Here is a 144,179-nt window from a genome sequence, read left to right as displayed (position 1 = left end):
TATGTACGTTACCCAATAGAGAACCGTTTTTATACAGTGTTTCTAAATGTGCCCAGGGCATTGTAGAGCAACCTTGCAAACGGATACAAGCCCAGCTGTTCAGTAGAGCTTTCTAGATAGAGAAAACTACTCGTTTCCTTAGTTCCTTCCATGTGGATGCTGAGGACGGTACCCTTGACAGCTTTCCTCACCTGCACTGTGACTGGGGAGAAGGCCTCCCGCTTGCAGCTCCCAGAGGAAATTCTGGAGTTCTCTCTGGAGAAAGAGGAACTTCTACGCTTGATCACAAAGTCTGGTACCTGAGAGTCTCCACCTCATTATTACAACTTTGTGCTTGTCTCTATTGTAGAATTTGGGCTAAACAGTGACACTATGATTCGTGGCTCTGTCTCCCCACTAGCCTATGAGCAAATTAGGACACAGAACGCTTATTTTTCAGTACGCACCTGGTGCACCGCTCGTGCCCAGTACCCTGTAACTGAAGCCAGGAAGTTCTGTCCCGTTCATTTGTCTTTTTCCCCTTTGTCATACAGTTTCATCAAGACCCAGGTCCACACTGATGCTTCCACACTGAATTTTCTTCATTCAACAAACGTCCAATGAGTGCAGACGCTTTGCTGGGGGAATGTGGTTGAAAAACAATAGGCTCCTGAAGTTGAACGATACAGGAGAAAACATGGAAAAAACAAGCACAAAGGGTATTGAGGTTTTGAAATACCCTCCAGTGACTTTTGTTCCCAGCCGTCTGCTTTGTTTTGTTTCTTTGTTTTCCTCCCCTGCAGACCTTTCCACCATTCAGCCTTGAGTCTCGGAGCCTCAGAAAGGAGATCCAGGCACTGTCTGCAACAGACAAATCAAAGGGGAGGGAAAGAATGAAAACAGAAGCTCTCTTGGTGGGGTCAGTGTTGAGGGAACGCAGGGCTGAGAGAGAGGACGATGAGGGAAAAGAGGGAGAGAGGGAGAAAGGGAGAAAGGGGAGGAGGGCAGAGAGAGACACAGAGAGACAGAGAGAAGCTCTTGCTCCTTGTCTGTCACAAGCTGCTATCAGCCCTTGTCTGTGCTAATTGGAAGGAAACTCTGAGTTTCAGAATTTAAACTGGACTGGGCCAAGTCTTAAAATATAAATGACTAAACAGTGACTAGATACCTCGGCTATCTCTCTTCCTGGCTGGCCTACAGATGGTGGCTCGACAAAGAAGAGTGAATAGCAGTAACTAGAAACATTGAAACTGACTTGTATTTGTACAGCCCTCAGTTGGGCCTCCCAGTCCAGACTGTGATGGCAAGGAACAAAATTCCCAGCCAAGTACTTCTCCTGTGGCTACATGCTTTTAAAGCTATACACCTTCCAGAAACGACTAGCTCTCTGTTTCAAATACTTGCTTGGAGGTTCATCTCAGAGGATTTCAGATGCAAGACACTAATCAATTATTATGAGAGTATGTGTCCGGTAAATATTTGTTTAGTGGGTGAATTTATAAGTGGCCCATAAAAGAAGAGAAAATATCTACTTTTTAAGGGTCCATTGTCACAGTAAGTCCTCAATAACTATTGCAATTCATTATCCAGAAGTTCCAGGGCAGGAATGCTACTAATTTGTGTTTTCATAGTCCGTCATTAAAGAATTTCTCCGACTTTCTATTTTAGAAAAGTCTGTGCTTAGATGGCCATCTTCTTAAAAGCATTTTCCAGACATACATACATACTACATATATATATATATATATATATATATATATATATATATATTAAAAGCTACAAAGTTTTATATCTTCCAAGGAATACAAGAGCATATGGGTTTTGGAATCAGACAAATCTGGGCTCAAATCGCAGTTTTGTTATACTGTAGCTGTGACCTTGATCAAATAACCTAACTTCTTGGCATCTTGGTAATTTCAGCTGTGAAAAGAGAAAGACGGAAAGAAAGGAAGAAAGAAAGAAAGAAAGATAGGAAGAAAGAAAGAAAGAAAGACAGACAAAGTTGAGGGAAGAGACAGGGAGAGGGAGAGAGGAGGAGAAAGAAAGAAAAAGAGAAGGGGGAGGGCGACAGAAGAGGGGAAGGAAAAGGAAGGAAATACAGAAGGAGGAGGAGGAGGGGGAAGGGAAGAGGAATAAGGAGGAGGAAAAGGGAAGGAAGGAAGGAGAGAAAGTGAGAGAAGGGAAGGATGGAGGGAGGAAATATTTTTCTTTCAGGGTTGGTGTTGGGAAGAGACATGGGTTAGAGACAACCTAAGAAAATATCTAGTATAGTTCCCAGCACAAAGTGGCTATTCAAAAAATGGTAATTATTATTATCAGCAGCGACTGCTGATTAATTTGCTATCCTTGAAATAACCACATGTTTTCTGAAAAGATGCATTTGCATTTTGTCTCTGGTCAATGCCCCTTACCTTCTCTGTAGCACTTATTGCCAGGATGGCTTAATGACATCGGTGATTCGGAAATTAGTCTCTGCCTCTAAGGGATGGGTTTTCTCCTGGTTCCTTAATCGCGTCACTCTCTTGGTTTTGAACAATGCTTCAATGACTCTTCAATGTCCTCAGCAAGAACCTCACCTTCCCAGAGATGACTTTGGGAGGGGAGAGGAGTGGGTGAGCACGCAAGTCATAACCTCCCAGGGTACTGGGAGGATTAAAAATAACTCTTGAAAAACATGGCACAAGGTATTTGTAAATAGCATCAAAGAATAATATTAAATGCATGAGTCAATATATTGCCCGTCAAGTGGGCTTGGTGTTCCCGCAGCTGGTAACACCAACAGCTGCCACCGGGGGTGATGAGGGTTGTTGCAGATCCCGAAACAAGGAATGGGAACCCCCAGAGCAGGGCAGGAACATGGGAGATACTCTGAAGAGGAGAGGTGAACAGCATAAAACAAGAGGAACAATAATCCACCTGCCGAAGCAGGTGCAGACGCGGCTCACTTAGCTTCGTGTTTCTTCTCGCCAATTCCTTAATGAGAAGAAACTCTCATTTCGACCTCCCTGTATCACAGAATTGTTTTCTTGTTTCTGCTCAAGTTAAATTCTAGTAAAATGCTAAAGTTCTTGTTACAAAATCTCGATCAGCTTGTGCTCAGCAAAGCCATGCAATTCAGGTAATTTGTGAAGACAATGCATCAGGTGTTGTCAGGTGAGAGAACCCGGCTGCATGGCCATTACCTGATGGTTCATGCCAACATTTCAGTACCCAGAATACATGGCTTTTACTCTAGGTCCCTCCAGCAGGGAGGATAAAGGGGGATATCCCTGGTGCAGGGATAAAGGTTCAAGTGCAAGCAGTTAATTTAGGAGGGAGAGCAGACTACACTGGAAGGGGAGAGGGGAATTAACACAGGAAGGGGTGTTATTAAATCATCTTCCAATGAAGAAACTCTGGGAACCAGTGCAGAAGCTCCATCTGAGGGACAGGGGAGCTGGGGTATTTATACACCAACTCCGGGTAGTCATCAGTTGAAGGCTATTCCCGGGACCGTTAGTTTCTTACCATTGCTGATGTAAAGGTGACCATATTGCCAATTTTTACTTTATTTTATTTTATTTTATTTTATTTTTTTATATTAAATGTTTATTTATTTTAGAGAGAGAGAGGGAGAGAGAGAGAGAACCAGCAGGGGAAGGGTAGAGAGAGAAGGAGACCCAGAATTCAAAGTAGTCTCTGTGCTCTGAGCTGTCAGCAAGAGCCCATTGTGGGGCTTGAACTCACGAACCGTGAGATCGTGACATGACCTGAGCTGACGTGAGGTGCTTAACCGACTGAGCCACCCAGGCGCCCCTTGCCAATTTTCATTTTAAATAAAATGAAAATTGGGTACAAGTACAGGTAAAGAAAAAGGAAGGGGGTGACAGACAGTGATTGAAACAGAGGTGCCACCACCCCCCAAAGCCATTGCTTGCTCCGGCAAAAGCACTCCACACGTTCTGTGTCAGGCTCCACTCTGCATTTTCAGACCTGGTGCGCACACTGCAAAAGTTCCCAGAGCTCCTCAGAGACGACATTTTCTTTCATCACAAGAAATCAGTGTCCGTAATGGAAGAAATCTGAAAAATGTTGGCGGGGCACTGTCAGTTCCTTTTAATTTTCTGAACTGAAATCTAAATTATAGTGCCCAGGGAAAGTAGAGCACACATATGCCAACGAAGAGTATAAGCGAGGGCGCGCTCTTAGAAACACCCAGCTCCTTTCTTGTTACGTGAGAGCAGGCGCAGATCTCGCCCGTGGAAGTCGAGCTCCTGAATTCACACTCTGTCCCAGAAAGGCATTCTGTCCCTCCCTCACGTGCTCTGACCCCCACATGACTGAGTCTCCTCAGATGCACAGTAATCCAGTTCTCTCAGTTTGCCCTCTCCCCAACTTCCACCCTAGGGAGCTGTTGGACACTCGGAAGCCGTGCCTTTGGCTACTGTCCAGGGAACAATCATTTCCTGAAGAGCGACTTGTGGCCCCAGAGAGTTCATGGGAGCCTCCCAAAATATGTTCCTTTCTTTCCAGGTCCAGCTTTTGTCTGGGGGACCTGAAACACATGCAAATTTAAATGAGTTTCCCCTCTAAGAAGGGCAAATGAATGGTTTATTGAAACTTGCTGCCTGCAGGAGCAAGATAAAACCTCTCTCGAGCTGTGGCCTGGGACTTTGGCTTCCCATCGAGTTTGAAATAAGGAAAAACTCCCAGCTCACATAAGGGATTCTTTCTTCTCTCCGTTGCACTACCTGTCTCTTGTGTGGAGAAATTCAATACGACCATGAAGAAGCAAGGACTTAAGCAGACCATTGTCACTGATGGGGAATTTGGACTGAGCCCAAGGCAGGTGGATCATCTTTGTTGAGGTGACATTCTGAGCCCGGGTACAGGTCTTACTAAAAATGACAAGATTGCTCCCCAAAATAATGTCACTTAGTCTTGAGGGGAGTACCACTGACTTGTCTTTGATGGCAGAATTCTTGAACCCTCTCAAGTAAACACACACACACACATACACATGCACACACATACACACAAGGAGAGAGAGAGAGAGAAAAGGGAGACAGTGATCTCCTTTAAGCCTGGAATTCTTTGGGTATGGTTTCAAGCTAGAAGAAAAATCTTTGTTAGGGAGAAAGCTTGCAGATAAATCATCAAACTGTTTGGAAATTTCAGCACTTTGAAAAATGAGACTGTGTGGAGGAATTTTTTTTCTTTACTGTGTTTCAGGGTTTTTTTTTTTTCTTAATTCTTTTTCCTCATCCATAACTCAAAAGAGATTGCCCTTTACAAGGTCAAACTTTTTATGCATTTAGTTTTCATGTGTTAAGGAGAAATATAAAATTCTGGCTTTGGTGTATGTCCCATATTTTAAAGAAACACAGATTGAATCCCATATGCTTTTGAAACTGACCTTGCTTAAAAAAAAAATGAGTTATCATGACCTGGGGTTATAAAGACTCAGGTTGGGAAAAAAGATTTCCCTTGTGAACATGAAGTTCATTACTGACCAAAGACTGCCACATAAGTGGTTTAAAACTTTCCCACTGTGGCTGAAATAGCAAGTCGTGCAAAGATGAACAGAAGACTGGATATTTGTTTTTATCCTAAAATATGTTCTCTTTGCCCTTTTTGACCTTAAATGGAGTTTCTGCCCTCTCTGATTCTCTGTTTCTCTTGTGTTCATTGCGGCAATGTTCTGGGTGGCTCAGATGTGACTGTCACGCTCTTTTAAACATCTGTGCGCTTGAATGGTTATTACATTGAGCATTCACACACGCCATACCCTTTCTCCCAGTACCCCGGTGTCTTAAATATACATTTCTTAAAATACGTTTTTTATCCAAAGACCTAGGAAATGATGAGAAATGCATGGAGAGAGGTAATCACTTACTTAATAGGTCATTTTGGTTATTCCATTGCAAGACTATGTGGAAAATCTTTTACTTACTGCTCAAGTCTCTCACACCATGGAGTCAACTCTTAATGATTCTAGAGAGTTCTATGAAGAAAGGGGATATTGCAAAAGGGGAGGCAGAAAACAACACATGATTGGGTTTTAAGGTTGGAGTGTTGACACAATCTGCTACCTCAATCCCTGCGTCCAAAGCTTGTATTTGTCTATAACGTTCTTAGTTTTGCCTAGATGCTGACATTTTGTTTAGTTATTTAAATTCAAGTTAGTTAACATATAGTGTAGTCTTGGTTTAAGGACTAGGACCCAGTGACTCATCTCTTACATAGGACACCCAGCGCTCATCCCGAAAAGTGCCTTCCTTAATGCCCAACATCCATTTAACCCATCTCCCCCAGCCCAGCAACCCTCAATTTCTTCTCTGTATTCAAGATTCCCTTATAGTTTGCCTCCCTCTCTATTTTTGTCTTCTATTTCTTTCCCTTCCCCTATGTTCATCTGTTGTTTCTGAAATTCCATATACGAGTGAAATCATGATATTTGTCTTTCTCTAATGGACTTGTTTCTCTTAGCATAATTCCCGCTAGTTCTATCCACATTGTTACAAATGGTAAGATTTCATTCTTTGTCATTGCTGAGTAGTATTCCATTGTATATATATACCACATTTTCTTTATCCGTTCATCCGTTGGTGGACATTTGGGCTCTTTCTACAACGTGGCTATTGTTGGTAGCACTGCTCTAAACATTGGGGTGCGTGTGTCCCTTTCGAATCAGCATTTTTGTATCCTTTGGATAAATACCTAGTAGTGCAATTACTGGGTCTTAGGGTAGTTCTATTTTTAATTCTTTTTAAAAATGTTTAATTAATTTTCTTTATTGTTGAGAGGCAGAGAGAGACAGAACGCGAGTGGGGGAGGGGCAGAGAGAGGGAGACACAGAATCCGAAGCAGGCTCCAGGCTCTGAGCTGTCAGCCCAGAACCCAACTCCGGACTCGAACTCACAAACCGCGAGATCATGACCTGAGCCGAAGTCAGATGCTAACCGACTGAGCCACCAGGTGCCCCTATTTTTAACTTTTTGAGGAACCTCCATACTGTTTTCCAGAGTGGCTGCACCAGTTTTCATTCCCACCAACAGTGCAAAACGTTTCCTCCTTCTCCACATCCTTGCCAACATCTGTTGTTGCCTGTGTTGTTAACTTTAGCCATTCTGACAGGTGTGAGGTGGTATCTCATTGTGGTTTTGATTTGTGTTTCCCTGATTATGAGTGATGTTGAGCATCTTTTCATGTGTCTGTTAGCCATCTGAATGTATTCTTTAGAAAAGTGTCTATTCATGTCTTCTGCTCGTTTCTTCACTGAATTATTTGTCTTTTGGGTATTGAGTTTGGTAACTTCTTTATAGATTTTTGATACTAACCCTGAGATACGTCTTTTGCAAATATCTTCTCCCATTCCACCGATTGCCTTTCAGTTTCATTGATTGTTTCCTTCACTGTGCAGAAGCTTTTTATGTCAATGAGGTCCCAATGGTTCATTTTTGCTTTTCTTTCTTTTATTTCCCTTGGCTCTAGAGACATGCCAAGTAAGTAGTTGCTGTGGCCAAGGTCAAAGAGGCTGCTGCCTGTTTTCTCCTCTAGGATTTTAATGGTTTCCTGTCTCACATTTAGGTCTTTCATCCATTTTGAATTTACTTTTGTGTATGGTATAAGGAAGTGGTCCAGTAGATGCTGACATTTAAGTGCAAAGGACTCTGCCCTTACACTGCATTGCCAGATGGTTCAGACTGCAACAAACTGGAGGGATCATTTTTCTTACATTCTGCTTAGTTAATATTGATATGACATCAGATTCACAGAGAATAGGTTTAACCCCATCAGACATCACAAGTGTATCTGCTGGTGAGATTATTGTCAGTTCTGTCCCAGGGGACTTAAGTGAGACATGGCCAGAGTGGCTCATATTTGTTCCCTGATCTATCTCGTCACCTGGGTAAGTGTTTGACACATATTCAATAAACACCTGTGGAAAGAGTCCCTGGAGGTGCCGCTGCTCACTTCAGAGGGATACAGCTGTTTGGGGATGGCCATTTGTGTTCTGTGTGTTTTTCCTTCCTCTTGGCCTAACCATCAAAGGAGCCTCTGTGACCTGGCTTAGGGTCTCCTCTCCACCTGGTTGGTTACTTCCTGGTGATTGCTTCCTCTCTTCCTTCTTTCTTCTTCTATTTTTTACCTTCCCCTCCTCTTTCCCTTCCTATTCCACTTCCTTCTGTCCTCTTTATTCTATAAAAAAGAAGTCAATAGGTAGATGACAGATAGATGGATAGATCATTATTCACGACAAGCTTTGCACTAACCTAGCCAATATGAGCTCTAGAAGCAATGTGATTTATCAAATATAATGCTGGCCTTTCATCTGCATAACGGAAGGATTGCCCGCTGCCAGACTTCATGTAGGCTCTGTTCATGCAAAGTAAAGGTACCTACTGATACAGGGTGCCTTTGACGAGAGCAGATTAAAGGCTCTGAAAAAGTACTGCTAAAAGTGTAGATTGAAACGACATTAGCTCAGATCTGGGGTGACACACTTAATCGCCTGAAGGGGCTGAGTAGCTCCTATAAACAAGAGGAGCCATGCGAGTGGAGGTACCGTAGGTGTGGAGACCCCTGGCCCCACAGCAAGGGGGCAGCCACCATTCATCAGCTGATGCCAGGCGGGAGTGTGGGCGCTGTTGCTAAACCTTCCTGATTTTAAAGGAGAAAAAAATCCCAGTGTTTGTATGAAATTACCCCAGCTTTCTGATGTTGGCAGTTAATGCACTTAAAAAAAAACAAACCTGACTTGTCTTTGGATTCAGCCTGCAGCCTGATGATTTGCTACCTTTGGCTTAGGTTGCCTGTACTAAGTTGTTCTGGACATTATACTTCTTTTCTTTACTTTAATTGTAAACATAAATCAAGCATTATATCAGTTAGGATGAAGTTCAGCTACTAGTAATAGAAACCTAAATGACAGTGGTTTAAAATGATAAAGGCTTAAAAATGATAAAGGTGTGTTTGTCTCTCACATTAAAAAAGTCTAAGGGTATGGGGTACCTGGCTGGGTCAGTCAGTAGAACATGGGACTTTTGATCTTGGGGTTGTGAGTTCAAGCCCCATGTTGGGTGTGGAGAGCACTTAAAAGTAAAATTTCAAAAAAAAAAAAAAAAAAGAAGTACAAGGGTAGCTAACCTAGAAATACTATGGGGTCCACATGCCTGTCCTATCTTTCTGCTCTTTTCCTCTGTTTCTTCCCATTACCCTCAGCACACACCTTGTATCTTCAAGGCTGACTCATACTCACAAGTTGGCTGCTGGAGCTTCAACTGTCACATCAAATTCTGACCAGGACAAAGAAAGGAAGAGGGGGAAAAGGGCTGCTTGCCTCCCAGTTGAGTAAACCTCTTTAAAGAAGAATTTTCCTAGATGTCCATCCAAAAATATCCACTTGCACATTGACCACTTTTATGTGGAAGGGAGGAAGGGAAACAGTTTGTTCACTAAACACGATGACATTCCCATCATGACTCTGTTGTTGAGGAAGGAGAAATTAGATGGGCAATCAGCATCCTCTCCCACAAGTCTCTATTACGATCCAGAAGACTGACACTCAAAGCCAAATAATCGAAAGTCCTATCCTCAAGGAACAGGGCCCGTGAGAGGCGCCTGGGTGGCTCAGTCAGTTTAGCACCTGACTCTTGATTTCAGCTCAGGTCATGATCTCACGGTTGTGAGATTGTGCCCCATGATGGGCTCTCCACTGACAACCAGAGCCTGCTTGGGATTCTCTCTCTCTGTCTGTCTCTGTCTCTGTCTCTCTCTCTCTCGCTCTTTCTCAAAGTAAAGAAATAAACATTAAGAAAAGCAGTGGGTTCAGTGTAAGAGAAATCCTGCCATATTATAGTTGTGTATATACATCCAAGTATTATACTGATAGTATAAACAGAGTTCTATAGGAACACAAAGGAGGGAACAATGAACTTGCTTGGATGTGACATCCAGCAAGGCTAACTCTTAAGCAATGACATCATAGCTAGGGAAAAATCGTCCCAGTCACTAACTTAACCATGAGCCTCATTCCTTGATACTCCTCAGAAAGATGTCCTGAGGGGTTTACGAAGCAATATTAAAACTTCTCCTAGGGAAAAGGAAATGAAAGGGTTTTGCGGCAGAAACAATGAGTAAAGCGTGAATCACTGTTTTTGCTCTGTTGGTATCTGTGTTATAGATCCAGGTGGTCTGATATTGGGTGTATAAATATTTGTGGTAACCAGAAGCAACAGGTAGTTTGGGGAAAGATGTAGGAAGGTGGTCAAAAGGTACAAACCTCCAGTTATAAGACAAATAAATAGTGGGGATGTAATTCACAATATGGTGACCATGGCTAACACGCTGTATGGCATATTGGAAAGTTACTAAGAAAGTAAATCCTAAGAGTTCACATCACAAGGAAAACAAAATTTTTTCGTAGCTATATGAGGTGATGGTTGGTAACTAAACTGACTGTGGTATTCATTTTGCAATATATATAAGTCATCATGCCATACACCTGTAAACTTATACAGTGCCACAGGTCAACTACGTCTCAATAAAACTGGAAAAAAAGATGTGAACATCTCATGTTCGTGGACAAGGAACCTACGTAAGGAAGAATGGGTGCCAGGTCGACACACATCATGATTTGTAGACGATGAGAATTTTTAAAAACAATCTTGAATCAGAGAGAAAAACAAATATTTGTGAATATCTAGGATGACTGAGCTTTTCCGTAGAAGGACTCATGTCTAAGTCATTTCTGTGTCCTGAATACTTGGAAAAGACTAAAAGCTTATTCAATGTTTGATGAAGCAATGTTTTCCCTACTTGGGGGCAAAGATGGTCTTCTCTGTTTGTAATGAAGGAGGCTGCATGAATTCCAGAAGATGCTAATAGCTCTCTTGAGATCAAGAAGGGCATTTTAAGGAGAAGCCAACATCCAGAGAAAGGTGGAACAAAGTTAACGATGAAACAATTCTTGGCCACCTTATTGGGTGGCAGAATTGAGATTATCCTAAAGTCAGAATGTATCTGTAGCCAGTGAATTCCCTTTATCATTTTTTTTTTTTGGTCTTTCACTCTTATTTCATATCTTAAACCTGCAGAAAAGAATAGAAAATTATATAACAAGCATCAGTATATTTACAACCCAGCACTTTAAAACTGACATATTTCCTTCCACATATTTTTCAGAAACCCAATGTTAAAGATGCTGTGGAAGCTCTTTTGCAGCACCATGGGGTCCAATGTCCCCATGGCCACGCAGATAGTTATTTGTTATTTCCATGTTGTAGGGATGGCAAGGCCAAGCTGCTGTAACAAAGAGACACAAAGCTTCAGTGTCTCAAGAATACACAGTTTCATTTCTTTGTCACTCCATCACTCACTCCAATAGGAGCAGCCCAGGCGGGAGGGACAGCTCTGTTCTGCAAGGTCCTTCTGGGAAACTGCTTTCCTCCTTCCTGTAACTCTTTCATCCCCAGCACTGTCACCACCTGCACACTTGAAGCTACATCACTGCCACTTCCAAATGCCAGCTAGAGGGGAGACAAAGCAAGCTCGGAAGGGATACGCTTTTCAGTGGGGACCCCTATGTAGTACACATCCCTTCTTCTTACATTCTACTGGAGAGAACTTAGTCACATGGCCACAGAGCATGACACAGGAAGTGAGGGGCTACTGGCTGGCCAGATGGGCACATGCCTACCTGAGACTCGCCAACAATGGAGGAAGAGGAGAGTGGATTTTGTAGCAAACGAGTAGCCTACTACAGGCCATGCTACCATACCAGTACCAAACATGTATGCTTACCTAAGAGTGTGAAGAAAACCAAACACGCATAGGCCACCCAAACCCAAACATGCTAAACAAGATAACAGTGAATTGCAGGCAAAGTTTCTCTTCCATCTAACAGGTAAACTTCTAAACTCTCCTTAGTAAATATGATGCTGACTTTCAGTGATCGATGGATACTATTTATCAGCTTACGGAGGCTTCTTTCCAGTTGTCCTGTGCTGTTTTTAGTTCTTAGTTACGAATGTGGGAGGACTTCTATCTTATGCTCTTGGGACATCTATTGAGAGGATCATATGGTTTTTCTCCTTTAAAATTATTTTTTAATGTTTATTTATTTTTGAGAGAGAGAGAGAGAGACAGCATGAGCCGGTGAGGGCAGAGAGAGACAAGAGACACAGAATGTGAAGCAGGTTCCAGGTTCTGAGCTGTCAGCACAGAGCCTGATGTAAGGTCAAACTCACAAACCGCGAGATCATGACCAGGGCCGAAGTCGGACGCTTAACTGACTGAGCCACCCAGGCACCCCTGATTTTTCTCCTTTAATCTGTTAATGAGATGTATTGCATTGAGGAATTTTCTAGTACTGAGCCAACCCTGTAATTAGTGAGACAAAACTTACTTTGTCATTGTATGTTTTTTAATCACTACTGAATTCAATTTGCCATATTGTTAGGATTTTTGCATTCATGATGATAAATGAGATTGGTTTATACTTGCCTTGTACTGTTTTGTCCAGTTTCCATATCAAAGTTCTATTAGCTTGATAAAATTATGTGGGTAGCTGACCCTTTTAGAGCTAGACTCAGAAGCGATTTGTATAACATGGGGAATATTTGTTACTCAAAGTTTCCAAAAACTCACCAATAATACTGTGTGCATCTGTTGCTTTGGGAGGGTACTATTGCGATTCCTGATTCAACTTCTTGAGTTCAGTCAAGTAGTTTATTTTAAATGTTTTTTTTTCTTTAAAAAATGTTTCTGTATTTTAGGCTACAAATTTTCCTCTAGGTATGATTTTTGCTGCATCCTACAAGGCTTTATATATGACTTGTATTGTCATTCACAGTTGTCACTGTGATTTTTCTCTTTCACTCGTATGGTAGGCTGAGTAATACTCACCTCCCTTTGGAATATACCCATGTCCTAATCCCTGAAACCTGGGAATATTACTTTATTGGGTGAGGGGAGAAGACTTTGCAGGTATGACTGGCTCAAGCATCTTAATATGGAGAGATTATCCTGGATATCTGATTAAATATAATCACATATATCCTTATAGGATAGGGGCAGAGAGAGATTTCATCCTGACCCAGGAGGAGGAGACATATGATCATAGAGGCTGAGTTGGAGTGATATAGCCACAAGCCTTAGAACTTCTGGGGCCCCCCAAGAAACTAGAAGATGCAAGGAACAAATTCTCCCGTAGCACTCTCAAAAGGAGTGTGGCCCTGGAAACACTTTGGCTTCAGTCTGGTGATACTGATTTTAGACTTCTGGTCTAAAGAAGTGAGAAAATATATTTCTTTTAGTGTTAAGCCACCAACTTTGTGATAATCTATTATAGCAGCCATAGAAAACTCTTTTACCATGAATTATTTGGAAGTACCTAAGTTTCCCTATTTGTGTTTGTCCACTTTTATTCTTTTCTGTTGATTTCTACTTTAATCACTTTTAACTGGAAAACCATTATGATATGATACTAGTTATTTGAAATTTGTAGATAATACGTTTGTGACATATATATAATAAATTTTTATAAATACCCTATATGTACTTGGAAATAACATATATTCTGCATTTGGAAGTTGTAGGATTGTCTTTATATCTATTAGAACAAAGTTTTATTTTCTCTTCCTATTTTCTTTACTCTTAACAACCAGGGGTCAGTTCAACCAATCATTTCTGATATATTAAAATATCTCAGGTTTCTTTTTAATTAATCAACGTTTCCTTCTAATTGCATCCGTTTTTGCTTTTTGTAGTTTGAGGCTACCTTGTTAGCTGCATACCATTTCACAAATTCTGTATGTCCTCTCCCTAGACCCTTAGGCCCCAGTTCCACACTGTCTCATATCATGGATTTAATCACCAAGTAAGAAGAAATTGATGGAGACCCTGGTTAAGAAGCTGCACTTTGAACCTTTCTCCTCTGTCTTATACATTTGTGGCCTCAACTCCCACCCAGGCCCAAGCGTTAGGCAGTGAACTGATCTTCAGCTCTTTCTTTTTCTTTTCCTTCTTTTCCTTTCCCTTCCCCTTTCCCTTTTTCTTTCTTTCTTTTTTTTTTCCCCCATTTACTAATGCTTCCCTTGCTTTCCTCAGCACCTGGGACACTTTTATTATTTTTCCACTGAGGTCCTTAGATATATTTATATGCGTTTTGAGCCCCAACTATGCCTTCTTATCTACTATTGGGCTATGTAGTTGGGAGTGCCAGGAGCCATCTTGCCTGGAAATACTCCAGTATTGTTAAAAGTAAGTTGAGTAGAGTGTTCTGTTTTTTGCTACTAAGTGATATAATATAATTCTCTCCATTTTACAGACTAGAAAACTGGGGCAGAGGAGCTAAATGACTATCCCAAAGACCCCCCTTAGCTCACAAGCCAAGGATCCAGAAATTCAGTTTAACTCTGCTGGCTGCAAAGCCTGGGGTATTTTTCTTTTACTATGTTGCTCCCAAAAGAACATTTCTAAACTCTTGAAAAGAATAGCCTTTGTCCTACCCTCCGCCAGCCGCTCTGCTTTCTCCACTCTCTACGCCCACGCTTCTAACTTATCTCACTGATGGCGATACCAGAGCCAGATTGAATTGAAGTTGCCAGGCCTGGGTTTCCTCATAATTCTTTCTTTTCTGGCTTTGTTTGGAACATATGCTCCCCGTGTGCCTGCCATAGAGAAGACGTGGGCTCACTGTGATTCATGGTTCCTCCATGCCAACCAACCTTCCATAAAGCAGACTCCACACAGAGAAGATCTCTTGAAAACCAACTCCTCTGCAATGTCTGAACCTCTTCTTGCAAATGTGACCATATAGCCTTCGTCACCAGAGACAATTAAGACTCTCTCCTGCCTTATTCTCCATCACTACTGTTCTCTCAGCCTCAACATACACCAATTAGAGTCGTAGCAAAGGAATTTGTTTTCCTTTACTGATTCTTTTGTTTAATGTAACCATCCCAAACTTTGGAACAAACAGTGCTCTTTCCTTTCCTCTTTCTTTTCTTTTTTTTTTCTCCCATTGAGTAGATAAGAAACTGCTGTGTATTGTATTTCCCCTTCTCTGTTGGTAAGATTGTATTTACCACATCATCCTCATGAGCAGGACTGGAGATATCCCACGCCCTAAGAAACTTTCCCATTTTCATAGCACGCAGTCTGAAGATATGAACACAAGTCAAATGAAAATTAAATCAGCTCCAGGAATGTTATGTCCAGTGTGCACAAATAGCTCTTTTAAGAATGAACTCTCTCCTGAGTTAAAATTTTAAGAGGCATGGCAATATAAGTCAATTAGACTATTAACAGTGGCTCCAAAGTATAGAATTAAGGGAGTGTGTGGTGACACCAGAATGCATAAATAGGGTTAGTGCAAGTTTGTTAAAGAAATGACGTATCGCGGGGTGCCTGGGTGGCAGTGTCAGTTAAGCATCGGACTCTTGGTTTCAGCTCAGGTCATGGTTTCACTGTTTTGTGGGTTCGAGCCCCACATCGGGCTCTGCACTGGCAGCCCAGAGCCTGCTTGGGATTCTCTCTCTCCCTCTCTCTCTCTGCTCCTCCCCCACTCAAGCTGTCTCTGGCTCTCTCAAAATAAATACACTTTAAACAAGAAATGACTTCACAGTGAAGTTGGTTTTTCAAAGAGCCTTTCATGGAGCACTTGTTACTTGTTTCCTGAGCTGTTCTCCGAACTAATGGGCACACGAGCACATCAGATGCTCCCTGAGCGCAGTTGCAGATTCCCTGGGCCTCAGGTGTCTCCTAATCCGATGACTGTGGTGCGACCACTTCTGCATGGGCTCTGACTTGCTTCCTGCAGGTGCGGGTGCTGTGCTTACATAAAGGCAGGTGAGGACCTGCTGGAAGCTTAGACACGCAGAGCCTGCGTGGGTGGGGAAAGTGAACTAATTATGGAGAGGCATAACAACTGATAACTGCTGATAACTGCTGCCTCCTTCCCTCCCCGAGTAGAGAGCACCCAGAAACATTTCATCCGGTTCTTTGAGCTGCTCCAGGGGATCAGGCTGCCAACAGCCCCGGAAGCAAACAGATACAGGATACACTCGGCCCTGGCCCTCCTTTGGTCCGTGATGGGCTCTTGCCCTTCCCTCTGGCTCCCTGGATAATAGTCCCCAGTGGAAAGCTTGGGCTTAAACCTTGTCTTAAGTCCTGCTTTCTGGAAAACCCAAACACAACATAAACGCTCAAAAACACACTCCCCTGGGAAATGCCATGCTCTGTGTCCCATTTATGAAAAGCCGTGATGCCCATCAACTTCTTAAAAGTTCTGAGGAGTCCTCTACCAAAACAGAGAAAACAAAATTTAAAAAACCTGCGTAACTGCTTAACTTTGTTACATAAAATTACCAAATTGCCGACATCATTCCACCATGAGACTCATTTGGAAAATGGCTCCTAAAACTTGGTACAAGACACACACCCTGGGAAATGCAAATATTGAAGTTATCATACCTTATACTGAAGATTGGGGGTGTTTCTGAGAGTTTATTCACATGAGAGCTGTAGTGTGTTGAATGGTGGCCCCCAATAAGATATTTCCAAGTCCTAACCCCTAGAACCTGGGAATGTGACCTAATTTGGAAAAGATATAATTACATTAAGGATCTTGAGATGAGAAAATCATCTTGCATTAGCTGGGTTGGCCCAAATCTAATGACAAGTGTTCTTGTAAGACAAAGAAGAGAAGCCACAGGCACAGAGGAGAAGACCAGGTGACCACAGAGGCAGAGATTAGACGTATGCAGCCACAAGCCAAGGGAGAGCTGAGCCACCAAAAGCTGGAAGGGGTAAGGAAGGCTCCCCTTCCAGAGTCTCTGGAGGGAGTGTGACCCTTCCAAGACCTTCATTTTGGACCTCTGACCTTTTAAACAATAAGAAAATAAATGTCTATTATTTCAAGCCACCCAGTTTGTGGTAATTTGTTATGATGGCCACAGGAAAGTCATACAGGCGTGTCATGCCTGATGGAAAAGACACATGGAAGGGAACTTCCTCATCAGGTGGACCTCTACATTAGGGGTTGGCAAAGTGCCAGGCTGCTCTCCCTGGGGACTGACTCCTATATACAGGGATTTCTGAAGACCATGTTCTGCCTGAGAGCAGAGCAGAAGACAGGAGAAGGCATGGCTCTGAGGGCCTCGGCACTGGTGGACTTGGCCTTGACAGCCCTCAAGCATTGCACGCATGCAATGGGCCCAACGTCCTGGCTCTGGGTTTTTCCTCATTTGCAAAAGGTATTGAATGGTTGTTGGTTCCTTTCCAGTTTCAAAGTTCTGGGATCGCCCACAGGGGTCCTTAAACAACAGACTTCCCCAATGCCTTTTCAGTGGTTGTTAACAGAGGGAACAAAGGGAAAAAGGGAAGAGGTGAAGAGGAAGAGAGGGAACAAGAGTCTGCTCAAATGATCAGGAACACGCTTAATACCCAAAAATGGATTCACACTTGGCTCATCCAAGTATGAATGTCTAGGCAAGGCCATCTTGTTTTCTTTTCCACCTTGATTGATCTGAACTTGGGCAAGGAAGACTGCAAGCACTTTTCAAAATTTGGGTAACAGTGGTTGAGTAGTCCTCAGTGTGTAGTATTTAGATCTTGCCCATCAATTGCCTTCCAAAGTTTCACTTTCTTTATGTGTTTTTTTTTTAATGTTTATTTACTTTTGAGAGAGAGCAGGGGAGGGGCGGGGGGGGGGGTTGGACAGAAGAGCTGAAGTGGGCTCTGTGCTGACAGCAGCAGAGCCCCAGGAGGGATTCGAACTCACGAACCGCGAGATCACAACCTGAGCCAAAGTCTGACTCTTAAGGGACTGAGCCACCCAGGTGTTCCAATGGCTTTGTAAGTACTGAATTACCGAAGCTTCGGCAAAGCTGTGACTTCAGTTATCTCACTGGTCTTCTGCAGCTGGGCCTCAGGGCAGTGAGACAGCTCAGACTCTGCAATGCAGGGGCTCATGCCCCATCGATCATCTTTTGGAAGTTCTAGAGTTTCTTTTCTGTATTGCCTTTCAAACCTGTGACCTGTGACTGCCGCGGGAAAGTCAAGTTGAGCTTTTTTTCAAAAACTGAATTATACTTTAAGAAGGCACTCAGGTACTTCGCTATTTAAATGCTCCATAACAAACGAACAGGTAGTGGTCTGCTTTTGAAAAGCAGCCTCTCTGGGGGTCCCTGGTGTCTTAGAGTGAGCTTATACATAGCGGGGTGCGCCTGCACATTCCACAAACCTTTTCTGTCTCCTTGGAGGCTCCCTGTTGCCTGTGTTCCTGCCTCGGCCAACCTGCTAGGAGTGAATTTACAGAGCTCTGCAGGACGGCCTCCAGGCTATAGGAAGCAGCAAAGAGATTCTTGAAAAAGTGCCAGATGGAAAACACATGACAGCTTTGGAGTCCTTCCAGAGCCCAGACAAAAAGCACTGCAGATACAGTCATTTCTTCACAGGGACTTGAGAAAAGAAAGAGAGGGAAAAAAAAGGAGTTACTAATGTCTCTTAAATTTTTCCACAGAGTCAGAAGTAAACAGACTTAGAAAAGACTGTATATTTCATACAGAGGTTCTCACAGGATATCTGTAAGATGTTAGGACCGTAGTCTTGGTGGATGGAAGAAAGCCCTGGACAAAAAACCAAAAAAAAACAAAAAAAACCCCCAAAAACAGGGGTCCAAATTGTAGTCCTGACGCAGCCACAAGGCAAGTGAGACCCGGAAACTTCAACTTTTCCTCTATAGGTGGGAGGGGAGTGCCTACTTCTCCTGGTTCCTGTGATGGCAGGACGAGATTGACAGAAATGAATATGGTTTGTAAAGATGGCGTCTTTTGGACGTATGTCAAGTATCATCAGGAAGGTCCCATTTTCCTGAAAGGCATATCCAACCATCCTTGGATGGTTACCATAATTCTCTATGAAGCAGGAAGCAGTTGGGCATCCTAAACTGCCCAAATTCCTTTTTCCTCTTTTTTGAAAAAACAAGTTAATTCTGAGATTCCTCATCTCATGAGACAGCCAAAGATGTATGTGGACCGTGGCCCCACCTGAGTATGTAGTGACTACAGATTGACATCAGTGTAATTTGCAATTAAGGGGTCTGTGGTAATCTCCTGGGGCTATATCCAAAGATCAGGGCACTCAGCTTGGGTGACAGATCGAAAAAAGGCATAACTCCAGAATACTCCCAGTCACTGGAATGTTATGAGCCTACAAACACCATCATATCCCCCCTCACCCATTATGTTCTTGAAAAAAATATGTCCTCGAGTGGAGCAAGGACAGTTTTTCCCATAGAAATTATGCCTAATTATGGGTCTCTGTTACTGTTCAAGAGCTTGGCATTCAATGAGCCATTGATATGCTGCAGGAATAAAGATACCACAACTCCAAATCACTGTGCTTATTCGAACGAGGAACATTATGTTCCATGTGATGGGACTGTTACAAATAGAAGGAATTTTCTTTTGGGGATAAAAACCAAACAAAAAAAAAATTATTTATAAATGGTATTATTGTCTACCTAGAAAACCCAGAAGTCTCTATATCTTAATTAGTACACTTGATGAGTACATACAGCAAGGTTAGTGGCTGATAAGTCAATGCATTTTTAAATTTTAAAACTGGCCACTAATTTAGGAATACATTGGTTAGCTGGTTAGCTCGGGAGATCAACCTTTCCCGTATCTGAATAAATTTGGTGTTCGTAGCCAGAGCTTCAGAATAAATTTGGTGATCATGACCAGAGCTTCAGGTTTGAGGAAGCAGAGAAACTATGAAGGAGGTGGTGTTGGATGCAATCAGACTCCATTTACATCCTGGCTTCTCCATTCATCACTCACGTGAATCTTGGTTTTTCTCACCCGTATGATGAATCTTGGTTTTCTCACCTGTACGATGGAGGCAATGATCACATTCAGGAGAACAGACACTCCTTACAGTTAACTGAGTCAGTGAGCGCACAGACTGAAGCCATGTGATGTGGGGCTTGGCTTTTCCACTTACACCTACATGACCTTGAACCTCTCCGTGCCTCAGCTTCCTTGTCTGGCAAGTGGGGACAGCAGTGTCTGCCTTATTGGGTTGTAGTAAATATGCAACGAGTTGCTATGGGGAAAGCTCTTAGAACAGTGGCTGGCACAGGGCAAGTATCAGCTCTTAATTGTATTTTCATGTTTGTCCAGAAGGCAGCTGTATAAAAAACTGCCTATCCTAAATAATAAACTCGGTTTCACCTTTTTTAAAAAATAGGATCTTAAACCTTAAAGGTGACTCAGGCCAACCTCTTCTTTCAGGGAAAGAAGCTGAGGACTGAGTGTTTCCTCTGGTCACATAGCTGGGTCACCCGGGAGCTCTCAGCTCCCAACTCAAAATGTTTTCCTTATACTGCTCCCTTTGTAAATAAGTCTATATGAAGCCTATGCTATCCGCACTGGCTGGCCAATGGGGCCACAAATCCCATAAACTAGACTTTTTATCGATAAAGAAACAGTAACTCAGCATTTCAGAAACTTGCCTCAAGTTACACAGCTCTAAGTCACCAGAAATTAGTCGATAATGATTACAGTCCCTGAAGGAGCCACTAACTAGTTGTATAACCCGAGGCTAACCACTCGATCTCCTCCTTGATACTCAAGAGAGTGGTCTGTGGGGTAGCATCACCCTAGAGCTTGATAGCAAGGGGCAGACTCTCAGGCCCCACCCCAGACCTCACTGACTCAGAATCTGCATTTAAAAGTTCCTTCTAGGGGTGCTGGATGGCTCCGTCGGTTGAGTGTCTGACTTTGCCTCAGATCATGATCTCGAGGTCTGTGGGTTCGAACCCCGCGTTGAGCTCTGTGCTGACAGCTCAGAGCCTGAAGCCTTTGGATTCTGTGTCTCCCTCGCTCTCTGCCCTCCCCTGCTCATGCTCTATCTCTCTAAAAAAAAAATTCTCTGCATTTATGCCCATTTCTCTGAGGCTCCCGCTGAAGTTCATGGCTACAGAACATAAAACCCCTCTTCTCAGTCCTTAGGCTTCACCTTCGCACACAGAGCCACTTGGAGTGCTTCTTATGCCTCAGGCTAAATAATAGTTTTCTGTTCTCATAAACATGGAAGTTTTAGAAGTCAAAGTTGACTTTGAAAGTGACACAGAGCTACACAGAGGTTTTGTTTGCCAAACACTTGCAAATCATTTTCCGTCCACAAAAGCTTTTAAAATGTCAGCAGCCTGCACATCTCTGCCTACAGGGCTGTTCCCAACACAGGACCAGGGCAGTAATTTACTGCCTAGGACCTACCAGCCCCTGGACCCCAGGAAGGTTGTGAATATTTATGGCCCCTCAAGCAAAAGTCTTCCGGAACTATCCAGGAGCAGCGCAGTCCCTTTCACTCTCTATGGCACGGAAATATTTTTTGTGAAGGTATTTTTATTTTAAATAAGTGAGCTCAACAAATAAATACTGAGCAAGGATTAGTAAAGTACCTTGAAATGAAGCAGAGGTTAATGAAGACACCAAAAGATTGATACAAAAGATTCTGGTTTTTCTTTTATCCCTTCTCTTTTCTTTCTCTGAGGAGCGAGTACATGGAAAACAGCATTCAGCCTCCCTGGGAATGAGTGTGTAAATCGTAGATCATTTTATGGGCTAAAAACAAATCTGTGCACGTGGGTGATGGTGTGGACTTCATTTCCCTGTGAAGTTACCCCGTGAAGGAAAGAGTTAGTCATCGCCCTGCTCCCTCTGTAAGCGAGAAGATGGGAAGGCTATCATGAATTATCAAGAGAGAAATAGAACTTTCTATTTTTCATAAATGGGCCAAAGAGGCATCTGGTCAAATTCAGAGGAAGTTAAGACAGAGCCACGGGCAAAAGACACATCCAAGTCTCCCCAAACATACCACTGTCTAGTTGACCAACACAATATTCTCAAAAATAGATGAAGAAAACAGCACGTTATTTTTCCTCCAGAAAGGGAAATGTAACCCATATCTGAAATGCATTATTGTAACGTTTTAATTAAAACATACTTCAAACATATATTCAGCTGAGTAATTCATTCCCTCCCCCATTAACCACATTCTTCAAGAACTGAACAGGATGTAAGAAGAATCGCCAAGTCACTACTGGATCATTTCTCGCTCTAAAGTTGCTTTCCCGGCACTGACTGCATCTGATTCTACAAATGAGAAAACATAAAATGATCTTCAAGAATGAAAAGCTTGTATGGAGTTTTGTGCAATAGTGTTGAACAACTGAATGAATACTGTGGCCATAACTAGGTTTTATTTTGCTTTTATATTAAAGGAGTTGAAAGAAAATAGAAAAAGCCAAGTCTTTTTAAGAATCCAGAAAATTTTGCAGATACGGCTGATGGAAATGTTAAAGGACTTCCGGAAAAAGATGGACATTCGTTTAAAATCTAGCTTTTAGCTGCATTTCATTCTTCAAGTCAATGTCTGCCTCTCCTGTTCCCTGCTGTTTTCACATACAGGGAAAAGGTTTTTGAAAAACTCAAGTCCCAAAAGACCCCAAACAGCTATGTGATGTCAAGTAGGCAGTTTCATTTCTAGAAATCTAGATAAACTCATTTATTTTAAAGCCATGGAAATAACCATAACATAAAATAACGGGCTCGCTCTTCATAATAAACGAACAAGCGTAGATGCTCTTGTACACACACACATACACACACAGACGGTACACGTCTTGTTTGGCCAAACAAAACTTAAGGGCTTATTCAGTGACTTGAAAGATCATTAGTTTTATCTGGAAATGGGAGAAAAAGAAAAAACATACAACCAGGACTTAAATGCTGAGGCCAGGAAAAAGAAGAAAGCCGTAGTCGAGTATTTTTATCTTCTTCTGTGCATGAGTTCAGCAGGTCACCCATGTCTGTCTCCCACAGTATGACAAAATGAGTGTCTTCCCTGCTCCTTGCTGCCTCCTCTGGACCGTCCACCCTCCTCCCACCCCACCCCTCATCTCAGCTCCTCTGAAGTCCATGCAATAAATCTATGCCACATGCCAGTCCTCTTAGGGGCAGTCATCTTCAGACCCCCAATCACTCATCTTCATTCCTTGTGGAGTTTAGTTTTTCTCTTATCTTACTGTCATTCTCTCCACTGCTACTTGTATTATTTCAATGTCTGCATAGAGAATTCTTCCAATAATCTAGTTTCTTAATTCTCCCTCCCCCTCCTTCCTTTTATGAGCTTGCGCTCTACCTCATTTCAAATGATCCCACTCCAGACTTTATCATTAGTAGTGTGTGCCCCTCCACAATCTTAATTTTAAATATCCCCCGTGATGATCACTACCTCCCATTTTTTCAAATCATTACCTGTGTTCAAACTCCATTAACCAGTTGGCCTTCTGTGACTTCTAAGCGCCTCTCTCCTATTTTTTCAGACCTGACCCTGATGCCTTGCTCTAGAACTATCATCAGTCCCTTGCACTGTCTTCAACTCCCTTTCTCACCCCCTCCATTAGCCACAACCTAACTAAATCCAGCTATTTTTTGTCTACTGTCTCTTCTTGATCTAAATTCTTAACCAAACCTCATTGAGCCCAGAATGCTGGCCAGAAACTCTACACATTTCCCTGGTCAACTCACACTATCAATCTTTGACTCTCTACTATTTCATAATTCCTTTTCTATCCCTAAGCCACTAAAATTTAGCCCCCATTCCTTTCTCTCAAGTAAAGACCTTCTTGCTTCAGGAAAAAGAGAGTCAGTAATAAGAGAAATTCTGAAAGTTCCCACCTCCAAATATGCTAATCTACCTGCATCTGAGCCTGCGTACCACACCTTCGTCCTGTTCCTTTGTCCCTAAGGCCACTCTTCCTTCAGATACTGAATTCTATCCCATCCAGAGTTGTCAAGGGCTCCCCTTCTGTAGTTGTGTCCTCCTTTCACAAAATTGTCTGTTCTTCTATCAATTTGGTTATTGCAGTGAGCGCCCAACCACGTTGTAATTGCTCCCTTGACAGCCCTTCCCCCTTCCACTACTTGCCATATTTCTCCACTCTTCCACAGCATAAATTCTCCAAAGACTTATCTACATCTACAGTTCCCCGGGGCACCTGCGTGGCTCCGTCGGTTGAGCGTCCAACTTCAGCTTGGGTCATGATCTCGCGGTTTGTGAGCATCAGGCTCTGTGCTGACAGCTCAGAGCCTGGAGCCTGCTTTGGATTCTGTGTCTCCCCGTCTCTCAGCCCCTCCCCTGCTCATGCTCTGTCTCTCAATAATAAACAAATGTTAAAAAAAAAATTAAATCTACAGTTCCCCTAGTATCTCTTTTAATCCTCTCTTGACCACTTTGCAGTCAGGTTTTGCCACTAAAACTCCTGTCAATCCAATCTAGTATTCATTTCTTGGTCTTCTTTCTTGATCTGCCTGCAGAATTTCTGTCAGTTGCCCTTTCTCTTCTCCTTAAGGCAATTTTTCTCACTTGGTTTCCAGAGCCCCATTTGCTTCTAGTTTTCTTTTTATGTCACTGTCTCCTTTCTTACATCCCTTATTGGATTCTTCTCATTCCCCCAACCTTCATATGTTAGTGTGTTCCCGAGTTCAGTCTTCAAATCACCCCTCTTCTCTACTGATAAATACCCCCCATTTAGTCTCGTCTGGAAAATACCATTTACACACTATTACTCCCAAATGTCTGCCTGCCGCTTAGGTCATTCTCCTGAACTCCAGACATTTATCTTCCTGCCTTCTTGAATATCAATCTCACTCTTGATTACCCACCCAAACTCACTTTTTCTCCCACCTTCCTCATCTGGGTAAATGACAAATCCATCTTTCCAGTTGTTGAAGCCAAAATCCTTGAGGTGCTCATTCCTTGACTCCTTTCTCTCAGATCCTTCTTCCAATGTATTATCAAATACTTACAGCTCTATCTTTGGAATGAATCCAGAATCTGGTCACCCCTCAAATCCTTTGTTCTGCTTCTGTTCTGCCATCGTTTCTTGCCCAAACTATTGCAAAACCTTCTTATGTTCTTCCTGATTCCATCTTTTTTGGCTTCCATTTCAGTGTGTGTACATTTGTCTTGTTTTAATTCAACAAACAGAGTGCTTTTAAGATCTAAGTTGGACCTATTGTTCCTCTCCCCAAAATCTACCAAGAGCTTCTATCTCTCTCAGAATAAAGTCCAAAGTTTTCACCATAGCTTATACAACTCTGCCTGATCTGCCCCCCTGCTACTTCTCTATCTCATCTCCTGTGGCTGCCTGTCCCCCATCCACTCACCTCTAGCTACTTGGGTTCTCATCAGAGGTCATTTGCACTTGCTTCTCTCAGATGTCTGTCCATCTCATTTCATTCAGAGCTTTTCTCCAATGTCAAATTACCCAAGAACTTTCATCTCTATTCTACTGAAAGTATCCCACGCCATTCATTCTTTTTTGGTCTACTTACCCTGCTTTATTTTCCCTTTGCACTCACCACCACCTAACATAATATATTTATTTGTTTATTATATTACCTCTACTAGAAAACAAGCTCCATAATAACACTGGTTTTTCTCATTTCATTGCTGTATCCAAAGGTCTCTGAGATATAGTAGATGACCAGTAAACACATATGGAATGAATAAATTAATTTTTAATAAGAACATTTAATAATAATATAAGCCCTGAATCAGATTCAAGTATTGATTTAGTCATTAAGCACTTTTTGATCATCTTTTTTGGGCCAGCAAAACCAGCTACAAAACAAAACAATAACAACAACAACAACAAAAAAAGCCCAGAAACATTAGAATAGGAAGAGAAATTTGCTCATGAAAGACAACACTAGTAATTATTTTAAAATATCTCTGCATATACACTAAGATACCCATATCCCAGAACCATATCGTAGTCGAAAGGAGAACCCTGAGTGTGACACATAACTGTCAGTTAAACAAAGATACAAATGTCAAGGAAAGTAAATGCTTAACACATACATGTTGACTAAATGAATTAAGAGGAGATATAGAAATTTTTCAAGAAAATTCACATTTGACATTTTGATTGTCCATAGAAGACCCGGAACCATTGTAAATCTGTTATTTTTTTGCTGATAATAATCTGTCTCCTTGGATCTCAAAGGAAAGAAAGCAACTCTACACACACACAAAAATACATAAATTTTATTTGCAAACTAATATCTTTGGCCAGTTTTCTGACACTGTCTTGAAAATGTTTTAGATGTGGAAGGAGTTGTTTTGAAACGATGAATTTATTTACTTTGATTAGATCACAAGAGGGACAATGCAGTGACATTGAGATTGGAGAAAGGCTGGCTGTGTTTTGTTTGTGCTGCACTTAATCTGTGTCTTACTCATGTAAGTGTGGCTGGTATGAGGAACAGGAGACCCTGAACTGAGATACAAACTTGTAACCTTGGACATTAGGACATCCAGTGCCTCCCCAGAGAAGAAAATCCATGGTCCCCACTTACCTTTCTGACCTCACATCCTACTCTCTGCCCTTTGGTCACTATGATCCAACTACACTACCTCTCCAATGGTTATTAGTTAGTTACCAATTAGCAATTATTTCTCTAATCACCAAGCATGTTAAACTTCTTTTCATACCTCTTATGTTTCCTTATTTCTAACTTGTGTCAAGCTTTGAACTTTCTCTCTCTTCTGCTTAGAACTCAGTCCCCCAGCTTTTCCTTCTCATTCTTCCAACTGAAGTGTCACCTCCTCAAAGAGGCTTTAGCTGACCATCCGCTTTAATAATGCACCTGTCCTTCTCAACTCTGTCTTTGATATGACCTTATTTTGTTTTCCTCTTAGAACTTACCGCTGTCTGGAATTATCTTGTTTGTTTACTTTTTGATCATACCCTCCTCTCTTTCCCCCAAATGAGCAAAATCGGCAGGAGAACAGAAACTGTATATTTTGCTAAGATCTCTGTCACCAGCACTGAAGCCATGCCTGGCACATAGCAAGCACATTTTGGTACATTTACAAGCACATTTTGGAGAAAAAGAAAATGGAATGACTTACCATTTCTTTTTTTTAATTTTTAATTTTTTTTTAACATTTATTTATTTTTAAGAGACAGAGAGAGACAGACCGTGAGTGGGGGATGGAGAGAGAGAGGGAGACACAGAATCTGAAGCAGGCTCCAGGCTCTGAACTGTCAGCACAGAGCCCAATGTAGGGCTCAAACCCACCAACCTTGAGATCATGACCCGAGCCAAAGTTGGCCACTTAACCGACTAAGCGACCCAGGCACCCCGTGACTTGTCTTTTCTGATCAGGAAAAGATTGGTTCGTTGGTTTCATTATCTCTATAATGAAAAAGCTGGGTTAGATCAGTGATTCTCAAAGTAGGGTCCCTGGATCAGAAACATCAGCCTGGGAACTTGTTAGAAAATTCAGATTCTCAGGCCCCACATAAACCTGACACATCAGAGACCTGTGATTTAGCAGCCCTGTGAATGTATGCTAAGTCTGAGCATCACTGTACCACATGTGTGTACAAGCAGGGGGGGAGGGGGAGGGGGAGAGGGAGCAAGAGAGAGAGAGAGAGAGAAAGAGAAAGAGAGAGAGAGAATCTCGAGTAGGCTTCACACACAGCACGGAGCCCCATGTGGGGCTCGATTACACCACCCTGGGATCATGACCTGAATTGCAATCGAGAGTCTGATGCTCAACCGATGGAGTCACCCAGGCAGCCCTTTTTTAGCTTTTTAAATTACAAAAGTATTTCACATATAGACTTAAAAATAGAAAATGATACAAAAATCATCAGTCACTAATAACTCAATTTAGCATTTGTTACTATTATGTCATATTTACTTAAAAATATTAAAGTATATACACTTCAGATCTATTTGCATGACTTTTTCTCAGTCTCATCCCCTCTCCCCTCTCCAGAGGGAGGCCACGTCAATGGATTCTGTGCTTATCATTTCCTAATTATTTGCCAAAGTACTTGTATAAATCTACATTCTCATTAACAGGCATAAGAACCCCATTTTGCCATGTACTTCCATCATTTGGTATTGTCAGAGATTTTTAAGTCTTGCCAATTGACAGACATGAAATATTATCTATTGGAATATTAATCCGTGTTCCTTTAATAACTAATGATGCCAGCCTTCTTGTGTCTGTCCTCAACTCAGGTTTCCTGTTATATAGTCAGTCACGAATTCTCTATCAGCCATATGGTTGCACATATCTTTCCCAAGAATGCAACTTTTCCCCCTTTGTTTCTGATGGTTTTTGCTATAGAGAATTTTAATACATTTAACATTTTCTTAATGATAAGCCCTTTCTTATTAACTAAGAAATCTTTCCCTAACCCCAAGGTCATAATGGCATTCTCCAGAACTTTAAAATGAATGTTATACTTTCCATATTAAGGTTTTAATCCTTGATCTGTATATGTGATTTGAGGCAGGGATTCTAATTTAATACTTTAGATTGGTATCTTGTGTTTCCTTTCATTCAATATGAAAACAAATGTTATCTATATAACCTTTGCCTTAGTGGATCTTACAGCTTTTTAAGGAACAGAAACAATAAACAAGTAAACAAATACATACATAGTAATAGTGAACGTTTACATAGGGTTTCCCTATGTGAGGTGCTAAGCTCTTTATGACTATTTAAGTGATTCAATTGTCAGAATTCTCCATGAGGTAGGAGCAATTAACATCCTCATTCTACATATAACAAAGTTAAAGCATAAAACGGTTCAATAACTTTCTCAAAGTACCCCAACTATGAGAGAGTTGAGGTTTCAATTCAGATTTTCCTTCACTTTCAGGACCTGTGCTTCTAAACCTGACACTAGATAGCCTCTCATCTGTAGTGCAGGAAACGCTGGGACTGAAAGTCATGTGGGGGTCAGTTACCTCAGCTTACCTTCATCAGGGCTCAGAGGAGCCTTTCAGAAAGGACACCCAGGCCAACAGCTGAAGGATGAGAAGAAAACAGCTTCTCCCCGACCCAGGAAGGTGCATAGTTCTGTGTCTCTAGATCTTAAACAATCAGAGAGCACAGAAGGAATGAAGGCGTTTTTCTACCCTTTGGGGTCATGTATGTGTCATCCACATAGCAGACTGGGCCCCAAACACAACGCTTCTTCTCTCTCAGCTTGAACGTCTGACTCTGGGAAATAGCATGGGATGCTCTCTAGATGGGTTCTCCTCCTATCCCTGTCTTCCCTCTGCACTGCTGGAAAGACAGAGAAGCCTTTGTGAAATCCACGATGGGAGCTTACAATTACACAGACCCATCTGAACCAAGTCTGAACATATTAGTCAAGGCACTTGAAAAACATTATCTTCTTTCCCTCAAGACACGTCATTCACAGTTTTACCAGACCCTCACGCTATAAATCAAAGAGTAGGTTGTTCTTAAATTGCTCAAGAGATGAGAAGTAGGAGAAAAGACTTCCTCATGAACCATGGAGGAAAGCTGGAACTTTTTGGAAATAGCCCTGAAGTGTTAGGTTGGCTTAGGTCCTTCGTTAGCTTGTTAACAGGGCTTACAGTACTCACTCAGAAATATGGGGGGGGGGTCTCCCACTGGGCCCATACAAAGGCCACTCAATACCCCTTACAAACCCACCTCTGCTCTTCCCCACATTTTTCTTTCCATGTCCCTCTGAGGTCACGAATCACATTTTCTGACCTGTGAATCAAGAGATATAATCAGTATGGGCAAAGGTCCTAGAGCCCCCTCCTGAAGCATTCTATAAGTCCAGTGCAATGCTTGCACTATTTCTGAGTCCTGAAAGGATAAAGATAAAGATAGGAGTCTGACTGCAAGTAGAAAGCCATAACCTGGGCTGAAGAAATGGACACCTCCTTGACCACATAGTTTGATGTTAGAAGCCCTGGCCAATCAAGGGTGTCTGATGTCACCTGGCACAAAATCCATCCAGCTAGCTCCATCTAGTTCTCAACTGTCTGATCGTTTCCTATGACCTGGAGAAGATTTATAGTTATGCCCTAAGAATCCTGTCCGTGGGGACGGTTTTAGCTTTCTCCTGGGCAGAGGTGAGATTACACTATTTGCGCCTGCTGAGGCTCTCATTATACTGAGTTAGTAATATAAAATGATACACTCCAGACGTTTGCCGGGGAGAATGATGTCAGGTGAACATGGGCCCATTACTTATTACAAAGTCCAATGGAAAGAAGCAGTCTTCAAAACTGTTTGAAGGATCACTGTCAATTTTCTCTTCTAGGTGTTCTAAACTATCCCCCTGGCTTAGGAAGATTAGAAAGGAGCCAGCTACACAGATTTCATATTATTGGATCCCTGAAGAATTGATTTTTATGAATTATGCTTTGGGGATGCCAAGAGCCCCCATACTATGTCTAGTAATGACATAAAAGGTCATTACTAGAAAAAGCCTTATGAAACTCCAACATCCAAAGAAAGGATACTGTTGAACACATCGATCATTATGTCTTGTTTATGAGTATCCCAGAAAGAATGACCTGACTTTAGTAAGAACACTAGTTAGAGCTTTTCTCAGTAACGCATTTTGTTGTTTTCCATCTTAAAAATATTATTTTTTAACGTTCATTTATATTTGAGAAAGAGAGACAGAACACAAGCAGGAGAAGGGCAGACAGAGAAGAAGACACAATCTGAAGCTGGATCCAGGCTCCGAAATGTTAGCACAGAGCCTGACATGGGGATGGAACTTGTCAACCACGAAATCATGACCGGAACCAAAGTCGGATGCTTAACTGAATGAGCCACCCAGATGCCCCTTAAAAATATTATTGATTGTCTTTTGACCAGGTTCATTGGTTCAACCCAACCAAAACAGGTTTAGACCAATACCCATTTTTAAAGCTTCATCCATTCCTTCATTGTATTCTTTTCCTCACCCATCTTTCTTCTTTCACCTAAATTATATTTGCCATCATACCTTATGCATAGTGTTATAGTCAGCTAACTCATTCCTGAAATTAGGAGGAACATAAATTAATAAATAACTTTGTAAGATCTAAAAGCTCAATGAACTTTAACTTCTACATATCCTCGTGGTTAGTGCCTGAAAATGGTGAACATTGTAAGTTATATCACTTCTTAGAGACTGTACCTTCCAATTTTTAAAAAAAATTTTTAAATGTTTTATTTATTTTTGAGAGAGAGAGAGAGAGCATGAGCAGGGGATGTTTTATTTATTTTTGAGAGAGAGAGAGAGAGAGACAGACAGACAGACAGAGCATGAGCAGGGGAGAGGCAGAGAGAGAGGGAGACAAATAATCCGAAGCAGGCTCCAAGCTGTCAGCACAGAACTCAACACAGGGTTCAAACCCACAAACTGTGAGATCATGACCTGAGCTGAAGTCAGACGCTTAACTGACTGAGCCACCCAGGTGCCCCCGTAGCTTTCAAATCTTAAAGGAAGTGATGGGGCAGTTCTTTTCTGCTACGCTTCCCTATACCTACAGTTCCCATCTTTATTTTCTTGACCTTCAGGATGTAATTATTTGGAATTTCTGGTTGTACCCCTTGTCTGAATCACTCAGGTAACATTTAGAACGTGCTGTTATATTCTAAATTCAAAGTATTCTGCCTTTAATATGGCCATGGATAGATCAACAGAGAAGATGAGGTCATTATACACCATACTTCTTAGCCTCATTCTTTCCAACATTGGATTCTTACACTACTCCTTCTTTCCCCTTGTATCCTATTTACATTGGAAGTTCTACCTTATATGTAAATGTTGTTATAGGCCAATAACTCCTTTCTGGAACTAGGTAGACTATAAATTAATAAATAATTTGTTATGGTCTGAAAGCTTGGCAACCTCTAAATCATAAATACCCATGAGGTCACAGGCCTTCAAACAGACCCTTTGGTGTTACCACACTTGTGGTAGCCAGAATAATCCCTCCCCTAAAGATGTCCAATCCTAATTTTCAAAACCCGTGGATATGTCATTTACACAGCAAAAGGGACTTTGCTGATGTAATTAAGACTATGGCCCCTGACATGGGGGAATTATCTGAGTGGGATAATAAGAGGGAGGCAGGTGCATGGGGTTCTGAGAAGGAGATATGATGATGCAACTAGAGATAAGATTCAGAGATTGGAAGATGGCTACATTGTTGGCTTTGAAGATGGAGGAGGTGCCACAGATCCAAGCAATGCAAGCAGCCCCCAGAAGCTGGAAAAGACAAGAAATCTAGAGCCTCTAGAACAAATGTTCTTACCAACACCTTTATTTTAAGTCCAGTGAGACTTCTGACTTCCAGAACTGTAAGAATAAATTTTTGTTGCTTTTTCTAAGTTTATTTATTTATTTTGAGAGAGATAAGGTGAGAGAGAGAGAGAGAGAGAAGAGGGGCAGAGAAAGAGGGATAGTGAAGATCCTAGGAAGGCTTTTTGAAATCAGTACAGAGTTCCACATGGGGCTCAGTCTCATGAACCATGAGATTATGACCTGAGCTGAAATCAAGAGTTGGAAGTTTAACCAACCGAGTTACCCAGGCACCCCAAATTTGTGTTGCTTTAAGAGAGAAAGTTTGTGATAATTAGTTAAAACAGCAGTAAGCTAATACAACACTCCCTGAGAATTCTAGATTAGCTCCATGTCACAACTGGGCTTATATGGTTTCTTTTTCTCTGTTATTCTCTCCTACCCCACAGACTTTGTAATCACTCTTCAGCCCCAAGTTTGGTCATGGTGTATGGTCTAGATTCTACCATCCTGCCCGGGATTGTTTAGCTTTGAACTTCATGCCTCCATTTTGACATTAATGTGTTGCCCCTGTTCCACCTGGGTAATGTACCCATACAGAATATCTGTTTCATTGTTCATCTCTTTAACTAAATGGTGCTCAATTTCCATAGGCTGACAACTTCCCACATCTCTAGAGTACCCACTGGGCAACCTATCTGCCTTCATCCATTAGGACTCAATGCCAGCCAGAAGAACTGTTGCAATGATGGAAATGTTCTATCTGTACATCCAATATGATACCCACTCATCATATGTGGCTATTGAAACATGACTTGTGTGGAGAGAGGACTCAAACAAAATCACAAATGAAAGAGGAAAAATAACATCTGACACCACAGAATTACACACATTCAGAGACTATTGTGAAAAATTATATGCCAATAGATTGGACAATTTATAAGACATAGTTAAATTCCTAAAAACATATAACCTCCCAAAATTGAAGCAGGAAGAAACAGAAAAATTTGAATAGGCCAATTAACAGAAATGAAAGTAAATCAGTAATCAAAAAACTCCCAACAAAAGTCCAGGACCAGATGGCTTCACAGGTAAATTCTACCAAACACTTAAAGAAGAGTTAACACCTGCTCTTCTCAAACTTTTCCAAAAAATAGAAGAGGAAGGAAAACTTCTAAATTCATTCTATGAGGCCAGCATTATACTGATACCCAAACCAGATAAAGACATCACACACACACACAAAACTACATGCAATATATGAAATGAACATAGATGTAAAAATCCTCAACAAAATATTAGCAAACTAAATCCAACAATACATTAAAAAATTCACTACGATCAAATGGAGTTTATTCCTGGGAGGCAAGGATGGTTTAATATTTACAAATCAATCAATGTGATACATCACATCAATAAGACAGGATAAAAACCATATAATCATTTCAATAGATGCAGAAAAAGCATTCAACAAAGTATAACATCCATTCGTGATAAAAACCCTCAACAAAATAGATTTAGAGGGAATATACCTCAACGTAATAAAGGCCATATATGAAAGATCCACAGCTGATATAATACTCAATGGGGGAAAACTGAGAGCTTTTTCCCCTAAGGTCAGAAACAAAATGAGGATCTTCACTCTTACCACTTTTATTCAAGGTAGTACTGGAAGTCCTAGCTACAGCAGTCAGGCAACAAAAAGAAATAAAAGGCACCTAAACTGGTAAGGAAGAAATAAACATTTGACTATTTGCAGATGACACGATACTATATGTAGAAAACCCCAAAGATTCCACCAAAAGACTACTAGAATGGATAAATGAATTTCAATAAAGCTGCAGGATACAAAATCAATGTACAGAAATCCATTGCATTTCTATATGCTAATAATGAAGCAGGAGAAAGAGAAATTAAGAGAACAATCCCCTTTGCAATTACACCAAAAATAATAAAATATCTAGGAATAAACTTAACCAAAGAAGTGAAAGATCTGTACTCTGAAAACTATAAAACATTAATGAAAGAAATTGAGGATGACACAAAGAAATGAAAAGAATTCCATATTCGTGGATTGGAATAACAAATATTGTTAAAATGTCTATACTAGCCAAAGTAATCCACAGATTTAATGTAATCCTTTTTAAAATACCAACAGCAATTTTTACAGAACTAGACTGAACAATCCTAAAGTTTGTATGGAATCACAAAAGACCTCAAATAGCCAAAGCAATCTTGAAAAAGAAAAACAAAACTGGAAGTATCACAATTCCAGACTTCAAGTTATATTACAAAGCTCTAGTAATCAAAACAGTAGGCACAAAAATGGACACATAGACCAATGGGACAGAATAAAAAGCCCAGAAATAAACCCACAATGACATGGTTAAATAATCTTTGACAAAGGAGGCAAGAATTTGCAATGGGAAGAAGGCTGTCAACAAATGGTGTTGGGAAAACTGGACAGCTACGTGCCAAACGATGAACCCGGGCCACTTTCTTAAACCATACACAAAAATAAAGTCAAAATGGATTAAAGACCTACATGTGGGACTTGAAACCATAAAAGTCCTAGAAGAGAGCACAGGCAGTAATTTCTCTGACATTGGTCATAGCAACATCCTTTTAGATATGTCTCCTGAGACCAGGGAAACAAAAGCAAAAATAAACTATTGCGACTGCATCAAAATAAGAAGCTTTTTCACAGTAAAGGAAACAATCAACAAAACTAAAAGGCAACCTACGGAATGGGAAAAGATATTTGAAAATGACATGTCCAATAAAGGGTTCGTAGCCAATACATATAAAGAACTTATACAACTCAAAACAAAAAAGAAATAGTCCAATTAAAAAACGGACAGAAGACATGTAGAGACACTTTTGCAAAGAAGATATACAGGTGTCCAACAGACGGATGAAAAAATACTCAACATCACTCATCATCAGGGAGATGCAAATCAAAACCACAATGAAATATCACCTCACGACTGTCAAAATGGCTTAAATCAAACACTCAAGAAACAACAAGTGTTTCAACAACAAGTGAGGATGTGGAAAAAAAGGAACCCTTGTGCTCTGTTAGTGGGAATGCAAACTGGTGCACCCATTGTGGAAGACAGTATGGAGGTTCCTCAAAAAACTGAGAAATATAACTACTCTGCAATCCAGTAATCACACTACTGGTTATTTACCCAAAGAATATGAAAACACATTCTAAGGGATATGTGAAATTGGTGGAGGGAATTAAGGAGGGCACTTATCTTGATGAGCACTTAGTAATGTATGGAACTGTGGAATCACTATATCATACACCTGAAACGAATACAGCACTGTATGTTAACAACACTGGAATGATACTAATTTAAAAAGACAGGAAGCTAAAAGAAAAAAAAGAAAGAAATGTGACTAGTTTGACTGAGAAACCAAATATTTAATTTAATTAATTCTAAGTTCATCTTAAATAGCCACATATGGCTTGTCGTTTCCACATTGGACAGCACAGTTAGGTTTTTACTAAGTGCATGTTGATGATGAATAATTGAAGAAGCTATCAGACAGACACCTATAATCCTTAAGTTCAAATCAGTAAACCTTCTTTAACTGTTGCTTAAGAACAAGGGCAGAGAGGATGAAAAATATCTGAAAATGAAAGACGTTTGTCTGTACAATAGGCTTCAGTTGTTTGGGAGAATGATCAGTACTTAAACCAAATCCCCCAAACTATTAAATCCCTGCTCATGATGCCATTACCTTCAGGAACTCATAAAAGGAAATGTCCTTAATTAAAAGTGTGGATTTTTTTTGTGGCTCTGGGGACTTTTAAATGGCTGTGTATAAATAAACCACATTTGTAGCTGGGCTTGAAGGTGAGCCCTTACTTCATCCAGTTCCCAGGTTACCCTGTTTCTTGGTGACCTAAGAATCCAGGTCTGTTGTTGCATGAGAGAGAATTGGCTGCCGGTGCATTTTTGCTGGTAGCTGTGTCCCCGTGCTATTCTCTGTGATTTATCTTCCATGAAATGTCTGTGGATGTAAAAGCCCATATAAAACAGACTAAAAGTGAGGGCAATAGGAAATTTGTAACTACCAGGTGCTTATTGGTTGCATTAACTGGAGGAAATATGGCAGGAGCCATGGGCCTGGGATTTGGGCTAGACAGCATTCTGTGGGTCAAGTGACACTGGAAGAAAGCCAATCCGTTTCCCAGGACAAAACCCAGATGGTTCAATGGAGAAAGGCGCCCCAGCTTCCTGCCATTCCCCTGCCTTCTGCAGGTAGATTCTGTAAGATTTGAACTAAAACCCTAAACAGAAACAGGCATCAAAATGTCAAATTTATAAAGCTCGCATTTGACACCTCTTACCCTTGTGGAAGCGTCTATATGGTTAGGTTTGCAGGTGTTTTAAAATCCAGGGAGAGTGAAGTCATAGGTATCACAAGTAAAGTCTGTGGATCAAGAATGTATTGGTTCAACCCAGACACAGGACCCGGTATCCCAATGAGGCAGGCGTTTGTTTCTAGAGAAGCAATGAGCTCCCTTATTTGGACATTTCTTTCACTGATTATATAATTCTTTAGTGTCAAACTTGCTTCCACTTAAATAATAACTATACGAAGAAGAAGAAAAAGAAATAACTTTAGAATATAAGGAAATTTACTGACTTATGAATCTCAAGAATGTCTAGTCAACTTGTTCAGACCACAATCCAACTTTATAATGAAAACGACTCCTGTTTATTGTATCTGGGATTTTGCAGCCTCAGAAGTGCTTCTCTGGGGATTTCAAATGTGACATAGCTTCATGCACAAATCAATGAATCAATCACTTGCCAAATGTTGAGAGTTTGTAGGATATTCTGAACAAGAATTTAACGTTGTGTGAACATTACTTTTGTAACTTTTCCCTCAAAGGTAGAAAGAGGTGGGAGAGACATCCCTTCATATTTCTTTCTTAAGAGTATTTCCTTTCCCTGTATCTTTGCTGGCTTCCCACTCCAGAATTTGATTATTGTATTTGGGATGGTAGACACTACCAAAAAACAATTTTATGTGGCTTGACTGGAATGTCTTCCACTTTAAAATTTCAGGGGCCATAAGTTGAATTACGACTCAGTTCCAAGCCCTGAAACAAAAATACTGTATTTAAAATAGAAACACCTATGGATAGAATCCACCTAAGTGGATAATACACTAACCTTTTAGTAATTCACATTTCCTTGGTATGTAACCATTTGTGTTATCAAACTTGAAACTAGCACCAAAGAGTTCTACATTCTTTATCCCACTGGCTAGGCCACCTTGCCTGAAATTTCCCAGTGCTTACAAAACAAGGACAAGTACCCAGCGCAAGGCAGGAAAACTTAGACGCTTCAAATCTGGAAGATTGCAGATATTTGAGTCTGCTGCATGCCCGGTGGGTGCTGAATTGCACTTCAACGGTCCATTTCAGGGCCGCGAGCAGTGAATGTGGCCTCCTGGGTTTGCTGAGGGCATTCGAAAAGCAATTCTGACTACCCTTTCCCTATGGAGCACCCATGGCTGTGGGCCTTTTAAACACATTAGGAAAATAGAAATCTAGCAGAGAAAGGAGAGAAGCCTAATTGTGAAAGAGGCCAGGAGTCTGACATAGGCAAGAAGGAAAAAATTCAGACATTTATATTTTTTAAGTATGATTTATTGTTTAAATTATACTCTTTTGCATTTTAAGAGCAGCCAGGAAAATGAAGTTATTGGTACGCTAGAATTTTCCTCTCTGCTGTCATTTCCATTTAATTATTGCTCAGACATCTGTAATGGAAAGAACCAGGGGCTTAGAGTGGATTTTCAGCTTGGGTCTTTCTAAATCTTTCCTGGGACAGATGACAGAGCCTGGGACAAGTGACCAAGGCCTCCCAGAGGTTGCTTCTTTATCTGAGACAGCAGAGTCCTAAGTGCTCCATGACATGGGGATGACAAGAATTAAGCGTTATGAATGGGACCCCAAGTCAATGCTTATTAGCAAGTTAGCCCAGTCCCAGTTTAATCATTACGTTTTGAAAGTTGGCCATAAGAGTCCTGCTACCCGTGTAGCTCTGAGGCTTTGAGTTGAACCGTTTCCACTCAGAGTTCATGACCACATGGGAGGCAAACTGATTTGTATTGAACAGAAAAGACACTGTCTGATGTCATATTGACATATTGGTCTCAAATCACTGACTAACCTTCCATAGGGACAAAAGACAGAATGAGAAGGAGTTTGAGATTCTTCTAAAGACCCTAGAAAGGTGGAAATACCTGTAAAGCCTTCCCCAAACAAGGAATTTATTTAGACCAACTTGGAATTGAAAAATAGTTGCCACGCAGAATGTTGGGAGAGGGGAGAGCAGCAGGGCTCACAAATCACAAAGGATGATATCATAGAATCCACCGTATGGTGAACAATTAGGTTTGCTCACGTGTCATCTGGCTTCTCATATACCATGAAATACGTAGGCACCTACCAAAGACTGAATACAAATACTGAGTTAAAAATATATATATATTGATGAGGCACCTGGGTGGCTCAGTCAGTCAAGCATCCAACTCTTGATTTTCACTCAGGTCATGATCTCACTGTTCATGAGTTCAAGCCCCGTGTTGAGCTCTGGGCTGACAGTACAGAGCCTGCTTAAAATTCTCTCTTTCTTTCTCTCTCTCTCTCTCCCTCTATGCCCCTACCTCCCCCCTCTCTCTCTCAAAAATAAGCATTTAAAAAAAATATATTGAGTTAATCCTGGCCTGGCTCAGCAGCAGTCTGCTTTAGAGACTTCTAATAAAATTACAAGGTTTTTTTGTTTGTCTGTTGTTTTTTGTTTGTTTGTTTGTTTTTACAAATGGACTCTTTTCCAAGTGGACACATGGGGCCCTTGGAACTACTTTTTTCCCCCCCCTCTGCTTCTTTATTCAACCATTGTCTACACTTTCCAAACTGAGCAGAAGCAGAGAAACCCCTTCCAGTGCATATAAAAGCCTGGTTTGGCTTGGAAAGTCTGGTCAAGTTCAAGCAGGCAGTGTGCCTATGAGCTCGTGCTCAGCTTATGGCTTTGCGGCCTTCATTAGAATCTCTCAGAGTTCTGTTTTTAGAAGAACAACAGACCGACCCTCCTTAACCGAGGGGAATGAAAGGAACCCCTTAATCCACCACTCATGTATTCTTTCCAGTTCTGATACCAGATTTGGCCCGCAGGAGCCACGCCAGGCTAGAACTCTCACATGGGTCAAACTGTGGCTCCTGCTCTCCAATGGCGTTTCCCAGCGGACTGGGTTTTCTCATCAATCATGTGTTGCCCGTATTGTGTTTCCTGGCTTGGCTGCTCACGCGTTCATCCTAAGGTTGGGGGTTTGGGGCGTCAGTATTAATCATGTGACATGCCGCTCTCAGGGCTGAGTTTGCTGTGAGGATGGCATCTCATACTTGCCTATAGCTGTGCTTTTTCCCTGGAGAAATCTCAAGTTAGAGGAGAGGGAGGAAAAAAAAAAAAAAGCCAGTTCCTGCTTGATGTTTAATAGCTGGGTCATTATGAGGGATCCAGTAAAACCCCCACCCCCTGCTGTTATGTGGGTGTTTTGTAACTGTCAACTCCATCCACGTTGCCACAGCATATTAACTGGCTCCAGGTTTAAGGCAATCTACGAGGATTTTAATTTACTTCTCACCTGTCTCCTTACCTAGTTCCCACACAATTATCCCTGGAGACTACTGAACCCTCGGCTTGCTATCATTTCAGCCAGGAGCGGTGTTTTAAATCGCACTGTGTCACCTACCCAGAGCAGCCGGAGAAGGTGACGCGCGTAGTAGGATTGAATTGCTGACCTGCACTGCGGGGCTGGGGAGAGTTTCAATCACACTGTTTGCTTTAGTGCTAGACGTTGCCTCAGCTCTGAGGTGTGGGAGCTGTAAATTAGCATCTGAAACAACGCAGCTGTATTCCTGCCTCTGCATTTCTCGCCAAGGCCCCTGTCCCTGTGACTCCCGAATCCTCTGTCTGGGAGCTGCTCTTTGCTGAGTTGAATCCGACTTTGAGGAACAGATGTGGGTCTTCTCTGAGTTAGTCCATGGGAGGAAACTATGGAGATGCCCGCTCTCATTTTGGGTTTCCCCTAGAAGAGGAACCCAGGGTAAGGAGTACAGTGTAAGGCAATTAATTATCTGGGAGGTAATCGCTAGTTGGAGAGTGGGGGGAAGGGAAGACAAGCAGTAAAGTGAGTTTCCACTGCGGGCTGCGGAGCTTGACTTCCGTTGGGGGCGCCGGGAGCCAAGGTGGCAGTATTGTCCCTGACACACAAGGGAGCTGGGGTGTTTGTGTTAAGGGATGTTTCTGCAGGTAGAGTGGGCTCCGGAGACCAGACAAAGCCCCCAGCAGAGAAATGCAGGTGCCTGCAGGTAGAAGTCAGGCCTGTGTGTTAAAATGGTAAGGCTGGTGTGGGGGTTTGTGGGTAGGGTAGGAATAGAGGAGAACAGTATCTGCCCCACTAACTCCACACCCCAGGTACTGGAGCAAAGAGCCGGGCAGGCTGAAAACCCTGTTAAACATCACAGCTTGGAACAAGCTGGGAGAGGGCCTCCCCCAGTCCTAGTTCCATGCAGAAATATTTTCTATAGGGATCATCCAGCCTCTACCTGAACATTCTAAGGGGTGGGGGGCTCAGCTGTCACAGCTGCCCAGGCTGTGTGTAGATAGTTGTGGCCATTATTCTAGTTGATACCTTCTAAATTTCCATGTTTGTTCAAATGACCATTCATTCCCCATATGCTGAGCGCCTCCTGGGTGCCAGATGCAACACGAGGAAAGGGGTCATAGCTCTTAGAGTTGCATGCCCATAGAAGGATGGACGAGCAGTGAAGTTATTCTCCAGCAACATTTTCAGAAGGTGCCCCCGATGTGCCGGATGTATGCTACAGTAACACTCCACAGGTAGGGAGAGCAAGGCAGTTAGAGAAGTGAAGCTTGACTACAAGCCACAAACGGTAGGAGAGACATACCCAACACAAACCCAATGGCTACATCCAACAGCCGACATGCCAACAGCGATCTCCACGCCTACAGAATACATGCCTCAGGAGTATCTTAACTGGAGTTCTATTTAAATGGGATTAAGAGGAATGATTTATTACCTACTTTAAAAAGCATGGAACTTCTTAAGGAGAATAGCAGTATCTTTTCTTCTATCCAGTTTCCCACCTCTGTCAATTTCTTGCCAGGTGACTGCAAATAAGCTCATCCTCCAACGTAAATTTCACCTTGCTCTGCAGACATTTTAGGAGGCTTTAGCTGCAAACATATGGATACCCAGAAATTACCACCAGTCTCACACATACAAATAGATGTTATAAAAAGTAGTCCCGGGGTGCCTGGGAGGCTCAGGGGCACCCCACTCTTGATTCTTGCTCAGGTCATGGTCTCACCGTTCATTAGATCGAGCCCCGCATTGCGCTCTGCACTGATAGAATAGAACGTGCTTGGGATTCTCTCTCTCCCTCTCTCTCTGCCCCTCCCTCCTCAAAATAAATAAATAAACATTTATTTATTTTTATTTTTTTTTGCAGGATACATCTTTGCATTTATTTAGGTTTTTCTTTTATAAATAAACATTTTTTTTTAAAAAGAGTAGTTCCAATCAAGCACCCATTGGTCTTGGGGGGCTTGTGACTGAAGAGTGCTGACCACTTTCACATACTGCAAGTGGCTCCCTAAGGAATGTGGAAAAGAAGAATAGTCTGCTGCCCAGTCATAAAATTAGCAAACTTCAGGGGCGCCTGGGTGGCGCAGTCGGTTGAGCGTCCGACTTCAGCCAGGTCACGATCTCACAGTCCGTGAGTTCGAGCCCCGCATCGGCTCTGGGCTGATGGCTCAGAGCCTGGAACCTGCTCTGATTCTGTGTTTCCCTCTCTCTCTGCCCCTCCCCCGTTCATGCTCTGTCTCTCTCTGTCCCAAAAATAAATAAACGTTGGAAAAAAAAATTAAAAAAAAAATTAGCAAACTTCAAAACAAGGTGAATTGAGAAAATGTGTGAACCAAATACGGGTGTGACTGCACTTTCCATTTGCATACGAGTGTGTATGTAAATGTGTGGGTGTGATGCATATTTCTATATGATCCTGAAAAATGAATAAAAATAATTAGCACACTGCTCCCTAAAATAGGAAGTTTATATTCAACAATTCTGTATTATTTTAGAGAGAAAGCAGAAAAAGGAAGTTGACGTGTAAACTTGCCAGGCTTTGGTGAAAAAATTGGTTAAGGGACCACCGGAGGTTTGAAACAGTAGAGGAATTTGGTCAGAGCTATGTGCTGGCAAGCCAAATTTGCTAACACTGCGACGTCCCTGAAAAAGAAGGGTTAACATAAATTTAAGTAGCACCATCCCTATCCTCCATGGTTTTCCCCTCAGTCTTACACGGATGTCCTATTAGTTGAGTAGAAGTCACAAACTGGCTCTCCGTGTATCAAACAAAAGCACTTTATGGTTGTATTTTGCTTGGCTTGCACAACGTTCACCCACATTGAGTTTTAAATAGGCATTCGTTGCTGTCATTTAAAAATAAGAATAGTTGAAATCAAAATTCAGATTTCCAAATTCTCTTGGAATATCAAGATCTCTGGTAATTCTGAGCACCACTTGACACAACATTCGGCCAGAGCTAGCAGTTTCTGTAAGTGTTTGGATCTTCCACCTCTGAAGTCAACTGAGTCAGTACATAGGAAATGGTTTGGGGTGCGGGCAAGATGACATACTCTGAGCTATGATGAGGTAACCGGAACAGTCTCAAGAGACAGGCCTCAAGTAGCTAGAGAGGGACTCATTCCACATAGATTTAAAAATATTAAGATCCTCCACTATTTCAGTCACCAGGCTATGGATAGGGAAACAATAATAAACAAAAGGGAGCTGTCTCCATAGGCCCTGCCCTGTGGAACTCATGGTCTAGACGAGGAGGTAGACAAACAATTCTGCAGTTAAGTAAAGTGTCAACAAAATGGCAAGTTTGGCCAGTACTCAGAAGGAAAGGTGTGTGGTGGCTTGAGCGGCCAGGGACTCTGGCCTCATCTTGGAGATCAGAGAAAGTATTCCTAAGGGAATGAGGTCTAAAAGATGACTAGAGGTAACTATACAAAGGAAGGGCAGGAGTACATTTTTGGGTTCTATTTGCACAAGCCTTATGGCAATGACATCATGATTACTCAAGAACCTGAAAAGACAGAATGTAGCTGAAATTAGTAGAGAAGATCCAAAAAGACACAGAGAGAAAAAGAATGGAAAGAACAGAGCAGAGCATAAGAGATGTGGGAACCCAATCAAGTGCTGTGGCAAAGCTGTACTATGAGTCCCAGAAAAAGAGGAGAGACTGAGATTGGGGCAGAAGCAATATTTGGGGGGAAAAATGATCTCTAAGAATATTCCAGAAGGGATGAAAAGACCTCAACCCACAGATTCCAAAAGCTCAGCAAATCCCAGGGGCACCTGGGTGGCTCAGTCAGTTAAGCGGCCGACTTCGGCTCAGGTCATGATCTCGAGGTCCGTGAGTTTGAGCCCCGCATCGGGCTCTGTACTGACAGCTCAGAGCCTGCAGCCTGTTTCAGATTCTGTGTCTCCCTCTCTCTGACCCTCCCCTGTTCATGCTCTGTTTCTCCCTGTCTCAAAAATAAATAAAATGTTAAAAAAAAAATTAAAAAAAAAAGCTCAGCAAATCCCAAAAGTGACCAGTGAATTGTAAATTGTGATATACCCATATAACGAAATTGTATTTAGCAACAAACATAAATCACCTTCTGATACACGCCACAAAATAGACAAATCTTAAAAGCATTATGATGAGTGAAGGAAGCTAGTCACAAAAGGCCATAGGCTATACAATTCCATTTTTCTGACGTTCTGAAAAAGGCCAAAGTATAGTGATAGAGGTTAGATCCGTGGGCACCAAGGCCTGGGGTGGGTAGAAAATTGACTAGAAATGGGTATGAGGGAAATTTGGGGGATGATGGACTTTCAAATATTAATCAAAGCAGTATAAAAATGGGCTAGAAAACAATGTGACCAGTAGGACAGCGATTCTGTGATATTAATAACAGTAAAGCCTAGAAGATAACGTCCATAATCAAGTCATGAAGGGTTAGCCTCTGCTTCATTTTTGTCCGCTTTTGATTCTGTTATTTATTCTTTTCCTGAACTGCTAAATTTTCTCCAATAAGAACACAATCATTATAACTAGGGAAAAGATTATTTTTGAAAACAACTATATTTTCTGATTCTCAATGTTACCCATGAAAAAAAGGTGTTTTCCTTTTATTATCTTTAAAATTCTATATTATTAATTCACACACAAACACACATGCAAAATTACACCTTGTATTTGAAAATCTCTGTGAGCATAATAATCACCACGTATAGGCTTACAGAAATTTTATGCTATAGTATTCGCTGAACTGCCAAACAAAGTGAATTTCCAACATGCTATTTGCACTGCTGACTTACATCTACTTGCAACATTTTCCAAGTTCGAGGAACAACGGGAGATGTGAGGACTCCATGTAATAGATCACACCTGCCCTCCTGGCCCCAGACCCTTCTAGATGGGTCAATGACAGCAATGAGTGTTGCACCCCCATATTTGGCGGGACAGGATGATGGCCCTGGGGCTCAGCAAGGCTGCAGTATGACAGACGAAGTACTTAGAAAAGGATCTCCTTGAGTGTTACCCAACACAGTCACCTGTTGATTTATGAACACGCACTCACACTCACCTTTTACATCCTGTCAATTTGGTCATCTCAGCAGAGGAAAAGAAAAAAAAAAAGAACGAAAACCACTGACTATCCACAACTCGGCAAACACTCAAAGCCCCACATCTGTTAAATCTGGACGGATGAAGTTTGTAAACCACTAACACCTCATTTTCTTCTATTTTATAATGAATTTTTAATTGCAAAAGAAATAAGTGAAGTCATTCTCCCCTTAAACATTAGAATGTTTACTCAAAACGAACTTTTGGCCACCTTGTCCAATTTTAGTCCCTCCCATAGATAGGGTGGGGTTTGGGGTTTAGGCTTCTAGACCATGTATATAGACAAGTACATATCCATGAACAAACATAAATATAAATGTGAATCTATACATATATATATATATATATATATATATGCAGGTATGCAGGACAGAATGGACAACATAACATGGCCTTGTGTTTTGTGAGGATTTTTCTTTTTTTCATCTCTCTCTCTCTTTACAGAAATGCCTTCATCCTGTAGTTATCAATCTGCAACTTACTCATTTGTTTCTTTTTTCGAGCTCTAGCCCAAGCCAGTTATTTGTTTGAACTGCTGCATCCAATTTCATCATATAAATACACCACATTTTATTTACCCGCTCCCCTGTTGATAGACATTTAGGTTATTCCAATTTTTACCATTGCGAACAACACTGAGATGAACATAATCGTGTCTGACATTCTGTGTGCACGTGTCCCTCCCACCCAGCCATGGCCAAGACCCTTGTGTCCACAATGAAATGTCAGGAAGTTTCACAATCCAATGACATGGTGCCTGAGTCTTGGTTTTCACATGACCTGGACCTTGGTGTGGAAGGGTCTTGGCGGGGAGGTCTGGAGGCCACATTTCCCAGCGGACTCGACCCTCCCCCTGGGGGGGGGGGGGGGGCAGAAAAGCTGATGGAGAAACTCTCACCGCTAGACCCCAACCAGCTCAAATGCTAACTTGGCCCCTTTTGCGGATTTAAATGAAATGTTCATCATTTCCCCCAAAATCTGCAACCCGCCTAAAGGTGGTCTGGCGTTGAATATTCCCTCCACAATACCCCGGCTGAGGAGGGCCCCACCGATGCTTCCCACTACAGGGGCTTTTGCAGGAAGGGGCAGAGGCACTAGGGAGTTTCTGCTGGAGATAGGAGGGATTTTCAAAACCGCACAGGCAGGGCCGCCAGTCTGCCGAGGCTCTTCCACCCCTTGCCACTTGCACCCTGCGAATACAATCCGGCCCTGTTCCCGGCCCCTCTGCCATTTGAGAGTCATGAAGTCATAACAGCTGTGGCTGTAGCCGCCCCGGAGGCCTGGCTGGCCGGCGGCCCATCCCCCGCAGGCCGGAAACCTGCGCTCTGCTCCGGCAACTCAAGCACTGCCTTGGCGGGTGGGGGGGGGGGGCGGCAAGAAGCCCCGGGCAGCAGCCAGGGAAGCTGATGTGGGCGTGAGCGGGGCAGGCAACGGGACCAGCAGATTCACACCCAGTGACCGACAGGCCATTGTCTGGGAACCAGCATCGGTGCCCCTGGGCCTCTCGGGCTCCCGGGCCCAGGCCCACAGATTCAAGCCATTTCACACTTGGAATGTGTAACAGGGGATGGCCTGCAACCTGCCACCTCGGTGTCAAGCGCAGCTCCACTCCATAAACCCACTGGGGGAGGGCGGGGCGGGGGGAGGTACTGGGGGCAGAGTTGAAACATCAGGGGCAGAGGACTAGCGAGTCCCCGAGTCCCTGGCGTGGTTGGGGCCAGGCGTCCATCTGAGGAAGGAGGCCTGGCCTCGGGCTCCGTCTGCACCAGTGGAAAAAGCTACGTAAGTGCCAAGTCAGAGGAGAGCGAGTCATGGCCCAGGGCTTTACAATCTGTTTCACGAGCTCTTCCTCTCAGCCCAGCACGCCAGGCAGCAACATTTCTCCATTAGTGCCCAGCAGATGCGAGCCTGTGTGCCCCGGGGGGAGCACGAGGCCTCTGACACAAGCAGGTGGCAGCTGAGGGTCCTGGGAGGGCTCAGGAATTGAAGGAGTGCATTCGCACGTCTAAATGGTCTCCCCTTTTATGGGGCTCGGGGAGTCGGATGCATGTGGTGGTTTGGGGTCAGCTTTCAACCCAGACCCTCATCCTGCCCTTCTCCTGATGGTATAAGCAGGGTCTGCCTCTGCCGGATGCCCCGCTGCCTCTCCCTGGGACCAGAGAGGCTGTGAGGAGCAGCAAAGAGCCCTCTGTCCTGGGGAGAGACTGTCTTCATGGAGGCAGGAGGTGGGGGGTGGGGGGAATGGAAGGCAGGGGTCAACACGGAGAAGGGAGCAGAACAGTCACCAGGAAGACTGAGCAGCACAGATGGGGGGTTCCCAGGGACTGGGGGTTGGGGATTCAAGGTTAACTGCTGACAGAAATCCCTGGAGATGCTTTCTGGGGCCCCCACCCACCTCTCCTCCTCTGGTGTCACTTCCCTCCCCTCCCCAGGAGCTCTGCTTACGGCCAAACACAGCTGCCCACCATCTCCTACACATTCGGCACCTCTGTCTCTTGGTCTCTGCCCTGGGTTCTTTGGAAACTAAGGGTTGTTATCAAGAGGGGCATTGAGAACGAGGAGGGGGTTTCCACCCCCTTCTCTGTGGGCCTCAGCCCTGCCATGGCCAGCATTCCCTTCCCTCTTCCCGAATCTGGAACTTTGTAACCCCTCTACCCAGCCAAAAAGACAGAAGAAGATTTTTGAGAAGAAGCACACTGAAACCATCCTTTGCCATTCAACTCGGCCGCTGAGTCTGACGCTGGAGGGAGGAGGGGAGGGGAGGGGAGAAGTGAGGAGGGGAGAGGCGAGCTGAAGATGGTGCTTAGGAACCCAATATTGGGCCGGTGAGTAGAGCTGGAAAAGGTCCTGGTGACAGGGAGTCAAGATCTCCCCTCCTTCCCTCCTCCTGGGAGGGCGCCACTCTTCACACCCAAGGGTAGGGACAGGAGACAGGTTGGAGGGCTTGCTCAGGCCACATCAAAAAAGAAGAAAACAGAAAATTCTGCATGCTGGCTATGATGCGTGTGGGAGACAGCACTGGAAAGTGTCCACACACGCCTTTCCGGGGTCTCTGCTCTTTCTTATCTGAAGGATCTTCGTAAATGAGCGCCCACCTAAACCGTTTTTAAAAAATAATGGAAAGAAAAAAAAACAAAAAACAAAAAAATTAAAAAAATAAAACAAACAAACAAAAATAGTGGAAAGGGTGCCATGTGTGTCCCAAAGAAAGGTTCCTGATGAATTGAGGAGCCATAATAGACACAGTTTTGAGGTAGAAGCAAAGCAATAAGCACCGAACACCTCATAATACGTATCACTGAGGTTTGAAATTTGGTCAATAGTCGTTATAAACACAGCGCTCCACTGTACGGGCCACAGGTCCGCTTTGTCGCTGTACGTGGGCTATAATCTGGGTGTTCGCATAACTGTGTCACCTAAACAGGTGGGCCCCTAGCTATCATCTCAAATGCCAGTCCTGTGGCTCCAGCTAAAACTCACCAAAGACCATGTCCACTTGTGGAGGTTTTCCTTTACGATACCCTGCAGTGAACCCCGATGACACTCAGGAATGAGAGCCAGAGGCCACGGATGATGCCGCGTCTTCATAAATTAGGCTCTGTGGCTCAGACGTAGTAAGGCTCATGTCCTCTCGCCCCCCTGACTGACACAATAACGGGGGTCCCCAAAGGGCAACAAGTGGACTTCGCGTAAGAGGGGACGCCACCTATGGAGATGTTTCTTCCCGGAACCTGGGCCAGCCCCCTTTAACAGCAGAAGAGTGTGGTCCTTCACACCCAAATTTCATCTTTGAGACTGTGACACAGATGTTTCCTTGGATTCCTGAAATTTGTTTAAACACCTAGGAACAGACTAGGGGCGCCTGGGTGGCTCAGTCGGTTAAGCGTCCGACTTCGGCTCAGGTCATGATCTCACAGTTCATGGGTTCGAGCCCCGCATTGCGCTCTGTGCTGACAGCTCGGAGCCTGGAACCTGCTTCGGATTCTGTGTCTTCCTCTCTCCCTCTCTCTACAGCTGTCCTGCTCTCTCTCTCTCAAAAATAAATAAACATTTAAACACTTAGGAACAGACTAGACCATGTCTTGTGCATCATGACCACGTGCTCACATGATCAATGACCCCAGGCACGGTTAAAACCCTACTCTTGCACCAAACAGCTCTGCAATAGCCTTCCAGACAAATCCACAGCACAGGACGCTATCTTTCCAATGACGCCAGGAGTTTCTTGAAGTGGGAGAATATATTCTAACCCTTACCAGCTTTCTTTCTGATGGAAGAATGTTACTTGCCCCAGGGTAGCGACTCAAATGCTAATTCTTTTCAGAGCCCTGAAAATGTTAATTTCCTCAGCTTCTATTGTGCTCCAGCATTCTAGGTACACAAAAAATGTGAAGGAGGCTTGTGGAAGGGAAGGCAGGCAGATACAGGCAAGAAAGAGACTGGGGAGTGCATATCTCAGGCCCCTGAACCCTGTCCTTGGAGATCTGCACCCTTCAGGTGCCTTGGAAATGCCACTGGAGCCAGGTGGGGTTCAGAATCTGTAAGGAATCAGGTTCAGCACCTGTCAGTTACGTGCAGTGCCCAGCAGTGATGCACACCTTGCAAGATGTACCAAGAAGAAAGTACATTTTCTCTCTCTGCCTAAGATACATACAGTCCCCCATCTTCTTGGGCCTGAAGAATATCACATTGGGTTTTTCAGAAACTAGCATTTGGAAATGCCAGAATTTTCATCGTTGTCTTTTGTCTTCAAGACACTCTTCTGAGGACTCCTAAGGAGCTCTCTCAAGAGGAAAGAAAGAGGAGTAGGAGTGGCAGTGGCTGTCTTTGCTTTATCTCACAAATTGGTATATTGTGTACGATTATTTTTGAACTTGGGGCACCTGGGTGGCTCAGCTGTTTAAACGTCCGACTTCGGCTCAGGTCATGATCTCACAGTTCATGAGTTCAAGCCCCGCATCAGGCTCTGTGCTAACAGCTTAGAGCCTGGAGCCTGCTTCGGGTTCTGTGTCTCCCCCTCTCTCTGCTCCTCCCCTGCTCATGCTCTGTCTCTCTCTCTCTCTCCTTCAAAAATAAATAATAATTTAAAAAAAACATTAAAAATTAAAAAAAAATAAAAAAGATGATTTTTGAACTAAACCTTCATTTTAAAAAAAAATGTTGCAGAGGCACCTGGGTGGCTCAGTAAGCATCTGACTTTGGCTCAGGTCATGATTTTAGTTCTCTAGTTTGAGCCCCCGCATAGGGCTCTCTGCTGTAATGCAAAGCCCACTTGGGATCCTCTGTCTCCCTCTCTCTCTTCCCCTCCCCTCTTGTGCTCTCTCTCTCTCTCTCCCCAAAAAATAAATAAAAATTGCAAATTGTCTCTCTATTCTATAGAATAAAGTTAATGTTTAATGCCTCCTATATGGCAGGTGGAATTTAAACTATGTAGTTCTCTTAAGGTTGTGTATGGGCTTAAGAGGTAAGAACATGAACAAATTCAGATTATCACAGTCTCAGGAAGACGTGGGGAAGAAGACATTGCATCAACTTCTCACAATCTAGAGCCTTCCCCACTCACCGAGGGGCGATAAGCAAATATCAAGAGCATTGTGTTTTGTGGTCTGGGAAGTGACCTTTGGGCTCTGCTACATAATACTGGGTTTCATGAAGTTCCCAGGATGCATCAGGGGCAGCCGACACAGTGGTTTGGTGTCTTGCTTCACCAGACAAGACCCAGTTGTTTTTGCCTTATTTAGAAATAGACTTGTTTTATTATGACACGGACCGTTTGTTAGCACAGAGAGAGACAGAGAGGCTCACAATGTTTGAGTCCCTTATCTTGCATTGTTTATGTTCTTAAAATAATTTAATTAGCTTAATAAACAAAAGCATTTTCAATTCATAAACAAAGAGAACTCAGAAAAATCAAATGTCCCAAAAGGCAAAAATAATAGAGAAGTCAAATCTTTCCAAGACTTTCTCTCACTCTCTGGTTTGCATATTCCTGCAAACCTCGCCCCTGACAGCCAGTGGGGCTTGGGAGACATGTGTTTATTTCCTCCTTTTGGTAGGTCACGGAAGCCTTTCAGAAGGATCGATATTTAAATGGACTCTGAAAGGCCGCGTTCTTAAATGACTCCCTAAAAACTTAAAATGGAAAGAAGAGCCAAATACAAGGTTAATCATTTATAAAGCAGTTTTAAATACATGGGTTGATTCAATTTTTAAAGCAGGAGGAATTTAAAACTGTAAGGCCAAAGGAGGATTTCTTAGAAGAGCAGAAGGAATGAAGGGGTTCTGTAATTCTGAGTTAAATTTTTTTTTTTAACATTTATTTATTTTTGAGACAGAGAGAGACAGAGCATGAATGGGGGAGGGGCAGAGAGAGAGGGAGACACAGAATCGGAAGCAGGTTCCAGGCTCTGAGCCATCAGCCCAGAGCCGATGCGGGGCTCGAACTCACGGACCGTGAGATCGTGACCTGAGCTGAAGTCGGCCGCTTAACCGACTGAGCCACCCAGGCGCCCCTGTAATTCTGAGTTTAAATTAGCAGCACAAGCAGGCTATATCCTTTGAATCTTCGATTGTATCTTATTAATATTTCTGGCTTTTAAATTATTCTTGCTTATTTAACCCATAGATGACTAGGGATGGTCTCAAAATGTACTGGTTACCTTTGCACTGTGCTGTATCTTTACACTTCAAATTATGGGTTGTATTATTACTGTTATAGCAGTGGCTATTAGCAGTGGCTGTTGGCAAAGCCAGATGGCTTGCCGTTGTTTCTGATGGGTCTCAACTGTTGCCCAATAAACTCTTCCACCCATATCAGTCATGGTTTGATCAGATAAGCATAATCACCAGGATTATGCAATCATCAGATAAGCATAATCACTGCATATGTGTATATGTGCTTACCTACACACATATGCAGAGGGATCGGTATGGGTATAGACAGATATCTTTGTTACACGACTTTTACCTTAGAGGATTGTGGGAGATGATCGCTTTTGTCCACAGAGCAGGCAGTGGAAAAGCAAGAACAAGCCAGGACCCGCGAGCATGAGCTGGAACCCATAAGGACAGACAGAACCCCATGTCAATTCTTGCTGCCTCTGACTTTGCCGGTGCTGATGTCCTGTAGGATAAGCTGGTGCCCTTCATCACGGAGCTGACCGGTCAGAGAAGCCAAAGGAGAATGCAAGAGAAGGCGAAGCAGCTGCAGAACTGGCTGCCACCCCACACCAACAAGATGAGCCAGCAGATAGCAGCAACATATGAGCTACATCATGGCTGCTCCTTCAGTTCCTCCCTCCACATCTCCCACAGTGTCTCTCTTGGGGCCTACCCTAACCCAAAACAAACAGGGGAAGGAATTCTGGGAAATACAGGTCAGTCTAGGCAAGTCGACACATTACAAAGCCACCATGCACACACACTCCCTGTGCCCTGTTTTCTTGCATGAAAGGAGGTTCAGCGTTCCGTGTAGAAAGACGGAATCACAGACAATGGAGAAAATTCAGCTCTGCCCCATAGTGAGCATGCCGTCATGTCAACAGACACCACTGTGCATCAAAGGTGCAATGGTGAATGGAACCTGGTTCCCATCTTTAAGAGGCTAATCATCTGGGAGGATGAGGGGAAAGAGAAACAGAACAGGTAATATCAATACAGGTATTATAACAAGTATTATGATAAGGAGTGCACCCAGACTGTGCACAAGCAGTGGCCACCCGGGCGATCTTCCGGAGGATGTGTTATCTCAGTAGTCTTACAGGGTGAAGTAGGAGTTGCCTAAGTGAAGAAATATAAGTAGAAATTTTAAGGTGGATGGAGAGAATAGCCATTAAGGTTTATGGTAGAGGTGAGATGGGGAGATTTACAAGCAATCATTGTGGGAGGCTGGGAGTAGAAGGAAAAGGTGTTGGAGAAGTAGGTGTTGCAAGCCTAGGAAAGTCTATACATGCTACTCCAGGGAGTTTGCACTTCATCTTCTAGAACTGGGGAGGAATGAAAGAGTTAAACACATAAAAATGATACCATTGCTGAAGTAAATGATCTTCACAATAGCCACCACAATGGTCTCCTTCCTTTGCACATGTGTGGTGCTCATCACATTAAAAGATAGGGTCTGATTCCCTCCCATGAATCTTGGGCTGGCCTAAGCAACTGCTTGACTAAAAGCAGGTAACAGAATCAACATTCCAAGGGAGAGTCTTAAGGAGTCTTACAGCTTCTGCCTAGACTCTTGGAACATTCACTCTTGGGATATGACACCTCTTCTTGGAAGCAAACCCATGCTGTCGGAAGCTCAAAGCATAGGGAAATGCCACATAGACGTTCTCCACTCAATCACCCTAGCTGAGCTCCCAGCCAAACACCATCACGTGGTTTGCCATCATGAATGACCTGGCTAGCCAAGTTAAGCACCTAGAGGACTCCAGTCCCAGGTACCATCTAAATACAGCTTCAGGAGACACCCCAGATGAGAACTGCCCTCATCGCGGGATTTGAGAGATAATGAATTTTGTTTTTGATTTCTAAGGTTTCTTATTTTTTACATAGCAACAGATAACCAGAATTGTCATTTTTATATTTTAGGGGGGAAAACCTCTTGGAGGATAGCCTATTCACTTAAAAGAGATCAAATGGAAATAGGGAGACCTGGTAGGAATCCACTGACATAATCAGAAGGAAAGATGACAGCCTGGGTATGAGAGTACCAGTTAAGGCAAAGAATAAAAGCAATATTCTAGAAACAGGAAGCAGACTTAATAGACTTCACAAAAAATGATGAGTAAAGAAGAGAGGAAGAGTCAAAAGCGCTCTGTGTCTCTTGCACAGTGGGTGGAAGCTGGCTTTCCTGGTTCCAAAGACCTAGAACACTGCAGGACAATCATGTGTGGTGGAGAGAGGAATATGATGAGGCTGGATAGACACAGGGTGAATTAGAGGTTCTTAGTGTCACCCAGATTGGCAAGTTCAGGAGGAAGCTTGGCTGGGAGTTGGAAACCCAGTGGGGAAAAACTCCTCATAGATGTCACTCATTAAAGACTATGAGAGTGAACAAAAGAATTCAAGGAGAGGATTTGAAGTGAACTGAGAAATTGGCCAAGAATACACAGCTTGAGAAAACTTACACTTTCATTCTCTGTCATGGAATAGTTTGCATGAACTTGGACAAATAGCTGGACATTTCTCAGTGACCACATTTCCACAATGGATGTTGCTGTGGGTTTTTAATATGATATTTAATGTAATAATGCATTCCAAATACCTGGCCTAGAACTTGGCATAAGAGCTCACTAAAAGTGGCAGATGGTTTCTACTATTGATATTATTATTATCATCATAATTTGTGTTGAAGGGATGGGTTGCTGAGATATCCATGAAGGAGACCAAGAACTGTTAGAGAGTTGGGAAGAAGACAGGAGGGTCACAGAAGCACAAGAATTGAGAGTTTTGAGAAAGAGCCAGGGTGGAGGTGGGAGGGTAGGATGTTCTTACTGGAATTGGCAATATTCAGGTTGCTGAGGACCTTGATGGGGAAATTTTTAATGGTGTAATAGGAGTTTAGCAAAGCTGGGAAGTGGGATATGAAAATACACAGATTGTTCTTTTAAGATATTTGGCAAGACATAAAGAAACAAAGATGTACTGCCATTTGCAACAACATGGGTGGACCCTGAGGGCGTTATACTAAGTGAAATAAGTCAGGGAAAGACAAATACTGTATGATCTCACTTATGTGTGGAATCTAAAACACACACACACACACACACACACACACACACACACACACACAAAACAAGCTTATATAGAAAGGGATCTGATTTGTAGCTACCAGAGGCAGGTATAGGCAGGGGGTAACTGGAGGAAGGTGGTCACAAGGTCCAAACTTCCAGTTACAAAACAAATAAGTACTAGGGATGTAAATGCACACTGTGATGACTGTAATTAACAACAGTTATCAATATACAGGGAAGTTGCTAAGGGAGTAAATCCTAAGAGTTCTCATTACAAGAAAAACATTTTTTTCTTTCTTTTCTTTGCTTTTTCTTTTTATTGTATCTATATGAGATGATGGATGTCAACTAAGCCTACAGTGGTGACCATTTCATAACATATGTATGTCAAACTGTTGTGCTATGTACCTTAAAACTTATGCAGTAATGTCAGACAATAATAACTTAATAAAACTGGAAAATAAATAAAAGTAATTTTTAATGAATAAACTACTTTCTAAAAAGAGAAACTTAAGCAAAAATGAACTACTGGGACCTCACCAAAATAAAAAGCTTCTACACAGCGAAGGAAGCAATCAGCAAAACTAAAAGGCAACCAACAGAATGGAAGAAGATATTTGCAAACGATGTATCAGATAAAGGGTTAGTATGCCAAATGTATGAAGAACTTATCAAACTCAACACCTAAAAAACAAATAATCCAGTGAAGAAATGGGCAAAAGACATGAATAGACACTTCTCCAAAGAAGACATCCAGATGGCCAACCGACACAGGAAAAAATGCTCAACATCAGTCATCATCAAGGAAATACAAATCAAAACCACAATGAGATACCACCTCACACCTCTCAGAATGGCTCACATTAACAACTCAGGCAACAACAGATGTTGGTGAGGATGTGGAGAAAGAGGATCTCTTTTGCATTGTTGGTGGCAATGCAAGCTGGTGCAGCCATTCTGGAAAACAGTATGGAGTTTCCTCAAAAAACTAAAAATAGAACTACCCTACAGCCCAGCAATTGCACTACTAGGCATTTATCCAAGGGATACAGGTGTGCTGTTTCGAAGGGACACATGCACCCCAATGTTTATAGCAGCACCATCAACAATAGCCAAAGTATGGAAAGAGCCCAAGTGTCCATCGATGGATGAATGGATAAAGAAGATGTGGTATATATATATATATATATATATATATACACACACACACACACACACACACACACACACACACACACACGATGGAGTATTACTCAGCAATCAAAAAGAATAAAATCTTGCCATTTGCAACTACATGGATACAACTGGAGGGTATTATGCTAAGAGAAATTAGTCAGTCAGAGAAAGACAAATACCATATGACTTCACTCACAGGAGGACTTTAAGAGACAAAACAGATGAACATAAGGGAAGGGAAACAAAAATAATATAAAAACAGGGAGGGGGACAAAACATAAAAGACTCATAAATATGGAGAACAAACAGAGGGTTACAGGAGGGGGTGTGGGGGGGTATGGGCTAAATGGGGAAGGGGCACTAAGGAATCTACTCCTGAAATCACTGTTGCACTATATGCTAACTAATTTGGATGTAGATTTTTTTTAAGTTAAATTTAAAAAAAAGATTTAATGGCTCAACCAAGAAATTAAAGAATAAATTAAAAAACAATACATGGGAGCAAATGATAATGAAAATACAATGGTCCAAAACCTTTGGGATGCAGCAAATACAGTCATAAGAAGGAAGTATATAGCAATAGAGGATTTATCACTATTGATGTTAACCTCGATTATCTGGCCAAGGTGTGTTTGCCAAGTTACTCCACTATAAAATTACTTTTTACCCTCTTCCAAACTGTACTTTTTGAAATCAACTCGTTAAGTTTAGTCCATATTTAGAACAGAAAAGATTAAGCTGCACCTCCCGGGGGTGGGGAGCAGGCCTCCAAATAAATGATTTAGAATCCAAAAATAAATAAAATAAATAAAAACAAAAAGAGGAATTTGACTGGAAAGAAAAGGAGAATAGCAGTGTGAAAAAAAGCTTTTGCTCGATTTCCGTTCCTGTTGCTATCATTATTTACATGCTGTTTTGTTTGTTTGTTTGTTTGTTTGTTAAAACGGAAGAGATATGAGTTAAAACGAAAAAGAACCTAGACATAGGGAAAAAACAGAAAGGGCTTCAAGCAAAGACCCTTGACTGAGAACATAATTAAGTCCTGTAGGGGGAGACCTAGAGCACTGGCAGGCAAAGAAGTGTCTGGGACTCAGCTGGCTTGGGATGGCAGCCTTATGGGAGCATAATTTCAGAGCAGAATTTTAGAAGAGACGGAATAATGTGAAATTTGAAGACTTAGTGGGAGAGGACTTTGCATATTATGAGGTGGTTATGCAAGTATTTCCTTCTTATGGGCTTAACCAGCTGGCTCTGAGCATTAATGTTTGCCCTCAGGAGATAAACATGGGGACTGATCCAAGAGTTACTACCTAAATAGCCATGGTTTATGGGGGAGTTTAGTTTACACAGACATGAAAGCCTTCAGCTCACCCGGGTAGAAGACATGTGGAGCTAGAGTTAGGAGACCCCCACAGTCCTTGCTGGACAGAGAGATGGGATCAGAAAGTGTCCCTGACTAGAATCCAAACTGAACGACTCAGATTCAGGGAAATGAGCTGCAGGGGTTTTCAGGGACCAGTGAGGTGAGGAAGGTAAAGAGTAGATTCTGGGCTATAGTTTCTTCAAAGGTGAGTAGATCTCCACAACTAGATAGAACAAGGTTCTAGATTAGGCTCCAGAGTAGCTAGAATAAGGACACCCCACCCTATTCTTCTCACTGATGGTATCAAAACAGCCAAGACAAAATTCATAAAGCAACTGAAAGAAGACTCAGAAGTTACAGGAAAAAAGATAGACTAGCAAGGGCCCTCCAGGCTCAAGGACCCATCCAGTAGTGAGTTCCTGGGTTTTGTTTGCTTGTCTGTTTGTTTTGTTTTGTTAAATTTTTTCACTTCCTATATATGGCAGCTTGAGCTCTGGAGAGGACCACCCAGAAGCATCATGGGTACAGATTTTTAAAAGCCCAGGGAAAGTCTTCTTTCTATAGCCAAAGGACCAAAACATACAATATTTGTGTTTTGCAGGGCAAAAACTTTTGACCATATCTGCATATTTCCCTTCTGTAGTCAAATGCCCCCTGCCCCCCCCAAAAAAGAAAGAGAAAAACTTTGTCCCTTCCCCTTCTTACCAGGTGCTGCAGGTAAGAGCAGTGGGTAGAACGCAATTAGCCATCCCTCTTCCTGCAACAAAGAGATGATATCCTTCCCCCCACCCCCTAACTAGAATACAGTGAAGTGGATTATGTGGAGGAGAGAACTAAAGGGAGTGAGCTTCTAAATCTGATTATGAAATCCTGGGTAGAGCTCTCAGGGACCTGTGCATAAAACAGACAAGAACTATTCAGTAATGGTTTGGAAGGACAGAAAAACTGAATACTGATCTGAAACATCACCTAGTTTCGAGACTGGCCTCTGGGTTTAATGCACAGTGGGGCATGCCATAACAGTACTGCCAAGGTTTTGACATTGACATTTGAACCACAGCCCACAAAGAGGACCAAGACATGCATTCTCAGTCTAAACTGGTTGACTGCCTGCTAAAATAAAAGATTTAAGTAAGAATCAGAGTCACATGGTCCTCACAATGTCTAGAACACAATCCAAAATCTCATCGCACTGAGAACCATAAAAATCTCAAATTAAAAAAGGCAATCAACAGACATCGGTATTGAGATGCCACAGATATTGTACTTATCTGATGAGAATTCTAAAGCAGTTACTATACAAATGTTTTAATTTTAAAGTAATTATGAGTGCTTGAAACAAATGAAAAGATAGAAAGTCACAGCAAATAAATAGAAAATGTAATGAAGAAACAGTGAAAAGTTCTACAAATGAAAAATGTAGTTACCAATTTTTTTAAATCATTGGATGGATTTACAACACCATGGATGGAGCTAGAAAGTATAATGCTAAGCAAAATAAGTCAGTCAAAGAAAGACAAATACCATATGACTTCACTCATATGTGGAATTTAAGAAACAAAACAATGACCAAAGGAAAGAGAGAGAGAGAGAGAAACCAAGAAGCTTATAGAGAACAAACTGATGGTTACCAGAGGGGAGGTGGGATGCAGGAAGGGGTAAAATAGGTGATAGGGATTAAGGAGTGCACTTGTGATGAGCACCAGGTAATACATGAAAGTGTTGAATCACTATAGAGTGCATCCGAAACTAATGTAACACTGCATGTGAACTATACTGGAATGAAAATGAAAAGCTAATAAAAAATCACTGGATGTACTCAATAGCAAAAATTCATGAGAAAAGACCGACAACCCAACACAAATATAAGCAACAGATATGGACAGGGTTTTATGCACACACCAGTTTACAGAAAAGGAAATACAAATAACTCAAACAAAGATGTTTGAGTTCAACCTCACTCATAATGAGAAAAATAAAAATTAAAACTATGAGGGTGCCTGGGTGGCTCAGTCAGTTGAGTGTCTGACTTTGGCTCAGGTCATGATCTCACAGTTGGTGGATTCCAGCCCCGCATCGGGCTCTGTGCTGACAGCTCGGAACCTGGAGCCTGCTTCAGATTCTGTGTCCATCTCCCTCTGCCCCTCCCACTCATTCTCTCTCTCTCTCTTTCTCTCTCGAAAATAAATAAACATTAAAAAAAATTAAAACTATGAGGAGATACTAATTTTCACCTGTCAAGGTGGCATAGCTCCCGAGTGTATTCATGCTTGGTGTGAATACACTTACTCTATTGGTGAGAATGTGGAAAATTGTCATAGATGGCTTATGAGCATCTAGAATATTGGCCACATCTCTAAAACCCACATGCCATTTGGCCCCGTAATTCTACTTGTGGACATCTATTATACAGAAAACTTGTATATGCATGAAATGACAATGTCATTCTTTGCATAATCACAGAGACTAAGAAATAATTTAAGGTCCATCCACAGGCTACTGGTTAAACTAATCCTTATAGGTCCATACAGTGGGAGGTTATAAAACTGTAAGAAGAAAAAGGGGGAGGGCAGGAATGAGAACTCTCTATAACTTACTACCATTAAGTAAACAAAAGGAGAGCAATAATCCATATTCATGTGTGTGTGTTTGCATAAGGAGAACCTGAAAGGATAAACAGGAAGTGGCCGCCCATGGAGAGAAGCAGAAGCTGGTAAGATGGAAAACAGTCTTACTAGATGCCTACTAATATGTTCTGGTTATTGAACTATATGAATGCATTGCCCATCTGAAAAAAAAAAAAACTAACTAAACCAAAAACAATTAAACACACACACACATGCACAAACCCAGAAACAGTCCTAATGTCCAGTCCCAGGGCTGTATCATAGAGGTCCCTTTATGTCTGGACCCAGTAAACCTATTCAGCGTTTCCATTAAGGTGGCTTCAGTATGAGCAGGGATGCTGTTTCATCTCAGGCTCTGTTAGTCACATGCCTCCCATCATCCTTACGGGGAAGCAGAGCCCCTGGATCACCACAGGCACTGGGGAGGATGGAAGCATTTTGCTTACAAATATTTTTCTCCATGGCCTGGGCCACTGGAGCCTCGAAAATTGCCTCCTCTACACTTCCAGCCCCTCACTGCTTTCAGCTCATCACATGGTGCTCCCTTGTGGGTTTTGAAAAGGCTTTCTTTTTGGAAATACCATAAGCTGGTTGGTGATGACCATTCACCCAGCTCCCAGCTCTCTAGGTCGGTGTTTATGGTTTCATATGGAAACCAGGCAGAGCAAGCAAGTTCTCTTCCCTTCCCATTCCAGGTACCCAAAGCAAAACCTCATCATAGCTGGCCCTTGGGCACCTGCCATGTGGAAGGATCTCCTTCCCTGGCTCAGGAGTTTTGTTTGGGTTTTCATCAGAGCTGTTCAGCCCCCTGAAGGGCAGAGTTTGAGGGTGGAGTCTTGCCTTAGACTCTCTCTAACCCGTAGCAAAAACTGCAATGGCCCTCACTTTCCATAAGGGGATCAAGTTGCTTTTCTGAAATCAGAGGAGTCACTTTTCTTCCTGTTAGTTCTGAGCTGGCTTTCCCACGGGGACACATGTGGGTCCGGGCACAGCTGCTCCCGGCTGTAACCTGGGCTGACACACGCAGACAGCTGTTGGAGGAGGGCACCCCTTTCCCTCTTTGTTCCACTGAGCTCTTGGCTTAGCTCAGCTTTTGAATCCGGGCAACACCGCTTCATCGGCAAAGCACAGCCCCCAAAATAAGGCAGAAAAAACTAGCCCACGCGGAGCCCGACTCCAGTCATTTAAAGCAAGATCAATCTCACTTCCCCTGTTTCCTCAGTGATCTGAAATAACATTTGAAGTTCTGCTTTGTCTCTTTGGAGACCTGCCAATGGCTTCAATGCATGTAGTGAAGTTATATATCAAGACAAGATTACACTCAGGACTTTTGAAAAGTGATTCGCACTTAGCAATAATATACGATATGAATTTAATAATCTGCCATACTACTTTCTTTCTTTCCTCAAGGAAGTGAATGGAATACTTACTGCAGCAAAAGCAATCTCTCACCATGGGCGTGATTAATCAATAATGTTTTTTTTTTTTTTAGTTCATAAACTATTATCTATGATGGGTCTTAAAAGGAACAAAATGAACGAGTTCTTGGATGTTCTTCTTGTGATATTGACTACATAAATGTTCTCAAGACATCTCTTGCCATCACTTGTTAACTTTAAAAATGAAGAAAAAAATTCTTACTATATTGAAATTAGTGGGTGAAATGTAGTCTTTAAGAATAAAGAACACCAAAAACCCACCGGTCACTTTCCCCATTCTGACCACAATTACATAACTAATTATCAAGTTCAATGCACTTTCCCTGCCACAATCTAGACAGGTGACTCTCACACTCTTTTTAAAATGTATCTTAAGTTGTATGATCATTATACTGATACTTTCTTATAAAACATTTACAAAATGGGGAACAACCCATTCCACCCTGTTCCACCCACATCTCTGTAAGCTCAATGTGGCATAGATTCTTCTAGACCTTTTTTATATGCATGTATAGACATACAAACATTTATATATAAACACAAATATTTACATTAGAGGCATATGGTTTAATTTTATGATTGTCTTTTACATATACGGAATTATATCGTACCCAACTGTTCCATAACTTGATTTTTTTTTTTAATGTTTTATTTTTATTGTTGAGACAGAGAGAGACAGAGCAGGAACGGGGGAGGGGCAGAGAGAGAGGTAGACACAGAATCGGAAGCAGGCTCCAGGCTCCAAGCCATCAGCCCAGAGCCTGACGCGGGGCTCGAACTCCCGGACCGCGAGATCGTGACCTGAGCTGAAGTGGGAGGCTCAACCGACTGCGCCACCCAGGCGCCCCAACTTGATTTTTAACTTCATGTCTTGGGGATGTTGCCACATCAATGCATGTAAATTTGCCTTTCTCTTTGGAACCACTGTGAAGTATTCGATTGTGTCTGTATCCCACACTCTGTTAACTCTTCCCCTCGGCATTTATACAGTTTCCATTTTTCCCCATTACAAATGATGCTTCCATGGACATCCCTGCAAAAGCTGCTCTGTGAGCACATGAGTATTTCTCCATAGCCATACCTAGACGTGGAACCATTCTGACAAAGGGACTGGAGTTTTATTTTAAAAAATACTGCTAAATAGTAATAGTTATAGCTAACTATTACATGCTTGGACCTATATTAACTCAGTCCTTATACCTATGACATAGGTAAGATCGATTGCTTCTATTTAGAGTTGAGAAAACTGAGGTACAGAGAGGTCAAGTAACTTGTCCGAAGTCACACCATGGAACCAGGATTCATATCAGGGCATCTCACTCCAGAATCTATGTCCTTAGCAAAACAGGAGGCTGTCTCTCTCTAATGTGTAACTGTATGGACATATTATGTACCTAAACTATATACAAAAATAGAAGTTAAAAGAAATTATATAAACTAGTTAATATTTTATAACATTAAGTCAAAAGCTTTTTCTTTTAATAAAACTATTCTTAATAGTAATATTTTTATGAAAATACATGATGGAATATGCTCCCTTTTTAAAAATATTTGACTCTATACTTTATGATGCAGTCATTCAAAACTTAGGTTCAGCTTATTGGCTGTCACAGCTGAAAATGTTACCCCACAAAGACTCAGAGGGAAGAAGTACATGCTGGACCATACTGACTAAATCCTGATATGAATTTTTAAATCCCATCCACCAATTAATCACAGTCTTTTCCTAAAGTGTGGCTGGTAAATGTCCATTTGCTCTGCGTGTCAATATGTTCTCCTTAGGAAGTAATCAGAACGTTTCATGTTTCTGTGCGCGTTGGGAGCTTGTCTCCAATGTGGCCGCCATCAATTCCTTCCCTCCTAGCAAATGCAAGTCATTTCCCTACTGAGAGACGGAGTCTGTTCTTTCATTCCCTTGAATCTTGGCTAATGTGTGACTGCTTTAGCCAATGGGGTATTGTTAAAATGAAGCTGCCTGATTTCTTTTTTGATTTAATTATTTTAAATGTTTACTTATTATTTATTTACTTACTTACTTACTTTTTTGAGAGGCAGACAGAGCCTGAGTAGGGGAAGAGCAGAGAGAGAGAGAGGGAGACACAGAATCCAAAGCAGGCTCCAGGGTCTGAGCTGTCAGCACAGAGCCCGACGTGGAGCTCGAACTCACAGACTGGACTGCGAGATCGTGACCTGAGCCAAAGTCGAGCCGCCCAGGTGCCCCAGACGCTGGCTGACTTCTGAGACTTGGTCATGTTGAAGACTCTGGACTTTCTGGGGAAAGTCAGCCACTGCATAAGATGGAGTACCAGGAGATTGCCAGGTTGTGAGGAAACCCAGGCCATCCATGTGGGTAGAAAAGGAAAGAGATGCTGGCCAGCTCTCAACACTTCCAGCCAAGCTTGCCCAGACAGCAGACATGTGAATGAGAAAATCTTCAGGTGACTTCAACCCCACTCACCTGTGACTGCAGTTGTGTGAGACATCCCCAAGTGAGAACCATCCAGTTAAGCCTGTCTATACCCAGAACTGTAAGAGATAGTATTAAATTATTTTAAGCCACGTAGTTCTAGAGTGCAGATTATCTGCATCACAAACAGTAGAACAGAATTTTACTGCAATGCCACATTCGGAAGACTTTTCAGTCGGTTAGATCATTTTATTTTCATGGTTTCCTTCAAGGGTGAGACACGGCAGCTTTGTATGGGTATAGTCATAAAGCTTTTTAAAAGGCATGAGAACAAGAAATATTTTCAAACATTCATTTGCAAAATGTTCTTTCTGCGGCTGTTTCTATTTTAAAAACATTTTTTAAGCCACATATTGTTTAAAACGTCACTTTTCCTAATAGGAATAGATTACAGTTTTTTCCCCCCAAATACCTACTAAGTGGGAAACTACTGATCATGTTTGTCATCATAGAAAAAGTCCATTTTTTAAAACTTTTTATTGTGAAACAGTTGCGAGAAGAGTACAAAGAACTCTCGTATATGCTTCACAGAGATTTCCCAACTGTTATCATTTTACATGTTTGCTTTATCAGTCTCTGTAAATATGTGTATTAATTATTTTCCTTATGAACTATGCAACCCAGTTGCAGATATAATGTTTCTTTACTCCGCATAAACTGGGACATTGTTTTACAAAATCACAGTGCAGTGATCAAACCCAGGAGCTTAACACTGATGAATGCTATTATCTAATCTACAAGCCTTATTCAAATATCACCAGTTATTCTAATAATGTCATTTTGAGAAAAAAAAAAACAAACAAGAAAAAAAAAAAAAAAGAAAAACATCTCACCCAGGGTCCCATTCAGAATCACATGTAACATTTTCTCGACATGCTTCTTGTCTCTTAATCTGGAGCAGTTTCTTAGTCTTCATTTCTCCCCAGTGACCTTGATACTTTTGAAAAAGTCAAGCAATTTGGATTTATTTCTTCATGATTAGAATCAGGTTATACATTGTTTTTCTTTCTTTTCTTTTCTTTCTTCCTTTTTTTTTTTTTTTTTTTTTTGGCACAGAGTTGATTCTCTATCCTTTCAACACAACTTTTCAAAAAGTACCTGATGTTGTTTGTTTTCTGTATATATGGGTCTATTTCTGCTTTTTCTTTGCTTGCTTGTTTGTTTGTTTGTTCACTTGTTACATGTGATCTCACATGTAAGTGAAATCATATGGTATTTGTCTTTCTCTGACTTACTTCACTTAGCATAATACCCTCTAGGTCCATCCATGTTGCTGCATGAAAAAGCCTGTTTAAAAGGGAGGAAAGAGCCACAAGAGATTCAAGAAAGGAGTCATTATGTGAGAAATGACATCCAGACTAAGAGATTTGAACGAGCAAATGAAAGAGACATGAGGGGTTGGGGACAGAGCGGCAGTTTAGAAATGGCTTTAGGTAAGTATTCAACGAGGACAGTGGGGGACTGATTGGTCTTGAATAAGCTATGTTGGCTAACAACAAAACAGCAGTAAGCCCCTTGAAAATTAAATGCGTATCATAACTTGTCTTAATGCTTAATGCTTTCGCTACATTGTCTCATTTAAGTCACGTAATAACCTCATGAGGTAGACCTGTTAGTCCCCGTTTTACAGTTGCATAAAATGAGGCTCAGAGAGAGGAAAGAGATTTGCCCGAGTAGATGAGACTAACTCCAAAACCCTCACTTGCTAACAGTCTGCTTTCAGGTTGGGGCCATACCCGTATTATATTGATAGTCAACAAGCAACGGAATGAACTACACCAACTGATTTCTTAAAAAGTTAAAAACAATCTTCTCTCCTATAAAAATACACAATAAACACCAAAGGCTCTGGGATGCCTTCTTTGATACTGGTAACAAACTAAAGGAAACTGGTTCTCCCAGCTTGCAAAAATGCAAGAAAAGGCCAAAAACTAAAGGTTTTAAGTCCATTTAAATGAGCGAGTAAATCTTATGGCAATATCATCCATGTGACTGGGCCTTAAATAAATATGAGTTCATTATTTAAGAATAAATAACGAGTTACAAATTATTTTTGCAAGTATCAATCATTCACAACCATCTTCTTTTGTCAGTGGTCTAGAAATCTTGAGCCAAAAGCTTTATGTTACTAAAGATTAAATTCTTCACTAGTAGGCCGAGGATAAAAATATATTGTGTTTTTATTTGGATAGTCTGGGAGTATTGAATTTGTCCTTTTCTTATCATTAACATTCATCTCTCTGGATCAGCCACTTCTCTTTGAACTCGGGAAACAGGAATTTGATAGCACACAGTATTTAAATCAATTAAAACAAGAATCCAGACAGAACCCAGTAATTCTGGGAGTTAACTGCAATAACTCTTTCATCTCAAAAAAGTTCAGTTCAGTTGTTTATTTGGAAAATGACCAGCATCAACACTAACTTTCCAGGGTGCATAAATGTGTTTTCCTACAATTACTAATACTATGTTCTACTTTGCAAAGAACAGAAATGAACCAAAGGGATATAAGCACTTGTTGGCAAAATAAGAAAAAAAAAAGCTTTATTTTAGGAATTAGAAATTTGAACTCACTTTATGAAGTGCTTTTAACTCAACACAAGTTGCATGTAGTACGTGTTCAACAAACTTTTCTGATTTATGGTACGGACATGGCTGTGAGTTGGACATTACATGGAACAATTTCTCTGGAGAGGCAGTGATGTGGCCAGCTGTCAATAATAAAGCCAGAAAGGAGTTTGTGAAGGTTCATTTGATCTGATTTGGCTTGGTCTCGTTTGGTGGGGTCTGAAAAGTGCAAAAAAGCAAATGGCAATAATGATAATCACTCATATTGCAACCCGGAGCTAATCACTATTAATGTTTAGCATAGCTGCTGCTAATTTTTTTTTTTTTTTCTGTTTAGATACATTATTCTAAAGATTGTGCAAGCTATCTGGTTACAAAATTTTCTTTTAAAGAAATAATTAGTTCCTTTCTAATCAAGCTGAGTGTCTTTGGACATCTACCCTTGCCCTGGTCCCTCCCCACTCTTGCACTTGATTTGCTTCTTTCCCTTTCTTTAAAGCAGTTTTTGGCTTTCTGCTTCTGCTCCTTCTTCCTTTTCCGCCTTTCCTTCCTCTGCTGTCTATAGCCTTCCAATTCCATCCATCACCTAGTGTTACACTGTAATGAACTAGTGTGGCTATGTAGTAGATTAGGGCCTCCTATGAATCCGGAGAAACAACTTACAGATGGAGAAATAATAAAATGTATCCTTCTAGTCCACGGGAAGCAAATTCTTCCTGGCTTGGAACCTTGCAGATTTGATTTATTGGATCGAATCCCCTTAATCATAACTGCCCTTTTGGATGGGTTCAAAGAGTACATATTCCAATGACCTAAATAAGAACAAGGCACATACACTCAAAAGGCCAGCATGGGATGGAAAAATAAAGTCAAAGGGACTTTATTCCTTAGATCAGAAGGAAATCCATTTCTTACCCTGGATCCAAGACTTTGATGGCTCCAAGCCAGCATCCATTTCCTATTTTAAAATCTTTGATATCACCAGAGTTCTTCTTATGAGATAAGTAATACATGCCGATGTACCTTAAGAAATAGAAAGCCGTAGATAAATGTGCATGGTTATTTTTATGAATCTATGCTGTCCGTCTCTTTCCGCACCAAGAGCAGAATAGTTTTGCCTTCTTGTTCCTATTGTACAGTATGAAAAATAAAGCTTATGAGAAATGTTTTCAAGCTGAGGGGAAATGGCATCTCCTTCCGGCCCAGTTCCTGGCACATAATGAGTATGTATCAAACATACTTTAATGAAATTAATATAAAACGAAAAATGCTATAAGTTGTCTTTTGAAACAAGTAGCAATGAGAATATCTTCAAAGAACCACCCCATCACATAAAGCCCTTCTCACTAAACACTGTCTGGCAAATCCAGATAATTCATTCTTGACTTTTGCTTAGGTAGTTGTAAATCTAGCATTTTTAAAAGACTCGCAACCTACCCTTATGTAGAGGGATAAAAATGGTGAGATTAGTAATAGAATTATGAATAGGATAACAACATCTTACTTACTCCTGTCCCTGAGGCACAATCCTTGGCAAGGAAGCCAGATCTTATCAATGGTGACTGAATAAATATATTTTAGTTTGTAATAAAATGACTTAGCATAGGTCCAGATATTTATGTATCAGTAAGTGATGGCTTTAACTCTTAATCACTTCAAAATACTGTAAACTGATCTTTGCATCTCCTTCCAGCCCATAAGTAATAAGTATTTATCAAACATACTTTACGTAAACTAACATAAGGTATATCGAGGCACTACAATCTGATTGCCATTCGCAATTAGTTTGTGTTTTTTGGCCTCCATGAAATTTTATTTTCTTATGCTTGTGTTGATAGACAGTATGGAAATATACAGGATTAGATCATAAACTCCAGAGGACTACTGTTATTTATGGGCAGATTTCATGAATTCCAATTGTCTTCTGGCTGGCTTGTACTTAAAAGGAAAAGTCTAACTCAGTGTGTAGGAAGAATGTTAAGCAAGAGTATTATGAAGTTAAAAAAAAAAAACAACTCACCTCTAAAACAAACTATTTATGCCTAGGGAGAATTTATATTATTTACATTCCTTTTCAGATAAAAAAAAAATTATATGGAAAGAACCGTTGGGAAACAGAGCCTCCCCTTGATGAGTTAATATTTTATCCCATTTGTATCATTGCTGGAAGAAGAAAATAAAAGTTGAACATCAAAGGAATGCTTTGAAAAAGTAACCTAATGGCATGTATCATTTGATATCAAAGTTATAACATGGAGTAAAGTGTATGGACAACCTGTAAGTATTTGTGCAGCCACACATCACTCCAGGCAATTGCTTATTAGGGATACCTGTTCATACTCCTTGAAGTATAATTAGGTGCCTTTTTTTTATTGTCCAACTCAAAGTGGACACACTACAGAAGAACATGGTTGAAAGATGGGCATAAGGGAACTTTAGAAGCCTATCTATTCAGTAGCTGTGGGTATGTAGGTACATTGAAAATAGTTGCAATGTACTCTTTAATCCTTCAGTAAATAAAATGCCTTGTGAATATTTGACATTGATAATTCATGAGACTATTATCCCAGGGAAGGAGGGGTAGATACACCTTCAATAAAGATGTATTTATTCTGGATTAATCAACAAAGTTGATTATTCTGGATTCATAGGAAGATAATGTTAAAAACCAGGCTTTTTTGAGAATATTTTTTCCTCAAAATCTCTCCTTATATATGTTTATGTCTCTCCTTTAATAAATATCCCAATTATATACCAGTCCTGGTCTACTCAGAAAACAGAGTTTTTATGCGGACATACAGTCAAGAAAGAGGATAAGAAGAAAGAAGTTCCAAACCAAGAAAAAAGAAAGGGCCTCTTCACTAGAGAAGATGGACAGGAAAGGGTAAAGGAGATAGAGAGAGATGGAAAACATAAGACTCGACTGAGAAGTCGGCCAGAACCCCAGACGGTCCTAGGAGTCAGCCAAAAGGAGAATGTGAGAAAACAGTAAGTCTGATGGAAATCTTGAATAGATGAAGGGGAATCTGAGAACATCCAGACTGGCTTTCCACTTTCCTGTGGAAACCAATACGGTGCAAGCCCGTAGAAGAGCAAGGGCACTATGAGATTTCTAAACAATTGGGCCTAAAATGGCATTCCCTAGTCTTCATGCACTGCACGTGGACTCCAACAGTTTCCACAAGCACTGTAGCTGGTACACAAAAGGTAGCTAAAGGGAAAGGCTAGCTAGCTTGCCAGGGAGAACTACCACAACAGGGACAAAGAAACCTAAGTGTGCCCACACTTAGGACTACGTGGTAGACTTGGCAAGATCTTGCCAAATCTACAGAATAAGAAAGAAAGAAAGTTAGGCCCCGCCTGGGGAGGTGGACAAGTTCCCAGGAACAATCAACATGGTACCTTATCCATGAGGAGAGAAGAGACCATAACTTACCCTACCCATGAGTGCTTCAGCTGCCAGTGCCGGTGTCCAATAGAACCAGATGGCACCACTGCCTTATTATCTGGCCCTAGTGTATTAGAAACCTGTGAAGACCAATCAGTGTTCAGACTTTTGGTCCTTCCAGCTCTTATTGGCAGGAGGTAGTGGGAGCACCCCCCTCCACCCCTCTACACAGAGCGTCCACTTTGGGAGCTCATAGAAAGGAGGAAAAAAGAGAGGAGCCATCCTGATAGAGACTTTAACCTTGAAGTGAACTGGAATTTAAACCAGAAGAGATTGGGTTACCTTCAACTTGGCAAGTTTACATTAACTGGAAGACTCCAGAGAAAGATGAACTCAGTAATACAAAACAAAGTTATAGTTTTTTTGCACACAGGAGACCGAATGCATAAATTTCAACCCAGCTGCCCTACTTTTAAGAGGTCAGCTTTTTCCTTTGCTCTGAGAAATATTCTGGCCATTTTCTTTGCCGAGGCAACTGGAGCTTTCTGTCACAGATTCTCCCTCAAGCTTTCTGAAGATATCTCAGCCTAACCAGCTTTGTTTTTCCACCTTGTTGCTTTAACCTTTGGTGCTGGATTCTCGCTAACCTTTCAGGCTTGATCAAATCTGAGCCTTAGTTACTTGGTACTTCAAGTTGTAAATCAAACTTTATTCCATTCCTAGGAGTTTTGTTCTCCCAGGTCTACTAAACACTGTGTCTATATCTAATTAGATTCTTTGTTTCTTGCGGGCAAAAACTGTGGCCAATACATCTATATTCTAAGCTCTTAATAAAAATGTTTGTATGCTGGGGCACCTGGGTGGCTCAGTCAGTTAAGCGTCTGTCTGGCTCTTGGTCTCGGCTTGGGTCATGATCTTATGGCTTATGGGATCGAGCCCTGTGCACAGGCTCTGTCCTGACAGGGCTGAGTCTGCTTGGGATTCTCTCCTTCTGCTTTTTCCCTGCTCTAATGAGCATGGTCTCTCTCTCTCTCTCTCTCTCTCTCAAAATAAATAAATAAACATTAAAAAACATTTCACGTGTAAGTATGTGTCTGCAGGTTTTCACCCATATAGAAAGGGCAGTTTTTGGAGCTTGAATACACACACACACACACACACACACGCACACACACACACACACACACACACACACATCACTTTCCTCTCTATTCACACTGGGCATTAAAAGTGGGCCTATTTAAAATTGTGTTTAGACAGTGAACATAAGCATTACATCTAAACCAAGATCTTTTAAGGATCTAATAGTCAGCTAGTTTGATTACCATTATTACAGATAATACGTGGTTTACGCTGGGACTTAGGCATACCTGCCTACAATTCTTGTTTTTCTGCTGAAATCACTACCTACACAGTTACATGACACCAATAGTAAGTTTGTAAGTAATTAGTGACAAAGCTTTCTTTTGTTGTGTTTCAATAGAGCGAAATCCTGGGGCTAATTCTACCATTATGTACATATGATATCACTTCCTGAAAATATAGGAACATGAGGGGTTCTGTTGTTGTTTTTTTAGTACAACAAAGTGAGAAATGCTATGGAAGAAATGGCCTCCAGAAATGTGGTTGATTTCTATCTCAGGAATGTGTGTGAAGAACTAGGAGGATAGGTTTCGTCAAATAGCTGCTAAACCCAGCAGGCTCCAGCTAGCCTCTATTTAGCAACTAGATCCCAAGACCTTCTACCTGCCTGCATCTTAAGTTTCCTAATATTTCACCAGCTCTGGGTACAAATGAAGTCACATTAATACAAATAGTCCATATTTCACCCAACCAGACCTCTGCTTCGCATTCTAAATTTATTCTCCATAAAAAGCTCCCCTAAATATTTCTGACATTATCCAGGGTGGTTCATACGAGCTTATTAACAAGTCTGGTCAGATGTGTCCTGACATCCCCCAGGTGCTGCTGTCACTTGCAACACAAAGCATGATTCCTTCCAAACCCACCGCCCTTCAGGATGCGGTCAGCTTCCTCGTGAGGAGGGCAAGCATGCAGACAGACCCTGCTCGGCCTCTGGCCACCTTCTCTGTGTCTCACAACCCAGACTGCTCCCACTCTGGAAGATGTACTCAGAGCCAGATGACTTCTTTTCTCACTGAGTATGTGGATCTTCTCCTTAGGGAGACACCAAGCAATGCCATAAACAGATTTTAATCAAAGTCACTTTTTTAGGTTGTGCTAATGTGAGCTTTTTCTCAGGATCCAAGCGGCAGAGGAGTCGAAAGGACGGGGCCTAGGGCAGAAATAATGCTGACGGACAGCACTGGACCAGGATAGCTCTTGGCCTTAACTGAGACCTCACCATCATCGAGACAGACATCCAACAGGCTTAGAGCATCAGTTCACCTGGAAGGCCTGACAAGTAAAATTCTCAGCTTGGCTCAAGCTGAGTCCCTACTACACAGTATTTATGGAGATAATCTATAAGATTATCTTCTAGAGATGACCTGCAGGTATAAAATGAAGTCCAAAGTGCAAATTTAAGCAATAACCATCAAAAGTGCGCTGATCAAAACCACAATGAGCCACCCTCTCCCATCCATTAAGACGGCTAACATAAAAGAAAAAAGAAAGAAAAAAAAGGAAACAACAAGTGTCGGAGAGGATGTAGAGACATTGAAACGCTTGCGCACTGTTGGTGGGAATGTAAAATAGTGCAGCCTTTACGGAAAACAGTGTGGTGGTTACTGTATGGGATGTATACATACAATCGATCATTAGCCAGCCTTAAAAAGGAAGAAGATTCGGACAACATGGGTGAAACTTGAGGACGTTATGCTAAATGAAATAAATCCGTCACAGAAAGAACAATTTGGGAAGGTTTCACTCACGTGAGGCCCCTAGACCGGTCCTTTTCATAAAGACAAAGTAAAATGGTGGTGGCCAGGGGCTGGGCGATTGTTGGTTTGTGTGCTCAGAGTTAGGGCTTTGCAAGGTGAAAAGAGTTCTGTGGATGAACGGTGCGATGGCTGCACAAAGTGTGAACGTACTGCATGCCCCGAATTGCGCCCTTAAAAATGGTTAAGATGATAAATGTTACAGCACGTGTATCTTACCACAATTTTAAATTAAAAAAAAATGTTTTGAGGGTTTAACTCCCAGTAATGCCTAAATAGTTTCTTTTGGGCTAACCTCTTCTCTAAGAGCAGCTAGAAAAGTTAGATTGAAGGGGGAAAAAAGTGTATATCTATTCCGCTTGAAGTCAGGAGAGGAAACAGGACAGGGAGACTTTGAAGATTCAGCGCCTGAAGGGAGCTACGAGAGGCAAGATGCACATAGATGGGGTCACTTTCCCCTTCAAGCCCATTACGAATTCTGAAAGGGAAAATGGTGGCCGCAAGGCTGAGAAGCTGGACTGAGCTTTTGGTAGTCCCACAAAGATGGAGGGGGAAAAATGGAGTTCCCGGGCTAGCAATGGGGAGCAGCGCTGATACACCTCCCAGGGCTTTGTTTGGGACTCCAAATGGATACAGCAAGGGATAAAGGTAAACCAGAAACGGATTGGTCCTCAGAATGACTGAAATCCATGTTCATATTTCGGCGTGGGATGAGAGGGCCTTCCCTTAACCAGTGATCTGCCAAAAGAAGAAAAAGTAAATTTTCACTGTAGAAAAATAACAACGTCAGTGCTTCAAATTCTTGACAATTTATCATTAAAAATGCCTGGCACCCAATAAAGAATAACCAGGTAAAGTCTAGAATTCAGTTAATAGTAATGTTGGTGTCTTCATTCTGAAAATTGTACCATCATGATGCAAGATGAAAACATTAGGAGAAACTAAAGCTGGATGAGGGATATATAGGAGCTCTGTATTTTGACAATTTTTCTATACATTTAAATGTACTCGAAGCGAAAAATAATTTATTTTAAAAAATAACCAGGGATACAAGAATATATGAGTTTATTTCAGTTGACTGAAAACAAAGAGAAAAAAGCAACCAGAAACTGGAACTATTAACCACAGACTTGAAAACCATGATGCTAAGTATGTCCAAGGAATTAAATGAGATGATTTTTTTTTGTAAGCTGGAAAAGATTTTAAACATGAAAATTCTAGAACTGAAAAATATAGTAATTATTAAAAGCTTGTCAAATGGCTTTAATGTCATATTAAAAGACACTGGATAAGTTAGGTCTATATATAGATAAGTTAGATCTATATGTAGATCCAATATGTACATTCAATCTAATTTATCATTCAGTGTCTTTATATATATAAAGAAGGCAAGAAAGCAAGACATGAGACATGATCGAAAATTTTAACCTATGAGGAGTTGGAGTCCTGGGAGGAAAAGGAGAATCGAATAAAAATATTATTTGAAATTATGGTGACTGAGAATTTTAAAAACCTGAATAAGGATATCAAATTGTGGGTTTAAGATCTACCGTAAATGCCAAGCCAAAAATATAAAAAGAAAATTATAAAATTTATGAAAATTCCAAACTTATTAGTCCATAGGGAAATGGAAATCAAAACCATAATAAGATACCACTCATCAAGGAGCCTACTATTTTTTAAGCTAGTCATACAATTGAAGTACAAAATTGAAGTACATGGCCATGGTCATAGCTATTGGGACTGTAAATTGGGAAAAATCACTTTGGAGGAGTACTTGATAATATGTTAATGCCGACCATAAAATATACCTTGTGACACAGCGATTCTTCCCATAGGTAATTGCCCAAAAGAAATTCAGATTATTCACAGCAGCGTTATTCACCCATCAAATAGATACATCGTGTTAAGTGGCAGTTGAAGAACTACGTTAGAAAACTTGAGGGAAGGGAAAGTCTAGACACAAAAGAATACACACTATATTTGGTTTGGAATTGAAAATGCGAAGTTACCCTTTGGAGAGGATGGCAAAGTTATTTGGTGGGGCTGCTAGAGATGTTCTGCTTCTTGATCAGAGCACTGGTCATATAGGTGTATTCACTTTGCAAAAACTTATCAGGCTGTGCACTTAAGATTTGTGCACTTTAGGGCACCCGGGCGGTGCAGTCGGTTGGGCATTCGACTCTTGATCTCAGCTCAGGTCATGATCTCACGATCCATGAGTTCGAGCCTGCAATCGGGCTCTGAGCTGATGGTGCAGAGCCTGCCTTAAATATAACCGCCTTGCCCTCAAAAGAAAGAAATTTTGCAATCCTTACCTCATGCTTTCTGTCCTCAATTTCAGCTTTCTAGAGGCAACCACTTCCAACTATTTTTGATGTTTTTTTGTGATGCTCAGATCCATATTTCGAAATAACCAGCAGATATCCTGCTAATTTCTTGATTCCAACTACCTTTAAATATTCATTGTTTTTATACTATGAAAGTTGAGGATTTTGCTCTACCTATCTTCCCACATAAATATCCCGCCCTTCTGCCCAATAGAACTGTTATTTTTTTTTAGTAAATGGGCTTCCGTTGCTTACATTATTATGGGAACATAAATATTATTCACGTTGAGCCATATAAATGTACTGAAAGTATATTCTTTTCTTGCACAAAATTTTGCTTTTTTTGTAGTTAATTTGAAAAAAAAAACTTTTGGGGGGCTCTGCACTGACATCATGGAGCCTCCTTGGGATTCTTTCTCTCCCTCTTTCTGTCCCTCCCCAGCTCACATGCACACTCTCTCCCTCTCAAAATGAATAAAGTAAACTTAAAAAAAAAAACTCTTCTATTTTTTTATTTTTATATTTTTTTAGATTTCTGAGAACCCATCCCCAGTCTCTCACACAGATATTCTACACTGAGGCATTTTATCAGTTGTGTCTAGATGTCTGAGAGCTTCTCATATAAAATTTCAACCAAACCTCCCAACCCTCCATGCCCCCACCCTCGCCCTTTCTAGACATTACTGTTGCTCTAATTCCTGAGGCTTTTCTGAGGTTCCACAACTATAGAAGGGACAATCCCACAAGACCACTTGATGTAGAAGGCACACAGTGCAGCTGTCCATGATTTTGAGGGACCCCAGATGTGCTTTTTGGGGTGGATGCTTGAAGAGAGGTTGAGTGTTCTCTCAGGCTACCTGATGATGCATTTCCATGATTTTTGCTGGGCTCTGCGTCTCTCCCTCCCCTCACCCTCTTCAGCTGCCTTTCCTACTCCCAGAAGCCCAGGGAATCCTTTCTTAGGGGTGTGTGTGTGTGTGTGTGTGTGTGTGTGTGTGGTGATATGAATGCAGTGACCCCACAAGTTTTTTTCTTTGCCCTGAGTCATTTGGAGTCTCTATTTTTCTCAATTCGTTTTCCTGTAATGATCTTGTCCTGGGACAATCACTGGTAACCAGTATAGCTGATGCCCTGCTGTAAGAATGAGCAGGAATAATGAAAAATCTAGGGAAAGGCAAAAGAAATTATACATTTTTCTTACATCATCAAGCCCTGCTGACGACCTTCCCTTCTGCTTGTTCCATTCCAATGCCTGACATTTTTCACCATCATTTCTCTTCATTGTCTGTCACTCTCCAGAAACTCATGTTCAAAGGTGGATTATGAATTTCTTCTCATCTTGCATACATGAATAGATTTTTTAAATGGGGCTCATTGGCATTCTTGCAAATGTCATGATAGAAAAGGGACCGACATCTTATTAGTCCATGAAGGGTCCCCATCTCTGTGCAATCCAGCCTCCACCCTCTGATTTGGCATTTCCCCCAATTTCCTGTTTTCCAACAGGCTTGAGAGTTTATAAAAACAAATTGTTCAATCACAAAAGACTCTTAACGATAAAGAACAAACAGGGTTGATGGAAGGTAGTGGGTGGGGGTGGGCTACATGGGTGATGGATACTAAGGAGGGCACTTGTTGGGATGAGCACTGGGTGTTGTATGTTAAGTGATGGATCATTGAATTCTACTCCTGAAACCAAGATTGCTTTGTCTGTTGACTAACTAAAATTTAAGTTAAAAAAAAATTGTTCTCTGCTCAACTTTTTACTCTGTAACCTCCAGATATAACCTCCAGATATTTACTTAACACTTCCAGGCAGTGTTTTTTTACCATAAGGCAAATTGCCTTAATTTTTTGAAACTCTAATTTCTGTTTTAATCATATTTTAAGGCAGGAAACAAACATTTTCTTGAATCAGCAACATTTCTCCCTCCAGCCCCATCCCTCCTTCTAGTATTAGCTGGAAAATGCTTTATCCCTTACCTACTGCAAGGAATCAGAGGTTGGGCAGCCCGGACAGTTCTTATCATTAAATGGGGTCCCAGATAGTTTTTAAAACTGTGACGATTGTATGAATATATTAGTAATTTACTTTTATGTGCCTTACTGTAATTTTTTTTTATAGATTTCTATTAATACTTTGGAAGCTTTTGCAAAATTTGACAGAAGTTGAAAATCATAAACTCCAGGTACTCATTCAAAAACTAACTCAGGGATGTTCTCATTTTGTCCATACCCTCACTCACTCCCTGACCTCAGGCTTATTTTTATTTATTTAATTTTATTTAATTTTATAATTTAATTTAATTTAATTTTATTTTATTTTATTTTTGAGAGTGGGGAAAAGACAGACAGAGAGAGAGAGAGAGAGAGAGAGAGAATCCCAGGCAGGCTCCACACCCAGTGCCAGAGCTCAACTGGAAACTCAATCTCACTACCGTGAGATCATGACCTGAGCAGAAATCAAGAGTCAGATGCTCAACAGACTGAGCCACCCAAGCTCCCCAGTTGTCTTAATCTTTAATTTACCTCTCTATCTCTTTCATGCCCCTTTGCAATTGATCTGTTGACACAACCAGATCATTTGTCCAGTAGATAGACTTTCCCAGTTGGATTTTGCTGCCTGCACCCCTGTTCCATCCTTTAATGTATTTGTCTGTCCCTGTGTTTCCTATAAACTGGTCATTAAATCCAGAGGGTTGCACAATTTAGGTTTGCATCCCAACGTGGACCATGTGCCAGCAGCACTTCACAGCAATGTTCCCACTGGCGCCTTCACTTCCAAGAATCTGAGTTTGAGATGACTATATGTTTTGGAAAGGATAGACATATTTTTTCTCTCCTTTCCCACTTAACTGGCATTCATGGATTCTTTGGGACATGCTTTCTCTGTACTTGTAGGAGCAAAATTTTAGATATATTTTTCCTCCCAGAAGATGTTAAGAAGGTTAATTTAAAATAAGTTCATTTCAGGGCACCTGGGTGGCTCAGTCGGTTGAGCATTGGACTCTTGATTTTGGCTCAGGTCATGATCTCGAGGTTCATGAGATCGAGACCCGCATCCAGCTTTGCACTATCAGCGCTTTGGATCCTTTGTGCCTCCCTCTCTCTGCCCTTCTCCCGCGTGTGCTCTTTCTTGCTCTCTCAAAATGAATAAACTTAAAAAATAACTTTAAATAAGTTCATTTCAGTGAAGTCACATTTCTAAATCCAAGACCCTCCGTTCAAGTAACTACTCTTCAAATAGATACTATTCTGGCACAGGGCGGTTTCTTCACCTGACTTCCAGCACCGACAGTAAGCACAAAGAGATTGTAACTCTACAGAATACATTTTCAAGGAACAAGTATTTAGCTGGGTTTTTCTGAAAATTAATATGATTCCTTTATTTTTCCTTCCATTTTCCACAAACATTTATGTAGTTTAGTCTGCATGGATGTAGCTTGGCTAAAATAATTGTGAAGATTCTGCACAATCAGCCTCCCCACTGTTTGTGGTTAGAACCCTATGTATCCCCTGAAAGACCTGGCAGAAAGGAATAAACATGGGCCACCAGCCTCAAGGAGCTTCCAGTCTTGTACAGAAGCAGGCACCCAATTAGCTACAGTGCAAAATGTGCCAAAATAAAGACCACACAAGAAAGATGAATAAAGTCCAGTGAGGGTGCTTAGGAAGGAAAGGTCACAGCTAAGGAACACAGCCTTCTTGGAGAAGGTGGGATTTAGGAAGAGTCTTCCAGGAGAGATAGGATTTTGACAGAAGGAGACAGCAGGGGCTGTGATGGAGGCAGAGGGTCTAGCAGGACAAAGTGAGGTGGGAAACCATTGCTGTGCTCAGGTTGACCCTCAGGAAGTGTCGAGCGTGGTTCTGAGTTTGGCTGCCATTAGGATTACCTGGGAGCTTTGAAAGCACCCAAACCTGGGCTCCCCCTGAGACCAACTGACTCCAGGTCTGTGGGAGTAGGTCTGGGTGTCTGGTGCGTTTTGATAGCTCGCTCAGGGGATTTAGGGAGCACAGCATGTGAAGAAGGAAAAGCAACAAGGTCCTGTGGTGGAGGATTATGGCTGGAGAGGTAAGCAGTTGGCAATGCAGAGCTGGCCACCCTCTTTTGCAGCTGCTCCAGAGGGCGTGATCACAGAGCCCCAAGGATGACAGAGCTGCCAAAGACTCATGGAGATTATCTGGCTCGACCTTTCTCTTTTGATTGTACACACTTATTACACAAGGGACAACAATGGAGTCTTGAGGTCAATGATGTAAACAATAAATATACACACAGAATAAAACTCAGAAAGGCCCCTGTTACCATTCTCAGCTTACCCGCACCGCCCCCCCGCCCCCCGCAAGGGCTACTCCCGAAAACCTTTCAGGCCTTCTCTTCTCCTGACCTCTTTTAATATATTTATGCTTTAATGTGTGGGTAACAATCTTAGTTTGCACACTAGAGACTGAGAGCAACAGCACATTTATTTTCTACCCCTAAACACATGTAATCTGCTCTAAACCCCATTTCACTGAGCTGGTGGGAAATTCCATTCCAGTAGATTCTGCGGGGTTTCTTTTGTACTTTACACTATGAGGGCTAATTTCAGTAGTCGTTAGTTTCCAGAACATTCTGAGAGGACTCTGTATTTCTACTTCAGGCTGATCTATTCTGACAGGCTCATAGACCCAGTCTGTATCTCTCCTGAAGGCAGGGAACACCCTGAAGTCTCTAGGACAAGGGTCCCCATAGTCCTTTGCAACTGCTCTCAATACCACCACTCAGGTTACATCCTCCACCCAATCCCTAAGCATCCCAGTTCAGCTCCCATCTGGGTGCTGCAGAGAAGTGGATTCTAGATGGTGTCTCCTCAGCCACCTTTAAAAAGCTCATCCTTTCATGTAGACTAGCTGGCTAAATGCCACCTCTTTTGACAGATTTCGCTTCTTAAACTCAAAATACTTTCCTCTGGGTCACCGTTTTTGGGTCGGTCCCGCAAAATTCCTCTCACTGAATGTAGGCTGTCACATAAGAGCCTGAAGGGTGTTGTCTTCAGGGTTGGCATTCTGAGTCACTGCGTGGATGCAGAGTTTGCAGCCAACAGTTTTGACACAGGATCGACATGGCATGACACACTGGTCCCCACACAGAACTGGGGAAGTAGGCAGAAGTTCAGGTGAAGGTGTGGCTGGGAGACACAGAGAGGGCCAATGAGAACGGAGATGTGGTACAGCAAGTCCTGAGCCCAACTGGCTATGACCAAGTCAAGAGAGATAGCAGACAAGTTCATGACCTACAGACATCAGCATCAGGGTGCCCAACAAAGCAGGTGGACAGGGACACTGGAGCAGAAGTCATTACACAGACGTAACATAGAGGTTTGGGGGTTCTTCTCACACCACAAGGACCCACTAACATTCTACACCCAGAAGTCATGTCGTAGAGAAACAAGGAAAGTGGGCAGGACTCCAGGACACTAGCCTTTCTACCTAGGGCTATTGAGCAAAACTATGGCAAATTCTTTCAATGATCCTATCAGTGCTGACTACAGTCACTACATCGGGGTACATTTTTCAGATTGTGACTTTTTTTCTTCCTGGTGCACAGTGACTTAGAGGGAGACCAGATCACATTTTAAGAAGAAACATTTCCTCTGGGCATCTGAATTACAATGTGAGTACTTCTGTGACCTGCTTCCCTTGCATTTCACTAAGGAATAGGGCCTTTTAGTATATGTTTAATTATTGTTTTCTCTGTTACCAATTTTCTATTTATCCATTTGTCCACTTGCCTGTTGGGTATTGATCTTTTTTCTTATTTATTTGGAGGACCACTTGATATATGTTGAATCTTGCACTTATTTACATAAGGATGACACCCAAGGGAGAGTGATAACGAAGAGGGTCAGAGCACTGGATGGATAGTCATAGCTTTGGAGCTCCATCCACCTCGGCCCTTAATTCACAACTGAAGAACATCTGTCACTACTCAACTTGTTTATTGTGAATATAAGATTAGAAAATGTAGGCAAAGTACTTGATACCCAAATAAGGCTATATAAGTATGAAGACTGTGGTCATTATTTGCATAATACTGCATTTATTTGGCAAATATTTATGATTTCCTAACATACCCAGGGCACAAAGATAGAGAATAAAGTTACAAAGTTGAGGAAAAAAAAAAAAAGAAAAGATATTGTCCCTGTAAAGCTTAAAGACCACTTATAGGAGAGCAACATTATTCAGACCGCTATGCCAACCCATATACGATCACAAACTACAGAAGTGGTTAGGGGGCAAGACATGTGGTCCTGTGAATGCACATAATGGTGGTTCTGACCGTCAAGGAAGGTTTCCCTGGAAAAAGACATCTGAGTTGAGATCAGAAGAATGAGCAGGTTTTACTTAGGTGGGGAGAGATAAGGAAATGTGCTCTTGGCACTGCTTATGCAAAGGCCCTGTTCAGGAGGGGACATTACTCACTCAAGGACTAGAATAAGGGCATGTTGGGAACAGAGACTTGGCAGGCAGGTGGTGAGGGGATGCAGAGTGGCCTGAGACCAAGCTGGAGCGGGGTAGCCAGGGGCTAGATCCTGCCTGGCCTTGGATACATACAACAGCATTCGCCGTTGTCTGAAGTGCACCTGGAGGTCATGCAAAAGCCCTCCTGGACACAGTGTCTCTCTTCTCCCCGATGCCCCACTCTCTCTTCACCTTCATGAGGAGAAGCACTGCTGAGAAGGCCTTTTGCAAGTGGGCTCCCTCAGGGCTCCTTTCTAGAACCTGAAAAGCCCTATTGCATCCCATTCATCTGTTGGATCCATCACAGCTGAAAATATACTTTGCTCTTTTCGAGGACTCCAAGTCCTTTGCTCCAGGACTACATGAGTGCCATTGGCATGAAACAAAGTATACTCCCCGAGCCCTACCTGGCTTTTCCTTTCCTTCTTCTCACCTTGACTCTTACTCAGAAAGAGAACCTTGGGCCTCTGTTGTTGCTGTTGCTGTAACACAACTTACTTTCAGGAACAGAACTGAACATCTTCATTAAAGACTGGATTTGGAATAATGTGAAACACCTAAAAAAAGAAAAGTAAAGTTTCAGTTAAAGAAATGTCCTATCTGCCTCTGTAATCAATCAGGATTGGTCCATTCTGAGGAAAGAAGGGAGGGCCTTTACTTGTGCTTCAGAAATAATCTCCTACTCTCACACAGTGGTGTGTGTGTGTGTGTGTGTGTGTGTGTGTGAGAGAGAGAGAGACAGAGAGAGAGAGAGAGACAGAGAGAGAGACAGAGAGACAGAGAGACAGAGAGACAGAGATGGAGAGAAAGAGACAGAGAGAGACAGAGAGATGGATTAGCTGATTGACTTCAAAATCAGTCACATTCCTTAGGCTACACGAATCATGGTATATAATTTTTGTTACTCACCAATATCTACTTTCAGGGAAGATAGCTTTTCTCTACCTCTTTGAAGTTATGTAAGACAGTGTGACTTAACTTTGGCCCATAACATATGCATGGGAACAACATGTAGTAATATTGCAGTTGACCTTCTAGACTATTCCTTCTCTGCTGCCACAGTCCTGGATGCACAGGCTGATATGGAAGTGCCATAAGACTGAAGAAGCCTGGATTGTGTGGTCAGCTCATGGAGGACAGCTGTCCTGAAGATTTGTCCACACTCACTGGGTGTTTTACACAAGGGAGAAATAAACTCTGATTGTGTTAAGCTACTGAGATTTGTTTGTCACTGCAACTCTGCCTAGCCTATCCTGACTCGTTACATATGCTTTATTGAGAAACTCAGAAACATCATTGTGCAGGTATAGATTTTGTGTATGTATGTGGTGTGTATGTGTGTGTGTGTGTTTGAGAAATAGAGATAGATGATAGACAGACAGTAGGGATAGATGATAGATCAATAGACAGACGATAGAACTTCCTAATGATGAGGATTTGATTATAGAATAAGGGACAAGTTTCTTAATGCTTGATTTTTGCCAGTTGGAACTTTTAGGTGTAGGTTGTACAAATGAATGTATATTTAAACAAATGCATGGTTGACATAAGTGTTTATTGATGCACAGTATAAAACATACCCTCATGTCTTTGTGCTTTGGTACATAAATGTATTATGGGCATTCAGAGTTGATACAACAATCCACAAATTATATATGTTATATATACATAAACTTGAACTAAGTAGTCAATGAAAAGCCCAAGGCAATACTGCATCTTTCAGATACACTCCAGATTGCCTGCTGAATCATGGCTCGTGTGTTGTACATTCATACCAACAGCCTAGGCAAAGGCCAGAGCTGACTTAGTTCTTTTATATTTCCTGATTTTTCTTGATTGCAGTCTGATCCTTCATGTCGTTCCAACATAGAGTGATTTTCAAGGAGAACTTAATTTAATATAAGTCTGAATATCCTTTGGAATGTTAGAAACCAGCATTACTACAGCAGCTCTAATGAAAAACACAAGTTCCGTGTACCAATTTGTGGTCAGAGCCAGCATTCCAGCCCTGCTCTCTCCTTGCTGCTAGTTCTCCACCACGCTCCTTTTCCCAGCCCTTTGCTATTCTAGTTAAAGATGTCAGAGGCTGTGGCCCACATGGCATGCTAAACAGTCCACTGCTTACAGCAGGCGCCTACAGCTCAAGTGCAAAGACTTTGAACCCCTGAAACACCACCACCACCCCCGCCATCGCCACCACCACCAAATGGAAGTCTCAGAAGATTTCCTGTTAATGTCCCTGCAGGTAGAAGCCCACTGATTTTGAAACATCCTACAAGGGCACAGAGTTACATTCCCATATATATTCAAGACAAAGAACACAGCACCTTCCAGAAGAAAACTCACACAATTGGGCCAAGGCTGATTCACTCCCGTGTTTTATCACCGGTGTGGAATGCCAGTAACAAGGGCAATCATTTGTTTGTGGATTCACGGAAGACTGGACTTTCACACTGGAAAGGGACTTCCTAATGAATAGCAATGGGAGACTTGCTGTGTATTAGCATATTTTATCTGCCCTTGTCTTGAAATTAAACAGAATTGTGGCTGAAAGGAGAAAGCACAGATTGCCACTGAGCTAGCTTTTGAGAGAAGTGGCATTTGGAATGAGGTTTAACCATGAGGGTAAATTCTAAAGTTAACTGTTAGGATCCTCAAGCTTACACAAGACATTTTTCCCATCCTTGTGTGATAACAGAATTTTCTCCTCATTATTATTCTTCCCTAAAGGCTACTCATTCTTGGATACAATGCTTCTCTGTTTTGTCTGGAGTTGCTTAAACATAAATCAGGAGAAGTATGAGCTATAGCCAAGGCTAATCTGCAAGCTCATTTCAATTTCACTGAATGTATACTATGTGCCCAAAGCCATTCTGAGCACCTTTGGGGGCAGAGTATGTTGCAAGGATATATGAATAATTTCAAAAGCTTCTTGAAGTCATACTTCATAAAGTTCTCTATCCACCTGGAGGGGGTAGAAAATATATGAATGGATAGCTAGATCTAGATCTAGACAGACAAAATAAGACACTAAGGTAAAATTAGGTAGCATGTCATTAAGACCACCAAGGATTCTAGACATTCTGAGAAGAAAATGATGAGCATGAGTTGGAATATTCAGGGAAGATGTCAAGAGGAGAGGTGATCCTTCATTTAACTTTGAAAGTTTGCATATAGAAGGGGCAGGCATTCTGGAACTGGTAGGTACTATGTTACTAAGCACAATAATTCAGAGTGTAAGCTCTGTATTGTCAAAGCATAATTTTCTAAAAGTTAAAAGCATGACTCTCATAAAAATATAGAGTAGGCACCTTTCAAAGACCCACTTAGCTCATTAATGGGGGAATCAGTAGTATAATAATGCTGACTCAACAGAATAAAGAAGAAATCAAAGAACATGTTATTAGTGAGAGTTTGAATGCTGAAATAAAATTGCAAAGTTAAAAACAAAACTGGTTTGTGTTCTAAAGGACAACAAAGCAGTAACTTTTGGGGCTCCTCTACCTACTGGGCAAGAATCTTTGAATCTCTACGGTATAAAAATCACTTGAAACTTGACAATCTTCATTAAGTTAAATTAGTCTGGGTCCTAATCAATAGTCACTTGGAAGTCCAAGAAAAGTACAGCTGAAGAATCAGGTGTTTCTGTTGAAGACTGTTAGACAATGCTCCAGAGTAACACTGAAAGGACACGATATTGGAAAGATCTTCAAGTTTGGGCTTTTTTTTCTTAACAGTATTCAGGCAGAAGGGAATTTCTCATCTTGTTCTACCACTCTCCAGCTGCGAAATGTGGCAATGTACCTTAACTTCTTGGTTCCTGGTTTCTTCATCTATAAAGTGTAGACAGTAATAACTTTCAGTATGTAAACCAGAAGTAGCAGACAAAGGAGTTGGTATGTAATGAAAGTATTTTGCGTAACATTTAGCACACAGTAAGGGCTCAAAATATGTTCCCTACTATAAATAGGGAAGTGTCATGAACAAAAACCCAGAGACAAGAGTGAGGGTGATTTTTAGAGGCACTGGATCAACCAGCCTGCCTGGAGAAGAATTTGCTTTGGAAAACAGAGTGAAATGAATTGAATGAAGAGTTTTTAGCTAAACTAGAACAGATTTTTAAAACAAAACTTAAAAAGATGGAAAGACACATACACGGTTTTGAGAAATTTGTATTTTGTCCTGAAGTCAGTTGAGAGCTATACTGGCATTTTCTTTTTTTTCTTTTTTTTTTTTTTGAGCTACAACAGGAACATGATGTGTGCAGAATTTGAGGAAAATTAGCCCAGTCCTCTATAGGGCAAGCTGAATGGAGAGATTCTGTGGCTAAAGAGGAGTTAGGAAGTGGTAAGGGGTTGAGAAGCCAAATGTGAAGAGGGAACCACATGTGGATACTGGATTTTGCAGCTGGAGGATTATAGGAATGAGGTTACCTTTTGTATAAATAGGCAACTTAATAAAAGGAGATATTTTAATGTGAACATCAGGAATTCCCCTTTGTATCCACAGGCTGTACATGAGAATAAGGGACATGTATGTAGAAATGTTCAAGACACAAACAATGGGAGACCTGTATTCTGATGCAAAATCAGTGGTGGTGATACAGATTTAGAGGTCATCATACAAATGTGATCTCTAATGGCATAAAAATCCACATACTATGCCAGCACTAGAGAAAAAGAGCAAAGGGATAAAAATGATTTGTGTGTTCCTTTCTTTCTCTTTTTGTAGAAAGTAGCTATTTTTCCAAGAATGGAAGCATAGCAGGTCATTGGAGAGAAAGGAGGGGCAAAGCTTGGTGATACTTTGGAATGCAAAACAGGGGAATGATTAAAAGAAAGTCAGTTCTGTTGAATTCTCCCTGCATCTCATGAAAGATGGAGGTGAAGCACAATCAGTTTGGTTGACTTCATTAAATGTAAGAAACTTTAGGAATCGTGACACATTGCCTTCATTCACTCGAAGTTTTAAATAACTAATATGAGACTGTTTTCCTTTTTATTTCCTTTCTTTTTAAAAAATGTGTAAAAATGTTTTATTTATTTTGAGAGAGAGAGAGAGAGAGAGAGAGAGAGCCCAAGCAGGGGAGGGTCAGAGAGAAAGAGAGAGAGAGAGAATGAGAATCCCAAGCAGGCTCCGCAAGTCAGTGCAGAGCCTGCCGTGGGGCTTGACTCACAAACTGTGAGATCATGACCTGAGGCAAAATCAAGGGTTGGAGCCTTAACCAACTGAGCCACCCAGGCATCCTGCTTTCTTCTTCATTTTTAAAATTTAAATCCAAATTAGTTAACATATAGTATAATAATGGTTTCAGGAGTAGAATTTAGTGATGGGCTAAATGAGTGATGGGCAATAAGGAGGGCACTCATTAGGATGATCACTGAGTGTTATATGAGATTGTTTCCTAATGGGAGGGTTGATTAGGAGGATGAAAACATTAAAGCAAGGGGGAAATTTAAGCTAAGAAGATCAGAGTGAGCAGTATGTTAGGCTTGCTTTGCTTCCAAAGTGGCTCTGGGACAAGACTCTGAGTATAAACAGTTTATGAGGGAGATGATCCCACAGAGAACCAGGAGAGGCATGGACAGAGGGCCAGGGAAGGGAAGAAAGCCAATCCCAGGTACAGGAATGAGTCAGGTCATGCTGTGGACAAGCAGAGCTTCCATGGCTCAGTCCTGCTGGGAGGCCATGAGAGACCACAAAGAATAGATTTGAAGGGTGAGTCAAATCTCTTACTTACCCACCAAGTCTCAGCTGTTGGTGGAGGGATGCTCCTGGGTTCTACCTCCTCAGTACTTCTGGTGTACCAGTGCCTCCAGTCAGAGAGAGCCATTGGGTGAGAACATAAGGCCAGCAGTAAGCAGCTGTTGTCCACCCCAAGAAGAGAAAGTACTAAGGAGACATGGGTGTGGCATCCATAGTGCTTTGAGAGCAAAGGCCCTGGAGCCAGACTGCCTGAGTGTGAACTGGGCTGGATTTGCTTCTTTTGAGGGCAACTCCGGGTGGTCTACTGAAAGGTCCATGATGAATTCCACTTCTGCCTGTTTCAAGTGTCCAAGAGGGGCCACAAAAACCTCAAAAGCCAAACTATCCACTGGGGAGTCTAATATACGTATTACTGACCATGTTGTGGTCACTCACTGTGTGCCAGACATCTTAACACGCGCTTTCTGTATGGGGCAAGACAGGTGTCTTATCCCCAACATACAATCTGCTTTGTCCTCCTCATCCTCCCTGAGTGGGGATGGGGGAAGATCATTGTTACCCTGGTGCAAACTAGCACAGAATAGTTAGCCTAATAACTTCTGCAAGCTCTTCTATAAAGACAATTAATATTAGAAGATGTTATACTCTAAATACTCCAAAGTCCTAAGCGTCCACAGGTACTTTTTTGGGATAAAGCCAAAAATTATGGGTGTAATCATTTTGAGAACACTGCAGCATTCCCATCAGGGAATCACAAACACACAATGAATCCAGAAGATGCTGTACCTCTGTTCCCACTAAGCAGGTCCAAGAGGGCTTTACTCTCTCATCCCCCTCTGTCCTCTCCATGCCCCTGTCAGCCTCATGGGCTCCCCTTCAATTCTGGCTCTGTTCTGGCAGCATTTTGCAAAGCTGGCCGTATTTTCTCTCCTGAATGTCCCAGCCTCTCTCAGAAAGCCCTCTCTTTATGGACACAGTCTCGGGGTTCCAGGAAGAGAACAGCTTCCTGGCATCACTAGCCAAAGTGGATGGCAGCGTCTTTCATTAGATTCTTTAAACCTCAACTGCCCCCCTTTATTGCCCTCTCCTCAAATTGTCCAATTAGAGTTAACTCTTGTTCTCTGCAGGACCTTGACTGATACTGTTCCCAAGTTGACTATGGGAAATTTGGTGATAGAATCTCTGCCTTATGCTTGCCTCTGAACTCGTCCCTGCTAAGATACAACCACAAATGTTAGTAGAGCTTAAAAACCCTGAGGTTCAGAGGGGACCCATTAGAGGTGACTGGCTATGTCCAGAGAAAAAGCATTTTCAGAAAGGGTCTTGTAACTTCATTCTTTTGCTCAGCAAATGCTGACAGCCTACTCTGCACCAGGCACTTTTTTAAGCACTTGGAATATAATGTTCCTGCCTCATGGAGTTTCATTCTCATGAAAGGAGGGAGTCAGCACAAACACACACACATATAAATAAGAAAGACAAGCTCAAATAATGACAGATAGCATTCTGTCTTTTTTTTTTTAATGTTTCAAGTTTTTATTTAAATTCTAGTTAGTTAACGATAGGGTAATATTAGTTTCAGGAGTAGAATTCAGTGATTCATATAGCATTTTGAAAGTATCAGAGATGGAGGGGTGCTATATGGGGTTGTATGTTTAAGGAATGCTATTAGGACCTAATACCCAAGCTAATTGGGCATCTTCCTTTAGCATAACTGAGACATCCCCCCACCTTGACCCCTAAAATCACTGAAGGTAATTTTGAGGGATGTGTAGCATTGCATGAGCAGGAAAGAATAATGAATCACTGAAATCTGAATATTAACGTTTTAAGGGACTTATAACCCTGCATGCAAAGGCTGGGTTGGACATCTCTTCATTCTCATCATGTGATATCTCGGGTTATTCAATAAAAACTAATTAGTTGAATAGCAGCTATAATTCTTTCTACTCTTAGGGGGACTGTGACTTTAGTCAAATCTGTGAATAAGCTATTATTTGGGTTCTGCAAATAGAATGGAAATGACTTTTGGCTGTGGATATGTGAGGTTTTCTTAGAATGGAATAGTCAGGGTGAACACTAATGTGCTAATAAACCACTGTTTGCTGGAAAGACTTTTTGTCAATGAGCTCTGAGAAAAGTAGAATACAGTCACAGGAAGTTCCAAGATGGCGTCTACTTTACAGGAATTGGAATCAAATCCAAATATTTTGTGGTTCAGCCATTTAAACTTCTACTTAAACATTTGGACATGTATCCATCTCTGGTCCAGCCTGGAGCCACTTTGACTTTCACATGAAATCCACTGAAAGCTACTAATTACTGTCTTCACAAAAACCACAGTGCAGGCAGTAGCCGAATTCTGAAAATGGATTTTCTGCTCTCAAGGAATAATACCAAAGGGAAAAATTTTGTAGATAGCCAGTGTTCCTACCCACGAATGTTTGTTTCTGCAAGCACCAATCCGATTCCATGACTCTCTTTCCCTTCTTGTGGTCCCATAGCTACCAGCTTCTCTCATCCTTGGCCCTTTGGCTTCTGCCCCTAGTAGCACTTTGATTATGACCATGCATGAGGTTGTTTGCTATAGCAAGCTGGCACAGGGTGGACAGAGGTCATCTCTGTGGACTGTGGTAGCATGGGTGGAGCCATTTCTCATTGCCCTTGTCAAAGTGTTAAAGCATTTACACATGCCTGGTGCGTTTGACTTCTTTCCTAAGGAACATGCCATTTGACTCATATAACGATGGAAGCCTGGCAATATAAGGACTTTTCATGTAAATAATAGGTGAAAGGCTCTGGTTCTCAGACTTTTTGTTTTCAGCACTTCCTCACACTCTAAAATTATTGAGGCTCCCAAAGTGCTTTCGTTTATGTGGGTGACAATATCTATCAATGATTACTATGTTAAAATTTAACACTGGGAATATCTTATATTAATTTACTTTAAGAGTAACAGCAAAACATTATGTATAAATACACAAATCATACCTTTGCAAACAAGAAGTATATTTTTCAACACAAAAAAAACACGAGCGAAAAGGATAGCATTAGTTTTTTTGGGGGGGGGTGGTTTGTTGCTGACAGTTTTGTAAATCTCACTCTTTTCTGGCTTGATAGAAGGTAGCTGGACTCTCACTTCTGTTTCTGTGTTTGCTCTGCTGGAAAACTCGCCTGTGTTCTGGTAAGAGGAATGACAAGAGGGAAGAAGACAAGTAATATTTGACTATACTGATAAAAATAGACTTGACTTGGCAGATCCCCAGAAAGATCCCAGGGACTCTCAGGAGCTCCCAGAGGGCACTTTGAAAACTGCTGTTATAAGGGAAAGGCACTCTTCTCTCCAGGTAACACCAACACCAGGGAGTGGGGTAGGCTGTAGGTCAAGCGGAACTCTCTTAATCCCTAGAGCCTGCACTGATGTTCGGGGAGCGGCAGGAAAAAAACAGGGTTTAACCCACTTTTGCCTTTTGGAGCTACAAAGACAGGTTTCAAATACTGGAGCTAGGGAGGCACTTAGAGATGGCATGCAAAACCCTTCATTCTAAAAACCATACCGATCAAATGACAAGAAAAGCACTGGGGACATCCATCTAACACCTGGGGTATAGCCTGAGGTGGGTCCCCGGAAGCAAGAGGAGGAATCCTCTCTCACAAGACTTTCCTTTTTTTTTTTTTTTTTTTTTTTTTAATCACTGGCTTGTCCTCCCTAACAGAACTGGGCTCCATTCAGTGGATACATGTTCTGTGAGACACTTAACAAACTCAAGCTGTGGTTTAGGGCTGATAAATAATTATGTTAATTAACAGGTTGGAGGAAAACTATGATGTTATTCCTATGGAATGCTCTGAGAAGCTGGAAACACTTAACTGCAAAAAAAAAAAAAAAAAAACCCGACATGTGGCGAAATAACCAATAATTTGCTGAAAAAACCCACATCTGGTTTGCTGGCTCAAAGCAGGGGTTAATAGTTGTCTGAGGGCAGCCAGTGGCGGAGAGGGGTCCCAGGATAAACAGCCAAGGCTTCACGGCAGGAAATAGGCTTGTTCATGTAGCACAAGCATTTACATTGGCTTCTAACCAGGATGAAACGTAAAAGGAATTGTTCAGTGTGCCTGTTTCTTTCTTCTCTTTATAACATGCAGTTCAAGAGTATCTTGTTCTTATTTGTACACTTGAAGATGTAAAAAGTTGAGAACAGTCAGTAAGAATAATGACTTAAAAAATGTATTTCCTCCAAACTTCCAAATGGATACTGCAAATGTATCACAACAGTGAAGAATAGAAAAGTGCGTTTGCATTCTATATTATTTATTATCACAACATACAGGCTGGTTTGATAAATACCACTCAAGCATCCTCCTCACACAAGTTACAGATACGAGCGTTATAACTAATACACAGGTGAGTAATCTGTGGTCCTGCATCTCAAGGAGGAAAGAGCTCAGTAGGGAGACTAAGACAAATCCACAATATGTGCAAAGTTACAAATCCCAGTGCCATATGTGTCATTAGAGAGAAAGAAAAAAAGTGCTGTAAGAGGGTCAGAGGAAGGAAATTTTATGTAGGATTGTACGAGTCCTCGAAGGCTTCCTGTCAACAGTGGTATTTCAGCTAAGGTATAAACAAGGACTCAAACTCCAACAGATGTTAATAAAGGCAGAATGGTGTTGGAATGGAGCGAGCCAGCACATCTATCACATTCGAAGGTGGAGGCAGTGAGTAAACCCATTTGGCTAGAATGTAGGACTGGTGTAAAGAGTTTGGGAAAATTAGGCAGAGAAAAGCCATCACTGGAGATGCCCATTGGAATACTGACCTGGCAGCAGCACTGTGTATGAAAAAGTGGACCCAAACCAATCTAAGGACCAAGATGGGGCTCATAAAGATAGTCTCCTGATATCCCAGGAGATTATTAAAGGCACTGTAGGTTGACTGGATTCACTAGATGTCATGTAACATGACGACGGATGAGATATGAAGGCCAAGGTAGGGAGGAGTTGGAAATATTTTCCTTGAGTCCATGAGCAGAGACTAAGAGAACATGCTTGAATTTCTGGCCTATTAGGGAGGTATATCCAGCAAGTCATTACACTTAGGATGTAGAGACCAGAACCATGAAGGAAGGACATACAGTTAAGGGTCAAGAGAAGGGAGGGCAGTCGTTACAAGGAAAGGATGAGAAGTAGTATGTCTGTGCCCATGATGCCTTCTTCCAATCTCCTTGACATTGGAGCCAGAGATCTCTGAGATATGCAGGTCTGACCTTGGCAGGTCCCTGCCATGCAGACACTGAAGGCCTTTCAGTGGCTCCCCATTGCTCTTAGGATAACATCAAATCTCAACATGGTCTACAAGGCCCTGAAAGTTCTGGCCCCCACCTACCTACCTTCTCCCTCACCTCTGTGCTTCAACCACTTTGGCCCTCTTTTCACCCCTTGGGCCTGTCAGGTTCCCTTCTGCCACAGGGCCTTTGCCCTGACTGAGAACTTTTTCTTTCATCTCTTTGAGTGCCTTCTGCGTATCATTCTCAATTCAGGGGCCATTTCTTAGGGAAGCTCTTTATATTTCTCTAATGGGGTAGATCAAATCCTCTCATCGCACTTTAGATCTTCCTTTTCCAGAACTCCTCACAGTTGCGATTGTATATCTCTTTGTAAAATCGTTACATTCATAGCGACTCTCCCAAGAAGCTATAATTTCTTAAGGACAGGGTCACCTTTGCGTTCTTTCTTCCCCACACAGTTCCTTGGTCTTAGCAGGCTCTAAGTGGATAGTTTTCAAGTGGATACATGCTGAAGTATGATATAGTAATGCCCCCACCCACACTATCTCATTATGAACTTCATAATATATCTATGAAGTGGAATTTATAACCCAACTTTTACAAACAAGAAGACCTTAAAGTGTCACGCATCTCTCTCAGTGTCATGCAAAAGTTGGTAACAGCGTTGCAGTCCTGACTGTGTCACAGATCACCCTCAGGAGCAGAATTCAGGTCACAGACTCCAAAGAGGAGGATGGCTTCCATGGGAAGCAGAGATGATGGCAAGTACTAAATCACAGGATATTTAGTACTCCCTAGAGGAGAATAAAGGCAAAGATGCTCCACTGATTTGGAAAAGCCTGGATGGCCTTTTAGAAGGCAGTAGTAGAAGAGCCGTGGAAGCAGAAACCACACTGTGAGTTTTTTAAAGTAGGTTGGATCAAGGAAAGTTTCTGGGGAGAGAGAGAGGCAAGATGGTGCAAGATGATTTTTTTTAATGTTTATTTATTTTTGACAGAGACAGAGAAATAGAATAGAGCACAAGTTGGGGAGGGGCAGAGAGCTATGGAAATACAGAATCTGAAGCAGTTTCCAGGCCTTGTGCTGTCAGCACAGAGCCCAACGCAGGGCTTGAACTCATAAACCTCGAGATCATGACCTGAGTGGAAGTCAGACGCTTAACCAACTGAGCCACCCAGGCATTCCCCGCAAGATGATTTTTAAAAGCCATGCAGGTTGTTCAGAGGAAGGCTGGGAAAAAACATATTTGGGGACTGAAAAAGCTATAGGCAACTTGAAGGAAGAATCCTCCCCAGAAGGAATGAAAAAAAAAAAAAAACAGAGTCACATTTCATAAACAAGGAACCTGGAACTCTATTCCAAGGCAATACAGGAAAAATGAAAATGATGAAGTTATAGTAATCAAAAGGAGAAAAATTAGAATTGAAGTATAAGTTTTACTCACCAAACTGGGAACATTTTAAAAAATAAAGATGCTTGGGGCACCTGGGCAGCTCAGTTCATTGAGTTTGCTTCAGGCCATGATCCCAAGATTGTGGGATCCAGCCCTGTGTCGGGCTCCGTGCTGAGTGTGGAGCCTTTTTAAGATTCCCTTTCCCTCTCTCTCTTTGTCTCTCTCTCTCTCCCTCTGCCCCTCTCCCTGCTTGTCCTTTCTCTCTCTAAAATTAAAATTAAAAAGCATAAGGATTCCTGATGCTATTATTTATCTTCTGATGTACATAAGGGCCAAACAAGCCTTACATAGTATAAAGGCCACTGTCCAGAGAGCTTGCTGGCCTTCATGGTGGTTAATGAACATGGTGGGTGTTCCAAAGAAAGGAAAAAATATCACTTCTCTCCCTTACTTGACAGGTGCTTCTGAGGAAGTCAGCATGAAAAGCCATCCGCTGTACCAAATGGTGTTACAGAACATGGAACAGGAAATGTATGACATGTTCTCTGGGTGGCAAAAAGGCCTCTTAGTTTTAAAAGCAAGAGACACATAAAGGTATGCTGTCTGTACAAATAATAGTCTCAGATGACAGATATTGCCCTTAAAATAAAATAAACCAGTGGGAGCTTCTAACGTGTAAAAAAAAAAAAATTGAACAGCATGATTATAATCTGCTGATGGAACCTTCTGATATTCCAATCAAAATATCTGTAAAGAAGTATCCAATGAAAGAGGAAAATATCTCACATTGAAATGGATATCAACCACCAACCTGGAGAAGATTTCTAGTACTTCCAGAACTGTGGACTCGCGTGACTCGTGCTTGGCCACCTGAAACAGACTAACCCTATCACTTGAAAAGAGAGCCTGAGACTCTATGCATCCCCATTGTCAGCCCTTTGGTTGAATGACAAGAGCGTTGGGCAACTTGAAAACTCTCCTTTTGTTGCAAGAGTATCGTTTTTTTACATGCTTTCCCTCCTCATCCAGTTAGTATCTGCCTTTCTCGTCAATACAAGTGCAATTCCTAACCCCAAAACACCCTGGCGCAAAGGTGGCTATGATACAGTGCCTGCTGGGAGCTGTAGGCCTATGAAGTAAACCAGCATAGAAACAGACTAAGTCACCGGACATGCTGAGGAAGGGAGCTTTGTTGTGTACTTGGGCATTCCCACTTGTCTGGAGGCAGGCAAAGAAGGGGAGACAACTCAGTCTGGCAGAACCTAACTGGGTGGAACCTGGGCCGGGCCAGGAGCTGTAGGCAAGAGAACATTCCCCGAACCTGGCAATGGACAATTAGTGGGAGCCATGCAAGTCAACACCTCACCAACAGTGCCTGGGCCCAGACCACCTTCCCTTCATCCTAAGGGAAAAATTGGGCCAAATGGAGAGATGCAAAATACCACAAAGCAAAGGAGCTGGAATGACTTCTAGAAGACCTCAGAAAGGCAAACATGTCTGCGTCCAGTGACTGGAATAAAATAAAGTACTCTTTTCACTTATAAAATTCGCAATGAATTTTAATAAAATATTTAAAGGTAATAAAGTTTTTGGAAGAGGCCGTGGCGAAGACATTCTCATGCACCATCAGTGGAAACATAAATTGCCAGCAACTTTCAGGAAATGATCCAGGTTTATCATCCTTCAACATGGCCGCCATCTTGCTTAAACAACCATATGGCCGAAAATAGAAGAACAGTTAAAAATTCTTATAAACATTGCTGCAAAATAGTCCACCATGAGAATATGCTTTGATTTATTTAATGGCATGTGAAAATTCTTATGATATAACTTTACATTAAAAAAGCAGAATACCAACCTTTTTAACTACAATCTGACATGAATGGTTAAAAAACAAACCAGAAGCAAGCATAGGCATAAAGAAATTGGAAAGGGTGTGAAAAAAAAATGGAAGCACTCCATTTAGATGTTAACAGTGGTTGCAGCTGAATGTATATAGAATTTAGGAGTATTAGCAAAGCATGGTTTTATATATTTTTGTAATAAAATACATGGGTTGTTTTACAACTGCAGAGCATGATTTTATAGAGATAGCCAGAGAGGACAGTCGGCAATGGACATAGAGGGGATATGGATGTCTAACGGACACACCAGTCCAGTGACAAAATTATTAGAAATTCAAGCATGTCAGAAGCAACTTTCTTTTCCCCTAAACAGGCCCCTAGAAACATTTAAAAATGCCAAGGACCTAGGAGGCAAACTCCCACTTGACAGATACCTAACAAATCAGTGTGGAATAGTTCTATTAACAGAAGTTTTATAGGAAAATGATCTCATTCCAAATGGTGCTTGTGGACCCAAACTCTGAAGCAAGGGAAAGCTATCATAACAGAAAGACTTTATGGAGTTATAAATTAACCAGCGGCATCTATGCTAACAAAGCGGATGAGATGAAAGAGGCCTGGGGTCTGACTCAGACACCTTTCCACCCCATGTTGATAGTGTCCTTGGACAAGTCATTTACCTCTCTGGGAGCAGGGTTCTCATCTATGATATGGGGACTGTAAGATTGCCCAGCTCCCCTCACAGAATTATCATAAATAACAAAAGTCAGAATGCACGTGCACACAGTGCTCCACAAAAAAGTCACACCGCAATATGCTGTTAACGACAGCCTTGGCACAAATGTATCTCATGTATCTCATACTCTCTCCAAGCAATTGCGCCATATATATTTATCTCTAAAATGAAGAATTTGGAAGATGATTTTTTTCCAGGTGAGGATATTTTCTGAAAAGCTTGACTAAAATATGCATCATTTATAATGCTGGTGTTTCCATTTTTTTGCTTTGTTAAAACACTCAAAATATTTTTCATATTTGTACTTGATATTTGAAATATGCTTACCAGAGATAAGAGCCAACTGTGGAAGGATCCCTAAAATGTTAAAGCCAACATACTTTGGGATGTATTTGGTCAGCATTGTGGGGAAGAAGAACTTCATTTTCCTAAAATGCTTTGTCAGAGATGTGCATGTCTGTACATGGGGAGTACAGGTGTGTGCACACGCCTGTGTATACCCACTGGTGTGCGTGCATATTACAGTGAGGAACAGGGAGAATCATTCAATAAGCTGTAAGAAAGATTAGTGGTGGTGACACCCAGACCCACATCCTCCTCCACTGACCACTGCAGGATCAGGCCAAGTTTCGTAGACGTGATCGACCATGAGTGTTTGATCAGGGATACTTAAATTTATTACAGGAGAAAAAAATATACGAGGCAACAAATAATTGGTTTAAGTTGCATAAAATATAAACTGTATGTGGATAAGGAAATAACATGCGCAAATGATACATCATGTTTGTAACAGAGAAAAATAACGGATGTACCAAGAGGAAGCTAGTTAAAGTTCATCCACAAAATCTAGAAAATTCTATTGGGCCATTTCAACATATGATGAGATACGTGAGTTAATGCAGAGTGAAAAAAGAAATCGATATATATTTAATATATATAAAATAATTTATAACTATAATCTATAAGTATTATAAGTATGTTATATATTATGTAATTATATATATTATATATATGTTATATATTATGAAATTTATGTACTGCCTAGAAAAAATACCCTGAGAGGATGTACCCTAAAATATTAACACTGGTTATTTCAAAGAAACCCAAATTAGGATGCTTTATCTTTTTAAAAGTCTTTTGGGGGGGGGGCTGCCTGGGTGGCTCCGTCGGTTAAGTGTCCGACTTCGGCTCAGGTCATGATCTTGGGGTGTGTGGGTTCGAGCCCCGCGGCGGGCTCTGTGCTGACAGCTCAGAGCCTGGAGCCGGCTTCGGATTCCGCGTCTCCCTCTCTCTCTGCCCCACCCCCGCTCACACTTTGTCTCTGTCTCTCTCAAAAATAAACATTTAAAAAAAATTTTAAAAAGTTTTTTGGGGGGATGGATGTTTTTAACTATTTTGCTGTAATTGTTGGAATAATTTTTCAGAGTTTGAAAAAATTATTTTAACCACCATAAACACATAAAACTTTTTTTTTTTTTGAGAAAAGTAGCAAAACACATTGCCACCAAAAAATGCTTAGACTCCAACCTTAGGAAGTGATTAAGACTTAGAAGTGCTTCTTTGAAATCATGTTTAGCTTCATCCTTGCCCATCATGAGTTCTGTGTTGCTTTGTATAATGTGATGGTATATCCACCTCGTAACCCAGCCTCTGGCTTTGGCTTTAAGAAGCTTCAGAGCTCCAGAAGGAAACAGCAAAAAAGCTCATTTGCTGAAAAAGATAGCTTCAGATCACTGATGTCGAAGTTGCCAGATCTTAAATAAGAAACATCAGTCAACATGTGCCCTTTTCTCCCTGGGCTTTCTTGCCTCGCTGGTATAACATCAGTACTGGTGGCTTTGACGACACTTTTCTAAAGCCACAGATAAAGGTAAAGCTTGAGTGGAAAGCCAAGTAACTACTTCTGCAGAATCAGAATCACTGTGGGTGAGGATATTGAGCCAACTGAAGTTGATTTATGGGAGGTTGAAATCAGGAGCTCTAATAGAATGAACTAGTTTGACAAATCTATTGCATCTACTACACGAGGTAAACAAAGATTTCATGTCAGAATAATATTAACTATGATGTTTGGTGAATAGAATGAAACCTTTTCCTTCTTGTAATCCTTCCTTTAAGATAGACAGCAACCGCAAGAACCTATTATAGAATTAAACATAATTCATACTTTTTTCCTTTTTGTATGTAGCCAGCAATTCCTCTAAAATCTCCCTGGGCAGTCAGGCATTACTTTCTGGAAAAAAAAAAAAAAAAAAAGTCAGCAGAGGAAGGAAGTGTTATGAATTCCAAGAAGTGTCCTCTTTCATACTATAATTTCTCTTTCCACCTGAGTTATGCCAATCCATGAAGAAGCTTCATTGGAAGCCACACAAATTTGTGTGGTTGGAGCTAATGTTGGTTTATAGCATGGAAGGTGTGCAGCTAGAAGGATGAAAAAAAAAAGCTTCTTTTTGCATTCTGGGCAGAAATGGGAGATGGGAGGCTGAGACCTGGTGTTTAATGCTTCTTGGTGAAAAACCACATGATTGCTGTCATCAGTCCAACCAAAAGAATTAGTACTGTTCAAGTCCTCATGAGCTTTAAAAAAATCTGAATGTTTACTCTTCTTCTCTGATGATGCTGTTTAGTTTTAATGAGAGTGTGTTTGAAAGGAAACTAAATATCTGTAGAGACTCCTGGCTCATAGTTGTGTGATCGGGGAACTGGGAAAAGGTGGAGGGTCATGACTGGAGGCAGTTTTGCTCCATTTGTTTTCATAATTGCCCAGAATGTTAGGAACCCTCAAGATCTGGGGAAGGTGCCTGCAAGCTTTGGAAACTCAGTCTCCCTATTTATTAATGGCTTTTGGTAACCCCAACCCTATGTTTTTAATAGTTAAGCTGTGTTCTTTTTCACCATTTGGAAATGCATTTACAAGACAGCCCAGATGGATGGATCCAGCAAAGCCCAGCAACTGTGGATTGTCAATGCTTTTCACAATGAAAAAAATGTTTCTCTCTGAGGGCTTCTAAATTTGGGCTTTATATTAGGGATCCCTGGGTCTTTAAAGTTACTACTTACACCTTCCATCTCCACTGGGAGATGATGCATAGAGTGTAGACAAGGTGCCTGGGATGGAGACCACCTCTTCCTAGAGCTCATGCTTATTCTGGCCAGCCCACAGTACTGGACTTGACTGGATTGAATAGTGTCCCTCCAGAAATAATGTCTTTGGGCCCTTAGAATGTGACATTATTTGGAAATAGGACTTTTACAGTTGTAATTAATTTAAAATGAGGTTATGCTGGTTTAGGGTAAACCTTAATCCAGTGACTACTATCCTTATCAGAAGGCCACATTGAGACTGACACACACACACACACACACACACAGAGAACACCATGTGCAGAAGAAGATAGCAATGGGAGTGATGTGTCTACCAGCCAAGGGATGCCAAAGACCGATGGCAAACAGCCAAAACCAGAAGAAAGACATGGAACAGGTTCTCCCTCAGAGCTTCTAGGAAGAACTAACGCTGCCCATAACTTACTTTCAGGCTTCTAGTCTTCAGAACCATGAGACAATGAACATCTGTTACTTTATGCCTCCTGGTCTGTAATACTTCATTATAGCAGCCCTGGGAAATTAATGTGTGAATAACTGGAGAGGAAGTTCTTGAGAAATTCATAGGAATGAGACAGACATCTTCAAAGATCGATACATGAAGCTTTCAAATTAGGCTTTAAGAAGATGTTTTTGGGGTGTCTGGGTGGCCCAGTCGGCTGTGTCTGACTTGGACCAGGTCATGATCTCATGGTTCATGAGTTCGAGCCCTGCGTCAGGCTCTGTGCTGACAGCTCAGAGCCTGGAGCCTGCTTCAGATTGTGTGTCTCCCTCTGTCTCTGCCCCTCCCCACTCTTGCTCTATCTCTCAAAAAATGAATAAACATTAAAAAAAACATTTTGTAAAGATGTTTTTCTGTCTCCACTTAACATGCAAGATTGTTTTTATTTGGAGGTGACAATCTGAGGAAATAAATAGGTTCCTTGGTTCCTGTCAAGGTTAGATAATTTTATGTTCTTCCTCAAATAGGAACTTCAAGATTAAAAGATTGTCAGAAGAAAACTACTCTATTCCCTACTTTAGACAAGATGGCCAGTGTGCCATAGCATTAACACCTTTGGAAAAGAACATTTCTGGTGGGCACACAACCCTTGGGATAAAAAAGCGTTTGTGAATTTTAATGTACACCATTGTACTACAGAAGCTATTAAAAGAAAGAACGGAAAACATTCTATAAAATCCAAACACTTTTATGGTATTACTTCCTTGAAATTACTGTCTTGTAGTGTACGTTACAAGTCAAAAATCTCAAAAAAATCATGGGCCCTACAGAAATATTCATTGTGAACTTTAAAAAGATTGCTTAAACTTAAAATATGGTTTATCCCTATAAACAACTACATTCCTTCTATCCAGGCACTGATGCTGGGTCTAGTGATATCTGAGCTCATGTTTCTAGCATAGCAACTGACAGCTCACATATGAAAGCACATATACATATTCACAGATGCGAACACACTGATGTCTGTATAATAAGACAACCACTGACTGCTTATATCCATCTGTGTTCCCAGTTGCATCAAATACTGAAAAACCTCATGCTATAAAACACCTAGAAATTCTAAATAAAAAGGAAAAAAATACTTAAAAAAATGTAAAAGTGATTATATGCCTAAACAAAATAAGGGACCTAAAATGAAGATTAAGATGAAAACACAAGTGATAAGTAGTAACAAGTACCTTGGCTATCCTCAGGACAAAGTAAGGTCTTGGTTTTAATGTCTTTCAAGACCAAGGGTCAAAGATTTGGACATGACTTAGAACTGAGACACTGGCATAGAGTAGTGGGACTCAAAGAACAGTATTCTTAGGGAAAAGGGGGAGAAAAAAAAAAGTGAGCAAACCAGAAAAGGAAACATCTCTGTTTCTTCTTCCAGTCTCATTTTCTGGGAAAAAAAAAGTCTTTTAGGAGAATTTTTACACCACCAGGTCCAGGAAACTGAAACCAGAAAATGAACCTGAAAAAAGGTCATCCTGGGTACCAACCAGGAGATCCCCAATTTAGAAGACACAAGATTCCCACAAAATATGAACTCTATTCAAACATACGAAGAAACACAGGCAGAATAGACAATTACACAATCAACAAACATCAGATTCAGACTCCTTAGATTTTCAGGTTTCTGGAATTATTAGAAACCAACTAAAAATATGTTTGAAATAACTAAAGTGAAATGATGTTATAAATATAAGGAAACAACTACATGAATATAATTGTATTATTCAACTTGAAATCGAATCAGATAGAACTTACTGACAGAAATGTAGTCTTTGACGTTGAAAAGTCAGTGGATAAGAGATGAATGAGTAAATAAAATGTGGTCTATTGCATCCAGTGGAATACTATTCAGTAAGGAAAAAGGAAAAGTACTGACACATGTGACAACATAAATGAAGGTCAAAAACATTACACTAAGTAAAAGAAACAAAACACAAAGGGTCACATCCTGTATTATTCCATTTATCCACAAGAGACAAATCTATAGAGACATTAAGATTGGTGATTTTCTAAGGTTGTGGGAATAGAGATTAACTGAAAATGGTCATAGGCCATTTTATGGGTAAAGAGAAAGACTAAGACCCGGGGCACCTGGGTGGTTCAGTTGGTTGAGTGTCCGACTCTTGATCTGAGACCAGATCTTGATCTTAAGGTTGTGGGTTTGGGCCCCATATTGTGCTCCATGCTGGGTGTGGAATCTTCTTTAAAAAAAAAAATAAAAGCAATGTTCTAAGACTAGATTATGATCATGGTCTCACAACTAAGTAAATTTGTTGAACGTCATTACACTGTGAAGCCTTTAAAATAGTTGAATTTATGTATGTAAATTAGGTGTATACCTTATAGTTCATTAAGGTTGTTCAAAAAAAGTCAGTGGGATGTTTGGATTAGACACTGCCAATATTGGAAGGTAGATCCAAAAGCACAGAAAAGAAAGAGATGGAAAACATGATGGAAGTAAAGAAAGTTGGGAGGAAGTATGAAAAGTTCTAATCTATATTTAATTGGAGTTCCAGAAAGGGAGGTAATTGAGAAACAAAGAAAAAGATGTGAAAATATTCTCAAAGAAATGAAGGCTGAGAATCTTCTAGAACTGATGAGAAGCATGAATCACAAGCTAAGTAAATAAGAAGAAACTTACACTAGATGCATTGAGGTAAAGCTACAGAATCACTGGCAAAGACAGGTTCTAAAAGCAGTAGGAGAAGACTTTTACAGAGGAAGCAATTTCTGTCATGGAAGATGTCACCAAAAAAATAAGATTTAACCTGAGCCAAGAAAGAGGATTAAAGTTTAGATGAATGGATTAGAGGAAGGGAGCACATTCTGATCACAGGTGTGGGAAGAAAATCCTAATCGAAGATGCAGAGGCTGAAATGTATGGTGGCAAGTCTTCGGGTCCATGAAAAGGATGCTCTGGCTGAAGCAAAGAATAATGTAGGAAATTGGCAGAAGACAGAATTAGGGAGGCATGGTCAACCTACATCAGCGTGCACAATGAAAAGCTCTCTAAAGACTTGGGCCTAGGGATGCACCACAAATAAACACATTTCTTTGGTTGACTCATAACAGATCCCCTTTCTCATCAAGGAGACCCTTGTTTCCTCGCAACCAGAGAAATTCTATGACTCTGAAACCATAAAGGAGGCTTTCTAAAACCTATAGTGCATTTTCCATCGGAACCCTGTTGAGTCCTGAAGTCCAAGTTCGACTTGAACCTAGCAAACACAGGAGACTCCAGGTTACTGCTGGGACACACCCATGCTCATCAGGTGGATGAGGGGGGCTGCCTCAGTCTTCCCTGTATATTTTCTTTAAACTCCTATTAATTTAACAGGCCTGGGAAAAGGGTGAGTCATAAAGGTGGAAAAATATTTTGGCTGCAGCTTTGGTAAAAGGTGAAATGCATTAACCTTGCAATGAGTCATCATCACCTCAGGCAGCTTAAAAGAAGGAAAAAAAAAACCCTTAACCACCATGGTTTCAGATCTCTGGGAGTGTGTCTGACAGAGCGTCAGGGTTTGGTAACTTCTTGTCTGGTGTGGGTATGGCCCGGTGTGAGATTAGTTTCTCCAGAAGGCCTGAAATGCCTCCTTTCCAACATGCAGCCTGTAGGGTTGGCTCTCCCACCTCCCAAGCCTCAGCAGGAGCCAGCTGCAGCCCACCTGTTTCAATGGGGCCACTTTCACTCCACTGTGAAGGAAGTACTAGCTGCTAGTGCCAGCAGAGGCCCTAAAATAGACATATTTTTAAAAATCAGGCATAGCCAATTAAATCTTTAAAAAATTACATTGGTAATAAAATTATGTGGAATTTATTTCTCTGAACTGTGACTGCCAGATCATTCTAAGTATACCCTAACAACTCATTAGGTTTAAATACGAACAAAATTAACCATTCTTCCATTATATAGTTTTAGAAGAATAATCACAAACCCTTTACCTGATTAGAAAAAGTGAATACTTGCCTGAATATTATGTGCAGGCATCTATTCTTGTCAAATGTTTACAAAGGAACTTAATGGCCCCTGATTAACCATTGGATGTTGGAAAAGGTTGAAAGTCCTCTCAAGCTATATCAGTAAATAAATGCTTGCTTACTTATATCCACATTAGGGAAGAGCTACCCATCTCCTATCGACAAGCCAGGCAGCAAGAATTACTGCACAGACCTAGGTTTAAGTGTGACCCTAGCAGCTTAGGAGCATGTGACCTTGGCCAAGCTACCTAGCCTCGCTGAACCTCGGCTTTGTCATAAGTCAAATAAGGGGATAACATCTACTGCATGGTGGGTGTGAACACAAACCGAGATGAAAGATATGACATTTCTCGGTACTCAGTGATGCCAGATTGCTTCTCCCTTCCCTCCTTAAAGCATCATGTCTCAAGGAATGAGCAGGTGGGCAGGTGAGTTAATTCAAAGTTGTGGAAGCAGGTAGAAATTGGTAGAAATTGGATGGGCAGGGGAGAAATGAGGAGCTGTTCTTGACTGCAGGAAAAGCATGAGAGGAGATGGGGAGACAGTGGGACGAGCACATGGCTGAAAGGAGCTGCTACCTGTCTAGCTGCCATGGAAGGTTAGGTGTGGCCAGAGAAAGGAGGTTGTTTGGCATTACACTGAGCCATTTGGACTTTATGTCCTAAAGATAAAAATCTGCAAAGGTTTTAGAGCTGGGAATAATTCCTCTGACACTGATGGCTTGGTTGTGACCATCTCATGTTCTTTGGCTGAGAGTCAGTGGAACTCCTTCACCAGAACGAAGAAAACCTCCATACTTTCTAGAACTGCCTTCTCTCTCTCTAGTGCCTGAGTCTGGTAGAGCCCATGGTACATTGCAACTCTATTTTACAGATGAAGAAAAGAAACTAAGACCCCTTGAGCCTAGGTGATTTGCCATAGGTCAGCATCCAGAACTTGAAGTCTGTGTTTTCTGATACTATTGTTTGTGCTTGCCCTACCACATTTCACTGAGACTATGAAAATTCTATCAAAATGCATCAAAATAATAAAATGAAGGAAGGAAAATATTAGGAGGCACATGCAGCCTATGATATTCACACACCATGAGATGAAATAGTTTTAGGATTCATTATGTTCCCATTTTTCAATTCCCTGCTTTAAAACTTAATGTGATCTCTCTAAACTCTCACTATTTAGGATCTAATTCTTGGAGATAATTAACATCTCTAAAGAGAAGATGTCAGTAGCTTTGACTGACATGACTGACTTGACTTTGATTTGATAGCACAAGTACACTTGTGTTGACTTCAATGCGGCATTTTAGCAAAAAATTTCTCTGCTTCAGGGACCAGCCCTAATGATTAGGGTGTTAAGACATGACCAGAAAACCATGTCAGGTGCTAAAAACCTTCACTGAAATTCACAGCCCAGCATATAGGAACCTTGACACCTGTCTGACTTGGCTGGAACTCAGATACCCTAACAATATAGTCAGTAAGTCCAAAGTAGCCATCCCAAAAGATCAGCCTGCAAAAGGGGTCTTGAAGGATTTTCTATAAAGGGCCTGGGCTTCGAACTTCACCAGTTACCTCACTCCTGACCCAAAGAGAACGCTAAGAGTCATCGCCTCCCTTTGATCACTCTTTGTCTACCATCAAAAGAACCTTCAAACTATGCTCATTTTGCATCCTCCCTGACCCCACAAACCTTAGTGCTTCTCAACTAGTGTTGAGCAGAAGCAAAACCAAACAATGAAAACCTCTCCACCCCTGAATAATTTGGCATCAAATTCCTGTATCATCCTAAGGAATTTATTGTAAGTTACCGAACGAAAGCTCAACCACATTACATAGATGTGCTATTGACTGGAAATGGCAAAAGGCACCCCCCCCCCAGACTATGGATGGGAGAAGAGCCTCTTTCGTTTTGTAGTCATAAAAAATATATTAAAAAGTATACACCCTACAGCTTATGCTGTATTCAAGTCAGCATTTGAAGTGAGTAGCATAGATTATCAGAGTATCTCAGAAAAAAATCATGTATTATTTTTATCTTTGAATTTTCTCCATTTCCTGCCTTCTTATAGGAAAAATGTTCTTGAGTCAATATGATGGTAGAGAGAGAGTAGCACGAGAGATAAAGCTTCCAAAGAGAAAATTGAGTGGATGTGTTGTTGATACGTCTACCTTAAACATATTTTGAAATGAGACAAATTTAAAAAAATAATAGCAAAAGCAGCACTATCAATGATATTTACACAAGTTTTGAGCTGGTCAGTGCTTTTTCAATTATGGATTATTTTCAAGCCTTTCTTATGAGATGGATCGAAGATAGTGTTCTACAAGTGAACAGCTTGAACCTCATTCTGTGCTTAGTGTATGGCCTAAGAGGGTTTCTCCATATAGATGCCTGAGCAGAGAGTATGTGCCAGTGTTCTCCACTGTCCACCCCTTCCCCCAAGCTATCCTCAGCCTTTCTTTCCTGTGGCTCAACACCTGAGCTCCCCTGCCAAGGGCTCGCCTCTGGCTGGTTTCTGCTTGGGTTCAGCCAGCAGGTGCACTGTCAGGAGCATGGGAGGAGGGAGAAGAAGGGAGTTAGAGTATTTCTTCCCTGTTTCCTCCCTGTTTGGGGTCACATCTCCGGCAATATCTGCATCTCTCCATGACTGTTGTCCCAGCTAGAGTAGCCGTCTCTTTCACACTTCCAGCTCTTAGGGGACTCCAATGGCACTATTTCCTCTCACGCTTCTGCAGTCCTGAGGGAGGTGTTAGTGGCTTCCTGCTGTTACACATCTCGAGGTGTCTGGACATCTCTTGTTTGTGCCTGGTCTTTCTTCTCTACAAGGAGTGCCTTCATTAGGTCTCTTTACTTGGATCATCCAGGTAAACTTTTATTTCCTTCTGGGACCATGACTGACATGATGTTCTAATTTCTCTACCTGCAAAGCTATGTTGGGATTGTCAGCAGGAGTGAAGACATTATTGAAATGTTCCTAGCATTTCCTCTCACATGGTCGCACCTTTGGGTAAGCTTAGTCTTATGACCTGTATTCTATGCTCTCGGTCATTTGGGAAAAAAAGAGACTTTGGAAGACTTCAATCCAGTTTTCTTTTGTGTAGTTCAGGAAATAAGATTTGTTCAGTCCTGCTCTGCAATATTTGATTTTGGTCTGGCTGCAGTGCAGGCTAAGGAGCTACATTTTAATAACCATCCCTGTGATTCTGAGATGAACAATCTAGACTCACATTGAGATCCAGTGCGCAAGACTGCCAAGTGCATGATGGCAGAGAAAACATCTGCCTCCGTCACTGTCATATCCTAATGCCTAACGAGTGCCCCACGTCACGGTTTTGAATGAATAAAGAATATGTAAAAGCAAATTAACATCTGAGCTCCCTTTTCTACCAGGCCTTGATCACACATCCTGAAATAATGTGCTCCTTCTATGTGGAACTGGTCTTGATTATTAAAAGCACCCCATACGTTGTGCCCTAGGGTCAATCCACTAAGCCCGTGGCCAACTTTAAAAAAATTTTTTTAAGGTTTATTTATTTTTGAGAGAGAGAGAGAGAGAGAGAGAGAGAGAGCTAGCAAGCAAGAGCAGGGGAGGGGCAGAAAGAGAGGAAGACACAGAATCCAAAGCAGACTGCAGGCTCTGAGCTGTCAGCGACAGAGCCCCATGCGGGGCTCAAACCCACAAACCATGAGATCATGACCTCAGCCAAAGTCAGATGCTTAACTGACTGAGCCACCCAGGCACCCCATCCATGACCAATTTTGAGTGGAACAAGTGGGTATTTGGCTAAGCATCATTTTTTTTTCATATTAGTAAATCTCTTAGCACAATGCTTTTAAACTAAAAATGCTTACATCTAACATTATCCTTCACCCATTTATTCACCAATATTTATTAAGTATATTTGGCAATGTAGTAATTGCCTACCATCGGCCAAACACTCTACTAGCTATCAAGTGAACAAAATCAAACAAAGACCCTGTGCTTGGAGCTTACAGACCAGGGGTAGAGACAGACATTAGGCACATGCTCCTTCAGATTCAGGTGATGTGACACCAGTAACACAAAGAGATCATAATGTCAGGAGCAGGTGGGGATAGGGAGGTCCAACCTGGAGAGCAGAAGGCCCAGGAAGTTTCCCTGAGGCAGAGAGTCTGAAGTTGCTGAAGGCGTACGGCATGAGAGGGAAGGTAGGAAGGGAAAGGTGGAAAAGCATTGCAGGCAAAGGGACCAGAGAAAGCCAGGTGAAGGATGTTTGAAGATGTCAGCAAGAAGGAGTCTAAGTAGTGAGCTCATCTTGAATCATTAAGCACGTTACTCAGAAAACACTCCTGGGCTTTGATCAGAGTGAATTGTGATTATGAAGGGCTATAACTATGCAGAGTGCTTTGAGTAAAAGACATCGTGCACCGAAAGCTGGAATAGTTGGAGTAGCGTTTGTCTGTTCCTGTCTCCCTCTCAAAGACCTTCAACTGGATAAAATATTTAATGCCCCTTTCCTTACAGCACCTTGTGATTTTCTTGCTGAACTGGCAAAACTGCTTTACTTATTCCAAACAATTTCATAAATGACAAATAAGGATAAGAGAAATACTAAGTATTTTGGTAATCCCTGCATTGTTATTTTCAATTTTTTTAATGTTTATTCATTTTTGAAAGACAGAGACAGAGCACAAGCAGGGGTGGGGCAGAGAGAGAGGGGGACACAGAATCCAAAGCAGGCTCCAGGCTCTGAGCTGTCAGCACAGAGCCCGACACAGGGTTCGAACTCAGGCACCATGAGATCATGACCTGAGCCAAAGCCTGACGCTTAACCAACTGAGCCACCCAGGCGCCCCTGCATTGGTAAAAGACCCCAGAAAAACATGAAACAAACCCATATACAAAAGAGGAGTGTTCATATTTTAATTTAAAGCCTGTGAATTTCACATACATTGATAGAACTATAAATAAGTTTACATCTCTATTACATTGGGCATATAAGATATTGCTCAATTCCATAACAAAATATATTTAAGTTATGCACTAATATACTTTGTTTTGAATGAAGAACAAAATTATATAGGGCATTGATTAGCTTAAACTATTTTATTTATTTATTTTTTTAACGTTTATTTATTTTTGAGAGAGACAGAGACAGAGTGCAAGCAGGGGAGGAGCTGAGAGGGAGGGAGACACAGAATCCGAAGCAGGCTGCAGACTCCGAGCTGTCAGCACACAGCCCGATGCGGGGCTCGAACTCACGAACAGTGAGATCACAACCTGAGCCGGAGTCGGACGCTCAACTGACTGAGCCACCCAGGCACCCCCACCTTAAACTATTTTAGAAAATTAACAATATTTTTGAGATTCATAAGTTTCCATTTAGAATATAAAATTTTTTTAAGTATTCAGAAGCATTCCTGTAAACACTTCAGGGTGAACTATTTCAAAAGAGGCATATTCCACAAGCCCTACTTTCAGAAGCATCTGTCATCAGTGAAAGTGTCCAAAGCACTACGTGGAATATAATCATTTTAGCAGTGCTTTTCCTAGTTTGCCGAAGCCAAATGTCTTTGGCTACATCTTAGACGCAATGAGCAAAACTTCGAGTTTGTGACACATGGCACAGTAGAGTAAAAGGACCCTTTTAATTGCCTTTCCAGTTTGCAAATTATTTTTAAATGCATTACTTTATGAAACTGGATATTAAAAGGTCTGCTTTTTCTTTCAGGACCCGAGATTTTGAACTGCTCATTTCATTTCCATCAGTAGTATGTCATGTACTACATTTCAAGCTATATAATGGAACCCATCTCATCATGCACGCTTAGCAAGGTATAGAGAAGGGTCCAGAATGAGATGATCACATTTCTCCCAGTCACCCGGCTATAAACTGCAGCCAGTTAAAAGTCTGTCATGCTCCCAGCTACGCTTTGAGTTCTTCCTTTTCATTTCTCTGACAAACCAACAGCTTGATAAAAAGGCTCAAGATTAATTGCAACTTTTCTTTTGCAACAAAAACAACTCGATTGCAAGTCTGATTTAATAGATGATTCTCTCGCTGGGAGATGGGGCTCGAGGGTAAGGCACGGTGTGTATGCAAGAGTCTCCCCTCTCAGTGCACCGATCCTTCTGGTTCTGGCCTGCTGACATCTCCACAGAGAGCCGGTCATCCAGTCTGGAGGGGTTCCAGGCCTCCTTCCTCTTCAGGCTGTCTTAATTCTGATTGTTTCTTGTCTGTTACCTAAAGCTGTGAGACACAGAATGGTACTGTATTAATTTGCAGAGGCCGCCGTGAAGACGTATCTATCGCCAACTGAGAGGCTGAAACAACAGAAATGTAGTGGGCCTCACGATTCTGGATGCCCAAAGTCTAAGATGAGGGTGTCGTCAGGCTTGGTTCCTTCTGAGGGCTGTGAGAAGACTCTGTCCCATGCCTCTCTCCTAGGTTCTTCTGGTTAGCTGGCCATCTTTGGCATTCCTTGGTTTGTAGAGCACCACCCCATCTCTGCCTCCATTTCACATGACATGTGCCTTGTGTGTTGTGTCTGTGTCCAAATTTCCCCTTTTTATAGGAAGAGTCATATTGAATTAGAGGCCCTCCCTACTCCAGCGTGACCTCATCTTAACCTAACTAATTATATCTCTAACTACCCTATTCCCAAATAAAGGCTAGGACTTCACCATGTGAATTTTCAGGGGACACAATTCAACTCATAACAGTTACTATATATATTCTAGGGAAACATAAATTTCAGGTTAATATATAATAAGCCTTCTGGAATAATAATACGAAGCAACCGACTACGGTCACCTCTGCAGATAACAGTGAGGTAGACCAGGTAAGGTGGAAATCAAAGGAAATTTACTTGCAACTATAGTATCTTCATTTTTTTTTAAGAGGAAGGTAGATTACCTGAGTAAAAATAAATATAAATAAATGAAGATTTTGTTGTGACTCCCAGGAGAAATGCTATCAACTGCCAAGGTACACTTTGGAAACTTGTGAGGGGTTTCTTGGCAGCTGCAAGGATCGGGGACACGTCTGGCAGCGAGTGGGAGCAGACTAGGGCTGCCAGATGTCCCACAGTGCTGAGGTCATGAAGAGCTGTCCTGTGTCCCACATTGTTTTCAAATGTCCTGCTAAACATTTACATATAAAAACAAAAGGACTTGTTTTTAATGTGTATTGTTTTGAGAGAGACCCAGAGTGTGAGCAGGGGAGGGGCAGAGAGAGAGGGAGACACAGGATCCGAAGCAGGCTCCAGGCTCTGAGTTGTCAGCACAGAGCCCAAGGTGAGGCTCGAACTCAGGAACAGTGAAATCATGACCTGAGCCGAAGTCGGATGCTTAACCGACTGAGCCACCCAGGGGCCCCAAAAGAAAATAGCTTTTTGGCATCATTCTACTGTACATTGAATTTTCTAAGAATGCGATCTTGGCATCTATGGGGGAGACCGTACTTTGGTTCAGAAATTTGCTGTGAGTCTTCACCTTGCTGGAAAATTCTATCGCCGACAACAGCATCACTCTAAATATGGGAGCCACCTCAAGAACACACACAGAGGGGGCGCCTGGGTGACTCAGTCGGTTAAGCATCCAACTCTTGATTTTGACCCAGGCCATGATCTCTCAGTTCACGAGTTCAAGCCCCCGCTTGGGATTCACTCTCTCCCTCTCTTTCTGCCCCTCCCCCACTCACACTCACACCCCGTCTCTCAAGACAAATAAATAGACGTTTTTCTTTTTAAAGAACACCCATAGACTGGGCTGCACTGGCAGCTGTCGCATTCCTGATGATTCTTCCCATGGGTGTGGTCACTGACCACTGAATTGTGTCTTCTGGTGTGGGCCCTCCAAGCCTTCCTGTACTGAAACAGGTATTAAGCTCATACAAACTTGAACTGCATTTTCCCTTTCCAGTAAACTTGGAGCTTTGTGTGAGTTTTTGAAATATGTGTTCAGGTAGATTACATTATGTATGGATTTCATGTCAGGGTGCTAACGGGGATGCTACAAAGCATTCCTTATGAAAAGGGAAGACTTGTTCTCATAGTACTGTGCACTACCAGGCATCTTTGACAGCCCGGGGAGAAATGCAGACTATATAAACTAAAGCTTTGGAAACGGAGGAGCAGCCATGCATTCAGGAGATATTTTCCAAGGCAAAAAGTCAAAAGGACCATATTTTAGACCGAGAAAGAAGGGAGTGTCAAAAATGCCCCTGAGATTTTTAAGCTGGGCTACCAGGTGGGTGATCGAAAAGTGTAGTCACGAAGAGGAGGGCGGCAGATTCACTGTGGGACGTTGCACCTCAAGGCAGCTGGGAGCAAGAGCAAGAGGTCCACAGTTGTTAAATAACCCGGGTATGGGTTTAGTGACCAAGGGATGCCGGTGCAAGCAGGATTGCTAGAATCTGGAAGTAGAAAACATATGGAATAAGAAGGAGAGAGAACCCAGAGCAAGCCCATGATAGACACCCAAAGGACATGTGCAACTGAGAAAAGCCACAGAGGAGCCTTTTTATTTTTCAACGTGTCTCCTGCTGAGCTTGAAGACTCTCAAGACAAAAGCCAACAAACACAACCAAATAACAGCAGAACACAAACCCTGTGACTCACATCACTTTGATATTCCTCACATTGCCTAGTACAGCACTCGGTACCCTTTCAACATCTTCCCTCAGTCCTTTCCCTTCCTGGAACATCCAGGAGTGGGGAGGAACATTTCTACTGGGATTGGACTCCCCACAGATGTCACAGATGTTGTTGTGATCTGTGGGAAGCTTTCTCCCCAAGCTCATTGAATGTCTCAAGGCCCCAGGTTCTCTGGCAGGTGGAGAAGAGACACTCTTTACCTGACCGTAGACATGGCTCTGCTAAGGTGTGGCTATTACACTCAGAAAATCCGTTCTCCATGCAGAGAGTGACTTACCTCTTGTGACACAGGTCATCTTCCCACCCCCCCAACATTGGGCAAAACCAAAACTAAATTTAACAGCAGACGAAGTGTCATTCCCAAATGCCGCATCCAGCCCAAATCCAGAAGAAAAGCCACTGATCACCCTCCCAAAGCCCAAGTTCCACACTCAGGGACATTCCCTCTCCTGGCGGTGACATCGCAACCTCAGGGACACTCCCTCTGGCTCCAACCCCCGTTCCACTTGTCTGCCAGGACACATGACATGGGACAGGAGATCTGTCACTGAGGGCACATACCTGTGGTCACATAAATACATAAACACTTTCACTAGCAGCCACGTTCTTAGGCTCTGGCCAGAAGAGGCAGCCGACAGCCAGACAGGAGAGGCTCAGCTGAATGCTCACTATGGCTCGCCATCCACGGATCCCCCTGGCAGGAAATGGGTTCCAGATGTGTCCTGAGCTGAGCCTGTAATGGAGTCTGACTGTCATAAATGGGCCTTCTAGCCTGGGTCTCCAGCCTTTATCAATCTCCCTAGACAACGCTGAGCAGAGGGGGAGGAGAGGAAATGCGGGAATAGTCTGCATTGCTGGGTACAGTTTCAACAGAAAGATGACAATGTGTTTTGAGTTTCTAGGTCCTATTTTTGTTTTCTTTTTTGAAGATAACATTGTGCATGTGTGTGTGTGTGTGTGTGTGTGTGTGTGTTTGGGCACACATGTGCTTAAGGGGGGAGAGAAACAAAGGAAACAGGGGAAGGGAAGGGGAGATTCTATTTCAGTTACAAAAAGGAGTTGTGCATTTTAGACAAACTAAAATAACATTGCAATCCCATGCCAACCCAGGAAATTCAATAAACCTAAAGATCAATACTCTATCCTAATTTTGCCTTTGCTGTAAGTAGATATTTCAGAATTGTGGTAACAGGGCACCAAACTCAAGGTTGTTAGAGATATTTATTAATAAGTACCCAATAGCCTTCATTCTAAATTCCCACATTTCATGGAGATGTGTATCCTTAGAATCTCTATACATTGATCGCTTAATTTCTTCTTTGTTCAAAGGGATAATGGCTTAAAAATATCACGTGAAAATAGAATTTAGGGGACACCTGGCGGTTTAGTTGGTTAAGCGTCCAACTTCAGCTCAGGTCATGATTTCACAGTTTGTGGGTTCAAGCCCCAAGTCAGGCTTTGTGCTGACAGATGAGATCAGAGCCTGGAGCCTGCTTCAGATTCTGTGTCTCCTTCTCTCTCTGCCCCTCCCCTGTTTTCTCTCTCTCTCTCTCTCCTAAAAATAAATAAACATTAAAAAATTAAAAAAAAAAAGAAAATAGAATTTAGGCAGTACAAGGTCAAGATAGCCTGAGAGCAGTACACAATGAATAACCTGTGGAGTTCCCAATAAATACACAATTGTAGCTGGGGGCTGTACCTAAATAGTCCAGAATTGATCATTCTCCAGAATTCTCATAAAGTAAGCCTGTGGCTCTAGATCAGTCCCTCTGAGCAGCAGCTGAAGAGCACCTAGGTTCTGAGAGAGGCTACACTGGTGATTTGTTTGGGGTCACTGTGTACCTGGTGAATTTAAGAGTCACTGCCAAGGTCACTGAGTGACCTTGGGTGAGATACTTAACCTCTCTGGTTCTCAGTTTCTTCCTTTGTAAAGTGAGAGATTAGACTATGGTCTGTGACAGCTCAGAATTTCAATTTTAAAAGGCTTATTTTTTTATGTTTATTTTTTTATGTTCATTTTTTGAATGTTTATTTATTTTTGAGGGAGAGACAGAGCATGAATGGGGGAGGGGCAGAGAGAAAGGGAGACACAGAATCCGAAGCAGGCTCCAGGCTCCGAGCTGTCAGTACAGAGCCCAACGTGGGGCCTGAACTCATGAGCTGTGAGATCATGACCTGAGCCAACATTGGACATTCAACTGACTGAGCCATGCAGGCGCCCCAAAAGGCTTATATTTTTTAAAGCAAGATTAAAATTCATCACCCAGTTGGTAGGGCTTGAGGCCCCTACCACAGTTTATAACCCTAAAGATAGCGACACCTTTTATAGAATCAGACTCTATTCTATGTGTAACAGGCTTACAATACCTAGGCAGAGGCACGACACGCTCAAAAGGAAAGAGCCTTTTGTTCTGGAAGAGTAAGATGCATCTAATGAAACAGACGGTAAGAACTATTCCAGATGGTCCCATCCACATTCTGTGGGTCAGTGCTGTCTGTCGACAATTCCTCATGATTTTGACAAAAAGGGCATCAGCGTTCCCTGTGTCAAAGAAAAGAGATTTGCTTACAGCTCTCCATTGTTCATTTCACTCTGGACATAGAGTTTCTTCCTGAAGGCTGAAATTAATTTTAAACTTGCTTTGCACAGTGGTCAACCAAAAGATTTTGATTTTTTTAATGATTATTTATTTTTGAGAGACAGAGAGACAGAGCACAAGTGGGAAAGGGACAGAGAGAGTGGGAGACACAGAATCTGAAGCAGGGTCCAGGCTCTGAGCTGCCTGCACAGAGCCTGACATGGGGCTCGAACTCGTGAACCTCAAGATCACGACCTAAGCGGAAGTCGAGCACTCAACCGACTGAGCCATCCAGGTACCCCCAACCAAAAGATTTCGTATGTGCTGGCCTCATTCTGTAAGTTTAGAGAAGAATTTCATCATTTCATTAAAAGCTATGATCCAATTACTCTAAAGAGTATAGTCAAATCAGACTAAAAATTGAGCTATTAGTCAAATGTAAAATCGTCTCTTTTTAAAAACAATTATTTCAAATACAGAGTAAAATATGAATTCATTTCTGATTGTAAGAAATTGAAATAATATAGATACAAGTAGTTACCCTAAAGACAGTACCTCCATTCCCAGGTCTTTGCCTTCTGTGAGGAATTTAGTGTGTGCCCACTCAACTTTTTCTAATTACACATGATACTATACAAATAAATATTTTTGTTTCAAATCTGTATTGTTCACGTAAATAAAATATCTCTTTACTTTTATGGGCATTTTTAATTGGCCGAAGTCTTTAGGTGGTTCCATACGAGTTAAGTATGGATTTATTGCATTAAAAAAACCTGCTGCATAATATTCCATAGGATGGATTATGAAATTATTACCCCATTAGTGGAAATTCAAGGTTACTTTTCTCTTAACTATTCCACAAAATATCACAGGGAACAGTTTTGTACATGCCTCCCTTGCACACATGTGGCTGTGTTTCTCTTGGGTAGATACCAATAAGTGAGATTTTTGGCTCAAAACTTGTGCAATTTTAAAAGGTTTGGCAAAGTACCTTACAAAAAGGCAGTACAAAGTAAATCCTTAGCAAAGAGATCATTTAGAGGGAGAGTTACCTTCCCCCATGCCCTTATCAGTATATTATTTTATCTAATTTTGAAATATGTTCTAAAAAACCAGAAATATGTTCTACTATAATAGGCAAAAAATAAAAGCTCATTTTCATTTGCATTTCCTTAATCACTAGTAAGGTTATACACTTAAATATGTATTTATTGGTCATTTGCATTTCTTCTTCTATGAATTGCCTATACATACCTCTTGCTCTTTTTTGTTTTCTGATTAGTTTATCTTCCTATCTAATAATAAGCATTCTTTATAAAACCTTTACACATGCTAAAACTATTTTCTCCTAGTTTGATAACAGTTATTTGTCTTTGTCTATGGGGTATTTGATGAAAGAAAATTTTCCTTTCTTTTTCTTTTTTAAGTCTCCTTTATACATATATCCAGATGTGTAGATGTATTTGCATAATTAGCATCCGATAGGTCCTTTTTAAAGTGCAGTGTATTTTGTCCTTTCTTTTGTTTGTCTTAGTTCCATCTCTCTCTGCTATTTTGGCCCACATTAGTCTCCTGCCCTGACCCCCTCCAATTCAGCAATGTGGAAAGAAAAAAGAAAGATATGAGGAGATTGAAAAAAATATATATATGGAAAAATATATAGCAGGCAAACACAACCAACTAAAAATTGCTGCAGATATGTTAACTAGTAAACAACATAGACTTTAAACAAAAAGCATTGTTGGGAATACAGTGGGTCACCACATAATAATAACTCACTTAATTCACCAAAAAAGTGTTTTGAACTTGTATGTACCCAACAACAGAGGCTTACAATACACAGAGCGAAATTTTACCACATTAAAAGGAAAAATTGCTTTCTCTAGAGTTGTCTTTTCCTTCATTTCCCTGGTAGCACAGAGTTCGTTGTCACAGCAGCAGCAAAGTAAAATGAGGACAAGATTTGAGATATATAAGAAAAAAAGGAGGAGCCCCTGGGTGGCTCAGTTGGTTGAGGGACCGACCCTTGATTTCGGCTCAGGTCATGATCTCACAGTTTGTGGGTTTGAGTCACGAGTCTGGCTCTGCGCTGACAGAGTGCAGATCCCAGACAAAGTGCCTGCTTGGGATTCTCTGTCTCCCTCTCTCTCTCTGCCCCTCCTTCTCTCTCAAAATAAGTAAATAAACATTTTGTTTTTTAAAAATTTTTTAACGTTTATTTATTTTTGAGACAGAGAGAGACAGAGAATGAACCGGGGAGGGGCAGAGAGAGAGGGAGACACAGAATCTGAAACAGGCTCCAGGCTCTCAGCTGTCAGCACAGAGCCCGACGCGGGGCTCGAACTCACGGACCGTGAGATCATGACCTGAGCCTAAGTCCGACGCTCAACCGATCGAGCCACCCAGGCGCCCCAGTAAATAAACATTTTAAAAAAGAGAGAAAAAGTAAGTCCCTGAAATGGATGTCATTAATAGTATAAACCATAACCCTATTTCTTTTTTTTTTTTTTTTATGAAAGGCTTCTCTTTTTAAAGTTTTTTAGGTTTCTTTATTTATTTTGAAAGAGAGAGTGCGAGTGGGGAAGGGGCAGAGAGGTAGAGAGAGGGAGAGAGAGAGAATCCCAAGCAGGCGCTGTCACAAGTGCAGAACTCATGAACTTTGAGTTCATTATTTGAGCCGAAGCCGGTAGCTTAACCCACTGAGCCACCCAGGCGCCCCCATATCCCTACTTCTTGACCGACAGTACCAATCAAAGAGAGCAGACGAGATTGTTTTGTTTATGGAAGAGTAAAGGAAATCAGAGTACTTTTAGAGAGAAGATGCTTGAAGGATGTGAGAAACCAAACTTTCAAGGGAAATTCCTGAAAAAATTTTTTCTAGGTTTGGCAGTTTGTGTGCTTTGCATTTTAATTACAAAGTACCGTGTTTCAACACTTGGTTAGGGAATCGTTCATAATTGGGACCTTCCTGACCACAGTCAGCAAGCCTTCCTTCACCTCCAGGAGGTTTGGGAAATCAAAACAGAGCCCATCTGCCAGAGAGCTGTGGTCCTCATCAAACAGCCCCACGACTGGCACAGCGGTGTATTTGTGCTTGAGAGACGGCCTCGACCCGTTGCCGAGCCTAAAATACCTCTCAAGGCTGGTTGCAAAGCGGGCAAATTCATAGCACAGAAACTGGCCTGTGTGAAAACCCTTCACTTGGAGCCCGTCTGCATGTGGCTTGTGGAAAGAAGAGAGGTTTCACTTCTATTTCTTTCCATCCCACATCATAAACACGAAAATTGCCATTGAACATTCAGCTCGTGGCTCTGGTACCTTTCTCATGCTGAAATGAGGAAGGTGGAAGGAGGTGTATATACTCCTAAAACTACGCTGTACAGAGATTTCCGTGAGAGGGAAAGGAATACACACATTGGGAATAAGAGTTTTGAGTTTATTTGTGAATGCTTTTATTAAAAAATGTTAATCATGTACAGAAGTACAGTTTTCAGAATAAAATGGTTTTTCTGTTAACACTGCCATCCCACAAAATGGAGGTGCTAATAATTCCTTATTATGTTGTTTGTCACTTCACCACTATCAAAGTTTCACAAACTCGAATGAAATATACAACAAATAAAAGCCAGTGAAAATTGAAGAAAAGAAAGGGATAGCAAGTACACAAGATTACAAGGCCAAAAGTCTCAGAATTTCATCCTAAAGAGCTCAGGTGACCTTAGAAAGCTATAGTCACACAAATTTTTAGGCATAGTCATATCCATTTTCATTAAGGGTCTCCTTTCTAGAGCATTCTTGAAAGTTTCTAATCTTTCTTAGTGCCTTGAGTTCACTTCAAATATCATTAAGACATCTTGGGATCTTTGTCTGCAAGAAGTTCTGCGTCTAATATCACAAAGACCCCCAAAATAGACTTTGGAAAGGAAAACTTGCACTCCAGAAAATCATCGCTTGGCATAGAGAAGAATGTACAGAAGTGAAAGCCAGGGCAGTTACCTGTTAGCTCAAGTTTGTCTCCAGTGCTGAGACTTTTCATACTTCCCTGGGCCTCAGTGGAATGCTGCATCAGAATAATGTGGCTTGTGCAGTTTTCTAGATGATCTCCATGACTCTTTCAAATATAAAACACTACGATTCTCGTCAGGTCTCATCATTGCCTCTTGCATCAGGTCTCATCATTGCCTCTCTCTTCTCCTGAAGGCTGGGGTCAACGGACCCCAGAGAAGATTAGTCTTAGACATACACACACACAAATACAAATTTCATGATGCATGGCAGGTGACGCAGTAAACACTTGTTTTGGGATCCCCAAAGAGATATTTTTTAATTGAGCTATAGTTAATAGACAATATTATATTAGTGTCAGGTATGATAATTGTACAAATATTATATTGACATACAATATTATAATAATCAGACTAGTAATTCGATACTTATATACATTACACAATGCTCACCTGATAAGTGTAGTCACCAGCAGCCACTGTACAAAGCCATTACAATATTATTGACCCTATTCCCCATGCTGGACTCTTCATCCCATGACTTACTTGTTTTATAATTGCCATTTTGTGCCAAGGAAGTATTATGATGGTGTATTTTGCAAGACTTATTTTTAAAATGCCTAATTCTTTACAAAATCGGTGCAGAAGTAGGGAAAGGGGTGTGGTCTAACAAATGGAAAGATATGGGCTGAAAACAGATGCCCATCAAAGGATGAAGCAGCAAATAATTTAACAATTCATACACGATTAAAAAAGAGAAGTGGTTGTGATTTGATGGACACAAATTTCCTGAGTTTTCCAAATTCCTGAACATTCCATATTTATTGTTTCTTACATTGTTCTCTATAGCACTTGCTATATTCCTGTTTTGGCATGAATTACAATGGTTTATTGGAAGAAGGTAAATGCACACTTACATACAATTAAACAGAAGTGACTACTATGTAATTTTACAAATGATAAAAGATATTAGAAACTAGGGCCACTCACATTTCTAAACCCTGGAATTAAGCTCTTTGGAAAAATATCACTAGAAAAAAATGATTAAGACTTGTAGAGTGTAGGTCATTTAAAGCACTCAAAAGGGAAGACAACAGGTGAATATTTGGACAAAAATGTCCATTGTTCAGTTTTTCTCTCCACTTCGTCATGTTTCCTAATTTATTTATAATGTTTGTCTCAAACAGGAGTTTATTTTTTGAGACAAGCCATAATTTTTCTTTTAGACCAGTATTTATGAACCTTTCTTTTACATCATCACCCCCTAAGAAGGCTTTTTAGACTCTCTTTTCCCCAGTCACTCCACAGTAAAATTATAACACCATAGATAGAATGTATATGTGTTTATGTGTTATATGTATATATGTCCTTTATAGATTTTGAGTAAATTTTCTCACTCCCTCCAAGGAACTAATTTTTCTCCTTTGGAGATAATATTCTCCCCTTGAGAATGTGTGTTTTATATTGTGTGGTAAATAGGGATGCCATACAAGCTGCTGAAAGAAAGCAGGATATAGATACCAATGCAGCCCACACTTAATGAGCAGTTACAGATTAGAATAAAACATGAGAGGATATAAGCATGGCTTCCTGCATGTTCCTTTGCCACACATACTTATTAAATTAAATACAAATAGTAAATCACAGAATCTGAAGCAAATCAGCCAAAGAAAACATGAAGGAAAAAAAAGCCCAGAAAATATAGGTGATACTGGAGGATGAGCCCGTGAAAATTCTTGGAAGTCACTTTTTTGTAAAAAGATGGAGAAAGGTAAGATAAAAGAAAAAAAATTAAAAAGGTAGAAAATGAAGCTAACACAGTACCTTTGGCAGTTTTATTTACATCTAGATTTTTAGAAGCCAACTTTTATATATGGAAGTCATATATGGCTCCTAGAGAAAGATACACCCCAGTGAGGGAGTCCATTATGTGACTCATGGGTCAGTCAATGGAAATAACATGGAAAGAAGGAAGCACCCATATCTGGAGGAAATCGAGAGCAAATAAGGAAATGGAGACTGTGCACATTCAACAGAGAACTTTGCATTTTTACACTTAACCCTCTGCATGTCTCAATGGTTAGGGCACATGAGAGAAGAGTGATGGCTCAGAGACAATTTAATTTTACTTATTCATATGCAAAAATAGCACAAAACCAAGGACATTTCCAAGGATATTTCATAATTTATGTAAACATATTCTGAAGCAAATTTGTGAGCATTAATTAATGTAATAGAGAATAGGAGTTGACAGCCTAAAATCTAAAAGAAATTCAAGGTAGGACTGTTTGCAATGTTCTTGGGGTTGACCATTCTCTTCTTCTTGTTCTCCCTTCTACTGAATGATCTCTCTTTTTCTGTCACCTTTGCTAGCTTGGCTCCATCCTTCTGCCCCCTAAATGAGGCAGGTGCCACGGTCACATTTTATCCTCTTCTCTCTGTGCTCTCTTCCTTGGCAAGGCCCTGAATTCTCAGTTTCTCTGTTATCATGTCTAGGCAGACCTCTTTCTAAACCATCTTTCTGGCCTTCCACAGTCTCCTGATCACCAAACATAATTTCCAGCTGCCTATTAGATATTCCAATGATTTTCTTTCAACACACCAAAATCAAGATGAACAAAATAAAGCTCATCATCATAACACTTCCTGCTTCTTTATTCCTGTTAAATGAACACAACAGAAATGTATGATAGCCATGCCTCTCTGTCCTCACCCTTGTGCTCACTTGGTTATCAACACAGGTCATTCTACCTCCAGATGTTGTTCACAGTGGTCTCCTACACCCTTGTCAGACACTGTATGTCTTATCCAGACTCTTGCAATTGCATTAGCTTTGGTATTCTCTAATTCCTCTCTTGGATATATTCTATGTGTGCTTTTCAAAATAATCCTCATATCTGGCCATACCACAAAATAGATAGTTATCAATTTCTAACCATTTTCAGTCAATATTGAAGCTCTTTCTACTTTTCTTCTATACTATTGCCCATCTAAATTCCCGTTGTGCCTTGTAAGTACCAGATGGGCCCAACTACTGGCTGTCCATTAGCATACCCTACATCTTTCCTCGGCATCTTGTTGAAATTATTCCCTCTGCTTAAAATGCCCTTTGCCTTTCTCTCAACTTCACCCAACAAAGTTTGACTCTTTGTCAAAATTCAGGTCATATTCACCTCCATGCTAATGGTTTTTGCTGAATTTCTGTTGTGGACTTCACTGTGCCTCTCTCAGTGTGCTTTGTCACATTCTATCTTTATTGATAATACAAAATCATGGGATGTGAATATACTTGTATGTACCTTCATTCTTCCTGCTTGTGCTCAAAGCAGACATCATTAATCAATCGCAGCACTCTTTCTCACTAAACCCAGAGAAGCTCTCAGAATCCATCTCAGCACCCCATGTCAAGCAGCCACTGCCAGTCCATTAAAGTTGATACATGAACACAAGACCTGGATTATAGTAAATATCTAATAAATATTGGCTATTATTATTATTCTCTAGCATGATACTCATCACATAAACTAGAAGATTGTTGAAGATTATTGGTTAAACGAACTGCTACTACAGTGCTGACTTGTCTATATCTCTTCATCTTTGTACTTAATGAAGAAGACAGAAAACCTGTATTCCTTTGAAGTCAGAGTTTTTCTGGCATACTGAAGAAAACCATGCTATTTCCCAAAGTAAACTGCCATAATTCCTTTCTCTAATACACACACTGATTCATAATCAATGTTATCAACCTTCCAATTCAGAAGGAGTGCCAATATTACCAGAAATTTGAGGAAATTATTTCATCACTGAACCTTCAGTATAGTTGATGCTGTTTAGCTATCCAACTATCCAGCTGCATTCGAATGGAAAGGCTGGGTCCTGTTTGAAGTGGACCCGGGCTACATGTGCTGCATTTGTATGGGTAGTTTGTCTGGGCATTTCCCCAAGAGAACAGGTGAGGGAGGAATGTGCATGGGGAAGCACATGTGGAAACATCTGCTCTTAAAGGTATCATCTGTTTACTCAGGATGTTTGCGAGTTTGCTTTTCCATGGCTTTGTGTACAGTGATCACTGTACACATGCTGTCTCTTGTCACCGGAAGGTGACAATGTCAATGATAATGATGATGGTGATGCTGCTGTTGGTGACAGTGATGGTACATCATATCCACCTAATCCTCTGCAATTTATAAATATGAGGAATGACTGGCAGAGAGAGAAAAGCAGGGAGAAAGGGAATAGGCAGGGGCATTCTAATTAAATATAACAAAACTTACAATGGAGTGAAGATTCTAAGCCCCCTTGCAAAATTGGAACCAGAAGCTATGCCCTATTTCTTTAGGGTCTCACTCCAAGTTTGATAGTGAGTCTCAGAAGAGAATGGAGGCCCAAATCATAGAAGATTCTGGATTCGATGCTGGAAGTTCTAAATTCTCAATTTCTTGACTCAATTTTAGACGTTTTATAACACTATTTCTCCTTCCCTGTGATGCCTTCAGGGAATGGGATACTTTGCCTACCCTCACAATCCCCCAGATCACTCATTCCCCTGCAGCAATCAACTCCAGCTTTGGTCATGTTTGTGTTATTTTCCAGGACTGTTTCTTAGGGAAAGGGAATCAAGTTTTCATAGTGATGACAGAGCAATCCAATGTGGTGTCTTTCACCCTTCTTGGGGCGCCAGTCACAGGGGTGGGACAGAAGACCACCACTGATGCTACATCTGCACCTTGTCTCCATCTGTGTGGGGTTTATCACTTGGAAAGCCAATGAAGACGACTGTGTCCCAGTGGCTGGGCTTGAACATAAATGCCTTTGTTATTCTCGTTGACTTGCAAATTCAGATACTGATTTATTACAGCTTCTGATCTTCAGCCCAGAAGTCTCATCTTGAGAAATGCTGACTAATATATTTCCTTCCCCAAAGTCATACAATTCCTTGATCATGGAGGAAAACATTGTAGAACTTTTTAATTGATGTGTTTTTTTTCTACCCTAAATTTGGGTGTTCCAGGAAAACAAATAAGCAAAAATAAGATTTGGTAAAAACCAGCTTTTATTCAGATTTCTAAAACTCTGAAGCACCTAGGCGACAGAATTGTCTGTCCAGCACCCGTGTTTTGAAATAGCTCATTTTACAAACATCACACAACTAACATGACTAATACATAACTGTAGGTAACAAACAGTAGGTAGCAGTATAAGAGTTGCCTGGCTGCAAATTGACCAGCAGGGGATGCCAGGACAGTCTGGACAACTCAGTTAGAAAAAGACATGCAGATAAAGCAAACAAAAAACAAGGAGCTGATGGGGAAATCTCATCATTTTCGTAGAAGACAAGACATTTATTGCTGAGTCAGAGATGCTTGGAGTGGAAAGAGAATTCCAAACAAGTACGATAAAGCAGAAGGAAGAGATGGCACCCACGCGTGTAACTGAAAGATGTTTCCTTTGGCCATTTGTAAGGAAATTGCAAATTCATTTTCAAACCATTTAAACTGATAAGAAAAATTTAATCTAATGTAGCGTTTTTTTCCACTTTCTTATAAATCTGAATACTTTGCTATTTTTATTATTTTTTATTTATTTTGAGGGAAAGAGCTTGCACACACACCGGTGGGGGAGGGACAGAGAGAGAGAATCCCAAGCAGGCTCCATGCTCAGCACGGATCCAGATGCGGGCTCGAGCTCACCACCGGGAGACCATGACCTGAGCCAAAATCCACAATCAGACACTTAACTGACTGAGACCACCCAGACACCCCTAAACCTGGGTGTTTTAAGTTATATAAAATGATAACACTTAAAACTTTTTTGCATCATGCATTGATATTAAATACAGCATTTCCTGAGACCGACACTTTCTCAAACCCAAGTTGCATCTCAAACCCAAGTTTGGTGCCGGATGACATGATCACAAAACATATGTCTCTTTGCACTCACTGTGCCTTCTCAGAAGAAAAGCACTTACAGGTCTTTAGATATCTGGGTCCGGTCCCAGATAGCACACTATTTTTTACTGCAGAGACATTTATTACACCATTCTGTTGCTTGTGAGAACAAAAACACTAATGTATTTGTGCACATAAACTCCCACATTTGAAAGAGAGCTTTTAATTCTTTTTAAGTCTAAGAAATGTAATTTCCAGATAACATGTTGGTTTTGTGAGCTCTGTGCAGTACTGGAGTCTCTATCCTTGTATCTCTCTCTCTCTCTCTCTCTCTCTCTCTGTCTGTCTCTTTCAAGGCCTCTTCCATGTCACTAAGAAATTAAGGTATAATGACAACCTCCCATATTGTGGAGAATATTGTAGACCATTAACAAACTGTTATGTTTTTCCCAGGACAGCAGGAGTTCTGGACAAGAAAACTTTATCAGGTTTGAGCTCTTGATGTAGATTCAGCTGTGAGAGACCTGTTAGTATGTGTTAGTGGCTCACTTTCTTCATTGCCTCAGAGTAAAGATAAGTATTTACTTACTCACTGAGTAACTTCTTGCACCAAGAAAAAATTCCCAGAAAAAAACAGGGGTGATGGACCTTTAAAAGCATTCTGCTAAGTGAAAGAAGCCAGATGGGAAAGACCATATATTGTATGATCCCACTTATATAAAATGTCCAGAACAGGCAAATCTGTGAAGACAGAGAGTGTATTTGCCTGAGTCTGGGGGTGGGAACGGGGATTTTCTGTAAATGGACCCAAGGGATCCCTTTGGGGTGATGGAAACATTTTAAAACTGGATTGTGGTGATGGTTGAACAACTCTATAAATTTAGTAAAAGTAGTTGAATTATATACTTAAAACAGATGAGTTTCATGGTATGTAAAAAATAGAATGGATATCTAACAAGGTAATTATCACCTTCTCATGTATGGAACATACTATGCTCAGAAAACAAGCACTCACCCTGTAATTGCACACCTGCATACAAAGAAAATTCAAAGAATTTGCTTAGTTTGTTTTATATTTCAATAAAAGCTATGAACTGAAAACAGCCATGTTGTGCTTCAACTGTACAATAATTTCTCCCACAGCCTATGGTTCACTCTATTATATTTTAAATCCATGATTTTAAGCAAAGCCTATAATCTAGGCATTTGGGGGATTCCTAGGGAAATTCTGAGCAAATTTGTTGGAATTACCCAGTTTAAACATTACCCAAGAATTGCATACCTTTAATCTTTTTAGGCCATTATTGTAACTTTCTGTGCTTTTATAATTTTAAACTCACAGAAAAGTTGCAAAAATAGTACAAACACTTCCAAATGCCGTTAGCCAGGTTCATCAATTGCTTGCATTTTCCCCATTTTTCCTCTACGTGCATTTCTTCGATTTTTTTTTCTTTTTTAAATACAAACATACTGCATGTGCATTGGAAGAATAAAATGATTTATAGTAGTGTAATTATTTAAATAAGTGTAATTTTCCTTCCTCCCTAAGGAAAATCATTCTTTTCTTTTCTTTCTTTTTTTTATTCTCACATTAGATAACACACAGTGCAGTCTTGGCTTCAGGAGTAGAACCCAGTGATTCATCACTTACATACAACACCCAGTGCTCATCCCAAGAAGTGCCCTCCTCAATGCCTGTCACCCATTTTCCCCACCCCCATCAGCCCTCAATTTCTTCTCTGTATTTAAGAGTCTCTTAGGGTTTGCCTCCCTCTCTGTTTTTATCTTACTTTTTCCCCAAGATCATCTGTTAAGTTTCTCAAATTCCACATATGACTGAAATCATGTGGTATCTGTCATTCTCTGACTTATTTCACTTAGCATAATACCCTCCAGTTCCATCCACATTGTTGCAAATGGCAAGATTTCCTTCTTTTTTATTGCCGAATAGTATTCCATTGTATTTACATATACACTTTCCTTCACTGCGCAGAAACTTTTTATCTTGATGAGGTTCCAATAGTTTATTTTTGTTTTTATTTCCCTGCCTTCAGAGACATGTCAAGTAAGAAGTTGCTGTGGCTGAGGTCAAAGAGGTTGCCACCTGTTTTCTCCTTTATGATTTTGATGGCTTCCTGTCTTACGTTTAGGTCTTTTATTCATTTTGAATTAATTTTTGTGTATGGTGTAAGAAAGTGGTTCAGTTTCATTCTTCTGCATGTTGCTGTCCAGTTTTCCCAGCACTGTTTGTGAAGAGACTGTCTTTTTTCTGTTGGATACACTTTCCTGCTTTGTCGAAGATTTGTTGGCATATACTTGTGGGTCCATTTCTGGGTTCTCTATTCTATTCCATTGGTCTATGTGTCTGCTTTTGTGCCAATATCATACTGTTTTGATGATTACAGCTTTGCAATACAGGTTAAAGACTGGGATTATGATGCCTCCAGCTTTGGTTTTCTTTTTCAACATTACTTTGGCTATTTGGGGTCTTTTGTGGTTCCATACAAATTTTAGGATTGTTTGTTCTAGCTCTGTGAAGAATGCTGGTGCTATTTCGATTGGGGTTGCATTGAATGTGTAGATTGTTTTGGGTAGTATGGACATTTTAACAATATTTCCTCTCCAATCCATGAACATGAAATGTTTTTCCTTTTCTTTGTGCCTTCTTTAATTTCTTTCATAAGCTTTCTATAGTTTTCAGCATACAGAACTTTTATCTTTTTGGCTAGGTTTATTCCTAGGTATTTTATGGGTTTTGATGCAATTGTAAATGGGATTGATTCCCTCATATCTCTTTCTGTTGCTTCATTATTGGTGTATAGAAATGCAATCGATTTCTATATATTGATTTTATAACCTGCAACTTTGCTGAATTCATGTATCCGCTCTAACAGGTTTTTTTGGTGAAGTCTTTCAGGTTTTCCATGTAGAGTATCATGTTATTTGTAAAGAGTGAAAGTTTGACTACTTCTTTGCCAATTGGATGCCTTTTATTTCATTTTGTTGTCTGATTGCTGAGGCCAGGACTTCCAACACTATGTTAAACAACAGTGGTGAGAGTGGACATCCCTGTCGTGTTCCTGATCTCAGGGGGGAAGCTCTCAGTTTTTTCCCATTAAAGATGATATTAAGCTGTGAGCCTTTCATATATGGCTTTTATGATGTTAAGGTATATCCATTCTATCCTGACTTTCTTGAGGGTTTTTATTAAGAAAGATGCTGTATTTTTTTCAAGTGTTTTTTCTGCATCTATTGACAGGATCATACGATTCCTTTCTTCTATTAATGTGATGTATCACATTGATTGAGTTGTGAATAATGAACCAGGCTTGTAGCCCAGGAATGAATCCCACTTGATCATAGTAAATAAGTCCTTTAATGTACTGTTGAATTCAATTTGCTAGTATATTGTTGAGAATTTTTGCATCATGTTCATCAGGGATATTGGCCTGTAATTCTCCTTTTATTGGGATCTTTGATTTGGGAATCAAGGTAAGGCAGGCTTCATAGAATGAATCTGGAAGTTTTCCTCCCATTTCTATTTTTTGGAACAGCTTGAGAAGAATAGGGATTAAGTCTGCTTTATATGTCTAATAAAATTTCCCTGGGAAGCCATCTGTCCCAGGACTCTTATTTCTTGGAAGATTTTTGATAATCAATTCAATTTCTTCACTGGTTATGGGTCAGTTCAAATTTTCTATTTCTTCCTGTTTGAGTTTTGGCAGTGTGTGAATGTCTAGGAATTTGTCCATTTCTTCCAGATTGTCCAGTTTGTTAGCATTTAATTTTTCATAGTACTCTCTAGTAATTGTTTGTATTTCTGTGATGTTGGTTGTGATCTCTCCTTTTTAATTTGTCATTTTATCTACTTGGGTCCTCTCTCTCTTCTATCAGAGAAGTCTGGCTAAAGGTTTATCAATTTTGTTTATTTTTTTCAAAAAAATACCTCAAATTCATTGATCTGTTTCTACTGTTTTTTTTTTTTTATTCTATATCCTTTATCTCTGCTCTAATCTTTATTATTCCTCTTTTTCTGCTGGCTTTGGGCTTTCTTTGCTGCTGTCTTTCTAGCTTTTTTTAGGTGTGTGTTTAGGTTGTATATTTGGGAACTTTCTTGCTTCTTGAGATAGGCCTGAATTATAATATATTTTCCTCTTAGGACTGCCTTTGCTGCATCCCAGAGGGTTTGGCCTGTCGTGTTTTCATTTTCATTTGCTTCCGTATATATTTTAATTTCTTCTTTAATTTTCTGGCTCACACATTTATTCTTTAGTAGGATGTTCTTTAACCTCCATGTATTTGGACACTTTCCAAATTTTTTCTTCTGGTTGATTTCAAGTTTCATAGCATTGTGACCTGAAAATATGCATGGAATGATCTCAATTTTTTTGTACTTGTTCAGGGCTATTTTGTGACCCAGTATGTGATCCATTTTGGAAAATGTTCCATGCGAACTTGAAAAGAATGTGAATTCTGCTGCTTTAGGATGAAAAGTTCTGAATACATCGGTTAAGTCCATCTGGTCCAAAGTGTCATTCAGAGCCGTTGTTCCCTTATTGATTTTCTGCCTAGATAATCTGTCCATTGTTGTAAGTGGAGTATTAAAGTCCCTTACAATTACAGTATTATTATCTTACATTTTTTTCTGTTTGTGATTAATTGATTTATATATTCGGGTGTTTTCCTGTTGGGGGCATAAACATTTGCAATTGTTAGCTCTTATTGATGAATAGACCCTTAATACAGTATAATGCCCTTCTTCATCTCTTGTTACAGTCTTTGTTTTAAAATCTAGTTTGTCTGATGTAAGTATGGCTATTCCAGCTTACTTTTGACATCCAGTAGCATGATAGATGGTTCTCCATCCCCTCAATTTCAATCTGAAGGTGTCCTCAGGTCTAAAATGAGTCTCTTGTGAGCAGCATATAGATAGATCTTATTTTTTTTATCCATTCTGATACCGTATGTCTTTTGATTGGGGCATTTAGTCCATTTACATTCAGAGTGATTATTGAAAGATATGGATTTAGTGTCATTGTGTTATCTGTAGGTTTTGTTCTTGTGGTGATGTCTCTGGCCATTTGTAGTGTCTTTGCTGATTTGTAGTCTTGCTGATTTCCACTCACAGAGCTCCCCCTTAGGATCTCCCGCAGGGCTGGTTTAGTAGTCACGAGCTTCAGTTTTTGTTTGTTTGGGAAAGCCTTTATCTCTCCTTCTATTCTAAATGACAGCTTTGTTGGAGAACAGATTCTTAGCTGCATGTTTTTCCTATTCAGTACATTGAATATTTCCTGCCATTCTCTTCTGGCCTGTCAAGTTTCAGTGGTCAGGTTGCTACTACCCTTATGTGTCTACCCTTGTAGAGTAAGGACTGTTTGTCCCTAGCTGCTTTCAAGATTCCCTATCTTTGTATTTTGCCAGTTTTATTATGATATGTTGTGGTGTTGACCTGCTTTTGTTGATTTTGAAGGGAGTTCTCTGTGCTTCTTGGACTCAGATGCCTGTTTCTGTCCCCAGATTAGAGAAGTTCTCTGCTATAATTTGTTTAAATAAAATTTCTGCCCCTTTCTCTCCCTCTTCTTCTGGAATTCCTATAATACAGATATTGTTTTATTTCATAGAATCACTTAGATCTCTAATTCTCCCCTCATGATCTAGTAATTTCCTTTTCCTCTTTTTTTCAACTTCATTATTTTTCATAATTTTATCTTTCACCTATTCTCTCCTCTGCTTCTTCCATCCTCACTGTCACTGTATCTAGTTAATTTTGCATCTCACTTATAACATTTCTTTATTCACCATAACTATTTCTTAGATCTTTGATCTCTGCAGCAATAGATTCTCTGTTGTCTTCTATAGTTTTTTTTCAAGCCCAGCTATTAGTCTTATGAATGTTATTCTAAATTCTTGTTCAGATATATTGTTTTTATATGTTTTGAGCAATTCTCTGGCTGTCATCTCTTCTTCAGTTTTCTTTTGAGGAGAACTCTTCTGTTTCATCATTTTGGCTGGGTTTCTGTCTTTTTAAATAGCTTGTCACGCGTCCTGCACTTGTGAGTACTAGTATATTAAAAAGAGGTCATACACTGTCCAGGGTGTGGTACTTCAGGAAGTGTTTTTTGGAGTGTGTTGCATGCACTCTGTTGTTGCGTTTTGGCTGCTTGATCCCATTGGTCAGCCCTCTGCAAAGCTCCACCTTGCTTGTAGTGGAGGAGGGTTTAGATCTTCAACCAGGTGTGCTTTGATTTGGTCGTTGAAGTAACCCTGGAAAAAAGGAAAAGGAAGGTGGAAGGAAGCCTGATCCCATACAAGGGAAAAATGAAAGGGGAGAAAAGAAAACTGAGCAGAGAATTAAAATAAACTATAAGACTTAATCAGGAAAGAGAGAAGGTATAGAATAAGTGTAGAAAGAATAGAGTAAAAATGCCTGATTAAATAAACAAACAAAACAGATCAAAAATTTATATATATATATATATATATATAGGAATTGACCAAAAACAAATCAGAAACTATGAGCCTGATTCCAAAAGGAAAAAAGAAGCAAGTAGAAAGAAAAAGAAAAGAAAAGAGAAAAGAAGAGAAGAGAAGAGAAATAGACAAACAGACCAACACACAAACAGGCAAAACAAACAAACAAACAAAACAAAAAACATTGTCTGTTGGTGCCTGGGACCAGTGGTTATGCTGGTCTGGAGGAGAGGCCATCTGGTTCAGTCAGTGTCAGTCCTACTCCAGGAGATAAGCAGTTACCAGGCACCCAGGGGCAGGGATGGTGTAAATGGGTCCTGCCTCCACTGGGGGCTGCTGTGCTGCTCCCTGAAGCCCCACTGTGTTGGTGATGGGGCGAAAAATGGCGACATCCCAATCTCTCCTCCCGGGACAGGTCGTCTCAAGCCACGCTGTTCAGGCTGCCCTCACAGAGTAGTGCAGGCAGCCCACTGGACCTGCTCCACAGTCTCCCGCGTCTCCTAGGCACTTGACTGGGATTCAAAACCTCATGTCTTGGGATCTCGCTCCAATTCAGGAATAACACCGCTCATCCCTACTGATAAAGGGCCTTTGGATGGCACCTGCAGGGTATTCTGTCTTGGGAGAGGCAATAAACGCTCTTCCCACAGTATTCAAGGGAGGGGACTATTTCCTCCCAGTGTGCCCTTGAGATTGCCACCACACCCCAGGGCTGGCTCCATCCCCTCCAGGTGTGCGCACATGGCTGGCTCCCATCCAGAAAAAGTCATGTGCTTTTAAAAGCTCGGAGACTCAGCTCCTAAGGCTGTTTGCAAAATAGAAACTGGCATTCTTCATATTTCTCATTCCCGTCTGTGGTCCAGAGAGGTTTTCCTCCATACCAGAGCCCTCTGTCTTTCTCTCCCTTTGTCCCTCCACAGGAGAGGCTCCTTCCCCATTTATCTCCCCCAATTCACATACATGCACCTCTATCCCACCAAGCTGTCTCTCTCCAAGTGTGGAGATACTTCTGTCACTCGGCAGATTGATTTCTTGGGTGTTCTAAGTGTTCTGGTCTCAATACAGCTGTGTTTAAGGGAGGAGGGAAATCCCAGTCCCCCTACTCCTCTGCCATTTTAACCCCTCCTCAGGAAAATCACTCTTAACAATGTCTTGAATAGTCTTTTTCCATAAAATTTTTGATATAAGTGTATGAAATAATTGTTAAAATACCCGGCAGATTGTAAAGTATATTTACAAATATGAATTACTATCCAAAAGAAAAAAAAAAAAAAAACCTAGTCAATTCTGGTTTCTTCCTAGGGTTGAAATGGCAATGCCCTTGTATCTGCATCTCTCTTCCTATATAGAAAGACTTCTTTGGAAGGGCTTGTGGAGGCCTGGGGTGGTCAGCTACTGAACTGACTGATTAATGGACTGAACGAAAGAGCCAAGTGGAAAGTTTCAGCAAAGTAGAAGCAATGATCACATTTCTATGATGTGCATTATCCGACATTCAGAAAAACACAGAGACACCTGTGAGCTCACAGATTTAGACAAAGGAAATGAACCGACATCGCTGTGTCTTGTCATTGTTTTTCCTGGCCATCCATTTCTAAGCCATTGGCCTCCCATCAATGATCGCGTGTACTTGGAATCACAACAGACGAAGCACAGCTGAGCTGATGCTAATCAGAGGCAGTTCATAGAGAGAACCCCTGGCTGCATCCCTGCTGACAATGGACAGAAAGAAGTAAAAAATAACAGTGAATAAAAAAAATCCATGCTAACAAAGAACATGTTAGAACAACAGCCACCACAAGAAGTGTCCCCACATTCACGTGTGCTTTCCTTCCTGTGGCTACACCAGTCCAAAATTTCTTACATGAGCCCTCCTAGCCTCATAGAAACTCACAGGTCCTGTGCAGTTGCCCAGTGGGTGTGCACACTGCAGCAATGGCTGTAAATATAAGCAGACCCTAACTGTGCCTGGGAAGTGGCTAGAGACAACCCCTCTCAAAGAGCAAGCTCGTCTAAAAAAATTTTTTTATGTTTTTATTTATTTTTTAGAGAGAGAGATACAGAGTGAGAGAGAGACAGACAGAGCACGAGTGGGGGAGAGGCAGAGAGAAAGAGGGAGACACAGAATCTGAAGAAGGCTGCAGGCTCTGAGCTGTCAGCACAGAGCCCAACACAGGGCTCAAAGTCGTGAACTATGAGATCATGACCTGGGCCAAAATCAGATGCTTAACTGACTAAGCCACCCAGGTGCCCCAAGAGCAAGGTCTTTGAAAGCAGCAGGGAAGCCTGTGAGTACCTGTGTGCAAATCTGTGCAGGTTTGTGCTTTGGTTCATGTCTACACCATGGCTGTCATAGAAATTAGCCACACAATCTCAGCATTGGCCTCAGTGGCTGAAGGAAGTGGGTGAACAGCATTCCAGGCCAGATCAACATTGGCTACAGTCAAACAAAGACGATAAATATGATTTTCTTGGCTGTAACTAGACTCAAGAGCAGAATTTTGTCCAAGCCCACCTCAGTCCTTACTGAGTATATTAAACAGACTCTCTGTTGATTTGGGCAACATCTCAGTGCTGGATCAGCCCTGCTGGCTGGACCAGCAATGGGCCCGGGTCATACCCATAACTCATCTCTCTCCTTATACTGGAAGCAGCCTTTTTATGTCCATTGGGTCTTTGTTGTATTTAAGAATGGTTTCCTATGGAGTGTATACAAACAGTTACTCTTATTTCTCCTAATTCTGGCTCACATGTTGCAGTGGCTAAGAGCATGGACTCTAGAGCCACAATGTCCAGGTGCAATTCCCAGTTCTTGGGCAACCTTGAGCAACCCAGTTTACTTTCTAGTAAAAGAGAGGATTATCATTAATTATTATTAATAATAATTAATTATTATAATATTATATATAATAATATAATTAAGGATCATTAATTATCATTAATAATAATACCATTATTGTGTCATTTATATAATATGTTGTTATTTCTGAAGCTTCCTTACTTCCCGAGCTCATAAAACACAGCTGAAAAACGACATCTAATGGATGGGGAAAGAGAAAAAGATGTATGCTCTTCCTACACCCACTCGTGCTTTCTCTATTCTCCAGATGTCATCTGGTTTGCAGTTTAAAAACATGCAAATATTGTCATTCTTATCAATGTTATCATTCCCTTGATTATAAAAAATAAAAAAGGTTCCCATGGCTCTTAGGTAATTTCAAAATGTTAAACATGGCCCCAAGACCCTGCATGATCTGGCCTTCACCATTTCTTCTACTTGGTCTTGGGTGACCCTCCCCTGGACCCCCCTCATTTCAGCCTCATTGGCCCTAAGGCAGGTTTACAGAGCCTTTGAATGTGCCCTCCCCTCAGACAGACACCCTTTACCTCCTACTGTACTCCCTTAACTTCCTCCCACGCCATCTTTTCTGTCACTTTTCTGGCACTGTAGGCAAGTTAGGGCTCCCCGCTGTCCTCCTTCATAACCCTGCAAAAACTGAAATTAGTTGCAAACATATCTTTTCCACCTTATACCATCTGTGTTCCTCATCTTTGAATTCCTGGTGCCTACCATGGGTCTTGAATTTATTAGGTAGTTAAAAGAAGGAAATGAAAGAAATAATGCACTTGATGGTTAACGCTAGGAGTTTTTATATAGTAAAATCATTAATCTTTCTGTTTGGTGCTCTTTAGACCTCATTTAAGGAATCCTCTTCTAGCCCTAAGAGATAAATCATTGATTTATATGGAATTGAGTTTTAATATAATATGAGGCGGGGACCCATTTTTAATCTTTCTTTGTATGCATATACTTTGCCAGGACCATTTTATTGAATAGTTTAGTTGTTCTTCATTGATTTGCAAGCCATCTCTGTCAAGAATAAGTTTTTCATATTTGTGTGGGTCTGATTCTGGGTTCTGTAGCCCATTCCATTCATCTAATTCTGCCCTAATACCCCATTGTCTCGGCTTCTATCACTTCATAAGTCTTGGCATATGGTAAAGTGAGTCCTTCTACCGAGTTCTCCATAAGGATTAGCTTGATTGTATTATTGACCATTTTCTCTTTCATATAAATTTGAAAATCAGCTTTGTTGAAATTTTTATTGGAATTACATTGCAAAAATTGGGCAATAATTCATACTTGTGTGATAAATGCCCACAGCCATAAACATGGTATTTTTATCCATTAACATGGTATGACTCTTATTGCAGGTTGAATTATGTCCCCCTAAAAAACTAACCTCTGGTACCTCAGAATGTGACCTTATTTGGAAATAGGGTCTTTACACATGCAATTAGTTAAGATGAGATTATAATGGAATAAGGTGGGCCCTTAAACCAATAGGACTAGTGTCTATATAAGAGGATATAACAATATAAGAAAAGACAACCATGTGAAAATACAGAGATTGAAGTTAGGTAGCTACAAACCAAGGAACTCAAGGATTTCTGGCCACCACCAGAAATGAAGAGGCAAGGAAGAATTCTTCGCAGAGTCTCAGAAGGAACATGGCCCTGTCGACATCTTGATTTTGGACTTCTAGTCCCCAGAATTGTGAGAGAATAAATTTCTGTTGATCTGAAGACACCCATTTGTGGTGTTTTGTTCTGGCAGCCTTGAGAAACCAATATAACTCTCCATTTAACAAAGTATTATGTAATGTGTTTTAATAAAGTTGTATAGTTTTCTCCATAAAAGTTTTGTACGTTTCATTTTACATTTATTTCTGTATGACTTTTAGCTTCTGCTACTATGAAGAAAAGGAATGGGCTTTTGCATGTTAATCATCTACCAAGAAAATTTGTTTAACTCCCTTATTAATTTTAAGAATTGTTTGGTTGTTTGGAAGAGGTCTCTGCGATGACGCAGATATCAGGTATCAAAAATAATAATAGATTTGTTTCTTCTTTTGAAAACCTTAAATCATTTCTTTCACTCTCTTCTTTCCCTGCAGAGCAATAGATCTTACCTGGTGTTTTCTTGAGGTCAAGATTTTTAATCATTGATTCAGTTTTTAATAATTGTAGAGTAATCCTGATTTTGCTTCCCAAGTACATATATAAAATTATATATTATATGGCTATATCTAAATATATAAATATTAATATATATATGTGTATATATATATGCATATATATCCAGTAATGGTCATGACTTATTAATTAAGATCTTCAAATCTTGTTTTATTTTATTTGTTTATTGATTAGCACTATGGTGGTAAATTGACAAATTTCTCTTTGCAGTTCTATCAATTTCAACATTATATATTTAAAAAAAATCTTTTTAACATTACATTTTTTGAGACAGAGAGACAGACAGAACATGAGCCAGGGAGGGACAGAGAGAAAGGGCGACAGAATCCGAAGCAGGCTGCAGGCTCCAAGCCATCAGCACAGAGCCCGATGCAGGGCTCAAACTCACAAACTGCGAGATCATGACCTGAGCTGAAGTTGGACGCTTAACCGAGACACCCAGGTGCCCCTAACATTACATATTTTAAATGTATGTAATTAAGACCATACTATTTAAAATTTAACCTTTGTTAATGTATAATAAACCTATTAATAGTTCTTGCCTTAAAATATGTTTAGGGGGCGCCTGGGTGGCTCAGCTGGTTGAGCATCCGACTTCAGGTATGGTTATGATCTCTTGGTCCATGAGTTCAAGCCCTACATCAGGCTCTGTGCTGACGGCTCAGAGCCTGGAGCCTGCTTCAGATTCTGTGTCTTCCTGTCTCTGCCCCTCCCCAACTCATGCTCTGTGTCTCTCTCTCTCTCTCTCTGTCAAAAATAAGCTTTAAAAAAAATTTTAAAAATATGTTTAGACTCAAGGTATTATGGCTACTTTTTAGCTTTTTGTTGTTACTATTTATCTGTAACCATATTTTTTTGCATCTATGACTCTCAATCATTCTGTGTTCTCGTGGTACTAATGGAACTTTTATAAAAGACATAGAAATTATTAAAAACAAAAACAAACAAAAAAAACCAACCTTCTGGGGTACCTGGGTGTCTCAGTCGGTTAAGTGTCTGACTTTGGCTCCAAAAATCAGTAAACATTAAAAAAAATTGAACAACAACAAAACTGATAATCTTTTGTCTTTTAACTGAAGCGTGTAGCATGTTTACATTGAATGTAATTTCTGATATGTTTGTATTTATTTTATGGTAGATTGCATCCATCAAATATTATTGTGCATCTCTGAACTAGCCCTTCTTTGAAGATTGCAACTTCCCACCCACCCTACTGATCTCAACAGTCCCCATGCAGCTTGCCAGTAAAATGTGGGGGGAGGTGAAGTGTGTCGTTCCTGGTGATTTGCCACATTTCCTTTTCTTCTGCCACAACACCTGCAATGTTCAGGACAGAGGCTGCTCTGTGAGCCTGGGACCAGAATTGCTGACAAGGTGTGGCAGGGCCACTCTGGACCCACAGTATAGACATGAGAGGGAGCAAAGAACAAACATTTATTGTTGCAGCCTAGTCCCAATGAGATATCTGGCTGGTTTATAACCCCAGCACAACCTGGCCTACCGATGGAAGCACATTTCTTAATCTTATTTTGCTCTTTTTATTTGTCCATTTTATAAAAGTTATTTTTATGATTGTTGTTTTTTTATTACTATTATCACTACCTGCCTTGCATTTCTTAAGATTTTTTGAGGTTGTTTTTCTTCTTTCTGTCCTTGTTCTCCTGCAATAGTATAGACATTATACACTTAGTTACTATTCTTTCAATGACTACTCTAGCAATTTTAACATGGATATTTGACTTTACAAAGTCTAAACTTGTCAACATCTGAATAACAAAAGAAACTGAATAACTAAAGAAATGCTTTTTTTAAATAATACCTCCTTTCTTGATTTATATAAACTTGTTGTTATATATTTTAGTGCCATCTTGAGCTGTTAACAATTAGACATTATTTTAACCACTGATTACTTAGATTTTATTCATATTTAACACTTTTCCTTACTCAGGACTCCTTGCACCTCCTACCTCTTTTCTGTTCCTAGTATACGGAAAGTTTTTAATCATAAATGGGTGTGGAAATTTGTTCAATGCTTTTACTCCATTGAATCATACGGCCATATGGTTTTTCTCTTTAGACTATTAATATGGTGGATTTCATTAATTTTTAAGTATTGAACCAGACTTGCACTCCTGAAATAAGCCTCACTTGGTTGAGGCATTTTATTCTTTTAATATATTGCTAGATTCAATTTGCTAATATTTTGTTGAGCATTTTTGCATCTATGTTCTTGAAGGATATTGGTCTATGGTTTTCTTTCTCTGTACTGTCTTTGTCTACTTTTATTATTAAGGCAAAACCACCAACACAAAGTGAGTTAGAATATATTCCCTCTTTTATTTTCTGGAAGAAATTAGAAAATAAATATTACTTCTTTAATGTTTGGAAGAAAACACCAGTGAAACCATCTGCTCCTGAAGATTTCTTTTCTTGGAAGGTTTTTAACTATGAAGTCAATTTCTTTAATAGGTATAGGACTATTCAGATTATCTCTTTTATTTTGAATAAACTTTGGTAGTTTGTGGTTTTTAAAGAATTAGTCCATTTCACCTAAGTTATTTATGTGTATAATGTTGCTTGTTGCATTCCTAATTATCCTTTTGACATCTGGGGAAACAATAATTTTAAATGTGAGTATTTTCCTTTTTGCCTGTCTCTGCCAGAGTCAAGGACAAAACAAGAAGTTACCCTAACATCTCCGTCTGTTAGGCCTTTTTTTTTTTTTCTAGTTATCACATAAAGATGTAGCCCTTTCATGGTTTACTGACTGATGAAGGGTCTCATTCTTTTTGTTTTTGCCTGTTCTTTAAACATGTGACCCATTAAAACCCTGGCTAGAGAGCTTGTATGGCTAATAAATATACCCATAAGAGACACCAGCTCACTTACCCTGTGGTTCACACTTTCTTTTTCCTTCTGGTGCCTGATAATTATCTGATGTTTTTCCCAGTTCAGCCATGCATTCTTAGGTTTTTTTTTTATTTTACTTGTTTATAATATTCTAACCAACATTTTAAAGTATATTGCACTTCTAAGAAAGATTTCTAGAAAACTCTAAGCCACCAAGTTTCTAGGAATAATGAGATAGTCTCTTTTTCCACTGGTTTGGAAAAAAGTGCAAGTGTGAAAATATTAAATGTGATTGAAGGAAAACTGGACAGTGATGTAATGAGGAATACAATTTGGCAGTATGCATTGAAATGTTTTATGCTGCAGCAACTCCACTTTTCAGTATCTATCCCAGATGAAAAACACTGAAATATTTATGAAGAGTGGAAAACATTGGGTGAATTAAGACACATGTTTATATTGTACAATATTCCAAATACAATAATACGGACAGCTCTGAGGATTTCTTGAGATTATTAATAGAGACAATGCAAGTATCTGCTTAGCACAGACTGTGTGCTCAATTAGTCTTAATAAATGTTTTGTTTTTAGGTGGTCCCTGTTTTCTTCATCTTTCTGATTTACAGAAATGGTATTGGGTGTGTCAAACGGCACTCACTGAATCAATTAATTCTTTCTCTCTCTCCCCACCTCAAAAAAGAAAAAGAAAGAAAGAAGGAAAGAAGAAAGGAAGAAAGAAAGAAAGAAAGAAAGAAAGAAAGAAAGAAAGAAACCAATATCTCTAATGGACATAGAAAAATTAATCAACAAAGTCCTCAACAAAATATTTGCAAACTGAAGTCAAGAGCACATTAAAAGTATCATTCACTATGATTAGGTGGCATTTATTCCTGGAAGGCAAAGACAGTTCAACATATGAATCAATGTGCAACACATTAATAGAATGAAAGATAAAAATCACATGATTGTATCAGTAGATGCCAAAATATCACAGACTTTTATGGTAAAAACTCAACAAATTGGTATAGAAGGCACGTACCTCAACACAATAAAGGCTATATATGACAAACCCAGAGATAACATCATACTCAATGGTTCAAGGTTGAAAGTTTTTCCTCTAAGATGAGGAACAAGACAAGGGTACCTACTCCCACCACCCATACTCAACATAATACTGGAAGTCCAAGCCAGAGCAATCAGACAAGAAAAAGATATAAAAGGCATCCAAATAGGAAAAGAAGAAGTAAAATTGTCTTTGTTTACAAATGATATAATCTTATATAGAGAAAATAAAGATTCCATCAAAAAAACCTGCTAGAACTAACCAGTGAATTCAGTAAAGTTGCAGGATACAAAATCAACATACAGAAAATAGTTATGTTTCTATATAGTAATAAAATATCTGAAAAATAAATGAATAAAACAATCCCATTCACAATAGCATCAAAAACAATAAAATACTTACGAATAAATTTAACCAAGGAAAGATCTTTACACTGAAAGCTACAAGACTTTGACAAAAGAAATTGAAGAAAGCACAAACAAATGAAGGATATCCTATGTTCATGGATCAGAAGAATTACTACTGCTAAAATGCCCATATCACTCAAAGATATCTATAGGTTCAATGCAATCCCTATTAAAATTCAAATGATTTTTTTCACACAAATAGAAAAAACAATCTTGAAATTTGTATGGAGCCACAAAAGACCCCCAAATAGTCAAAGCAATCCTGAAAAAGAAGAACAAAACTGAAGGAAGAACAGAATCTATAGACACATAGACCAATGGAACAGGATCAAGAGTACAGAAACAAACTGTTACATACATTTGTCAACAAATATTTGACAAGGGAGCCAAGAATATTCAATGTGGAAAGAATAGTCTCTTCGAATAAAATGGCATTGGGAAAACTGGATAACCACATGCAGAAGAATGAAATTGGCCCTTATCTTACACCACTCATAAAATGAACTTAAGATGGATTATAGACTTAAAGACCTGAATCTATAAAACTACCGGAAGAACCATAAGGAAAAAGCTCCTTGACATTGGTCTTGGCAGCAATTTCCTAGATCTGACACCAAGAGCACAAATAACGAAAGCAAAAATAAGTAAGTGGGACTACAACAAATTAAAATGCTACTATACAGGAAAAAAAAGAAAATTAAAAGCAACCCACTGAATGGGAGAATGTATTTGCATATCATATCTTTGAAAGGGGCTAATATCCAAAATAAAGAACTCACATACTCAATAGTTTAATAGCTAAATAAATAAATAAATGGCAGAAGAACCAGACGGTTTTCCAAAGAAGACATACAAATGTCCAAAAGGTATATGAGAAGGTGCTCAAGATCACTAATCATCAGGGGAATACTAATCAAATCCACAATGAGATATCACCTCATGCTTGTTAGAATGGCTATTATCAAAAAGATAAGATAAATAAAAAAATAAAATAAAAGATTAGAAATAACAAGTGTTAATGAGGATGTGAAGAAAAGGGAACCCTTGTGTGCACCGTTGGTGGGAGTGTAGTTTGGTGTAGCCACTAGAAAATAACATGGAAGTTTCTCAAAAAAATAAAAATAGACTTACAGTATGATCCAGTAATGCCACTTCTGGGCATATACTCAAAGGAATTGAAATCAAGATCTCATACAGATATCTATACTCCCATGTTCACTGCAGCATTATTCACAATAGCCAAGATATGGAAACAACCTAAGAGTCCATTAATGGATGGATGGATAAAAATGACATAATATAAATACAAGAAAGGAGGAAATCCTGCCATTTTTGACAACATAGATGGACCTTGAAAGCATTATGCTAAGTGAGATAAGTCAGAGAAAAACATACTGTATGATATCACTTATATGTGGCATCTAAAAAAGCCAGACTCAGGGAAACACAAAGCAGAATGGTGGTTACCAGGAGTTGGGGCTGGGGGAAATGGTGAGATGTTGGTCAAAATGTACAAAGGTCCAATTATAAGGTTAAGAAGTTCTAGTGATCTAATACATAGCATGGTGATGATAGCTAATAATTTTGATTCATGTACTTGAATGTTGCTAAGAGAGTAAATTTTAAATGTTCTCACCACAAAAAAGAAATGATAATTGTATGAAGAGATTAAGGCATTAGCTACTGTTATGGTGGTACTCAGTTTGCAATATACAAATGTATCAAATCAACACATTGTATGTTCCTTAAGCTTATACAACACTATATGTCAATTATATCTCAATGAGGTTGGCAAGGGTAGAGGGACTGTCGGGGAATTACAGAACACAAGACGTAGCAAACACAACCTTCTATGCTCTATTTTATTTATTCTTTTCATTCACCAATCAGCAAAACTAAATATATACAATAATATATTTACTCTTAAAATACTTTGATTGAGTCAAGTGTCTGGCTGCATCTAGCACTTTCCTTTTAATGTAAATGTTTCCCCTTTAAGTAGTAAAGCAATTAAATATCCTTAAAATTGACTGGGTTTGTAAATAATCCCTTGTAAATGATAAGCAATTCAAACATTTTTTTTTCCTTTCTATAGAACTCCTTTTTGGAATTTATCCAAGCTTATTTTGATAAAAGCCTGTAAAGGATTGGGTTTGGGGAAACACTGGACTTCAGTTCACACATAAGTACAAAGACCTCCTGATTATAACTCTACAGGGAGAAAATCATGAATTCCCTGAATGTCAAGTTTCTTCATACAGTCAGAACCTGGGTCATCATACAGATGACCCACTGGCATACTGATAACACCCCTGCACATTCATTCCAACTCGGTTTGGGTGGCCACAAAATCTCAAGTGTGTGTTAGCGGAAATTTTTCCAGGTAGAGTCAAAAAAGGTCTTACTTAAAGTAGTGTTTACATGGAGATTTCATGTTCCCCTAAACACTATCATGCAGATCTATTTTTTCATCCCATAGGAAATGGGATTCAGTATGTTCACGGTACCCACTATTCCTTCCAAACTCTTAGTTGGCACTATTCATAATTGTGCATCACAAACTAATATCACATTGTTCTTCAACCCTCACCCTTGTTGAATGGGAATAGATGAAATACCCAGAAGAGGGGGGATTTCATCTGGTAGCAACTGTGCCCCCCCAAAAAGGGTTGGGGAGATTATGTTGCCAAAATTCATGGACCAACTTATTCACAATGGAATCCACTCTTATCGTGAGCTACCTGGAAGAGCTAAGTTTTTCATGGTCGCCCTGTCCCCTCGTCTTCAAATACAGCATTTCAAATGTCATTACTCACGTTCTGTCACTAACCAAAAAAGATAATTCACCAGAATGGATCAGCCCAATCGAGAAAGCCTAGTCCAGCCCTGTAGGAGGTACAGGGAAGTATATGGCATGATTTCTGCCTTCACGCAGCATAATAAAATAGAAATGTAAACCTTAAATGGCTAGAACTGAGACATGCTCAAATGGCAAGGCTCAGGTAATAAACAGCAAGAATTCAGAGATGGTAGAAGCAGTGGAAGCTGAAGTAGCATGACAAGATTTTACCGAGAAAGTAGGTCATAAGCCAGGTTTTATAGGATGGAGAGGATGTAGACGCATGTGGGGAGGCAGGACATGCCTGGTAGGGAGATACTCATGACCTTTTAAATTGTTTCCTTTGTTCCAGCCTTGCTCCCAGTTAGCTATCCTTCACAGTGCAGTATACCCGTGCAGCGGACATTGGCTGTGGCTCCCCAGTATCTA

The sequence above is a fragment of the Acinonyx jubatus genome, chromosome D4, assembly GCF_027475565.1.
Source record: "Acinonyx jubatus isolate Ajub_Pintada_27869175 chromosome D4, VMU_Ajub_asm_v1.0, whole genome shotgun sequence".
Classification (NCBI taxonomy): domain Eukaryota; kingdom Metazoa; phylum Chordata; class Mammalia; order Carnivora; family Felidae; genus Acinonyx; species Acinonyx jubatus.
The sequence above is the reverse complement of the archived record's forward strand: the minus strand, read 5'-3'. Positions refer to the sequence as shown.